Source organism: Xyrauchen texanus, chromosome 26, assembly GCF_025860055.1.
Source record: "Xyrauchen texanus isolate HMW12.3.18 chromosome 26, RBS_HiC_50CHRs, whole genome shotgun sequence".
Lineage (NCBI taxonomy): Eukaryota > Metazoa > Chordata > Actinopteri > Cypriniformes > Catostomidae > Xyrauchen > Xyrauchen texanus.
This window is the reverse complement of record NC_068301.1, coordinates 12,579,122-12,723,300: the sequence shown is the minus strand read 5'-3', so window position 1 is coordinate 12,723,300 and position 144,179 is coordinate 12,579,122. Positions and strand designations below refer to the sequence as shown.

Sequence of the window (144,179 nt, the reverse complement as noted above, 5' to 3'; positions counted from 1 at the left end):
CAAATAAGTAAACACAGGGTACAACAATCCTAATAAACACAATAATACATTAATAAACATGTAAATATATATATATATATATATATATATATATATATATATATATATATATATATATATATATATATATATATATATATATCGAAATGAAGGGCTGAAGAATTCGTCCGTTCTTCGAGCCATAATGTTAAAAAGCTCATGTAAATTTGTGATTACGTATTTCCGGTGACGTTTTATTTTGAAGAGTCAAAGGTGGGAGCGTCAGGCGGATCGGGCATGAAGTGAGTTTCACGATCCAAACAAGCCACAATTTGCTCATATTTTGTGTGAATCGCCATTAAACACGTTATTCGTTTGAAATAGTACTTTGTTGAGGCGAAATGGAGGCTGTTCCGCGGATGCCGATGATTTGGCTGGAGCTGAAGGAAGCGGGGGAGTTTCAGTTCAGTCCTTCCGTCAGACAGGTGAGACTCTCCGCGGTCCAAACGAGCGATAGACAGCTCAACCAACATACAGTGTGTTTATAACCTTTTAAGGATCTCTGATATAAAATAAATAAACAACTAAATAAACAGCTTTCGCTGCTATATTACTTCTAAAAACTGTTAACAGCATGTATGAGTTGTGAAATATTAATTTTCTCGTTGATTTCGTGCCTGTTTATCCAAATAAGCCTACAATTGGCCTTTGCAATCTAGTCATTTGAAAAACAAATTGTGTCTTCACACTCAAAACTTGTCAGTTTGCATTAAGTCAGCAATGACATCCTTGATGACCATGAGTTGGTATTTTGTGTATGCCAGTAATGTTTGTGTCAACTGTACTGAATTATTGTTATATAGTATATTATGTGTGACAATGTCATATCACATTACCCTATACTGTCTTCATCTGTTGATGTGATCACACCAGGTTAGGGAGGGAGGCATGATTAAGATGAGGAAGTTGTCTTATAACAGTTAACATTAATGTATGACAGGAAAATGCTGTTGCAATTCTTGCTGTCAAAAATGTAATCCTATCTACATGTCAATGTCTGATGTTTCATACTCAACCATAAGGCCTTTTCCCTCTTTTGTCCCCCAGTATATTCAATTAAACTATGGTGAAAATCCAGAGAACTACAGTGAGTCATTGAAGAGGCTGGAGCAACTTAGGCAGGTGGGTTTAACGTCAACATCTGCATTAAATACCCTGCAATTGGCTGAAGTTCTTGAGCATTTCAAAGAGGACGTTGATTATAAAGTTTGTGTTTAAATCTCTCTCTCTTTATTAGACTGTGGTAAATATACAGAGAGATTTTGAGGGCTGCAACACTCTTAGAATGTACTTTGGTCAGCTTCATTTTTCTGCAGAGTCGTGTTCCCATGGCAGCTGGCCAGGAAGCTGCAGTGCCCGCAACATGGTAAAATGTTCATGTCAGTGATACAAATTTTTTATGAGGTTACATCTGTTACAACCAGTAATTTAAGCTATTATTCTTTCTTTTTGCTTGCAGGACGGATCTATTTTCAGGGAGAAATATCACGCATGATGATATTACCTATGAGCAGGCCTGTGTCCTTTATAACCTTGGTGAGTTAAAAACAATTAAAGCATCAACATAGATTCCATTACCCCAAAAAGTATTTGGACACTTCAGCCATTCTTAAAAATTGATTGTCACTATTTTTTTTAGATAACAGAACATCAAACCAATTGACACTTACACACTTGTTTACCAGTTGGAGTTTTTTAACTATTCCTCTATCATATTTTAGGTGCCTTGCACTCTGTTCTGGGAGCTGTGGATAACCGCCTATCTGAGGAGGTGAACATACAATCCATTGCAACTCCAGATAAATCTGTACTTAGGAAATGTTAAGGATTTATTTGTGACTTTTTCACAGCGACTATTTACTCCTCACTCTTTATGTGTGTTTGTTTGCGTGGTTGTGTTAAGGGGATGAAAGTGTCCTGTACACATTTCCAGTGTTCTGCCGGGGCTTTCTCCTATCTGAGAGACCACTACAATCACAGCTACAGCTCTGACATGAGCAGCCAGAGCCTGTCAATCAACATCAGCCTCATGCTGGTAAACACAAAGTCTATGTGTAATACTGAGTTCCATTCATCTAGTAAAGTCTGAATATCCAACTTCCTACATGAAAAAGTGCAAGAGAACACTACTTGAAGTTGGGCGTACAACTTGGTAACTTGGGCGGAAATTTCCAACCCTGGCTCTGCCTAGGTGCGGCTGTGTGATATCATGCGAGAATGGCAGCACCTAGGAACATGGACACAGTTAATGATAAAATTTCACATAAATAAAATGCATTAATGAGTTCCTATATTACATGATGATAATAAAACCTGTCACATATACAGATGTGTAAAACACTGTACATTTTATTTTATTTTGATAACTGTACATCTTCGAAACAAATGCTAGCATTTCTATTTTGATTCTTTATACATCGACTTCCAAGCATCAGATAACAAGAACGCTATTGGGTTGGAAGTTGGAGATATCAAGTAGAAGTGAATATCTGTAGGCAGCATAATAACTACTTTCTTTTTACACTTTGAGGTGCATTCTAAGCTCTCCTTTCTCTAAATGCCATTCTTCTTATTTTTTTTTATTTTTTTATTTTTTTAAATCTATCACTGTCTGTCTGACTCTCTAAGGCACAGGCTCAAGAGTGTCTCCTGGAGAAAACTCTACTAGACAACAGGAAGAGTCATTTGGTAGCAAGAATTTGTGCCCAGGTAGGAGGAAGCTCTGTACATGCTTATCACCAATATATTACAGCATGCCATTGATTAAACCGCATGCTTGCTACTGCCACACTTATTTCCAAGTCTGTTTGCAGGTGTGTAGCTATTATAAGGACTGTCTGAGGGTTTTGGATAACTCTGAATGTGTGCCAGGAAGGATTCAGAAGGAGTGGAGGAAACTCATCTGCCTGAAGATAAGCTACTTCAGTGGCATTACAAATGTGAGATCACACAGTAAAACACTACATTAATCATGTAACATAAACTTACTTTATGCATGTCCTTCATTTTACTTTCACTAGTTGCATATGGGAAAGCAGTCAGAGGAGCAGCAGAAATTTGGAGAGGCTGTAAGTGTATGCGTTCGTGTGTAAATAAAAATGTCAAAAGTACTATTTATTTGTTGGGGTGAAAATTTTTACGTTCAAAACAAATCTTTATGTAACTTTAAAGAGGTCTTTAAGGCATAGTTCACCGAAAATTCTCTCATCGTTTACACACCCTCATACCGTCCCAGATGCAAAACACAAATGAGGATTTTTAGAAGAAAATCTCAGCTCTGTTGGTCTTTACAATGCAAGTGAATGGTGACCAAAACAATTGAAGCTCCAAAAATCTGGAGTATTATGGATTACTTTTATGCTGCCTTTATGTGATTTTTGGAGCTTCAAATTTCTGGTCACCATTCACTTGCATTGTAAGGACCAACAGATCTGATATATTCTTACACATAGTAAGATAGTCATACATATCTGGGATGAGGGTGAGTAAACGTTGAGAGAATTTAGATTTTTGGGTAAACTATACATTTAAATTCCACCTCTGTATGCCCCATGTAATGAAATGTCTTTTGTAGAATTTGAGCAGTTGAATGTAACAATTTGGTGACAGGGTGAGACCACTTACTGTTTCTCCATAGGTTGCTTACTTTCAGTCCTCCCTAGACAAAGTGAATGAGGCAATTAAGCAGAGCAAGGTAAAGATTCATACGGATACACACACGCACAACACTCCTGTTTATTAAACTCATTGACATTCTAACCTTTTACCTGTACATATTGACCTCTTCAGGGTCAATCGGAAACTGTGCAGGAAGCTCTGAAATTCACAATGGATGTGATTGGTGGGAAGTAAGACCTTTTGAATTTTTGTTTTCATTTGCAGAATGTTATACTCAAATCACATTTAAGTCTCAAGCTCTATATTAAGGTTATTGTAAGGTGTGTTTAGACTCCTCACCAAGTGTCTTTAAAACATTGGTACATCTAGCAAAAAAAGAGTTGTAATGCATCAAAATATGTTAGGATTCCTTTTTTTTATTATTATTGTAAAATGTTGTTTATTATGCATGTAGTGTAAAATTGTATTTTTATTTTGCATTAACTCATGTAATTTTCCCCCTCTTTACCCTGTGTTAGGTTTATTTCAGCTAAGAAAGATAATGATTTCATTTACCATGAGTCTGTGCCTGGTATAGAAACACATGCAGCAGTAAAAGGTAAGTCTTTGTTTTAAGATTATATTAACATATTCAGTATCATGATCTTGTTCACATTTGACTTATTTCTCCTATGACATCTGCTGTGCAGGTGCATCCTTGGTGAAACCCCTTCCTGTGACCCCAACTGATCAGAGTGTCACTGGTCCTGACCTCTTTTCTAAACTTGTTCCCATGGCAACTCATGAGGCCTCTTCCCTTTACAGGTCAGCTGTTGTCTCCCTAACTAGCTTTCAGAATATTGTTAATCATCACTACCTTTTTTACATTTAAGTCACTGTGTAAAAGTGTATGTAGAAAATGTATCTTTGGAAACCATTACGATGTTCTCTCTCTCTCTCTCTCTCTCTCTCTCTCTCTCTCTCTCTCTCTCTCTCTCTCTCTTAGTGAAGAGAAGGCACAGTTACTTAGGGACATTGTGGCCAAGATAGAGGACAAAAACCTAATCCTTGAGTAAGTTACACATTATAATTATACAGAAGTGATTTGATAAATTTTTTTACATATTGTGTAGCTATTTACAAATATGCTCTTTCCTCTATAGGAGATTTATGGAGTCTCTAAGCAGTGACTCTGTGTATAAAGTTGACATGTTTAAATCACTTCCTGATGCTTTGTTGGAAAAATGTGCATTTCTCAGTGTACGACCAGACACTGTCAGGAACCTTGTTCAGGCCATGCAAGGTGAGAGTATGCACACACACACACACACACACACACAAAACGTGATTTTTGTGAAATGTAAGATATACAGTGTGTTAAATGCTAAAGGAGTAGATCACCCAAAAATGTAAATTCTGTCATTATTTACTTACCCTAATGTCATTCAAACCTATATGAATTTTTGTCTTCATTGAAAGACAACATAAGATGTTAGGTAGAATGACAGCCTCAATCACTATTACATCTCTTTTGATTGTTCCTCAGAAGAAGGTCATGTTTTAAACAACGTGAGATTTAATGACAGAATTGTAATTTTTGGGTGAACTTTCCCTTAAAGGTGCAGTATGTAAGATTCAAAAACCCTTGTTATTAATGACACTTGTGGCTGTTAAGTGAACTTCAGCCAGCTACCTGTTGCTCGTGCACACACTCCATAGGGATGTGAGAGAGCATCGACCAAAACAATAACGAAACGTACAAAGAGGTTGAACGTGATTCACCGTCATCATGCTGACTGATGAGGTAGCATAATTAAAATTACACAGTTATGTTTTACTACAAACTTTGAGACTGCATGTTACATTTGAATCTCCAGTGCTGGAACAAGCTTAAACAAAGTCTGGATATATGTCTGACTATGCGAGACTGTAGTCTGAATTAATCACTTTCTTTGCATGATACATAGGCTATCGTATAAATGCAGTCTATATTGGCATTGGCTAGATAGCCAGCTTTATCAATAGCTGTTAGCTAAATTTTGAGGATGATGACATTAGCAGTTTATAAAATAGACTGTACATTATAAATATGTTAACATAATTCAGTATTGATTTGATTCAATCACAACAGTAATTTTGATATATTGATGCGCTATTGTTTTATAACAATAGAATGTATATATTTTCTGTATAACCAAGTTACGTTACACTAATGAATGAAGCTTTTTGCATTATCTTGAACATTGTCTAGCATTCATATAATGTATTATTGTTGTTTACCTTGCTGAATAATTACAGATTAACATTGACATTAACCTGACTTTTAGTATAAAGAGAAGATTGTTGAAATTATTTGAAAGTTACGAAGTAAGGTAGCTTGCAAATCGTTAGCGTTAGCAGGCAAGGTCAAGTTATATAATATTACACAGATCAAACCTTATGGCATTATATTTCTCATACTTTACAGTTATGTAAGTTTACCTGTCTGATAAGAATAATTCAGGGTCGGTTTTGATCCCCAAAACCGAACGAAGGCCCTTCCAGGAATCAAATACCCTGTTCACTCTAGTTTTCGCTCAACCACGATCACATTCCAGCTTAGCCAGATGGGATTCAGTAGCTAATTTTTATGTATTTTTTTGGCTTATTCTGAGTTAGCGTAGGAGTCGGTGTTGTGCTGGGAGCCGGGCGTTTTCTGGATTACATCTCTAAGGTTACGCTACCTAGTGTTGCAGACTGTCTGTTGATGCTGTTGAGTAGCGGAAGAGACTGTGGCCAGGCTCTCGGGAGCATGCATAAACGTCTCATTCTTTGGATTTTCCCAGCAAAAGCGACCTGCTCCCTTCGCATGAAAATCCATCTACAGGCTTTAATAGGCAACCTAGGAAGTCAGAGAAGGGCACATTTTTTTAGTTGCATTACAAGCTGTTCACACATTGGCAAAAAAAAAATGCGAACGTTACATATTGCACCTTTAAGATCTTTTCAATAGGGAGTGTTTTGTAAAATTAATGTTGGTATTTAAAAAAAACTGCTTGTTGGCCCTTAATAGGAGGCTTCGTTCATTTACAAAATGTTTTGTAAGAATTAGTCCATTGTAGAATTTGAAAAATGGCATTTGTCTGAGTTTGTTTCCTTAAATACATTTTCTTAGTGGATGTTTTGTTATCTGAGAATGCAGGAATACCATGATAAACCATTCATAATAGCAATAATTTTGTAATATGCAAACAATAAAATTAGCATGTTGTTAATCTTATTGGGTTTTTGGTTTAGCAGATTTTCAAATGTCCTATTTTGTTTGAATTTCAGTTTGATGGATTTGATGATATCAAATAATTTGTGTTTTAGCACTATCAAATGTGTACACTGACGTGGGCTCATCTCTGGAGGAGGTCCATACTGCCCTGGAGGAAGATGAGGCTGGGGAGAAGAGTTTGATGGAGGTGGTAGGACAGAAAGGACTGCCAGCGAGGCCTCCAGCCCTGCAGGAGATTCAGAAAGATATGAAGAAATATGAGGCTGCCCATCAGGCAGCTAGCCACACTAACACTGAGCTCCACAGAGCCATCAACCAACACATACCAAACCTACGTCTGTTGCAGGGGTCTGTTGAGGAACTCAGAAATAGCCTGCCTCAGCCACAACTCAGCCAAGGTAAGAATGAATGTATCTCTGTGTTTTTTTTTAAGTTATAGAATGAAAGTTAAGAGAAGCTATTTGTCTACCAATCTATTGTAGTGAATGTAAATTTGACATCAAAGTTCATTCATCTGTGTAACACCTAGAAAGTTGTTGAAGATTCTCTTTTCTTCTAAGACGATATGGCTTCCTTGCAAAAAATGAAGACCATTCTCAAAAAAGTTGATGAAATGCGGAAGCAGAGGATCTTATTGGAGAGCCAGCTTCGTGACCTTATTCATAAAGATGACATAACTGGAGTCCTGGTAACCGCAGATCGTGTTGAGATCAAGGTAAAAAAACTACTATTGTACAACATACTATTGTATTGCTTTTTTGGTAACACTTTACATTTAGGTTCCATTTGTTAACATTGGTTAATGCATTAGGTATAATTAACTAACAATTATCAAATATTTTAAAATGAGTTTTTAAAAATACAATTGTTAATTCATAATGCATTAACTACTGTTAACATATACAACTTTTAATAAAAAAAAAAATATTTGTATGTTGAAATTAACATTAACCAAGTTTAATAAATGCTGTAAAAGTAATGTTCATTGTTGGTTCATGGTAACCATTGTAGTGAACTATGTTAAAAAGTGGAACCTTGTTATAAACCGTTACTGCTTTTTCTTTATCTCTCTGTACTCATCTGCTGTCAGTTTACATTGCACAAATGACCATGTCTTTTGTCCAAATCTTTTTTTTTTTTGTTTCTATCCTCTCTTACAGACATTGTTTGCAGAACAGTTGAAGAAATATGATCAACTGAAAGGGTATATAGAACAGAACTTGGTAGCCCAGGATAACTTCCTGAAAGCCCTAACCGAGTCTAATGTGAAGTACGCTCCTGTACGCAAGACGCTAACGCTCACAGAGCAACAGTACGTTTTGTCTCTGTATTTTTGTTCCCTGACGGCACGGGCATATTCTGTATGCATATATAAACATACTCTGTATATTTTTAAGTGATGATTTGTGTAGTTACTGCTTAGAAGCCATTATGTATATGATTATCTTGTCCTGTCCTGCAGGTGGAACAGCACTGTGCATTCTCTGATTGCCTCATTTGAGGCTTATGAGGAATTTATGAAGAAGGCTGAGGAGGGCAGAAACTTCTACCAGGATCTGGACAAGAAGACTTCATGCCTGTTGGAAAAAACCAAGTCCTATTGTCAAACCAGAGAGGGGGAGCGAGTTTCCTTGCTGGAAAGGTAAGTCAACTCGTGCTGATGGTCATGATACTTAGGGGTATATTTTGCAAATTAAGATACAGTGACCTGCAGTACACTATGTGGGGAGACAGTTCCGGCAGTTCAGTTAAATGGTTTTCACAATGGTGATGAGTAGGCAGGAGTGGGATTTCTGTATCTCTTCTGATGGTGGGTTGCCTCTAGCTGGTACTGAATCTGTAACCTTTTTATAAGCAGCTCAGATCAATAATCAGAAGGCTACCACCACCCAATACTTAAAGTATTCCATTTCAAGCTACCAAGCTTCCATTTCCATTTTTCGACTACTTTATCTGACTGCATAATTGTCTTACTGTGGCTTTCTACAGGGAGATTGGAAAAACACCACCTCCCAGATCTACTGGCCAAAAGCCTGTGGTTGGGCAGAAAGTTCTTGGTTCTAGATCTGGACCCTCCAGTCTTGAGGCTGTAGGTCCTTCTCTCCCCCATTTTGGTGCTGGAGAAGATCTTCCACAAGAACTGCGAAGCCTCCCTTCAAACATGAATTTTGCCCGAGGTACTCTGTTTCCAAACCCACAATTTCCCAATACAGATCTAATGCTCAGACAACCGTTGGCACATCATCTTCCACCAAATCATGCACCTTATGGCCAAGCGTCTGGGCTTCCACAGCCCTCTGCACCCCTTCAGATCCCTAGGCTGCCACAGCAGTTCCAAGCAAGATCAGCTGGAGGCGTCACACCTGTCTATCCTCAGGTTAACCAGTTGACCGCTTCACAGATGCCTACTCAGGGATACAATCCAGCTCTATGGCAGCAAGGCCATAGTGAACCCATTGCTGTTTCAGGGGGGTACACTGTGCCTCCACAGATGGGGCAGATGCCTCAAAATTTAATTAGGCCTGGTCTACCAGGGCCACAAGAATCCATGCCAAACTCCCTTGGGCAGCAGATGCCAACTGGTATGCCTCAGTCTTCCTCTGCCCAACCAGTCCTGCAGGGAACCTCGTACCAAAGCGTTACCCCCCAGCCGGGACAAAGTGCTCCCTCAACCACACCAAGAAATGCATATCCTGGGCAAATCCTGCCACCCTTCCAACCTGGACAGTACCAGCCTTCCAGGCCAGTCCAAGCACAGCAACAGTCTGACTTCCCAACCAGCTACAGACCAGTATTAGTTCCACATACTCAACCCCAGCATGGTCTACCAGGCCAAATAAAAGTAACCCAATCGCAGTCTGGTCCTTCTAATCAGTTCCATCCTGGACAACTTCCACAAAACAGGACTCAGCCTTATATGGGCTATGCTCCCACATCTTTTTCATCCTCGCAAACTCAGCAACTCTCTGCACCCATCCAAAATCCACAGCAAGTGCAGCCAGGGTCTCAAATATTTCCACATGTACCCTTCAGCCAGAATTCTCAAATTACTTTTGGTCCTCATCCATCCACTCATCCCACAATGCCACCTGGAGCTGTACCAGTTCAAGGCAGCATGTATTCATTTGCATCACCACACATGGGCCAACAGACCATTCCTCCCCAATTCAACTCCATGTTTAATGGAACAGGAGGACAACCCATGTACACTCCAAGTCAAAGCCAAATATGTGGCCCTCAAAATGTGGCTCGCCCTTTGTCAGGACAAGCAGTTGTACCAGTGATGGATAATCCAGTTCCTCCCTCACTTGCTAGCACTCTTGTACCTGCTCACATCTCACCCCAAAGCCAGATCTCCACTACTAAGCCAGACATACCCTCCTCTTCCTTGGAAATCCAAAATTTGGAGCCACAAACCACATCAAGTGCTGCCCTCCCTCTGGAGGTAGTGTCTGACTCCACTTCATTTCTGGATTCTCTCCAGAACAAAGTGGATCATCTCTGCATTGAATCCCAGAGTAAAGCATCTGATTGTGGAGTGGATAAAGGCAAAAATGTCAAGTCAGAATTGGGCAACAGTTGTGCAGATGTCATCAATGGTAGTCAGGATACCATGCAGAGCACAATCCGTAACGATGACACTGTACCAGGGGTGCCGAAAAAAAGAGACATTTGGTGATTTGGATCCTTTGTGGTCACTAAACAAGATATGATGCCTGAACACACTTCTACATGTACTAACACATAATTGCACTTTACTTACACACTATGATATATTAAATTGACTAAATTAAAGCAAATTTAAAATATTATATTATTACTATATGAGGGACTCCAAATAAAGTCCATATATTATATTAATTATATAATTATAAAATTATATTCTTGTGTCCCGTATCATGCTGTTTTTCTAATCCTAAATAGCACTTTAATCTAAACTCTATCCATTGAATGATGATGTTGATAAGGAAGAGGTTGATTGTGTATGTTACTAATTTGTTGAATTTCCATTGTTTCATAAACTAAAACTTTGATACAAATATACTCTTCTAGCGTTTACATTTACTTTTGTAATACAGTGTAAACATAGCTTTCTTATTGCTCTGTATACACCATAATATTTTTACTGTTTACAAAAGTGGGTATAAGACTGTATTGTGCCGCAATAATTTGAGACTTAAAAAAACAAATCTCTTCTTTGGATATGTTGCTTGTGTTAAAAATTCAACATTAAATCAGTTGCTGGAAAAACTAAAAAATGGTGTGGGCACGCACATATACAATGCATGTATGTTTCAGTCACATTCCAAGATTATGATATGGAATTCAAACCCAACTTTTGGCCAAGCCAGTCTAGGACATCTCCGGAGGCCACACCAATGTTGTTTTAGGGTCCATGTCATGTTGAAGGCTGTTCATACATGACCGCATGTTTTAAAAAACATCTCTATTAGCATCTCTATACTTCCCTTTTTCCCAGTTACTGCTATTGAATTGAATCGAATCCCCACAATGCTGCCACAATGGGTATGGTATTAGAGGGATGATCCAGTTAAAAAAACTCAGCAGTAGAAAGCTGATTCAAAAGTCTTTTAAGAGATTTTAAGAGCTGTTTGGCAAACTCTAGACAAGCTGTCAAAAGGATTTCAATCTGATCAGGTGGGCACTGAGTTTTAATCACTTCCCTGACTAAAAAGACATTTCTTACCGGAATTGCTGTGTATTCACAATAACTCAACATGCACAGAATGTTATACTACGTACATATTACAGTCTAAACATGCAGTATAGTATATAATTGAATGTGTTTGCATACCACCAGTGTTGAATTATTCATGCACCAATGCCCTAATATGGCCATATGATGGCACTGTATGGTTGTGTAGTTATGAAGTAAGATAGGACATTGTCTATTACGATTGTTTGTATGTGTCCCTCTATATGTGTTACTAGAGCCTTCTGGATTAAATCAATATGCTTAATTTGATCCATATAACTTTGATGGGTCAAAGTAAGTGATGGAGATACAGAAATTTTTAAAGTAAACATTTTTTTCCTTGCACAACAGATTTGGAATTCTCTTAAACTATTCATAAAGAGGTGAGAGGAAGGAGGATTAGAATAAGAGGTTACTAAATTCACTCAAAGTGTAATGGCTGCTGACTGGAATATAGTATTGATGTGTGCAGGTAAACATGAAAATGACAAACACAATACATGCATACTCCAATGCATACAGTATGTGCATATTGTAGATGCTGTGTGCTGCTACTCAAAATTTGTTTTATTTAAGTTGCGAGCTCAAGGGCACTTCACTCTTCTAAGACAGCCAGGCTTTCATTTCAGCTGTCTGTGCACGCCATCCCTGCTTTTGACTTGCTTTGATGGAGTGAGCTTTGGGAGAGTAACTGACCCAGTTTTTCTTTGTAAGATGGTTTTGGCTTGAACAGCACACTCACAGTGCTGAAGTATTTTGTTGATGAGAAGTTGCTTAGAGAACATGGTGTTGTTAGTTCAGATTATAGTACTAGCATAATACACTGTCTGGCCAAAAAAGAGTTGCATACTCTAATATTTTGTTGGACCGCCTTTAGCTTTGATGACGGTGCACATTAGTCATGGCATTGTTTCGACAACCTTATGCAACATCACATTTATTGCTGTCCAGAGTTGCATTCATTTTTAGAGATCTTGTATTGATGACAGGAGAGTCGAACCACCCTATAAAGTCCTCTAGCACATCCCAAAGACTTTCATTGAGGTTATGGTCAGGACTCTGTGGTGGCCAATTCATGTGTGAAAATGATTCATGCTCCCTGAACCACTCTTTCACAATTTGAGCCTGAAGAGTATTGGCATTGATGGGATAACCTGGTCATTTAGTACATTCAGGTAGTCAGCTGACTTGATTTTTTTTGCTGCATAACGTTGCTGAGCCTAGACCTGACCAATTGAAGCAACCCCAGATCATAGTACTGTCTCCAGAGGCTTGTGCTGTGGCAACTATGCATGATGGGTACATTGTTTCATGCGCTTCCCTTCTCAACCTGATGTGCCCATCGCTTTGCAATATGGTAAATCTGGACTCACACAAACCACATGACCTTTTTCCATTGTTGCACAGTCCAATCTTTATGCTCCATAGCTAAGTGAAGTCGTTTGTTTCCTGATTAGCCTCACTAACAAGTGGCTTTCTTGTGGCCACACAGCTGTTTATTACTGCAAGTTCTCATCGTATTGTGAGTGTGGAAATGCTCTTACTTTCACTATTAAACAGCCATGAGCTGTACTGTTGAATTGTTATACAATGTAACTTCGCCAAGATTTTGAAGACAACAATGCAATGCTTACTTTTACTCAAAGAATCAGCAATAATGGCAGCAATGTCAACAATTCTAAAATTCTTTATTCTTAGCGAAAGTAAATATCTAACATTAAACATAAAAAGCACATTGTTAATTATAATAGTTATCAATTTGATTATTTTCCCTGAATGTTTACAGATTACATCTCTTCTGTGAATGCATGTGTGCAATATGAGTGTGTGCTGTTTAAGAAAACAAAGCATGGCATCAACACATCACAACATCTGGGATCCACATTTGTGTCTGTAATGTTTAGTAATAGTTTTTCCTTTTTCCTTTTATATTTTTAAGCTTCATGCTGCATAATACTGCTATTTCATCTTTTAATTCATGATCTACTTTAAAGCTGAAGTGTGTAATTTCTGTGCCACCTACGTCACCATACGGAATTTCAAACCATATGTATTTTATTGGTTGTACAGATAGTCCAGCTCAAAACTCACACCATGTTGCTATCGACAGTAGGCTGCTCAAACAGAGGAATGTTTTAATAGCGTCACAGAGCTGCAGTTACACTTTTAGGTGAAATCAACCAACAAATGGCTTACTTATAGCTGACTTTATTTATCAGGGATAGGAGAAATAATTTTAACATCTAAAAAATTACACACATCAGCTTTAACCTTCTTTATCATGCTGCTGTGCTATTTTGTTTCAGTCATACATGAGTCAAGGCCAATGCTTGTAATATGTGTCCCAATTCATGTCTATATATGCTTGCCATGGATTATTGGTGTGTGTTCTCATTAACCCTCAAATCATGTTTCATTACCAAGTGATTTCTCTTTAAATTGTCACGATCAAGACACGTATGTGAATGTGTAATTTGTCATGTTATTTCAGGTTCATCGGTTTCATCGAAGTCATTGTTGAAGGCTTCCACAATATTAAGGTGTGTAGGCCATGCCCATTCGAGGGCTGGATGACCCAGAGAGCACGCCTGGTAGGGAGCGTGTTCTAATGGGGCTGTAGCCGGACTCGGAGCTGCGTCTGGGGCAGAGCTGGGACAGAGGCCGTCCCTGTCCAGATTTGCCAGGAGGCCTGTGCAGCACAGGGGATTTTTTGGGGGACTTGGGGAGCTTGTAGAGGAAGACATTGTAGTGCAGTGGGGGGCTTGCCTCAGGGTGCATTTTCGCCTCTTTTGGAAGGAGCAACTCTAAGTCGATGGTCACGCCACCCTGGGCATGTACACAAAGGCAGAACACACAAGCATAATAACACAAATATAGGTATAGATATTGAAATATTTGACAAGGGCACACATAAGGTGCAATTACATAGATGCAACACAATGAAAAAGCAAGAAAATATAAACAATTGAATAATAAATACGGGTAAGGTGTGTCAGTTATGACTAAAATAGACTCTCTCATTAGCTAGCAACTACCCTATCAAAGAAACCCGCTTCAGCACCCTCCCAAAGTTGTTGACTGGGGGGTGGGGGGTGCCGCCACCTCGTGCCCACCACTGTTAGCTAGCACTATAAAATTATTTAAATTCAGAGTAAAAATGGGAAACTAGCAAGTCATTGTTTTAAATAGGGTCTTTGTCACACCAGCACATGTTGTGAATAAAATGATTATGGCTCAAGAGAAAGTAAGAGCCTGCAGGATCGTATCAGGTCTGTGTAAGCTCTGGTAAACAGAGGGATGTACTTTCAGTATTACCAGCAGTCAAATTTACTTAGCGCTTGTCAAGCATTGCTAGATTCAATCTTGTCTGTTTATAATTGCTTTGCAGACATCTGGCATTATTCACCAATTATTCAAATTTTAAATCATTAATTCAATAGATAAAGCCCAGTAGCTTTTCAAACCTTGCTACTTTTACATAACAGGTGGCAAACATTTCAGTTCATTAGTAGTAAAAAAGCTAAACAAAAAAAAACATCCAATTATATCCACAAATTCTATTGCTAATATGCCAGATTTGATCGCAACTATGCACATCAAAACGTAACAAGGCTAGTAACCAAATAATACATTTTCCACCCGTTTTTTTTTAAAACAGAAAGCTAGTTGTTATCAACAAAGATGGGGTTGGACATTATTGTATTTGTAGTATGTTTGTCAAATACACTTAGCACTAGTACATAGACCTAAACACACCAATTTATATATTAAAATCTAAACCATATTTTAGAAAAAGTAAAGTTTGACATATATATACACTCACCTAAAGGATTATTAGGAACACCTGTTCAATTTCTCATTAATGCAATTATCTAATCAACCAATCACATGGCAGTTGCTTCAATGCATTTAGGGGTGTGGTCCTGGTCAAGACAATCTCCTGAACTCCAAACTGAATGTCAGAATGGGAAAGAAAGGTGATTTAAGCAATTTTGAGCGTGGCATGGTTGTTGGTGCCAGACGGGCCGGTCTGAGTATTTCACAATCTGCTCAGTTACTGGGATTTTCACGCACAACCATTTCTAGGGTTTACAAAGAATGGTGTGAAAAGGAAAAACATCCAGTATGCGGCAGTCCTGTGGGCTGAAAATGCCTTGTTGATGCTAGAGGTCAGAGGAGAATGGGCCGACTGATTCAAACTGATAGAAGAGCAACTTTGACTGAAATAACCACTCGTTACAACCGAGGTATGCAGCAAAGCATTTGTGAAGCCACAACACGCACAACCTTGAGGCGGATGGGCTACAACAGCAGAAGACCCCACCGGGTACCACTCATCTCCACTACAAATAGTAAAAAGAGGCTACAATTTGCAAGAGCTCACCAAAATTGGACAGTTGAAGACTGGAAAAATGTTGCCTGGTCTGATGAGTCTCGATTTCTGTTGAGACATTCAGATGGTAGAGTCAGAATTTGGTGTAAACAGAATGAGAACATGGATCCATCATGCCTTGTTACCACTGTGCAGGCTGGTGGTGGTGGTGTAATGGTGTGCGGGATGTTTTCTTGGCACACTTTAGGCCCCTTAGTGCCAATTGGGCATCGTTTATATGCCACGGCCTACCTGAGCATTGTTTCTGACCATGTCCATCCCTTTATGGCCACCATGTACCCATCCTCTGATGGCTACTTCCAGCAGGATAATGCACCATGTCACAAAGCTCGAATCATTTCAAATTGGTTTCTTGAACATGACAATGAGTTCACTGTACTAAAATGGCTCCCACAGTCACCAGATCTCAACCCAATAGAGCATCTTTGGGATGTGGTGGAACGGGAGCTTCGTGTCCTGGATGTGCATCCCACAAATCTCCATCAACTGCAAGATGCTATCCTATCAATATGGGCCAACATTTCTAAAGAATGCTTTCAGCACCTTGTTGAATCAATGCCACGTAGAATTAAGGCAGTTCTGAAGGCGAAAGGGGGTCAAACACAGTATTAGTATGGTGTTCCTAATAATCCTTTAGGTGAGTGTATATAGTGTGTTTATTTTTTGGCACATGCTATTTTTTACTAAATGCAAATAGCGTAAGATGCTATTTGCACTAGTGCAAATTTGCACTCTATATGAACAGCACTAATTAATCTTGGCTGATGTTAATTTGAGCATATACTAATAATTCTTTAAATATTTTAAAAGTTTTATACATAAATATTAAACTAAAATCAACTTAAAATGGACAATAGTATTTTCATAAATTAACATTTACCAAGATTTAAAAATGCTTTAAAAAAAATATTGTTCATTGTTAGTTTTTGATAACTAATGCATTTATTAATGTTAACAAATTCAAACTTATTGTAATCTGTTACCAATTACATGAATTTGTAGCCATTTTGTAAATTCCCAAATCACAGCCAGATTGGAACAGTTGCAAATAAAAATGTGATGGAAAGTATTTATGTTTTGTCCAGATTATACATACCCACTATGTAAATTCAGCCTATTTTCATATTTTAAAGCAATGTTATGAAAGTGAAATGTCCAGTATGGTTTGCAGTACCTCAGGAATGCTAAAGCCATGCACAGGAGCAAAGCAAGTGTGAGAGGAGCAGTAAAAGTGAAGGAGTAAGAACAGGAGTGGTGCAGTTCAGGAACACAATAGCACTCAGTTGTGTACTGATCAAATGTTTTATTCCAAACAAACTGACTTTATTCTCATTTGCTTTATCTCCAAAAATGTACAAAAACAAAAATCTTAATACATCAAAATCATTCTAAATCAATTAATTTCAAGACACATGAGCTTTAAAGCAGTATGGCACTGCATATAAATATCAATCCAAGCAGTATTTGAATGTATACTCAGAAATATTCACTGAATAATTCAACAAACATCTACAAATTTCAGGGATTTTTTTTTAACACTGTCTAATTTGCTATGTTATTTCCCATAAAACATTTTTTTTTTTTTTATGAAGGAATACAATGCATGCTGACTTGGAGTAAGGCAGGACAAAGAGGAGTTTAGAAGGAGAAGGTGTTGGTCACATTGAAGGTACAAGATCAAAGGCTGGAATCCTAAGACTAAACCTTTGGGTTTGTGTGACGTGTCTCATAGCTGAGTGTGACAGCGCAGTGTTTCCCAACGTTTTTTCTGCCACGGCACACTTTTTACGTCTTAAAAACTCTATGGCACACTACTATCCCACATAGGCTAACCATCTTAAATATTTTTCCTTTTCAAGAACTTGTACATATTTTCTGTCCGTCTCAGTAGTGTGTTTACTTGTAATGTTTGAAATTCCGCAATGCAAAAAAAAAAAAATCACATTGCGTTAGACTTTCTCATCGTCCATCATTTAGACAGACAGGGTCTTAAAAATTCCATCACAATCTATTAATACCCTTCATTTAAATTTTCATATTTTAATGATAAGACATTTAATAGCTTTTATTTTCGTTCACATTTTCATTTTTAAACATGAACTTACAGGACGAGCATTATGCATTAATTTATTTATGAAGAGAAAAGACGAACAACAGAGACTGCACACGAAGCAGATGAATGTTCCCCCCACCCTCCGTGACAGCGGATGTCACTAAAATATGAACATCGGTTATATTTCAAAAAACAAATATGATTAAAATATGAACAAAACACATCTGCTTCGACTTAAACTGGGTGCTCTTCTGTGCATAATCAAACGCATCAAGGGAGACTGATGCTGAGGCAAACGTCATTACATTTTGTGTGTTTGCCTCAGACAGACGACTTCTCGTGGCAGTTTTAATTTGCTTCAGGAGGCTGAAAACAATCACAAAAGTGACCGATTATGGTTTCAAAACGGCGAATATCTCCGTAAGGTGAGGAGATTGGATCCCTGAAATTATTATTATTTAATTTCATGCATTTATATATTTTGTGGAATTTGACAATTTTCCATGGCACACCTGACAATCTTTCATGGCACACTAGTGTGCCATGGCACAGTGGTTGGGAAACACTGACTTAGCAGAACATAGCATAACAAAGCTTGACATTAACATGATGCAGCATGACATCAGCAGTGACAGCAAGCAAAGACGAGGTGAAAGTGGTAACGCCATTTGCTGGTAGGGTACACTTATCGCTACAAGAGTGACAGAACACCGTCATGGATTAGCATGCTAGTTCTGTGCTTCGGTTGTGTGTTTTGAAGCCTACAATTGTGCCATCTTAATGTGGGTGCAAGGTAGATCACCATGTTAGATCAAAGTTTGTAATTATGTGAATCACCTTGGAGCTGGTTGATTTGGTTCATGGTTTAGAACTCTTTAATGAAAGATTCTATGAAATCCCTATGAAAAAAAATAATGGGGAATGTACTTCCTAGAGTGGGCAGGCACTGTTGCTCTACACAGATTTTTTTTCCAAACAAATGCTCTCCCCTATAACTGACCAGCTAGTAGCAAATCATGGTTAATTACTGTGACAAAGCTAAAGTTTATTGGCAATTCTGGCTTCGATATGTCCTGCCTAAAATCCTGTGTCAATAGGAAATACATCAACAAAGCACAGAAAACTGCACTCATCAAGCGTTTTCATGGAGTCTTTAATGTGTGACCATTATGGAATTTTAATAATCATGGGGGAACGTCTGGTGAGTGTGCCTTGTTACAGTCACAGCGCCAGCCTGTGGCAAAACTGTGGTACTACACATTCACGTTGTTCTGCACTGAGTTTACCTCCTCTGCATTGTCTTCACTGGCAGCCTTGTTGTTTTCAGGTTTTGCCGTGAGTGAGTTCTGGATGTTCAGAGACTCATCCTCTTTAGGGGAGGATTTGACTGGCTCCTCCTTGGCAGTGTCATCCTGTGGATCAAATACAAACACAATCTGAGATTACCATGAGCAAACAACAATGCCAAAAACTTTTCCCTTCACCCCATCCATGTTACACTTGGAATTAACATTGCCTCGAATGCGTCTCCAGTTACCACTTTTTGACTACATACAAACCTTCATGACAATGTACATGCAGTGTTGTATGTGCAATAGCAATGAGACTGATTGTCAAAACATCTCGTTTTAAAGGTTTAGATTGGCATGAGGGTGAGTAAATAACTAAATTAAAACATTTTGGGTGAACTGTTTCTTTAAAGTGGCATCAAACTGGTATAAAACCCTTGTTTTGGCACATTGATTATGCATTACATGAGTTGGTTCTTTGGTATTGTCTATTAGCATTAAGTATTCTACAACTGTGAAGTTATTGGATCAAAATGTGTTTCTAATATGCATAGCACCCTGTTTAAACCTGTATTTAGTTCACACAGCTATGTACGGTGATCAGACCACCAGATGTTAACACAAGTTGTAAACAGTGTTTTAGAGTCCTATAAAATGAACAAACAAAACAGAGGATGTCAGTTGTCTAGAGTGCATGAGATGAGTGTATGTATCTCGATTCCATTTTTGCTCTGTGTAGCTCAGTAGAGGAAATGCTGATCTTCAGAGCATAAACTAATCCACGACTAGAAATTAAAAAGGGATATCTGGACTGTACTAATGCTATGTAGCAAGAAATACAGGACCATGTATCTTCAGCACACTATACACATAATATTACACTACCAGGCACTGTTAAGCAATGCTTATTAATTATGGTGTTTTCGATATAAAGTGTACTGCTGTGACAGCCTATTTTACTAATGCTGGGCATAGAAACACAAACCTTGCTACCTTTGATATCCCTTTTTGAAACATAAAGTCAGTGGGGTACATGGGGGGGGGTTGACAGCTTTAATCATACTGCTAAAAATCAGACATGTAAAAATGATCATATTCTCAAAAGTGAGAATATGAAAATGCTGTTTCCTAGGGGGAGAACTAGTCTGACAACTAAACACCTAGAGATATTCTCATTACTCTACTGCCAGTCCTCAATCATCCCTCCTTTTCTTGCCCTTTTTATCCTTCCTTTGCACAGTGAAGCTGTCAATCTATCTTTAATCCTAAATTGCCTATTCCGCTATTGAATTACTGGGGTAATGAACTATAGCATAAAAAGTAATCCATGCGAATCCAGTCGATCAATGAATGTCTTCTGAAGTGAATCGATAGGTTTAAGAAACAGGTCGATAATTACAAAGTTTTTAAATTTAAATAGGCGCTTCCATCCAGGGCTCTGATGCAGTTTGAATTGGCCGAACTCTCACGTGACGTTTGTTCATCTGTTGTAAATAAGTGCTGCTTCCTAATTCTCGCATGAACTCACGCTTCGCATCAGCTGTTGGCATTAAGTGCTTTTTAAAAGTTAATAACATTTTAATTATCTATTTATTTTTTTACACAAACTTATTGATTTGGTTCAGAAGACATTCATTGATCGACTGGAGTCGCATGGATTACTTTTATGCTGCCTAAATGTGACTTTTGGACTGTCAGAATGCTGGCACCCATGTACCATGTCCTTCCATTATAAGGACCTGACAGAGCTCTATCTTCTAAAAAGAGTTTATGTTTAGTTCATTTGAAATCTGCTGAAGAAACACCGTCCCCACCCACTTCCATTGTAAGCTCCTCACTGGAACCCAGATCTTTGATTTTTTTAAAGAAACAGAGAGGCAAGTCAAAAATAATTTTTGTGGTAATCAATGTTATGCCATAAATGCTGTCGATTGATCTTAACTTGTATTGAACCCGGAATATTCCTTTAACATCTTTGTTCACTGTAAAGAGCTCAGCCTCTGTGGCCCACTGCATTGACTCCAACTGATTATGTGTTTGTTCATGCGAACATGTGATTAATTAACTAATTAATGCTGTTCCATTAGATGTGTCTAAACCCATTATACAAGTAACACAATAATTGACACTGTCAATTTACAATTTGCAATTTACCTGAATAATAACACATCAAGACTTACTCAATCACCCCCTTGAGTACTGAGGTTTGTCTCCACCACAGTCACTCAAGAACGTACCTTAAGCATGTTCAGCCTGACCGCGCATTTGCTAAGTGCTCGAATCGGTGTATGTTTCTGGCCTTAGACACTGTGTCAGGTAAAAACTGCATACGTTCAGTTCTATTCGTTGCCTTGATTCTAGCTTTTTTTTAGCACAAGAATGCATTCAGTCTTAATGGCCCCCTTCGTGCTTTGGATAATGTAAGGGGATTAGGAACTGGTGAAGTTACCTAAATTTCATTGGTTAGCTAAGTGTTATGTTAGATGTTAAGATGAACTTGATTTATCAAGTTTTCTGTGAAGAGAGCAGAAAAATTAAGGTAAAAAAAGGCTTAATAATAGTTTGAACTACTACGGTTAACCTGTCAGGGTGAGCAATAAGGAAACTGCAGGATTCTAAAGTGTTTTTCTGAATAAGCAGGGCATTAAAGAGGCAAAAGTGAAGAGTGATTGGAGGATGTCAGTTTTTGGTCAGTTTGTATGTCATCTTACCTCACTGCAGGGATCCTCTTTGGGCTTATATTCCCATGTGTATCTGCTCATGGTTTTCTAAGGAGTGGGGTGGCAAGAGAGGATTACTCTACTAACGCTAGTATGTTGCCATACCCTTCTAAAATTGAGTGTAATAATCTGACTAAGTGTAATAGACTGACTAAGCTGTTATTCTTCCATTTTCACTGTGTTATCAGGAGTGTCGGATTATCTAGTTTAAAGAAAATATTGATTTTTCTGCCATTTGCCTACCTCAATGTGAGTCAAGGTAAACAGTCTGAAGGGAAAATGCAAGGAAAATGCCAGAATCTCTCAATGTATCTCTAATTCTCAAACATGATCATAATGGAAATTGATATCTTGTTTCCGAACATTTGTGCACCCTGAAATCAACCCCATTCAGCCAATTTACTGACAAACACCATTCACCATCAGACATTTTTGTATCAATACACATAAACACATTTACCACTAGCAACCTCCAAGACATGGGTTCTGGTCCTGTAGGAACCATGAAGAAATCATGCTCACATTAAAAAATTGTTAGCGCAATTTGGAGGTTACATTTTCACTCAAAAATGGCGTTTTTCCACAACTGTTGGTTAGGTTTAGGGTTGGGGTATGGAGTTGGGGGGAGAGTTAATATAATTTGCATTCCTGTTGACTTATTAATTATTTTACAACTTAAAATACTATTTGATTTGGACACCACTCTGTGGACATTTCACACGTGTCCATTCGTTTAACAACAATTCTAGCTTTAGCCACTGGGGGGAAGTGATTTGAATATCAGCAGCAAAACTTTCAGCCTACTGTTAAAGAATTAACTGTGTGATCAGTCTGAATTCTTTCCATATTTATGATGAAGATGGGGGACAGAGAAAATTAGAGATCTCATACACATGGCAAGAAAACAAAGAAAATTAAGACAGAAAGAAATGATACCACCTGTGTCGAGAGACATACAGAAAGAGAGAGACAGAGTTTATACTTCCAGTTGTACTCATGCGCAGTGGAAAACAGAGGGGAAGAGAGGAGAGGAAAGTTACCTGACAAATAATGTTATCATAGTAAGCCAAAGCGTGGGCATGGGGGAGATTAGTCAGGTTGTCACACAGTTTCCTTACATTTGCCTGAGAGCCCTCTGCAGCGGTAGACAGCGAGAAGTTATCGACAAGCTGCCCTGACTGTGGCCGGTACTTGCTGCAGAGACACAGAGAAAGAAAAACTTATAAATGGAAGATACATTTTTGGGACTATAACCATTAAAACATTTATTTAAAGCAATGTTCAAAGTTCAATACAAGTAAAGGTCCATCAACAACCTCAGACATGCTGTTGATCACCAACCTATTGTAGATACCAACCCACTCTCACGAGAAGTCCTTATGGCACAATTGTAAGAAATCGTACGTGTTGATTTATAGTCCCATAAATGAACCAAAGAACGACATTATTAAGATTTGTCCTCATTTTTATCCCCTAGCCCAAACCAAAACCAAACCATAAAGTCTAACCATAAAGGCTGCTCTATGAGGACTGTCCCCATAATGGGCAGCATGTCATACACTTTGGGCAGCATGTCATAAACGCCACTTGATATAAAAATGATTGACCGCTGAGCAATTTTTTTTGACTGAAATATGCATTCTAGGGTTCAAATTAATGGTGAGATAGGGGGCTAGCTAAAATGTGATGCCTGTATTGTTGATTGGTTGGTCTCTTTAGGAATAAAAGTCCTGGTTTACCAGAGTTGAAATACTAGGATTTAGGCACAAATGCTAAATCTATTAGCAAGTGATTTCATCACATTACACTCATGTACACATTTAAAAGGTTTTAAGTTGCGTTGCTATACTTTAATGTTTATCCCAGTGCAATGCCTTGCCACAGAGATTTCCATTGTAAATTAATTTCTGTAAACCCTATTTTTGCATGTTTTTTACAAACTCTCTCAGTTCAGATAATTCTCTGTGGCAATAGACAGAATGTCACAGATGTGGTCAATACAGCTAAACTTATATTGAACTCAGAACATTCCCTACATTTTATATTTAGGTTGATGTGTTTAAGTGCCAAGTAGAAATAGAAAGCAGCTTGACTAGATATTTTTGGTGTATTGAATGTATTGGATTAAACTATCATCTCGTTTCTGCTATACTGTACATGTATGCACCAAACACACAGCTGTTACCTGCAGCAGATGGTGCTGATGTAAACTGTACTGTGTGCACAGAATTCAGAATATACACACTTGTCATGCATTTACGCTTGCCTTTGCCACCTCCTTCTGCATTGTTGTCAACAACTCAAACCCACTGGACACTTCACACTTCTGTTTTCTATTTATCTCTCCTCTCTTTCTTTCTCACCCTTCTCTTAAAGGGACAGTTCACCCAAAAATAAAAATTCAGTCATCGTTTACTAAGTCATACAAATTTGGAACAATTTAAGAGTGAATAAATGGTGACAGAATTTTCATTTTTGAGTGAACTATCCCTTTAACTTGTCTGCCGGACATCTCAACCCGCTCTTATATGGTCTTTAAATGCCTTTGGCTGTACAGTATATAGATCACCCTCAACCACATACACACACTTGTGCTGCACTGTCAGATTGGCCTACTTTCAGGAAAGAAGGGTGATATCATTGTGGTGAAATCCCATGTTGACACTGTACATTTTAATGTTCTACAGTGCCTGTGATTAAATGTTTTCAACACAACCAGTTAATATTTATATTTAAATTGTAAAATCTGAAACTAGGACTGTAGACCATCAAATCCGAGATGCCATCACTGTTATTATAGAAACAATCTCACCTGCGTTTGCGAAGTCGTCTGTTTTCGGTCTTAAGCAGGTGCAGCCTCTTGGAGAAAAAGACGATAACCATAAAGAGGAGGAGCAACATGATGGTGGCCCCACCCACTGCCATACACATCACCTGGAAGTCTGAAATGACAGATTCACACCTGGATCCCTTGTTCCAGATATACTCCTGCACATTACACCTTCAGATGGGCAAAAGAGAAAGAGAGAGAGAGAGAGGTGTTGGAGAAGACACAAGTTTATTAACTGTCCTAATTTCACTATGCAAAGAGATGTTATATGTTATTATATAACTTGGGATATTAATCTCATTGGTATCTAGGAGAAACAATAAAGAGATTTTTTTGTGTGATTTTTCAGAAGGGGAAATATTTTAAGAAAAAGATTTGACTGTGGAAAGAGATAATGCAAAGGGGATTATGTGTGCTGTGTTTGGTCATACAAGAGACAATTTGATTCAAGATGTTGCCTAATGCTGTTTGTGATATTTCCACTGGGATCCAAACAAATTGGCCATGACACACACATCTGTGTAGAGATGAAAGAGTGTGAGCGATAAATGCTATAGATGGTGGGATGATAGTATTCTTGTTTACTATGAGTTTATGAGTGTGGCCTGCTGACCTATTTATCATTACAAGAATTCGACTGCAAGGTTAGCCTCTCATACAGCTTACAGCTGCATCACTGGACAGATGGCCTTGTCAAGGACATGTGTTCCTGTATTTGTGCTTGTTACAGTGAGAATAAACCACCTAAGCTATGGTCAGAATAAAGTACACAGCTTCTAAAAATGCGCTACAGGCCAAAGAGATTGGACAATTGTTAATATAAAAAATGCCTTAGCAAGCATCACTAACTATTAGTGAAATTTTGTTCATCAGACTAAAGGCATGTGGTGTAATATTGGTTAAGGACAAATCATAAATACTGTATATACATACAGTACACTTACACACTAAATTTACCCAGAGGCTTCTGAGAGCATACAGTGTGTTAAAGGCTGATCAATACTGTATGTAGGCCATACTTACTCTCTAGCCTAAAAAAAATGGTCAACTGGAAACTCAATATTATTGTTTACTACTACACATCCATTTGGTGTAAGTTATTGGGCTGGGCAGCACACACACACTTACACACACATCTATATTGTTGATATTCTGAGATAATTACATTTTCTATCCCCTAACCCTAAACCTCACATACACCTTTTGACATTTTGAGATTTTCCAATATTTTGCATGTTTATTAGGCCATTTTTCTTGTGGCAACCATTGGCTGGTTCCTAATATAGGTGATTTAATTTTTTACTATCTTTGTGGGGACATTTAGACCTTTATCAAACATGTACAGTATTTTGGTTAATCTAATAGGCCATAGATCCTCTACAGATGGAAACCTTGACTTTGTAATAGCACTGAAACTATTTATGTAGACCGACTAGAGTATAACTCTGTCACCCTCTTTTCTCTCTCTCTGCGATTTACAAGTTAGCCCTATGGCATGTGCCAGACATGAACGTCCAGCATCTGACTGAAAGGTGCTAATGCCGAGCAAAATTGGGTTTGTGTGTTGGTTTGATAATTTATATTAACTGATTTATTCATTTTCCTGGCACTCAAAGCCCTTTACATAGCAGCAGGGGAATCTACACAACCACCACCAGTGTGCAGTGTCCACCTGGTGGATGCGACGGCAGCCATGCAACAGAATGCTCACCACACAACAGCTATTGATGTTCTATATCTCCTCTAAATCTGCATTACACATACTGGGTCAAGCATGTTAAAGGCAACAGCCAATTATCTTTGATGTTTCCAACAGAAATTAATAAGTACACTGTTGGTTCACTTAAGCATATTTATGTCACCAAATATTCCACAAATCTATAGCAATGGCCTAAAAAGCTAGCCTTCATGCAACCAGCAGCAGCTTTATGACAAGGGTTGGACAACTTAACCAACATAAATGTTGTGGCCTTTATGACCTATTCCTTTATCATACAGTACATAAACTCTATACAATATTTATAAAACAGTGTCAGGGTGATTGTAGATTTGGATTATAGCCTTGTATAAGTCAGTATTTAGTGGACAGCCTAAAAGCTTTCCTATAAAACCTCTGACAATTGACCTAGAGTGTAAAAATGCTTGCCTGACCCTGTTAGCCCATTACACATTAGCATGAGCTTGGCCCAGTTTCAAGATCACTGAGGGTAGGCAGTTTACTACTGTTCCCAAGGAGAGCCTTCAACTGAGGCTCAATCCATCTTCAATCCCCTAATATTTGATTTTAGGACATTTTAGAGACTAGCACTAAGCTTCTCTTGAAAATGTCAAATAAACATAATCCCACACCATGAACAGATTCACAGTGGACATGCACGAACATGACATAGGACTGATCTTCAGACTCATTTTGATGCTCTCAGAACATTTGTAGGGCGAATCTTCTTTTTGAAAGATAAGAGTTTTCTGTATCATTTCATGTTATATTTAATGTAATACATGTATGGTTATGCAAATGTAACCAGTCTAGTCAAGCACCAATTTACACCAGTATGAATTTCCTTTCTGGTCCAGGATGGTTTATGCTTCTTTGGTGCTAGTCTAGCCAAGCCAATTAAGTTTTTAGCTGGGTCTCCAAGCAAAAGTCAAACATTGATTCTCTAATGCTAGCTTCATTCAGTTTTTGCACAAGTGCATCTTACCTGCAGAAAGCACCAATACCGTCAACCACATAACACTGTCCTCCATTGAAGCAGTAACTGGTGTAGAACTCACATGGCGAGAAACATGTGCCATTGCTACGTACAAATCCAAGAAGACAACCTGAATTTTCTGCCAGATCCAATGCTCCTGCAGAAACATTACCTTCAGAGGCAAACGGTTTCATGTTAGAGGGCACAGCACCAGCAACAAGACGGACATTTTCATCTTCCATATCAGGAGGTGTTGGTTGGCTCTCTTCAGGGTAAACTTCAGTGGTGGAATAGTCAGGTGACAGATAATCATAAAAGTCAGAAAGTGTCCAGGATGTTGGATCTCCTCCTTGGAGCTTGTGAGCCTGAGCAGGAGGATCGGGGATGATATGATGGGGAGGAGGATTGTAAAAATTCACTGTGATAATATCCTCTGTTTGGGGATGGGTTGAATCATAATGAGGAGAAAGTGTGTTTGGATGCATTGGGTCAAGTTTTAACATTGTCCCATCTGCTTGTAGTCTCTCGCTCTTCCAACGTGGGGCGCTGTCCTCAATGACCTCCTCATTGAAGTTTACCTGGGGCTGGCCATGTTTCTGGGGTTCAGACAGAGTGGGCAGTCTGGCAGCCATGCCACCAAGTATCATATCATTCAGGTGTTCTCGCTCAGCAGAACCAGCACTGATGTTAATGGTTGCACTGGTTGAGGTCCCACTTTCTCCACCACTGCCAGAATCCTCCCCAGCTCGTGGTTTCCAATAGTGAGTTTGAGCCAAGGTGATTGGTGTGGCCACACCAGGAAGTGCAGGCTTAAGCTCCACCCTCTTTGAGTGTGATGCGTTAGTGTAAGTAGAACTGGAGATGAATAAACTGCCTGAAACAAAAAAGAAATATGAGATGCACGCTGTTGTCCCTGATAATTTAAGACCATTAAAAAGCTTTTGTATAGTTGTTTGTGTTTAAAAATGTATAGTTGTTATTTTTTTAAAGAAAGACAATGATACTACTGCAAAGACGAGTGTATAAAAGGGTGGTGACTCTGTACTCCAGTGAGTTCATGTTGACTGATCTCCACTGAGTGAAGAAATTAACTGGAAAAAGATGTTGGCATCAAAGTAGGTGGAGCACTGGGTCACATTTGCCTATTATGTGGGCCAATGGCAGGACAAAGCACAAATTTTCCTGAAAGTTTCGAACCACCGCACCAATCTCAAAAACACCTGTTTGGCCAGATTCTGTTTGAAATGAAATAACACACTTTCTTTGATTTCGCTGGAAGTATATTGGCACCTTTACAGTACACTAATTGCTGTAAAAGCCACGCTGGAGTGAGTTAAGTGTGTTAATCGTACAATGGAGAAAAAGTCCTTTCCTGTTAGGTCATCTGTACTTTGGGTAGATAATGCAATGTTTAACCCTTTTAACAAACTACATAAACATAAATTAAATAAATTAAACTAAAAAGTATTTTTTATTTGAAAATATTTTACTATGTGAGAAGAAATATGGAGTGATACAAAGACATTACATTAATCACAGCTATACTTATATCAGTTGCCTAGGACAATGGTCCATTGTACAGTTAAGTGATCTTTATACCAAATACCCTATTTGACCTCAGAATGCTGCAATTGTCCAGAATCAATGCTTCATTGGATCTTAAAACAGCATTAACATTAGTTCCTTCCTATCGGCATATTGGAATTCCATGCCTCCAACAGATGTACAGTGGCAAGAAAAAATATGTGAACCCTTTGGAATTTGTTTTTCTGCATTAATTGGTCAAAAAATGTGATCTCATCTTCATTAAAGTCACAACTAAGTACAGACAAACACAATGTGCTTAAGCATCAATTATAATCATACATGTCTTTCCCATTAAACATTCACAGAACTGTGGAAAAAGTAAGTGAACCCCTAGGCTTAAGACATCAACAAAAGCTAAAATCAGGAGTTGGCAAACCTGGCCTGCAATTAATCAAACGAGATTGGAGGTGTGGGTTAGAGCTACTTTGACTTATAAAAAGCCCTCAAACATTTTGAGTTTGCTACTCACAAGAACCATCTGCTGATGTGGACCATGCCTTAAAAAAAGAAGACCTGCAATCAAGAATTGTTGCTTTGCATAAAGCTGGAAAGGGTTATAAATTTATCTCAAGAGTTAATATATTCATCTGTACACAGTTAAACAAACTGTCTATAAATGGAGACGATTTAGTGCTCAAAACGCTGGCTGCCAACCGATGCTGAGAATCTGCTTAAATATACACTGCTGTGTGCAAGCCGAGGCCCAAGATTTCTATCCAAAGCGGCTTGTGGTAGATGGATTAGGACCTCTGATTTACTAATGTACCCCTCTGAGCCTGGGCCAGAATTGGGATTGAGATTAGGATTAAGGTTTGTAGGTTTGGTAAAGTTTGAGACTTGCAGTTGTCAATCTGGAGAGACAGAGAGATGGGCAACAAAAAGCTCTGATTATCAATGGGGAATTCCTCTTAAGAACTACAAAATCTCACTGACCTAATTGATTGTTCTTTAGAGTTGGCCGACAGGAGTAAATATTCTAATATAGTCCCCTTTTATACATATATAGAATATATGAACACACATGGAAATACAGTATATTTGTCCTTATTTCAATCTCCGATAGGATCTCTAGAATCATTTCACAATATTGTGTAACATTATCTCAAGTTGCTGTAAATAGAGATGGTCAACAATCAAATTATTTACAGATATGATTTTAACATGGTGGACAGTTAAAACCAAATTTAATTAATAAATTAAGATGGATATCATTGCATGTAGAATCAGCAGTAGACAATGAAAATAGTTTGGAAATGAGTTAAAACAATTATTTGGTGTGCAAAGGGGGAAAAACAAAACACAGATTATTCACATTTCTTGTTTAAACAATTCGCTATCAAAGGAAGGGAAAACTAGTGTAACAAAAGGAAAAGAATACAGTGAGAAATAATTATATTCTAATTTCATCAGATTTTTTCTCACTGTTTTTATAGCTATCTTCTTTAACTCTCAATATTTGATGGACAAGTGTGAAATCCAGTTACTATGGGTATTCTTGGTTTAATTCTTCTTCTTTGTAAATCAAATGTGAGTCACACATCTAACCCTAACAGACACTAACAAATGCACTTGCCAAGAAGCAATGTAAAGGGGCTGCCATTTTGGAACATCTCAAAAGCCATGTAGAACAGAGACCCCTCTGTTCTCCCCACTCAAATCATTTCCTCTCTTTCTCCAATTCATTTATTCACAAAATCCCCCCTGAGAAAGTAACGGAGATCATTGCGTATGCATGAACCATTTCTCACGTACCCACACGTGATATTCAAAGTTTTCATCTTAGCTTCTGACCAACATGGAGTTCAACAGAAATGCAATAAAATTATCCATTTTGAGGCAAAGTACTTTTTTTATAGCAAAATTATAATGAGCCAATAGACTGATAACAATAAAACTGAACAAAACACTGCTTTCTCTCAAAGCAGGAGAGCAGAAGAGAGGGTACAAGAGGAAAACAGTAGTTTTAATTTGCATAACTCTTTAGAAAGGGGTCAACTGACAGAAAAGAGAGGTGAGGGGATAGAGAGATACTGAAAGAAAAATAGCACACAAAAAACACATTTATGCAGTCCCCAAATAGAGCAAAGATGAGGAAAATGTGAAAGTGAGTGTGTTTTTTTATTCCACCTATTTATAGAGCCTTTGAGAAGGATTTCTGTTCCCTGTTTAGTAAGCATGTCAAGACAGCAAGAGAGAGAGAGAGAGAGATAAGGATAGTGAGAAAAAGTGCGTAAGAAGAGCAAGAATAAGAAAGAAATCGGGGTGAGAGCTGCTTTCCAACTATTTTCTCATGAGCTCTCCAGTGAGACATTTAAATGATTGAATGTATGAAAGTATGTTGTTGTCTTTGTTCTCGCACCATGCTCACACCTCACAACCAATATCATGCATAATAAATAAATCAAAAATAATAAAATTAAATTTTTCTAAAGATGAGTTTGTTGAGGTGTTTGCTCATCCAAGTCACATCCACGATATTAGGGTGTTGTGGATGTTTGCCAGGGCATTGTTATGTAGTTGCTAGGGTGTTTTGGGTGGATACAAAGTATAAGCCACATTAACAGTGATGCTTGCCTTTGCAAGCTCTACTAATAAACATATACAGTAAATGCTGTATATATAAAAATCTCATATAGTAATGTAACCCTGTTGTGTTGAATGCACTCCATCTCAACATTTCCCTTCGCTATTCATTTAAAAGCAGAGCATGCAATCATTCAGTCTCAAGCTGACATACTTCCTTATGTAACACTCTTGAGGGACAAACTCTCTTACAACACATGGTAAAATATCAAATGTAAATGTCTCTCTCATCCTTTCTTTGTCATCTCTTCCACAATCTGATGACCTAAGCAGACCTGTAATCTGGAGGAGTATCTAAGGTAGCATGTCTATCCTGGAGCTTCATGATGACTTATCAGTGTGTGTTGTCCTAGGAGGTTTATAATACAGTTAGAGTATTATAGAGAAATCAGTTAGCATTCCCCTTAAGTTTATATGTAATACTCAGCTCCTTTTGAATGGTCATCAATGGAAAAGGTGCTTTTTGCCCACAGAATAGTGTGTAGTTATGGCATACCAGCAGTCCCCTAACTGGTAACTGGTCCTTGCTAACTAGCCAAACCCTGAACCCTTGATGTTGTCTAAGAGCTGAGGTCACAGCCTCATTTCAATCCTTAACTGCAGTAGAATCTTCCACAATGCTAAAGAAAGACCAACTGTGTTTCTCACATTATCTAAATCTAAACATCAACAACTTGAAGCCAAATATCATAATATTCTTTTATGTATGTATTCTAAGGCTTTTCACACAATTTAAATTTACCAATTGGAAATTTGAAACAGCATCTGAACACTTGCATTTTCTGAACTGATTTTGAGGTAAAATACATGGAATTTGCAAGGGTCGGAGAACGTGTTTAACTTTATGAATGGCAGGCATCCCAATTCTGTAGGTATCTGCAATCACAGATTCTATGTGTGTCTGCCAGTTTATTCTACTTTGCAGCCAATTCTATCCGATGTAAAAGAAATAGACAACCCAACATTTAACCCAGATAATCTTACTTTTAAATCTGATGACACTACTAAACTACTGATGATACTACTCTGCTTAATGAAGTCCAAACTCTTTGGTTTGTTATAAATAGTACACTGATGCTGCTTTGCAGGGGGAGCTGGCATGGTTGTGCTTGGCATCAGGTACACAGCAGTGGCAGTGCAAAGCCAAGCAAACATATAGAGATGCCAGACCTTCTGGTTTAACAGTGCCAACTCTGTGAAACATGCGCTATTGTTTCCACTAAAACACAATTAACACTTTTGTACAGTATGACACACTAATAGTTGTGCCAATTATTTTTAAATTAAAATCTTGTTAATTTTTTTGGAAACAATGCAATACATAAGATAGGAAGATGTTTCAGATGCATTGAATTTTGGTATGTGTTCACGCATGGGCTAGTAAGGAAATTAATAGAGCATATTAGACAAGTACAAAAAGCAGACTGGTTGTCTTACTGCATTACAACAAAGGTACAGTATATTCCAGTTCAATCTACCCTTGTGAAAGCCAAATGTTTCTTTTCTTATCCATAAAAACAGTGTGACTTCAAGACTTAAGTGGAAGACTTAAATACTGTCGTATTTATTTATTTATTTATGAAATTCATAGGTTTGAGATTGTGAAATATACATGCAACATCTTAAAAAGAGATGAATTCTTAAATCTCATACATAGGTCATTAGATGTCCAGAGAGTGTGACTGGGGCCTGAACTGTTAAAATAGTTTCAAAATGTTAAAAAACTAAGAATTCTAACCATGTCATAGCCATGATTATGATGCCTCATTTAAGTTAATTTCTTGTATTTATTGTTAAATATTTATCTTATGAGGCTGAAAAGTAAAAGGGCTTGGCAACATCAGCTGAAAAATTCAGTTGTTTTAGAGGCGTAGCAACAAAAAAAATGTGTTTCTTCAATTAATGGACTTTTCACCACTGCTTTTGTTTGGACATGCACACATATGAATGACTATTCTGTTACAGTGGATATTCCAAATAAGGATTTAAAATGGTGCGAAAGTCAAATTAATGCAGACATAATATGCAAGCTGTTTTTGCTAGCTGATTTTGGCTTAATTAGGATATAGCAATTGGGTTAACATGTTAACATGGCCATTAATAATCAGAATGACCAAACAGAGATTAATATAAGAATATGCTTGTGCATCTAAATGCACTCAATTTATGCGCAAGGTATAAAGTGTTTGGAAGAGATTGGTCTCCTTATGCACAACACAATGTGGCTACAACAGTTCTGTCGTTGAGTTTAACGGGTTTCAAAATGTATAGATTCTGCTGCAAGTATTCCGAAGGTGTGCTTTGTTTGACTGCACTGACGTTGCAGATCAGCAAGAGTCCAACAGGTTGTATAGTTCCATAACAAGTTTCCAGCAGTGTAGGCAGCTCTAGTGTCAGCGTCCGGCAGGATAAATACCGCTAGCCCTCACAGGGAGCTCCATACGAGCTGGCTAGGCGGGTGCTAACACTAGCGCATTGACACTAATGCTCATTGACAGTCTCTGCTGTTAGGAGACCTCAGTGGCAGATGGCTTTCTTGTGCTGTACATGGAAAGGATCTTAGCAACTTTAGCTAGTGCCCAAAATGAATGATTTAAAGTTCAATTTAAATATTTTAAAATAAATATTACGACAGACTATTCTCAAAAAATGCCTTAAAGCTAAAGGACTGAACATATGTGATTTATTTATTTTGAATTTTTTTGTATGTAAATATATCCTGCATATATTTATTTATCTTTCTCTCTCCTAAGGTTGAGGATGTGAGTGTACTGTACTGTATTACAATAGGAATACAGCCAGTTCTTGGCAAAAACAACAAAGAGTAAAAGTACTTTGTCACAGCATGTCCACTAATGCAATCTCAGCTAGGCACTAGCAAAGTGTTTCAACAAAAGTAATGATTGTTCCTAGTTTACCATATTAAAAACAGAAAAAACAAACAGGTACAATAGCCACCTACTGAACACTAGCAACCAAATAAACATAGTTATTCATTAGTTAGTTATTCATTAGGCTAAAGCCTCTTTTGTTTTTAGTAAGTTTTTGTTGTTTTATTGATTGAACTCTTTCCAAAGGACACACTAAGAACATTTTAACAAAAGAAACAAACAAACAAAATAATAATTTGTCCAACTCCAAAAAATCCCAAAAGATATGGGATTCCAGCCAGGTCTCCTAAGCAACCAAATTGGCCCGGTTGCTAGGGAGGGTAGAGTCACATGGGGTAAACTCCATGTGGTCGCTATAATGTAGTTCTCGCTCTTGGTGGGGCGCGTGGTAAGTTGTGCGTGGATGCTGTGAATAATTTTTGCTTAATTTCCTATCAATTCACAGATTGTCTCCTTCCGCCGTAACCTCCGCTTTCTCTCCCCGACTTACTTTTCTTCTATGTTTTCTGCATCCCTTCCCTCCACTGATCACTTCTCTTCACTGGATGTCAATGATGCCACATTTGCTTTTGTGGTTTTGTTCATGTTTTGTGTTCATGTCTTTTATTTTGGAAGTCTAGTTCCCATTCTATAGTCATATGTTTCATGTCATGTGATTTCCTGTTTTATAGACAAGTGTTTCCTGGTCATGTGATATCCTGTTTCCCTCCATGTTCATGTGTCTTGTTTTCATTGCTTTATTGTCTTGTTAACTCGTTATCAGTTCTAGTTTATCATTGGTTTAAGTTTATTAGTCTTGTTATATTGTTTATGGTTCTGTCTGTTCATAGGTTGTCTTGTTACCCTTGTCCATGTATTTAAACCATCATGTTTGCCATGGTCCTTTGTAACGTTGTTCCATGTCAAGTCAATTCAAGTCTAGGTCATGTTAATGTTTTGTTCTTGTTCAGATTTATGAATAAACTGCACTTGGGTTCTTCACATCATCATCTTCTTCATCTGCCTGTCATTGCCAGCATATGTTACAGAATACCAGACCCACACTATGGACCCAGCAGATCAGCTCATGTGCCTACGTCAGGGGAATCGTCCCCTGGAGGAATACATAGAAGAATTCTGCGCTTTGGCCAACCAGGTTGGGTTTAATGGGATCGCTCTCAAACACTTCTTCCGGGCAGGCTTGAATGAGCCGGTGTTCTTTCTGATGCCTGGTTGTCGGAGTACCTTCAGTCCGGTGCAATACATCGACTTTGCCCTGCGGATAAGTGGTTCTTCTTTCACTATAGGAGAGGCTGATGAGGAACTATGCACTCCTACAGTAATCAACAAGCCAGAGTCCCACGTCATGATCGAAGAGCCAGAGTCCCACATCATGGTCAACGAGCCAGAGTCACACGTCATGGTCGCCGAGCCAGGGTCCCACGTCATGGTCGCCGAGCCAGGGTCCCACGTCATGGTCGCCGATCCAGGGTCTCACGTCATGGTCGCCGAGCTAGGGTCCCACATCATGGTTGCCGAGCCAGGGTCTCACGTCATGGTCGCCAAGCCAGGGTCCCACGTCATGCCACATCATGGTCGCTGAGCAAGGGTCCCACGTCATGGTCGCCGAGCCAGGGTCCCATGTCATGGTCGCCAGGCCAGGGCCCCACGTCATGGTTGCCGAGCTTGCGCCATCTTCTTCCCCAGATCCTGAGTCTGCTCCATGCCATGTCACAGCCACATCTGCGTCTACTCCATGCCATGTCACATCCACGCCTGACTCTACTCCATGCTATGAGTCTGCTCCATGCCATGTCACAGCCATGCCTCATCCTGCTCCATGCCATGTCACAGCCACGCCTGAGTCTGCTCCATGCCATGTCACAGCCACGCCTGAGTCTGCTCCCTGCCATGTCAGCTAAACCAACTAAACACTGGTGTTCCTCGGGGATCAGTGCTTGGACCCCTCCTCTTCTTGATCTACATTACATTGACTGACCCTTAAGGCACATGATTTTTCCTACAACTGCTTTGCAGATGATACCCAGCTTTACCTCTCATTCCAGCATGATGACCCCACCGTCTCAGCTCGTATCTCTGCTTGACACTCTGAGATCTCGACCTGGAAGAAGGAACGTCATCTTCTGTTCCGAACCCATCTGTTGACCACAACCTCTCTATTTATCTTTGTTCAACTACACTAAAGCCAGCCAAGACCATCCAGAACCTGGGAGTGGTAATTGATGACCAGCTTAATTCACCCCCTACATATCATCAACCGCCTGATCTTGCTATTTTTTCACTTTACAACATAAGGAAAATCTGAGCTTTCTTGTTTGAATGTGCTGCGCCGCCGCTGGTCCAAGATCTGGCCATTTCAAGACTGGACTACTGTAACACACTGTTGGTCCAGATAGTCCAGAATGCAGCAGTACTTCTGATCTTTAATCAACCAAAGAGGGCTCATGTCACCAACCTCTTGATTTCACTCCACTGGCTACCTGTAGTTGCAGACACATACAATTCTAGGCTTTGACTCTAGCCTTCAGAACAGCCTGTGGAACAGCACCCTCTTACATAAATTCACTCCTCCATCTCTATATCCCCATTTTTCTCTCGTGGTCACTGAACAAACAGTGCTGGTGGTCCCATTGCAAACAGACACAAAGACTATTTCATGATAATTCACTTTCTCTGTTCCTCTTGGTTGGAATGAGGTTCCAACCTCAACACGATCTGCTGAAACCATCTGAACATTCATGAACCAGCTGAAAATGATCTATGCCGTGAGCACTTTACCAATTCAAAATAAGTGTACTTACTATTTAATAATTACATCAACAACAACAAAGACTTTCATTGTCTCTTTCTTCTGTGCTACACTACTCCATAGAATTTGGATGTGTGATACTGCAGATAATGTGGAATTTTGTATGACAATTTAGGTTATTGCAATTGGATTAACATGCTTAAAATCCATTTGGAATTGATTGCTTTATGAAAAGTTGTCTCTATAAGACAGGTGGTTGGGGGAAAAGGCTGAAAAGTAAAAGGGCTTGGCAACATCAGCTGAAAAATTCAGTTGTTTTAGAGGCGTAGCAAGAAATAAAAGTTTGATGAAAGATTACCAAGGCAAACGTTTGTGTTTTCTTTGGAATAATGTGCGCAAATGAATCATTCACAATAAGACCAGGAACGTGTACTGTATATGTTAACCATAAGACCAGGAGCATATACTGTATAAAGTCAGTAAATAAGTTCTTTACATTTAACTTTAAATCCAACCCTACCCAGATAGCACACGAGATGTGGATGCTCCGAGATGTCTGTTTTAGATCTTTTTATCTGGAAAGCATCACATTCTAAATAACATCTGCAAAACATCTTAAAAAGATAAGATTTACAAACATTCTAAATCATAAATGTTTCAAAGACATCTACTGAATGTCTTATTGACACCCGAGAGGAAATGTCTTTTAGATGTGTTGCAGATGAGCAAACAACCTAAAAAATTAATCTTCCAGATATAAACACACATATTCAAATAGACATCTAGGTGATGTACGTGTGCTATTATGGTATGCAGTGTGCAGCTGATCAATACTGTCAATCATAATTTACAAGGAAGTGTGTTAATGTAGGCAATTGTAGTTGTTATAAGGGTATGCTGAAGGTCAGACAAAAGTTTTGAAGTTAGCTCATCATCAAAATGTGACAGGTCAATCTACTCCTCATGTTGTTGTTTGAAAGATGCGTGGGACAAAAACAAAGTCGGACAAGTGGTCAGAGGTTCGGTCAAGAGATGGATCGGGTGCTCGTGAGCAGCAAAGCCAATTGACCTCTTCGCTTTGCTTGGCAAAAGCCAAAGAGCCATGATTTATCAAGAGTTTCTTGAAAGGAACAAATGTTGTGTTTAATTACACGTGCGACAAGAAAGAAAGTTTAATGATAACTCAATCATCTACTTACCATAAGTATACAATGGAATGACGTGAAAAAGCAGGACGCTGGACAGCACCATTGACTCCCAACCAGCTAAACAAAACGGCGTGCGTCTGGAGTTCATCGTGACACGAATCATAATTTCAAAATAACATTAACCAAGCCAGACGAGATCGTCTTTTTAAAATATGTTCATGCAGGAAATATTGTCGAGTATTTAATCAAAAATACTGGACATAAACCTTTCGAATGATTGAGTTACAACGAGCGCGGCTTCATGCTAACTTCTGAGGTTGTCTTCAGTTGTCGTCCCAGTTGTTATTCCTCTTTGATTGTGATTTAGGCCGCCTTATGCGTCCGCTATGGAACCGTCATCTCTTATCCAACTTCAGAAAGATGCAAGACAGATAAATCTGTCTATCTGGCTTGGGCGCAAGAGCGTATGGACAGCCGATATTAGACGCCCACTAAAGTTCGGTAAACGTGCACACACACTTATCTGCGCGTAGAGCCCGCAGCAAGTTTTATGTGCCAGTCGGTTGATGTTAAGTTATCTGCGCATGCGCCTGATTATCGACAGCATTTGTGATTGAATCGTTGAAAATGTCGCTCAACTTTACTTCTAAAGTTTTCAACCTTTTCATAGTGTACTTGAAGGTGGCCTCTATTACTATGATAGAAAGCAAATAAAATACACATTTTCGTTTTTTCAGGATAGTTTTGTATCACATGTTGATGCTGCGCCCAAGCTTTGGAACCGAGGCGTCTGTTTCAAACAAAAGTGGGGAGCAGAGCAGGCGGTTCACCCAAACAAAGCGCCTGAAACTGGGTCACACACAGACGCCAATTGTTGGCTCTAAATGGAGCAGCATACACACTTAAGTGCTTTTGTTTGTTTGTGGGAGAAACACTCCTTAACGGTAACTAGCTATTAGATTATTAATTCCGAGCATTCGGTGTTATTCCATGAGATGAGATGCAACACATATCAGTCAAGTTAGATACATTCCCGGAAACCTCAAATAGTAAGAACAGTTAACTCAAAAATGAAAATTCAAGAATGTTTTACTTTCCCTGAGGGCTAGTTCCAAACCTGGATAACTTACTTTCTTCTGAGGAAAAAAGCAGAGGATATTTGACGAAATGGCATGGCATATAATTACAATTTATGGGAACGGGGGCTGCCTACGGAGTCCCTTAAGAGGACGATATTTTTTTCTTAAATAGTTTTGCGTTTCCTCGCAATACGGGTTGTGTTCCCTCACAATAGTTAACACTCCCTTGCAATGCATTTACTATGGTTTTACTACATGTAAAATAATAAAGACCTCTCAACAATTTCTCTTGTCAGTATAGTGTACTTTGCTGTTACAAGACACAGCTGATGTGTTGCAAACTGTTTCCTGTTCTGCAAAAGGGTGTGTTAGCAAAATACCATCTATAGAAATATGTTTTTCTTTTTCTATACTCCGATCTATGAACTAATGTATGATCTGATATGCTCTGGTGTGTGTCACTTCTTTCTCCCCTCGCGAGTATCCGGATTGAGAAAGCAACTGCAGCAGATCTTTCTAAAAATTCCCAACACTACTGTAAAAATATTTAAACCATGCTATTCATAGTGAAACCACAGTGATACAAAGAAAACTATGGTAATATACTTTTTTAATAGACTGTTTTTCTACAGTAATATTGTAGTAACCATGATTGTTGTGGGCTAACCATGTTTTGTTTTATGGCAGAAAACATGGTTTTACTTTAGTAATATTATAGTTACCATGGGGCGGCTGTGGCTTAGGTGGAAGAGTGGGTCGGTTCGATTCCCGGCCCACACGACTCCACATGCCGAAGTGTCCTTGGGCAAGACACTGAACCCCAAGTTGCTCCCAATGACAGGCTAGCGCCTTGCATGGCAGCTCTGCCGTCATTGGTGTATGAGTGTGTGTGTGTGTGTGTGTGTGTGTGAGAGAGAATGGGTGATTGGGACATAGTGTAAATCGCTTTGGTCTAAGGTTAAAAAAGGCACTATATACGTACAGATCATTTACCATGAAATGTTAGTTAAGAAACCAAGTTATTTTTTGGTGGAAACTATGGTTTTAATACTGTATAATACAATAATACTGCCATTAATGTGAGGTAACATTCATTAACAAAAGAATATACTTTGAGTTCACACATTGTAATAATTCACTTCAGTATCATTATACTGATCAAACATTGCCATCTAGTTCACATAAACAAATCTTAATGTGTATTACTTTGTGTTAAAAGAAAAAGCCAAGTATGGTAAAACAAAGAAGCTATCAATGAAGCTAAAAATTGCATGCAAACTTTCAGAATGGGCCTTGTAAATTTAACTCTAAAAAAATTAACAGAGGACTTCAAAAGGATTGTAAGTGATGCTCGTCTAGTGCATTAATATCAGAAATCATTGTGGATCTGTAAATAAGCAAAAACTCACTCAAGGAGGGTAATAAATTCATATAAAAGATTTATTCAGTCACACATTTTTTAAAGCTTGGTGGCGATACAAAACAGATCTACAAACATTAAGTACAGACAGATACGACAATAAAATAGCCTCAAATTAGACACTTAAACAGCAGCATAAATGCTTAAAAAAATATTAAATATACACAAATCAAGCTCTATTGAAGAGGTGAATATGGGTAACTTGTACAAGACATGACAGTGTATTTTATCTGATGTTGAAGGAGGTTGGGATTTAAGGCAGTGTAGACTTAACTCCATTAGTGGTCTTCACATGGATGTGGCCCCATCAGCTTGTGAGGAAGGTGGAGTTTGGTCTATGTAGGAAAAAAAGTAGTCAGATTGAAAACTTTACAGCACAACAGTTCTCCTTTCAAGGATACTGGCTGTGCCATGGTTGATCAGTAAATGTTTAGTGAGCATTTGGGTTGAGGCATGTGTTACTCACACATGCCATTGGGAGCTCCGGGGTGCCGAGCACCCATCACCTGTCCAGTACCAGCATTGCTCACCGAACGACCTGAGAGGGGTGCGAAAACCAAGATTTTATATGTATGCATGCGAGTATAAGATAAAAAGGCAAAATCGAGTAATAGCAAAAGACATAGGGAGTGAATGTGGAGAAGATATGGTAGATGTAGTGGACAAGATGGTTGTTTTCGTGCGTATGTGTACAATTAATCTACAGTACGCACAATAATCAACAGATCAGTGTGGACTATCATTGTGTGTTTGTGTGTGTATACCATGGTGAAGAGGGTTATATGTTGTGCTGCTGCTCTGTGAAGCTCCTGCTTGCTGCTGCTGTTCCATGTGCTGTCGTGCTTTCACTTCAGCATATTTCACCTGCTCCAGGTGGAAGTTCTGCCTTTCAGACAATAACTGCTGTCTCTGCTGCTCCAACTACAACAGAGAAAGACAAAGAGGCATGCTTTAAAATAGTTAAAAAAAATTAAAAAAAAAGTTGTTTGAAAGTCATACGACTATCTTTCTTCTGTACAACACACACTATAAGATATTTAGCATATTTTGCAACATAAGGGTGAGTACATGATAGAATTTTCATTTTTGTGTGAACTATACCTTTAAAAAAAATACTTTATTTTTCTCCATTGAACCTTGTGCGACCCCACATTCACAAGTGTGTACATTGTACTTTGGCTTTGCTACATGCATAATTTATATTCATTTAAAAGGACTGAATACTGTTTACAACAATTTAGACTGTCAATTAAGGATTAAACTTCTGACGCACAGTGTCACGTGACACAACAGCATGGCATCGATTTCCTTGAAGGGCTCCTATGGATGCAGCGCCAAGATAAGTGCCTCTGGAAAGAAATCTGTAAGTATTTTTTATTTGAAAACTATTTGGTTGTAAAGAGCAGAATCTCTAGTTTTGTTTAATATGCCGCTTTAAAAAATCTGTTCATTTTTCACACGTCAGTGCGCTGATAAACATGATGTCCACATATGTGGAAACTGGCACCACATTTCCTCAAAGTAGAAAAAAACATGTTTTTTCAGAATTTTATAATGCTACATTTTATTTTAACATGGTTGACAGTGATTGGACAATGCTGGCCATTACTTTGAATCAGAATTATTTATTCAGCTTTACAGAAAATCATCTGTAATGTCTGTAACGTCTCAAAAACATGAATAACAAACAATTTGATTAAAAAATAAATAAATATATATATATATATATATATATATATATATATATATATATATATATTTAAAATTTCACAACTTAGTTACAATGTCCACATTTGTGTATATTACTTTTTAGTAAAACTATCAGCTCCAGAAATATTTTATTTTGCTTGTTTATTAGGTGCTATTAGTTACAAATCAAAAAGGGAAATGGAAAACACACATACAGCAGCCACACTCTTAAAATCTTATTTAAAAACTATTTAGGGTCCTCTCAAAGTCATTCAAAGTTTCACAAATAAATGATCATTTAACCCTGACCAGATGCCAGGTCTGCTTTTATAAATCTCACTGAAAGAGTCACATTAACTCACTGCCTCTTTTTCTCGATCCATAATGGTCTCCAGCTCTTCAAAGTGTCTCAGTTTGATCTCCAACTTTTTCATCTGAGTTTCAACCAGCAGAGCCACCAGGGACTTTATCTTTCTCTCTTCCACTGCAGCTAAATGCTAGAGTAACAGGAAAAATAAAGAGAAAGTAGAAGTGAGTTCAGATGAATTGATTTTTTTTATTTTGCAAGTCATCAGTCCAAGCATTCAAACTATAATGTACTGTCCGTATAGTTTTGTTTTGTCACTATCAAAAAGATAGTTCACACAAAAATAAGCATTATGCTTTCATTTATTCACCCTTGCGTTGTTCCAAACCCCTGTTATGGAACACAAAAGGGGATGTCAAGCAGACTGTAAGAGACTGACTATAATTGCATATTTTTTCCATATGATGAAAGTGAATGGTGACTGGGGCTAACATTCTACCTTACATCTCCTTTTGTGTTTGAAGAAACATGTTTGGATCAAGAGGGTGAGTAAATGACATAATTAGTATTTTTGGGAGAACTAACCTTTTAATATTCAAGATCCTTTAGTGGGTGCCTGTAATTATTCAGGAAATTTGACATTCACCTTTGCTTTGGTAGCAGCCGAGGCTAGTGCTGCAGCAGCAGCTGTGGCGATGTGTCCCTCCACCAGCTCAAGCTCAGCACTTCTCCCCATGTCCTCCCCATCCCCTTGGCCATGGCCCAACTCAAAACTCTCCTCTGGATAAACATTGGAGTAGATTTCATAAACAAATACATACCTACTAAGCAGTGCACAATATAGTACACAATATGCAGTGAGATGAAGGTTGCATGAAACAATCACTAGATTACTGGATATGCATTGCAGACAAATATTGAAGACTGTAAATTAAAGCCAATATTATACTTCTGTTTTGACGTGAACGCTAGCGTCTGCGTAAAGTCGAACGCAAGCCTGTCAAAGTATACACCATTTGAATGTGCATTCACAGGCAGTTGGCACATGCGACTACGACTGCTACGAGATACTGGACTATTTCTCCTCGTGAGCTTAGACACATAAATATTTAGATTCCTTCAGAATTTAGTTATACAAATGCAGGTGTCTCCTAACTTCCACACAGACATGCTCTTGATGCGTACATCCACTGCTGTTGTTTTCATAATCGTTTCCTGTAGTTTAGTGGTGATTATATCTTCTTTTAGTGCTTCTTCGTGACAGTGACGTTTCATGAGTGAGTGCTGCCACCTTGTGGACCCACTAATTAGTGCAAATAATTCCAGGCACATGCGCACTCTAAATTGTGCTGTGCGTGTTCAGTGCTCAAGAACTCTGCTGATGAAGAAATTAGCATGAAGCATCCTGTATGCGGACGCTCACCATTCATGTCTGACCGAAGTATACTTTGGGCTCTAGGAGAATATGTGAAGTCATGTGGGTATTACATGTATACTGAAAATTAGCATTCTATACATACTGAATTCCTTTCAAATTTAGTATGGGTAGTACACTACAGCTTTAGCGTAACTGGACTTTCACCCTAACTGCATTTAGCAATATCAACATAAAATCTTAAAATAAAAATTTCAGAGTGCAAGTGTGTGAAAGAGTCTCAACTGTATCTGGCATAAGTGAACCTGTGGCCCTACTAACATAACATGCGTTTCATATCCAGATAGTATCTGGATATTCTTTAGCTGGATTCCATTTATACCTTGCAGTCAGATGCGGATAGAGATCCGATCAAAGCTACCCACACAAAATGGAAAGCAGTACTAACATATTACATCAGAGGCTGTTGTAACTGAAAATTCAAAATTTTATAGTGAATTTTAAAACATTGGGATGATAATCAAAATGCTTTCGATCACTTTAACAGTCAGGGTTTTTCCTTCATTGTAAACATTTTGGCAGCAGCCAAAGCTAAATTTCAGTTCACCAAGCAAATGTGATAATGTTTATCTCGCATTTGACACTTTGTAAATGCTAAATATGCTTCTCATCCGGAACACGCAAGTGAAGACTGGTTTTAAAAAGTGATTCAAAAACAGGAGAGAGACACGAGTGAGTGGGGATTTGAGGAGAGAGACGAAATATGCAAAGTGTATTCCATTTAAATAATTCACGGGATATCGGTCATTGTTAAGATTTCAAGACCGTAGTGTCTATTGTGACCTTCACATTGCAATGGCAGAATAAACAGAAAAAGACAAGAACACAAAACACAGCACTTTAACAATGGATAACAGTAGTACAACCTCATCACATAATTAATTACTTATGTAGATGTATCTGGATAACAAATACGCATTTACAGCTTCTTTGAATGTGGTCATAATCCCTCCCTGACCACCTCCGAAACACGATCACCGAAAATGCATGTTAATGTAAGGTGTAAATTGGGTCTCTGCTGTACTGACCTGCAGTGCTCTCCTCTCCTCTCTCTCCTTCACTTTCTTCTTTCTCCTCATTTTTCACATAATGTCCCTCTCCAAAGACACCATCAACCTCAGGCTAAAAGAGATATTACTGAATCAGTTGAGATTACACAATCAGCCTCTCACAAGACATCAATTAATAGATACATTTACTGACCTTGAATTAACTGTAAAAAAAGCTTTTACAGACATTCGTATAAACTCATTTACAGGAAAACAGCAACTGTACTCGTGTAATACTGTATATAGCAGTATGCCACAGCAAAAGTAATTATGTTTTTGTGAGTTTGCAGTCTGAAATATATGTGGTGATATAAAAGACTTTTAGGCAATAGACAACATTACGGCTGTATGGAAAACAAAAATACAGTGCCACCAGTCTAATTTGACACATGAATGACTCTTATGAGACAACTGGGTACACGAACACATGAGTTACCAAATCAGACTAACAAATTACTACATCAGAATGGTTATTGAATTAACATCTGATTCACTTAATGACTGGGCTTTTATATGACTGCGCAGCCAAAAATAAACATCTACAAAAGAGCTTTTTGGTTATATACACTATTTTGATAAAAATTATAGCATTTTGTTTAGTATGTAGTTCAAACCAATTATAAGGGCTTGCCAAGAGAGAATTCTGTAGGAAATACTGTAATCGAGAGTATTCTCTTCTCATTAGGATTTGTGAAATAGAAACATATATTTAAAAAATAATGTCTCCAAATCAGTTTCTTGTACCTTTACATGCTGCTCTGATTCGGCAATCATCTTTTCTATACCAGTCCCATCTAAATAGAGACAAACATCAAGAGTGTGTCATATCCGCATAACATATAATATGATAATCTGTAGTATGCACATGTGTGTGTATATAGAGTGGATAGAAGGTGATTGTTTAAACGACATTTAACATCATGAAAGTTCTTCATTCACTTACTGCCCTCCCCTGGATGTTCTAGATAATACGACTATTCCATTAATTCTTTATTTACTTCAACTTTATGTGTGTGTGCTTGTGGGTATGTGTGAGAGAGAGAGATTGTGAGATGATTACCAGTCTTTTCTACTTGGTCTGGCTCAAGTCCTGCAATACCGCTTGATTGTAGGGTAAAGGCAGGATCTAAATTATACCCAACACTCTGTGATTTGTGAAAGCTTGCGTTGAAGAATTCTGGTGGGATCTCCTCTCTTGCTCTTGAGAACTCCTCTGAAAAAGAGACAAGCATCAAATACATATTCTACCTTACCACAAATATCAGCATGCGCACGCACACACACACACACACACACACACACACACTTACCTAATGCTGCCTTGGCGGCTGCAGAGGCCACTCGAGGGTCAACCACAGATGCAAGGAAAGCAACAGTGCTCATTACAGGGTTCCCTGACTGGCTGAAGGGAACAGGCTGATAGGCTAGTGGGCCCATAGAGGCTTCAGAGTTCTCTAGATATGGGTCCTCTATAGGCAACCGCAAGAAGTGAAGAATACAGTCATCCTGCGTACGGCTGCCCACGTGTTCCGACACCTTGTTCCAGTCATCTTTATACATCTGTAAAGCCTGAGGAAAGGAGAAAGTAATAGAAATGAATAACAAAGAGTGGAAAAGATTAGAGCATTCACAATCTTCTTGACTTAATTGATTGGCTTGTTCACCTCCAAAAGCAACAGTGTTTCTTGTTCTGTCCATTCGCTCCCTGCACTCGCACCTTTACTCTAAAGATGAACAAGAGAAAGGGGGAAAATAAAGAGAGCAAAGATGTGTCAGTTGCATAGAACCATGGACTTTGATTCTGTAATGTTCTGGATAAACACTGCAAATAGAGATGGTGAAATTATCTATTTTCAGATCCATCTCAATATCAATTCTTAAATCCCAAGATCAATCTTTTATTCTATGCGCAACCCTGAACTACAATGAGAGCAAATCATGCATTTCAACCTTATTTTGTGCTATGTGACTAAAATGTATATATTTGGCAACTGGCTGGTAAATGTTTCCATTTCACTCACTAGTAATTGTGTAGTAGATTGGTAAAGTATTAAGCAGTGTGATTCTTTTACTGTGTTTTAAAAAGTAAAAGTTGTTCCGAGTATACAAATACTAGATTCATGCAACCCATTTGTCATTGAATAATGTCTCTTTTAAAACCCTTTCTGTTCTTTTGTCAATTGTTGATCAAAAACAAAACATACATTTTTTTATTCTAATCATGCATGGCACCGATGAGATAAAGCCATTCAAGTCCTCTCTCATTAACATGCGCTCATCTACAGACGATCTTTACAGAAATGCCAGTTTTGTTAAAGACAGTACCGGTTTTAGCACGTGTTCAACAAATCAATGTAAATAATTGTAAATAGTACAAATTATGAAATTAAACAATAAACATGTAACACAAAATAATTTATAACATATCTTATTGATTAAATACATGGATTTGTTCATTTTCAAAAAGCCAAAATGTGACAAATTATGAAGACAAAAAAAAAGAAAAAATAGGACATATAACACAGAATGGCATATGTACATGTGCAAGTGGTAGGGGTATGTACAGTTATTAAATTAAATTTGAGTGAATTTACAAACATACATGAGATATTTATTTACATCACTGCACTATGGGGAGTCCTGAAGGCAGTTGAATTGTTCATGTGGTAAATGGCCTGAGGGTAAAAACTGTTCTTTTGCCTGGATGTCCTGGCGCTGAGAGCTCTGTAGCGTCGACCAGAGGGCAACAGTACAAACAGGGAATGTGCAGGGTGTGTGGGTCCAGAGTGATTCTACCTGCACGTTTCCTCACTCTGGATATGTACAGGACTTGGAGGGTGGGCAGCGGGGCACCAACATCCTCTCAGCAGTCCTGACTGTCCGTTGCAGTTTCCTTCTGTCTGATTTGGTGGCTGAAACAAACCAGACAGTTATAGATGTACACAGGATAGACTCTTTGAAGGCCGAGTAGAACAGTGTTAGTAGCTCCAGTGGCAGGTTGAACTTCCTCTGCTGGCGAAGGAAGTACAACCTCTACTGAGCCTTCTTCACAATAGAGTCTATGTGGGTGTACCACTTCAGGTCCTGAGAGATGGTAGAGCCCAGGAACCTGAATGACTCCACTGCTGCCATAGTGCTGTTCAGTATGGTGAGGGGGTCATCTGCAAACTTCAGGAGCTTGACAGAGGGGTCCATTGCAGTTCAGTCATTTGTGTACAGGGAGAAGAGCAGTGGAGAGAGAACGCATCCCTGAGGAGCACCAGTGCTAATAGTGAAGGTCCCGGATGTGAGTTTCCCCAGTCTCACTAGCTGCTTCCTATCTGTCAGAAAGCTGGTGATCGACCGACAGATTGGGGTGGGCATGGAGAGCTGGGCCAGATTGGTTGAGAGAAGATCATGTATGATGGTATTGAAGGCTGAACTGATGTCCACAGATAGGATCCTTGCATAAGTCCAAGGTCTGTCTAGGTGTTGCAGGATATAATGCAGTACCATATTGACAGCATCATAGACAGACCTGTTTGCTCAGTCTGTAGTCATTAATTCCTGTGATTTTTTTTTTTTTGGTGGACCAGAATGATGGTGGAGCTTTTGAAGCAGCATGGAATTTCACACTGCTCCAGTGATCTATGAATGTATGATATATCACATGCCCCACCAGAGACCGAAATATACTGGATCACTGCTACACCACTGTAAAGGATGCATAGCGCTCTGTCCCATGTGCAGCGTTAGGACTCTGATCACATGCCCCACCAAATGTTTGCATTTTGAGAGTTCACAGGGAGGTTAGCTTTATTAAAATCTTCCAGAATAAAGATAAGAGAGTCTGGGTGTTGTTGCATGTCTGTGATTTGATCGGCCAGCTGTTGCAGCACTGCGTTCATACATGCTTGTGGTAGGATGTAAGCACTCACCGGAATAAACGAAGAAAACTCCAGCAGCGAGTAGAAAGACTTAAAGGTGATGAAGAGCACTTCTAAATTAAGACAGCACATCTTCTTCAATGCTGTTACATACACCAACTTTCACTGATGTAAAAGCATGTCCCTCCACCTCTCATTTTCCCAGATGATTCCGCAACGTGATCCGATCTGAACAGCTGGAAGCCCGGCAGATGTAACACGCTGTCTGGGATGGCTTCATTCAGCCAGGCTTCCATGAAACACAGAGCAGTGGAATTAGAAAAGTACTTATTTGTTTGTGTGAGCAGAAGCAGTTTGTCAGTTCTGTTGGCGAGGGAGCGAATGAATAGAGATTAATACTCGGCCGCGTTGCTTGGATCGCATGTAGAGCACCGGTGCATCTCCAAATAAGATGTCTAACAAAACATCAGAATAATCAAACACCGGCAAATAATTATCAGGTATGCTCTGACGAATATTCAGCAGTTCATCCCTGGTGAAACTGATTGGGAAAGAGTGACAAAAGAATTTAACAAAAGTACCAAAAACACTAGAGAGCTCCACAACGAAGCAGCCATCCGTGGCGCCATCTTGTATTCTTTTTAAGAATCAAGTCGGGTTCTGATTTAGAAAACAATCGGAACATTTGTATCAAATGTTTTACCTTAGGATGTTTCTTGGCATAAATGTCCGTCCGCAGACCAAAGTTCTGTAGGTCAGATGGCTTTTCTTTGGACTTTTCTGGGAAATGCAACATATGTTGAGAGGCTGAAACCTTAAAACACAAAATAAAAAGACACATGAGAATCAAATTTATATACCAACAGTAACAAGATATCTAATTTTTCATCACATCAGGCTAATGACATTAAAAGTCAGGTTTATGACTCTGGAATGCTTGATTCTACTTGAACTCAAATCAATGTTTCATGTCCATTTTTATTTATTTGCCAAGTAGCCTTTTAGTAAGTGGGATAATGTATAATCATCAGTGCACATTATTTAGTGATAAAGACCAGTACATTATTCCTTACACATTTGATCTATGTAATAAGTGATGCTTTGAGGAAAGAGTGTTAGATTATTACCTGCAAGGGTCTGTGCTGTAGCGGGACGAGTCCTGAAGGAGTGTCTGTAAGAACGTTAAAGTGTGGTGTTGGGGGTGGGCCCATAGGGAGGGGTCGACTCTCTGCATCCACCTGATAATTTATCAAACCCCACTGCTCCAAAAATGAATGAACCCTAAATGAAAGCACACTTGTTTATAAATACATTTCTAATTATTTTTGCACAGGTGTTGCAATTCCTCAATGCAAGTAGAAGTGGGTAAATGCTTCTTGATAGTGCTCTTTGGAAGAAGGGCTGAACAATTAATCGAGATTACAATTACAGCTGCTGCAGCTGAAGTGTCAATTACATCATTCCATTTAGGTGTATTCTCTAAGCGTCAACATTTTCTATTTACAACATATTTTTTGGTTCGTTGTGTGCAATGCAAGCAAATCAGAAGCATTTAAATTAGTCTATTAGCATATCAGAAACAAAAATCTAGTGTTCTAGTATTGTTGCATTGCTCACTTTCTGTATAACATGTTTGTTTTTCCACAGTTCTCATCTTGTTTTTAGATGGGTAGCCTATAAAGAACATAATGTGCAGTTCTCATAATGTAGCCCAACATGGAAGTAAAACGTGATTACACACACACACCTTACAAGTGCACAAACGTCTCCTGTCAGGTTTCGTCTGCAGGAGGTTGAGGTCAAATACTCTTGAGGGTTTAGCCGAAATGTGTCAATCATGAAGTTGCGGTATGCCAGATATCTACAAACGACAAACAAATATTTACAGGTTTTTTCCGAGAGAGTCTGATACAGAGGGTATGTGCATGTGTACAATGTATTAACTTACATTTCTGGTGTTTTGGACTTATTTTTGCCATTAAAGAACTCAGGCAGTGCTCGTCTCTCTATCTGATGAATACTACCAGACAATATGAAAAAAAAAAGAAGAAGAGAAATCAAGTCCAATATTGCTATTTGTAAAATGTATTTATTTTTTTTATCCCCTTTTTCCTCCCAAATTGGAATGCCCAATTCCCATAACTTAGTTGGTCCTCGTGGTAGCACAGTTACTCACCTCAATCCGGGTGGCGGAGGACAAGTCTCAGTTGCCTCCGCTTCTGAGACCACCAATAATATCACATGGCTTGTTGTGCATGACACCGCAGAGACTCCGCATGTGGAGGCTAATGCTTCTCTCTGCGATCCACGCACAACTTACCACGTGCCCCATTGAGAGAGAGAGAACCATTAATCGCGACCACGAGGAGGTTACCCGATGTGACCCTACCCACCCTAGCAACCGAGCCAATTTTGTTGCTTAGGAGACCTGGCTGGAGTCACTCAGCATGCCCTGGATTCGAACTCGCGAATCCAGGGGTGGTAGTCAGCGTCAATACTCGCTTGGCTACCCAGGCCTCTGTAAAACGTATTATGAAGGAAAAATGCATTATGAGCCTGTTAAATCTCTTGTACAAAGACCCAAAGTGTATTTTCTTCCATTCTGTCACTGTAGAACACTTCATAAACTCAATTCAGTAATAAGGAAGCTCTTTTAATCGAAGTCGTAAGGAATGGCAGGCATGCATTAAATTAAATACCATCTATTCAAACAGTCCCATTTGATATAGTAATGTCAATAAGATGAAAGACTTCCTGAGGCATTCAGTCACTTTTCTTGATATTCCCAGATACATATGTAGAAGTGGGGCCAATTGAGGAATGCAGTACGTTCTAGCTCTAGGTTCTAGCTCACCAGTTGTAGTCAAACCAGGATCCATAGGTGGGTACAATGATGTGATGTGTTTGCTCTGTAGCACTCTCCTCTCCCTCCATCCCACGGCCAAACTCCCTCTGTTCCTCTTCATCCTACACAATTAATAGATCACCGTTAAAGCACAAGTTCATTATGCAACTATGACAATTGAAAAACAAAAAACCTGACTTACTCTAACTCCAGAGAGAAGGTCTTCTTCTTGGTCATCTGAGGAGATATTAAAGATGCTATTGAATTCTCTCAAACAAATCACATAATTTACTGAAAAGTCAGACACCGGAGAATTCCATGCAGACAAGAACACAAACTTACCCAAGTCAGCCATTATCCCTCCTTTTACTGGGGTGTTTTCACTGTCTTTTTTTAGATTCACTGTAACCAATAAGAAAAAGGTAAGTTGTTACTCTCCCAAATTAAACCAAACAGACAACAGAGGAGCTGAACACCAAAAGAAAGAGACAGTTACCATTTTTAGGCAGTATAACTTCCTCCATGTTAGGGACAGGTGTTGGATCCTCCATGTCTTTAGTGAGGTCTTCCTCTGGCTCCTCCTCTTTTGGTTGTCCACGCCTCTTATATGGCCATGAACTATAGAGTTATACCAAAATAAATAAGATTTATATAAGAACTACATATTCTTTTTTTCAACTAATAATAACAATACAATAGACACAACATTCTTACAGAGGAAGGAATGCATGATAAAGCGGTGGCACAACAGTGATGCAAATGGAGGAATATATAAATAGAGAAAGAGAGAGATATAACTCTACCCTTTCTTTCCTCCTTTCTTCCTAGACTCAGAGGATGATGGAGAAGGGGAGCGTCGCCGCTTCTTCACAGATTTCTGTTCCTTGTGAAAGATAAAAGAAATGAAAAAGCCTCAATCAAAATAGACAAACAGAAACAATCCTAAACAAACAGCAACCTCAAAAAATAAGATGATAGAGTCAAAGAAGAATATACCCCTTCACTTTGGTAGATACGCCGCCTGAAGCTCACACTATTCCCATTTTCATCTATCTCATAGTCTTCCTCATTCATCCACTCATTAAATGTGTCAGTGTCGAGGACCCATTTGGCATGAACCTGAGAAAAACAGGTGTTTTAAAAGATAATCTCCCTGAAGTGTAATCTATCACTACAAATAAACCAAACTCAGTATTTTAATCAATGTCTGGGGAAACAATACCCAAAGTGATCTTGAGAGCAAGGACTAGAGTAGGGGATCATGGGAATTCATGGTATTAAAACGAAATAGATTTTTTCACCTTCCAGCACCTGTCTGGGTTAGGGGGTTCCTCCACTTCTCCATCCACATCACTTGCTGACATAAGAGAGTCATAACTAAAAAAAATAATAATTTAGAAGAATATATCATAATTTCATCATAAGGAAATGCAGTATGAAATGTAGCAATTTTTAATCTGTGTATTTTAATTATAGGAGTGTGATATATTCTATACCTGTCTGGGAACATGCCCCAATGCACCATTACTTGCTGATCTAATCGCATGACTGGTCTTAGCCACTCTTCTGAAAAAGACAAATAAACAAAACATTGTATAACAAACAGTATACAGACAAATATGTCTATTTCAGCAGAAAAAACCAGGCTGCCACATTCACATGTTACACATTAAATAAACACTATTTCTGCACATGCAAAGTGACAGATGCATCCAAACCTAAACACACCTTCATCTGCTGTGGAGGGTGATGGGTATATCTGGTGGGTAGCTTGTGACTTCTCTTCTGTCACTGTACCCTGAAAATGTGAGCAAGAATGTATTATAAATGAACAACAATGTGTGTACAGCAGAGTTCCCACTAAGAAATTTTGGTGCCGACCAACGTGTTTGCGAATTATAAAATTTGCCGTACAAATTGGAAAAAATACGGTCATCTCATTTCAGGGACTATTTTACACTGTAAATGCAATGGAATATGCGTAATAATGCAATATAGGCTAATAATAACACAATTAAGAAAAATCAACAATAAATATTTGTTCATTATAGCTGCTTTTTCATAAAAATAAAAAAAAAGCGTCCAGTTAAAAAATATATATAATAATAATAATAATAATAATAACAAACTGCAATTTGTCACTTATATTTTAGTTTATAACTAAATATTAAAATAACAAATCGTTTTAGGTTATTTCATCTAATTCCTCACCTTGGCAAATTTAATTGGCTCTTTATTTTTATGACTATTTTCCTCAAACGTGTCCAGTTTTTCTTTCCAACTTGAAAAATCACATAAGCCTGGTGTCCACTGGACATTGTGTCAAAGATTGTTTGAATTTGTCGGTCATTACGACATTTACCAACATTTACCAACATATAAGCGAACTAACACTGGTGTACAGGTTACATTTCTCTGTTTCTTTTGCCATGATCTCTCACCTGGTGTCGCATGACTATGTCTTTGAGTTTGAGAGCCTGCTTCTGTTCCAAGTCAGGGGACAGATACACTACAGGTCTGCTTAACAGATTATTCTAGTATAAAAAAAACACACAGGTCAGATATTGTACCTTAAAAAAATATTGTACCTCATGTCTTTGATAAGATCCATGCACAAATACCTGTATCAGTGTTTTCTCCACACAGACGAACATTTCTATATGGCGATCCACTCTAGATGGGTTTTGTAGATCAAAGCGTCTCCTTGGATGAAAAAACAAATTCACACTGGATGGGTTACGCCTGATAGCATCTTTATCGCACACAATATTATTAGACAAGATCACCTGATTTTATATCCATCTCAAATTTGTACATTTGGCAACAAAATAGATTGAAAAAGCTTACATTAGCTGTTAATACTAACCAGCCCTGTTCTGTCTTAAATTTGTACACTGATCCCAGTATATGGCAGAGAGCACCGGCGGGCCGCAGATCTTGAAAACACTTTGCCTGAGGACAAAAGAAACAAATTCACATTAATGGCTCAAAACTCAGAAAAACCAGGTCCTATGACATGAATGATCTGGGTGTGACAATGGCTACTTCCTTGAATCAGTCAATCAGTTTAGAAACTGAAAGAGAACTACAATAAACTGTAAAAATAAAAGGAGTACGCTGCATGTCGGCTGTACATTAAGACAAGTGAAAGTGTGGAAAAAGCAGTGATTCACCTGGAGTTTGGTAAAGCCTAGGTTATTTGCTCGGCGGCCAAAAGAGTCTTCATGAAACTGCAGCAGCTGGGTGACCAACCCAGACAGAGACTTGCTGGAGGGAGCATCAGTCTGCACATACTTGACATAAAAAAAAAAAAAAAAGATTACAGATTAGTGAGATTGAAAGAGAGACCTGAAGTTTTAACTTGCTCTCTTTTGGATTTATAGATTCCACTCACCATACTAGTAGCACTGTAATACCGATTTAGTTGTAGACATCAGTACAATACCTACACAGTGGAGGGTGATCAGTGATGGTATGGGCACTGAGAGTGGGTGTGTCACTCAGGTCATGTAAACAAACAACTTTTCTTTACTACAAGCGTCTGTTTCCGCAAAAATAAAGGTACTAGCATGCTAAAATGAACATTTACACACACTACGCCATGTGGAAACAAAGAATCAGCATTTCATTTTTCACTTTAACAAAAGGTGCTGTAGTGGAGTTTGAACTACACCAGACTTTACTGCAAACATGAGCACACGGTGAAAGGTTGTCATTTGTGCCCTGTCAAATACTACATTTAGACATTTCTGTCAAGCTAGCAATTTAATTCTGTATTTTACCCAAAAAGACAAGATACATACAAAACAAATTGAGCCAAGCATTTAAACGTTAATGTGAATAAGAAAACTACAAAAGAACAAAAGGACAACCAGAACTGTATGTGAAGAAATCAAAGAAACCTTTAGGTAACGACATCATATGGGTTTTCCCGCTATTCGGCTGGCTAACCTTTTTATAATGCTTTCCGATCCAACTGCGGACCATCTCCATCTGAGAGATAATCTCTGAGCTATCCCAAAGTTTAAAGCACGGTCCACCGTCCATTCTTCGGCGGAATGAGGAGCTACAACCAGCTTGACTTATAGTAGGTCCCGCAGAAGCAGATCCTGGAGGTTGTGTGGCCATTGTTACACGCTAATTAGCCTCCGCTACCCAGAATGACTGATGACTCCACAGCGCCTCTAGCGGTCAAACCGACGAAGGCGCCAAAGGACTGGAAAACTGACGTATTGCCTAGAGCCTTTTAGTTTTTATAGATGGTTTAAAATCTTGTATACAGCTAGTTTTTCATATAAATATACAGTGTATGTATATATATATATATATATAATTTAGATGTAAGCTGCTTCCACACTTTCTTCAGCTAAACTCAAAGATTTTTTGAAAAATATCTCAGCTTAGTAGGTACATACAATGCAAGAGAATGATGACTCAAACTTGAAGGTCCAAAAAGCATATAAAGGCAACACAAAGTAATTCCATAAGACTCCAGTGGTTTAATCCATGTCTTCTGAAGCAATATGATAGTCATGGGTGAGAAACAGATCAGTATTGAAATCCTTTTATTTACTCTAAATATCAACATTCACTTTCACTTTTACATTCTTCTGCTGTATTTGGTGATTTGAATTATTTGTGCATATCGCCACCGTCAGGGCAGGGAGGAAAATTCATAGTAAAAAAGGACTTAAACAACGATCTGTTTCTCACCCACATCTATCATATTGTTTCTGTAGATGTGAATTTGACCACATTGTAGTCATATGGATTGCTTTTATGCTGCCTTTATATGCTTTTTGGACATTCAAAGTTCTGGCCACTATTCACTTGTATTGTATGGACCTACAGAGCTGTGATATTATTCTAAAAATATTTTTTGTGTGTGTGTGTGTGTGTGTGTGTGTGTGTTCAGCAGAAGAAAGAAAGACATACACATCTGGGATAGCACGAGGGTGAGTAAATTATGAGAGAATATACATTTTTGGGTGAACTACCACTTTAAGGGCCTCATCATTAGAATTAATAAAATTTCTAAGTGGTTGAAAAAGACCAAAACCATCTAAAATGATTTAATTATTGTATAGTTATAACACAATAAATTGCGGATAGCAACACAAACACATGTGAAATAGTGTGATATTTTATTATATAAGGTCAAGCTCTGAAATAACGGAGTAAACCATATCAAATGCTATCTAGCCTGGCTTAATGTCAAAATGCAACTGCCCTTGAACGTTGCTTTGTCAGCTCAGCCTTCAGACAGGCTTTGTCTTTTTTTGAGAGAAAAGGATAATAAAAAATATATTAAATTGTTTGTTGTTTTTTTATTTAATTTTCCATACTTTCACGCAATGAGAATGAAACATGTGAATTATCACATTGTGACAAATGTGTGCGTGAACTCGTTTTTGAAATACCTCTAATTCTTTACTGAAGGTTGGGCCAGTGAATGGCGCATGCTCAGTGCGAATAGGGAGTGTTGGGGACGCCAACAGTGCAAGGAAAGGCAAGACGGGTAGAAAGAGAAACCGTCTTGCTTTCGAAAATAACAAATACGATAACGGAGCTTCGTTGTATGTCCTCGCTTCACACCCGGCCATGCCAACGACACAGCAATGTATTATTATTGCAACTGGAATAAAATGAGCGCCAGTGCAGCCGGGCCCGGAGTGGAGAGTTGCGGGGCCGGGTGTCCGCATAGCGCCAGCCGCTGCTGCGGGGGAGGAGGCTGCGGCGAGCCCGTTAGTGGCGACGGAAGCTCGGCCGCTGCGGCTACAGCCACCAGCGCTGCCCCAGCGCAGAGCCCCAGCGTTGCCGAGGCCCAGGCATTCTGCGAATGGGACGATGACACCAAAACCTCCATCGATGCGTATCGGGCCCAGAAAATGAACAAGGAGGGATTTTTTGCGAACGGTACTGCTGATATCACACGGGACAGAGACGAATGTGCGGATTCGGGGAAATACGGACGCGGGCGTTTTTGTAGACAAAGCACAGGAGAGGGTGAGGATAACAGCATTAATATTGAGCTCGAAGGGGGTGATCGTCGGTGTTTTATGAGCGCTATGACGCGAAGGGACGAGCGCAGAGCGACCGCGAGACTGCCGCCTCTGCGCACTGGGAGAAACCGACGAGGGCAGACGGCACGCACCGAACCCGAGGGCTTGATGATGACAGCCGCTGTAAGGTGTGGTCACGGGAATCCCGAGCCCGCAGTCATCAAGCGCCGGGGATGCAGTTTCACGCGAGCCTCCAAGAAGGTGTGTTTCTCCGGGATAAGCTCGGTGACATACTGCGATAGATCGGATGCTGTGGCCCGCGTCCGTTCCAACGGGGCAGCTCACGCGAAAGGCTCCGTGGGCAGCACGGAGACTTTCAAATCCGGACGTCAGGTGGACACCCCCAAAAACAGACGCGTCCAATCCGAGAATTCCAAGGCGCGAAAAATGAATTTCGCAGAGGGTGGCAACGGCAGGGAAAATACCGAGCTGCCTACATGCAGAACGGCGAAGGGTCGCGTTCGAATGTACAGGGTGCGTTCATTTCTTGAAAGCTCCGCCAACCATAACAACGGGGTCAGCGGAAACGGAGCCCCACACGTAAGTATTAACAATAGCTCCTCGTCGCAACCCTTCTACCCGTTGTCTGACCAAGCCCCCGACCCTGAGCGTGACCAAGCACTGCCGCCGCAACAGTCACGACTACATGGACGTGTAAAAAAGCCTCTGTGCGCCAATGCAAGTAACTCTTCTCGCACTGAAAGCTTTCAATCAAGGAGTGGGACTCTTAATGGGACAGAACACTGTGCAGGAAGCCCAATTAAACAGAATAATAACCCAGCCAAGTGTGAGAGTACAGGTGAGGGCCCTTCAGAATTGGAGGGCCCCAGCAATGAGCAGATCGACACAGTCAGGGGGGAAGCTGAACGGCGGCAAGTGGAGCTGGAGGGTCGCACAGATTACCTTTGGAGGCGCTTGCAGGCCGTTCAGGTGAAGCAAGTGGAGAGACACGTTTCACATCAGCTTCGTGGCCTATACAGGAGCCCAGGGTTGAGCTGCACCAGGAGGCCCGGTGCCTTGTCTCGTAACTCAGCAGAGCTGAGCAGGTTGGCATGCAGCTGCAGCGAGATTCTCCGGACTGCAGAGAGTGCCCTGGACTCAGACCACACGGCCAGTAGCTCAGGAGGTGACAGTGACAGTGAGGAAGATGAGGGATTGGATAGAGGTCGACGCCTACGACCCCTCCCAACAAAATATATGTAAGCATAACTGTTTGGCTTTTCACACTAGCTTAAAAGAATAGTTAACCCAAAAAGGAACATTATCTCATCATTTACTCACCCTTATGCCATCCCATATATATATATATATATATATATATATATATATATATATATATATATATATATATGTGTATAAGTGTATGTATATATATATATATATATATATATATATATATATATATGTGTATATGTGTATTTTTGTCTTTGTTTCTTCTACTGAACACAAACGAATATTTTTAGAGACATATTTCAGCTCTGTTGGTCCATACAATGCAAGTGAATGGGTACCAGAACTTCAAAGATCCAAAAATGACAAAGGCAGTTTAAAAGTAATCCATACTACTCCAGTGGTGAAATCCATATCTTCTGAAGCGATATGATAGGTGTTGGTGAGAAACAGATCAATAATTGTTAAAGTCCTTTTTTAATATAAATCTGCACTTTCACTTTCACATTATTTTTCTTTTGTTTTTGGCAATTTGCATTCTCTGTGCATATCGCCACCTACAAGGCAGGGAGGAGAATTTATAGTACAAAAGGACTTAAAGGAATGTCCCAGGTTCAATACAAGTTAAGCTAAATCAACAGCATGTGTGGCATAATGTTAATTACCACAAAAATGAATTTCGACTCATTCCTCCTTGTCTTGAAAAAAAGCACAAATCTGAGTTTCAGTGAGGCCCTTACAATGAAAGTGAATGTGGCCAATATTGTAAGGTTTAAATACAGAAATGTGAAGCTTATAATTTTATAAAAGCACTTGCATTAATTCTTCTGTTAACTTGTTTATTATTTGAGCTGTAAAGTTGTTTAAAAGGTCATTTTTACAGTCGTTTTAGGGTTTGTTGACATTACATTGTCATGGAAGTGAAGTTGTAAAATTGGCTATAACTTTACACAGAAAAGGTTTGAAAGTGATTAAAAATCATGTTTGCACACATATCCTTTGTGTCGTGTGGATATACTTTTGAAACACTTCGTATTTTATCGTTTACGGATTGGCCCCCATCCACCTCCATTGTAAGTGCCTCACTGGAACCTAGATTTTTGCTTCTTTTTAAAGAAAAAGAAGGAACGAGTCAAAATACATTTTTGTGGTAATCAACATTATGCAACAAATGCTTCCGATTACGCTTAACTTGTATTGAACCCTGAATATTCTTTTAAATATGGATCTATTTCTCACCCACAACTATCACATCGCTTCTGAAGATATGGATTGGGGTTGCATGGATTACATTTATGCTGCCTTTTTGTCCTTTTTGACTCTTCAAAGGTCTGGCCACCATTTACCATTATGAAGCTGATTTACCCTGAATAGTAGTGCCATATGTATACAGTGTAAAACATGGAACAAGATAACCCAGGATTATGTTGAACGATTTCAAGTGTGAAAAGCCCAAATGTTCAGTTCTGCCTCCCTGTATAAACATACATGAACACCTACACATTGTACAAAGACTACGACTGAGTCATTTTATGTTGGTGTTGCTTTTTGGATCACTGCTGTACTATACAATGTACAATACATCCCTGTACTGGCAGTTGATTCATGGCCACCATATTCAGTATACAAAACCATTTCTCACTGGGCTGTCAGGAGTAAACTGGGTCAGAACATGCTTCATTTACCTCAGTATCTCAGTGAATTATAATCTTGGCCCCCAGTGTTTTAATGGCAATTGCTCTATCCTTTGACACTTTCACACCATTCCATTCTTACCAAATGTTAACATAACATTATAGGAATGTTCTTTTTAAACTAAAAGACACAGAATGTTCGAAAAAGTTGTTACCTGGGTATACACACACACACTCATAGGCTCTGTTTCTAATTCATTCTCTCTCTTTTTTTAAGTGTCACTGGCAAAGAATGGCAGTGGGTGGAGAATAGGGCCTGGCTTGGGAGCAGATGGGTGTGGCTGCAAACTCATGTATCAGAACTGGAGAACCGAATCCGAGCACTGACAGAACTTTACACACACCTCAGGCAGGAAAAGGTAGACTACGTTTCAATTTGTATAGTTTTGTTAACAATCATGGTTGTGTTTTTTAATAAGTGATTTGTATTTATTTTATGTGCAGGTGCGGACTGCTTACTCTGTGCTTGACACACCCCTCAGAACATCAAATCTCTCCCCCATATCACACAACTGCAAGTCAGTAGCCGATTAAACGGAAACATACGCACACACACGCCATTTTTTATCTCATTTGACATTTAATGTACCATTGCTCACTCCTAGGTTGTCCTCTGTTGGTGATCCAAACAGGAAGTGGCAGACAGAAGAAACCCCCACACCACAAACTGTGCCCAGTCCAACAACTTCTGCCGCACGGGTTCGACCGTTACTCCGGCAACGGCGTCACAGACTTATTCGCCTTGAGGACTGTGCTGTGCTGGGCTCAAAGGTGAATAGAATCTCGCAGTTGGCTTTGGTGTTACCCTTTCTGTAATGTTAAGTAACTCTGATATTAAATTGCTATTCACTCGTGTGTCAATCTTTGTTATAGTGCATTGAAGAGAGGATGGAAAATAAAATAAAATAAAAGTTGCATCTTGAATACTCAAGAGAACAGGTTGACCTTGAATCTCTTTCTCACACACTTTGTGTGTCCTTCTCTCAGGCGGTCTCATTACAGTGCTGGTGTGAACCTCCAACTTTGTGTGTGTTATGTGGTGGTGCTCCTCCTCGCTCCACCTCAGACAAGGAGAAGGATCTCTGGACTTGTCAGGGCTGGCTCGATATGTCTGTTCACCCTGTCCTCTCTATGCCATCAGGTGAGCTCTAAACATTTATTCATCTGGTTTATGATAAAATGGGTGAAAAGATCCTATAGACTTGGATTGAAGAGGAAACCCAAGCCATATCTATGGACTAGAATATCAACCACCCAGAAAACCCTAGCAATTGTATAGCAATAAACTAACGCCCTTGGCAACCGCCCACATAGTGGTCATGAGTATTCATGGTCAAGCACTGCAAATCTAGCTTTATTAATTGTTTCTCTTTCTGCTGCACAGAATTTCAGTATATTGATTCAGATTGGTACTGCATGTTGTATAGCAATAAGACTATTTGTATGTGTATTTAGCTTGTATTTTAACATAACAGCTTTTTAATATTTGATACATTTAAAGACTGCTGCTTTTAAACTATTGGCTTTGAAAGTAACACCTTTCATTGGGTGTGACTTTCACATCACATCTAAAGATATATAGATGTAAATTATATAAATGTAGCAAACACTCATACCTTTTTTTTTTAAGCTTCATGCTTTGAATTTGCCCCATTGCAGATTCACCCCTCCCACTGCATTGTGGAATACGCCCGCTGGTCTGGCATCATTCTCATAATTCAATTCAGTGGATGGACAGCTCAACTGCTTCGTCTTGGCTGGGGAGGCAGGGCCAGGGACGAGCTGGGAGAGTGAGGAGGAGACTAGTTTGTCCCCGCCCACCCAATACACTGCCTCCTTTATTTAACACACCTGGTGGGTGAAATATTTTCTCACATATGGAAGGTTTTATGTACATTCAGGCACGCCTTTCCATATATAAAGATAATGACTGGCTGACTATGTTATCCCACTTGTTACATGGCTTCTTACCAAATAGAATAAATGGACAAGAAATTTAGATTTCAGTCAAAATGATTTTATTTTAGAAATTAATGTTTGGAATTTAACAAATGACTTTTTTGTAGGTGGTTCTGGTTACAGAAGCCAGAGAGGTGTGATTAGCCCAATCTGTCATCCTCAGCGAGACACAGACTGGCCCACCCTGCTGGCAACACCCCCAGCGACAGACACGTCTGCTCAGGTAAAAATTAGAGATTTGCAAATATGGCTCACTTTTCTACTTGTTGGTAGTGGCTTATTAAATCTCTCTCTTGTTCCTCAGCCTTTGCGAAGGAAGAAAGCGGAAAGTTCATTTGACATAGACAACCTAGTGATGCCTTTGGGCCTGGCTGGACTAGGAGCGCGGGTACAGAAATTACAATATAAAGAGATTATTACCCCAAGGTAAAAATAATGCAAGAATGAGAGATTGAGTGATAGTTATTATGAACTTTATGCTTAGATTAGTCTGACTTCCTGTTGTCCTTCTGTCATACATTTTTGAAAGTCCATTTTTCAAGTATCATGTACTGTGCCAAGTATCCACTGTTTCATGTGTCCTATCTTTTGATACCATAGAGCATGCACATTCCAAACTGGAGCTAGTCTGGTGACATATGTGTATAGTGTATTTACATTATGTCACGAGGTAGCATAAATGCCACCTAGCATATTGTTGGTCCATGTTGGACCAATATGGGTTGTTCAGTGACTATATTACAGAATATTTACTTAAAAACACTACATTTTGATTAAAGAAAAAATTTTTTATATAAATTTACCAATATATATCATTCACTATTGTTAAGGTTGTGATATCTAACCAAAATGTGTAACTCTCCTTTGTCTTGCGTTTAGCTGGAGAGAGCTGGACTCTCTCTCAGTGGTCTTCAAGAACCAGGAGGTGCCACATCCCCAATTGTTAAATTACATTAAGACGCACCACCAGCCTAATGAGGAAGGACTGGAAAATGAAGAGGAGGTGTGTATGCTTTTAAAAAGTGTTATACATGTTTATGCTTTGTTGACCAGCTTTCTCACAGCAAAACTCCTTGAGACATCTGATATTTTTACTACCTCATTGCCTATTCATAATATCTTGTTGAATCCATATATCTGAACTTTATATTTTTTTAATAGGTGGAAGATCTTTGTGACGCCGTGTTTCTGAGTCGCCATGCTGTGTGTGAGCGTAGAGAGAGAAGTCGGTGGGGGAGTTGGGCTCGTAGACGTCGCAGGGGCAGGTGAGATTCATTTGTGTGTGTTATAGAGAGAGTGTAAATGTGATGGAAAAATATTTAAATCGGTTTGACCACCTAAGCAGTTGTAATTATTAGAATATAAATTTAAAAAAAAATAATAAATAGTTTAGTAAATACATAGTTATAAATAGTAAATCATTTAGTAAATAAATAATTTAAAGATATATATATATATATATATATATATATATATATATATATATGTATATAGGCCCATATTCACAAAGATTTTTATCTTACCACTAAGATTTCTCCAAAGAGTTCCTAGCTTGGTGTTTTTGCTTAAAACCTATTCACAAAACTTAAGAGCAAATTTTATTTAGGAAATCTTAAAATAAGAGTACGGTGGAGTTGACCTTATTGCTATGGATGATGTCACGTTTTATTAGCATGCACTTTCAAATCGCCCTCAGTGATTGGTAGACAGGGAACTGCTATTAGTCAGCTAAAGACAGACATACATACAATTGAAGTCAGAAGTTTACATACACCTTAGTCAAATCTCAGGAGGACTTCTAATCTGTCATGGGTTTAGGAGCTACTTTTAGCGCTAAAATACTTCATGAATTACTCTTAGACGAAAAGTCCTAAATTAGGAGTGACACGCCACTAATTTTTAAGAGTTGCTCCTGAATTTCAGCTTTAGGAGCTACTTTTAGCCTTAAGATTTTTAGTGAGTACTGGCCCTGGATCGTAAAAAATGATGGTTACATCAATAAAGTCAAATAGCCAAAAAAAAAATAAGTAAATACATTTGCAAATTAAAGCTGAAGAATGTAACTTTTTTAGTTTTAAAATACTTTTATTTTATACCAGCTTAATATGTAGAAACAACTAGGTTAAATTCATAGGTTAATGTTTTTCAAAAACTGTAAACACTGTCTCTGTGGTGCTATAAAAATTCCTGTTTGTTTGAGCGACATGTTTAGACCCTCCCCAACATCATAACTCAACCAATGGCGTTAGTTCGGTTTGGGCTATTTGTTTGTTTGCTCAATGGCAGAAGAGGGGCGTATTCAGCAAGTAGGTATATCTGCAGGCCGGAGACCTCCAAATGGGGTTGCAATCTCCAAAAGAGGTCATGGTTACTCCAAAAGGGGGTTGCACCAACTCCAAATGGGGCATCACTTCCACTCTCGGTTAAGGTTAGGGAAAGGGTGAGGCAAGGGGCTCCCTACATCTCTAATGGCGGTTTGGAGCTCCCGCCCTTGCAGCTATTTCGTTATCATATTCAGAAAGCTCTTTTAAAAACATTGTTTATTTGTGCAATTCCACTCGGTGACGCTAGTGTTGCAGAAATGACATACTTCAGCTTTAAGGCGGAATCATATATATGTCCTTTTATATAGAACAGTCCTTAAAATCTCTACATTTACGTCTCTCAGATCTTTTTCATCCTACCATGGGGATGGGAAGAGCTCCAGTAGGCTGGAACAGACACCTGACTCTCCAGTTTCCAGGCAGAGTCATTGTGCTGAAGGAGATGTCTCGCCATGCAGCCCCTTCTGCACTACAGCAGAAGATCCCTTCAGCATGGCTGAGGAAGAACAACAGGTGTGTGTGCATGTGTCAAACATGTCTGCAGTTTTCTAGTTCTGAGAATTCCGGTGCCATTAAAAGGAATAGTTGAAGGACCTCTGGCAGAAAAACAGCCCCAGAACATTAAAGATCCAGCACCACATTTAACCGTGGGCATTGGGTACTTCACCTCTGTATGCGCCAAACCCATCTCTGGTGATTGCTGCCAAAAAGCTCTTTTTTGATTCATCTGACTATAGAACCCTGTCGCATTTGAAGTTCCAGTTGTGACTGGCAAACTAAAGACACTTGAGTTTGTTGATGGATGAGAGCAGAGGCTTTTTTTCTTGAAACCCTCCCAAACGACTTGTGGGGATGAAGGTGATATCTGATATTTATTTTTAGACTCTGACCCCAAGACCCAACAAATTTCTGCAATTCTCCAGCTGTGATCCTTGGAGATTATTTGGCCAATTGAACCATCCTCCTCACTGTACCTGGAGACAATATAGACACATGTCCTTTTCCAGGCCGATTCTTAAGATCTCCAGTTGATTGGAACTTGTTAATTATTGCCCTGATGTTGGAAAAGGGCATTTTCAATGCTTTGGCTATTTTCTTATAGCCACTTCCCATTTTGTAAGGCTCAACAACCTTTTGCCACACATATTAACTATATTCTTTAGTCTAACCCACTGTGATTGATGATTAAGGGAATTTGGCCTGTTTGTTACCATATGAAACAGGAAGTTATGGCTGAACAATTTCATGTTCCTAGTCACACAGGTGCACTAATGAAATTAAAATATGAATATATTTTACTCATAATAATTTCTAGGGGAGCCAATAATTGTGGCCAACGTGTTTTCGATAAACATTTTTATTTAATAATGAGATATTGCCCCTGTTAAATTGTTTTACTTCAATTAAAGATTCGATTTTTGTGAATTTTTTCAATGAAAGATCAAAAGGATAAAGAATGCAGATTTTTTTTCACAGCCGCCTTTGCTCATATTTACCAAGGGTGCCAATTTTTTGGCCACAACTGTGTGTATATATATATAAGGACAGTGAATGGTGACTGAGGGTATTATACTGCCTAAAATGTCATTTTTTTGTTCTACAGAAGAAATTCATTATTCAGATTATTCATTAATCTGTTTCTGACAGATATTGTATATACACTCACTTAACACTTTATTTGGAACACTATGGTCCTAATAAAGTGCCCGACGTGGTCTTCTGCTGTTGTTGCTCATCTGCCTCAAGGTTCGACATGTTGTGCGCATTCTGAGATGCTATTCTGTTCACTACAATTGAGTGGTTATCTGAGTTACCTTAGCCTTTCTGTCAACTCAAGCCAGCCTGGCCATATCTCCGTTGACCTCTCTTATCATCAAGGCTTTCCATCTCCAGAACTGCCGCTCACTGGATGTTTTTTGTTTTTGCACCATTCTGAGTAAACTCTAGAGTCTGATGTGTGTGGAAAATCCCAGGAGATCAGCAGTTACAAAAATACTCACCAGCCTGTCTTCCACCAACAATCATGCCAATGTTGAAAATCACTGAGATCACGTTTTTTCCCAATTCTGATGGTTGATGTGAACACTAACTGAGGCTCCTTACCTGTATCTGAATAATTTTATGCATTGTACTGCTGCCATACAATTTGCTGATTAGATAATTGCATGAATAAGTAGGTGTTCCGGTGTTCCTAGTAAATTGCTCAGTGAATGTATGATTAATATTTTTAATGCTGTAACACTGTTATACTAAGAAAATGTGATTGAAAATATGATTCAATAAAACCAGTGTTTTGAAAAATTATTTAAAAAGCTTTAATGAGTCATTGTCCTCTCCTATGTTTGCAGGCTGTGCTGCCATGGGAACGCCGGTCGTTCCCCTTGCAGGAATCAGAACTTCAGTGGCTGCAGGAGGAGGAAGAGGAGGAGCCTAATGAGGACCCATGCACAGCCAGTGGCCGTAGCCAAAGCACAGACTCTGGAATCTCTGTGGGCAGCCTGGAGCTCTCCCCGAGGACCCCTCAGCCCTGTCAGCAGCACTCAGGCAGCGAGCGAGCCACACCAAACACATTGTTCTACAAACCAGCCATCCCAACAACAAACTCTACAGCTCAGGATTCTCCCACTATTCCTCTTTCGTTGTGCTCGCCCTCTCCTTTATCATAGCTCATCATTCATCCACCTCTCTGTGCATTCTCTCCACCCAGCAGTTTAGTTTGCAGGCCCAGTAGAACCATCTTAAAAGGATAGTTCACCTAAAAATGAAAATTCTGTTATTTACTCACCCTCGTGGTGTTCTACCCGAATTAATTTATATCTTCCTTGGGACACGAGAAAATGATAAGGTGTTATAAAAGTGAAGCCTAACATCTCCATTTGTATTCACCAAAATTAAGAAAATCAAATAGGTTTGGAACAACATGAGGGTAAATGTAAATCATTTGCATGTGGACTATCCCTTGGAGGGAAAAACAGTTTCTTTCTGCTAAGATCAAATGAACAAGACCACACACCCTAATGCCATTGACCCTGTTATCATGAGTCCTCACACTTATCTAACCATGAGCCCTCCTGTGTCCTTACACCCTGTACCCTATCCCTGAACCTATTGGAGCCTTACATGAAACCACAAAGCCTATTATTTATAATCTTCACCCACATCTTCATCCATTCAATTGTCAATTCTGTATCCTCCATCTTACCAGTTTCTCCACTGCACTTTTCATTACCCTTATTGCTCTGGTCCTCCATTATCCCTCCTTTTATCTCTTCTGCACCAGCCTGCCCCCAAATACAGCTGCTGTATGATCTGACTCTACTTGGGTTATCTCCTAAATGGACAGATGAAATGACTTCCCTGCTGAAAAAAAAAACTTAAACCAGCCTAAGATGGTTTGCTGGGGTCTCGGGCTGATCTGCTTGTCCTTTTTGGACACTTTTCAGCTGGTCAGGCTGATAAACCATCTTAAACCAGCTAAGATAAACAAACTAGCTTAGCCTGGTTCAAGCTGTTCCCTTACGACTCAGTACACTTGACATTGTGTGCTATTGCATATGGGGAGTGTCCTTCCACACGACCTAGTTGAAACCTCTCAACAATAACGACAACATTCTAATACTGGCTATGATGTTTGAGCCCCATCCTTTTAGGTGCAAAGCTGTCCAATATAAAAGCAGGTGCACAAACATCATTCCTCAGAAGTTTCTTCCTTGAAGACAGTGATTCATCTCTAGTCTAGAAGCCCTCTAATGCTTCATCGTTGACTACACGAGTCAGTGGGCAGAATATTCACGTCAACAAGAAGACTCCGCTCCCCTGCAGTGTTCCGGCTAACATCACTCCGCCTCGCCACTTGATGCTTCACTGGTCGCTTCAGCATCCTGATTCCCTGCAGTGCTTCGGCAGGTGTTGTGTATCCTTATAAAGCAATTGTGTGTGTGTGAAAATATATATATATAGTCGCTTACACATCCTACACACCGCCTTCAGATCAGCTGCATTCTCTAGGCTGTGCCAGGTCTCATGGAGACAGACTGCCCTCACAGCGAGGGTATGAGTCTCAAGACACTTCGCTCGCGAATTGCCCTCGCTCTGAGGGATGATTCAGCCTCTCGCGTCCCTCAATCTCCATCCAACGCGTCTCTGCCGATACATTATGTGCTTGATGAGCTCCGGCCCTCCACAGGAGCTCACGGCCTCGTCTCGTTCGGCAGTTCTGACGCTGGGGATGATGATGATGTTTTGTCTCTTGCTGCAGCAGGCGAGTGGTCAATGGATGATGCTACAGCCTCTCCCCCCAGCAATGGCAAAGAGCATGTATGCGCCACTGACAAGGAGATGCCTCGCGTCCTTCCATGGGCGGTTGAAGAGCTCGATATCGAATGGTCTCCTCCAGAGGAACATACACAATCTCACCGTGATGAATGGTTGCTGCAGTCCGGACGGCGTCAAGCGACTGCCTCTCCTAGATCTGCCCCTTTCCTCCCTGAAGTTCATAACGAACTGTCAAAATCCTGGCGCATGCCCTATTCAGCTCGCACACGCAGCGATTACATCCTCTCCTATGTGGATGTAGCACCCCGTAGGCGGTAGTGGCACATCTCTGCCTGGCGAGTAGTTTCACGCCCCTTTCATCTTTCTAATCCGTGTCGACTAACATCTGCACTGGCTGTTTCCAAGCTAAGCTCCTCAAACTAATAGACGAGCAAGGCTATGATCCAGAGACGTTCATAGAGCTCTTCGTTGCTACGGATGCTATGAGCCATGAAAGTCACTGCACAGGCAATTGGCAAGTCAATGAGCAACCTGGTGTTTTTGGATCGTCACTGACACTGGCTGTCCCTCACGGAAATGCATGACATGGGAAAAGCCCGTTTGATGCTCCGGTATATCCAGCCAGCCTTTTTGGAGGCTCTGTGAATAGAATCGCTGAGTGCTACGTCACGACTCTGCAACAATCACGGGCTATGAGACATTTTATACCAAAATGGAACAGTACTTCATCACAACCAGCTCGCTCCCGCTCTGTCTCAGTCCAGCGCCCAGCTAAAAAACACCCACACCAGCTGCATGTCACCAGCAAATTGCTGGTAAAGCCACTGAACCCCCCCATTGTTCAATATGTTGTTTTCTGTGTCTCACATTAATCACATGCTATAAAGTTTGCACATTATGCACAACCGCTTCCCAATGGTGAACAACGCATTATATCTTGTAATGAATTATAAAGATTGAAAAAAGATTACAGCACTCATTGCACATGCACAAGACCCTCACACTTTTCAATAAAGGGTTTTTCCGACTTCAAAGCCTCATATTATGCGCAACCACTTCCAACTGGTGAGTGGCACATTATATAATGTTATGAACATAACATATTGCCCTCTGCCCGTTACGCAGACGCATGGCGAGCGCTTGCTGGCCTTCCGACTGGTTGCTAAAAAACTATCGAACATGGTTATACGATCCAATTTGCATGTTGACCACCACGATTCAATGGTGTTCTGTCTTCCACGGTTCCGTCCAAAGGACACACCAGTGTTACGAGCCGAAATACACAATCTTCTCGCAAGAATGCGATAGAGGATGTTTCATATGAATTAATGAACCTGCTGTCTCGCTAAGTCCTCACGGGTGTGTCAGCTGGTGTTAACAACGACCGAGCACAATTTCTGGTCTTACCACATGATATGCAGGTGTTGCATGCACAGACTGTGACTCACACAGTGGGATTTTAAGCCGTTAATTCCTTGTTCTAGAGAAGAATGGCGGGCTTCGGCCCATTCTAGTTCTGAGATGCTTGTATCACTCGCTACACGGCCATTCAAAATGTTAACTCATCAAACAGATCTTATCGCACATACGTCCTCAGGACTGATTCCCATCAAAAGATCTGAATGACATGTATCCATGTTCCAATTACACCGCGTTACAGGCGTCTTTTTAGATTCTCGTTCGAAGGAACTCCAGATCAATTTAAAGTCCTTCATTTCAGTCTAACTCTGGCTCCCCCCACGTTCACAAAATTTATTGATGCAGCCCTCGCCCTATTGAAAATATACGGTGTGTGTGTTTTGAATTACCTCAGCCAATCAGAGGCACTACTGAGCGTATACCGAGTCTGGCTGCTTTGCCATATGGAAAATATGTCAACTGGCGAAAAGCACACTTTTCCCCAGTCAGTAAATCTCCTCATGAACAAGCATGTACAGACCATTCTTCTGTGTTTGTTTCAGTACAAATTGAAAAAACATTACCATAGAAGTAATTTCATTTTCATGTGCATCACAGTAACTCGCCACTGTCTGGCTGCTTTAGCACCATGGACAGTGCCAGCCTTCTACCAACAGGGTGTTATGCTGGGTCAAGTTTTCAGAAAGAAAGTGCTGACCACAAATGCTTCTAAGACAGGCTGGTGTGCAGTGTGTAATGGATGCCTGAATTTCGACACCTGGAAACTGGTGCTAAACGGCCAAGATATGTCAACCACATTAAGCTATTGGCTGTCTTTCTAGCTTTGAGCGCTTTTCATTCCGATATTGTGAATCACCACATTCTGATTCGTTGGGCAATGCAACAGAAGTGGCATATATATGTTGCCATGACACGCTGGCTCACGTTTGGCGGCGAAGTGCAAGTATGCACTTTCCCTGGTGTACCTCCTTCATTCTTTCATCAGTAAAGTCAGAGTGGACATGGAAACAGTTCTGTTAATTATGCCAAAATGGCCCAATCAGTCCTGGTTTCCAGAAATGATAGAGATGTTATACAGCTCGCCATGGGAAATACCACTGAGGAGGGATCTCCTCTCTCAGGCGCAAGGCACAATCTGGCATCCCCAGACCAAGCTGTGAAACCTGCATGTGTGGCCCCAGAACGAAGCACGCTATATGCTCCAGAATTGATATATTCAGTCATGAACACCATTTTACAGGCCAGAGTGCCGTCCATGAGACGCCTCTATGCACTAAAATGGAATGTGTTCACTAATTGGTGTCTTTCACATGGCAAAGACCCAGTAAACTGCCCCATACAAGAAATTCTCATATGTCTTCAAGAGCGATTAGACGCAAGACTCACTCGTCAACTTTCAAAGTTTATGTGGCGAATATATCTGCATTGCACACACCTGAAGCCTGCCCCACTATAGGCAAACATGATTTAATCATAAAGTTCCTTAGAGGAGCAAGACTATTAAATCCACCTCAGCCAGCTACAGTGCCAACTTGGGACCTAACTTTGGTCCTAAATGCACTCGCAGAACCCCCCTTCAAGCCTTTGGACTGTTTATTTGTGCATGCTCTCCATTTAAGACTGCACTACTGCTAGCTCTGGCCTCAGTAAAACAGGTCAGTGACTAACCTGCACTATCAATTGACAATTCATGTCTGGAGTTTGGCCCCGGTCTTTCAAAAGCCACTGTCAAACCCAGAAAAGGCTATGTGCCTAAGGTCCTAACCACGCCTTTCAGAGTGCAGGTGGTTCTCCTTTAAGCATTCTTCCCTCCACCATTTAATTCAGATTAGGAACAATCCTTGCATGCATACGTTGAGTGCACCCGCCAGCTCAGACTGTCTTATCAGCTCTTTCTGTGTTATGGATGATGCACGAAAGGAATATCCATCTCCAAGCCAAGACTTTCTCACTGGATCGGTGATGCGATTGCCTTGGCTTATGAGTCGCTGGGTAAGATCTGCCCAATTGGTGTGGCGGTGGCATCGTAGTGGGTTATTGGAGTGGTGGTGGCGTAATGGGCTGAGGCACATAACTGTTAATCAGAAGGTTGCTGGTTCGATCCCCACAGGCACCACCATTGTGTCCTTGATCAAGGCACTTAACTTTAAATTGCTCCAGGGGGATTATTCCTGTAATAAGTGCTCTGTAAGTCACTTGGCCAGGCATGGCCTGCTCATGGGGTTGGATGAACTGTGTGTCTTTACAAGACATATGTTTTGCACCAGGATGGTCTTCTCAAAATACATTCACAAGGTTTTACAACCTAGACGTAATGCCTCTCTCTTCACAAGTTCACTCTGTTTAGAGCATTTGCTATTTCATTTGCCAAACATATACTTATGCCCCTCCACTTAAGTACAGACTCCCCATAATTTTACACAACCGCCTGCATCAGTCTGTTGTAATTTACCATAAAGTCACTAGCACTTTCATTATAATTAAACTCACTTCCCAACTGGATTTGTGAAGGGGTTACTTCATACTATATGACTCTAGTTCATATATTCATTTTGAGTGCTCCCCTCCTGGCCCAACATTAGGTTCACTCACTTGCGGCATACTCTTGTCGGTCGACGTCCCGCGGGACTGCGGCGTCATGTTTCCTCTCTCTGAAAGGTTATGCCATGTAGTGCGGCGTAATGTGATTCTGTTCCCCATATTCGTTAGCATGCAATGTCAAGTGTACAGGGCCATAAGGGAACGTCTCAGTTACGCACGTAACCTAAGTTCCCTGAGGTGAAGGGAATGAGACATTGCGAATGCTGGCTGCACTACAAGACTCAAGAGTTCATCTGAGGTGTGAGGATACACTCCTTGTCCCTCCCCTAATAGGGCGTGGCTCAAGCACCATAGCCAAAATTTGAATATTGCTGTTATTGTAGAGTGGTTTCAACTAGGTCCTGTGGAAGGACTCCCCATATGTGTTAGCACACAATATCTCGTTCCCTTCGTTTCAGGGAACTGAGGTTACAGTACATAACAGAGATGTTTTCTTGAGTAGGGTTGTCTACTAATTACGTCTGTTTTGCTCTGTATTATCTTTTTTGGACCTGTCTAAATTGTTTTCTTCAGCTGTGTCAATTTTGTGTTGTTGAATCATTACGTTTCGTGCTGTACTCGCTTTACATTCGAGAACATTAGCTTGAACCCAAACAGATTTTCAAATATAAACTCTTGGTTGATGATCTCCATATACAGGCACTACATGCTACCCATTGCGTGAATGTATTTACTGGGATATCTGAGTTACCTTATTCATATGTTGTATTGTATAGTCCATGGAGATGTGTGTATTGCCAGTCACTACTCTGAATATATAAATCATAGCATTTAAAGTCTGTTACATGCTCTCTGGATGCTGCAGTGGGCTGCCTGAATGTTTCCACATAAAGTATACTTTGGTTTCCACATGACACCTTGTGTGTGCACACCTGTTAAAGAAAGCGTGATTGTTCTTGTTTATCCATATTTGGCAGAGAGTGTATGCTTGTGTTATTTAGACAGGTCCACTGTACTGCTGCATTAGGGGTCAGTGTTGGTGAATAAAAGTATTTATTTTGTAGAAAAACACAAGAGAAACATAAATGGAAGTTATTTTTAGAAACGCACACGATGCTCTCAAAGCAAAGACGCAATAAAGGAATAAACACAAATTTACTATTCTGCTTCTTGCGTATTTATTTCATTTTCTTTGTTAAACCCGTTAGAATTACACACTTTACTTCCGAGTTTGAATTAAACTTAGATAATCTTCATTTTTAGTTAAACGCTGTCATGTATTCATTGCAGAAATGCCAAGGTTACACGGTAAGGGGAGTTTAGGCCGTGTTCAGACCGTATTTTTGAATTAATAAAAAAGTTAAAGCAACGCATACAGAACGCAGGTGTCTCGATACGCGCGTTGAAAAGTTGACGCGCTTTAGACACGGCGTCTAAAAAACGAGGCCCTCCAGCGTGAGACGAAGCAGCTGGACGCGCCGCAATGATCAAAGACGCCGGTCTGATTCATGTTTCCACATAAAAACAACGGGAAAGAGCACAAAACACGTTCGCTCTGAACGTTGAACAACACCCTTCCGTTATTGGTCATATCAAAGGATATTATTTCAACAGGTGGCGCTAATGCGCTAACTTAGTTCGTCATTTCCACGTAGTGAAAAGCAACGTAGATCTCCAGGAAGTAAATACAACGGGGCACTGGTGAGTAAAAACACAAACGTTATTTTCTACTCTGCCCTCCTTTTAAAAATAAAATAAAAGCCATCGTCGAGGTTACAGTGAGGCACTTGCAATAGAAGTGAATTGTGGAGGGTTTAAAGGCAGAAATGTGAAGTTTATAATTTTACAAAAGCACTCGGATGAATTCTTCTGTTAAAACGCTTTTATTTGAACTGTGAAGTTGACTAAATCGCCGTCTTTGTGGGATTACAGGGTTTACGGTGTTATATCACCACGGCAACTAAATTGTACAATTAGATGTAACTTTTCACAGAACAGATAATTATATAATTGTATGACACTAAAATCATGTTAACATGCCTATCATTTATGTCTTGTGACTATACTTTTGAAATTGTATTTTAACATTTACGGGTTGGCCCCACGGGTTCATTTTTATTGTTATTCACATTATGCCACCAATGCTTTAGATTGGTCTTATCTAGTATATTCCTTTAAGTCCTTAACCATTTTTTCCCTTATTTCTTTAATTATATTTTTATAATGTGTAATTTATTACATCTCCAATATAAGGGAAGGTAACATAGGTAAGTTAAAGGGCACACAATCTACAAGATAATTGACGCTAACCCGTTTTTCTAATGTCTTTTTCTTTTCATTACATTTTTATAGTACTATATATATATATATATATATATATATATATATATATATATATATATATATATATATATATATATATTATACCTACAGTATTAGAAAATGTGGCACATGTAGGCTAAAGGCCCTATTAAAATATCAGTAACTGAAGTAGGTCATGTAGAATCAAATGTTTACTGAGTAATGGGGTAATACATTATCATCACTGCCCCATTTTGTTGGTTACATTTCAGTCTTGTAGCTGCAGTTTGTTTTAAAATGTATAGAGACTAACACACATTTGTTTTACTTGCAAGCATTTCTGTTGCACCATGGGGGTTCATGGCCTTACAAGTTATGTTGAAGGAAATCATCAGTTCTTCACTGATATGAGATTTAGAGACTGCCGCTTGGTGATTGATGGGTGTAGCTTGTATTTTCGATTGTATTTTAACTCTGGATTGGATCAAGCAAGGGGTGGAGATTATGACACATTTGCAGTGTTGGTGCGACAGTTTTTTGCAGCTCTTTCAGAATGCAACGTGAAGCCATTTGTCGTGTTAGATGGTGGAATGGACCAGACGGACAAAAAGTTTAAGACGCTGCAGGAACGAACCCAAAGCAAGATCCAAGAGGCTCATTCTCTTTCCCGAGGGTCTCATGGTTCGGTTCTTCCTCTGCTTACACGTGAAGTCTTCCTACAGGTCCTCTCCGAGCTTGGCGTGGCCTTTGTGCAGTGTATTTCTGAAGCTGATTTTGAGATCGCTTCTCTTGCCAAACATTGGGGATGTCCGGTTTTGACCAATGACAGTGACTTCTACATCTTTGACTTGCGTGGTGGCTACTTACCATTTTCATTTTTCCAGTGGAATAACATCAGTGGTAAGGCCCCTGAACGCTACATTCCTGCTTTGCTTTTCACCGTGAACCACTTCTGCTCTCATTTCAACCATATGAACAAGCAGCTTCTGCCTCTGTTTGCTGTCGTGACTGGCAACGACTACACTCCTGCTAAAATAACAGAGAGATTTTTCCGCCGTGTGGAGCTTGAAAGAGTACCAGTGGGCCGAAAGTCTGGACGTAGATGCAGTCCTCGAATTGAGAGCTTTCTGCTCTGGCTAGCTCAGTTTACCAGTCCTGTAGATGCTTTGGAGGAAGTACTGGAGATTTTGGGTGGACAGCAGAAAGAAAACTTTCATACTCAGCTCTCTGCAGGAATACAGGACTACCAGATCCCTCGTACTAGCATTCTGCCTCAATACTTCTCAAGTGCCCAACCTGCACTACCAAATACCCAAGGCCTCCCAGCAGCACTGATTTCTCAACCAGAGTGGCTTTTAAGGGCATTCGCATCTGGAAAGCTGCCCTCCTTGGTCTTGAATGTGCTTGTGCTCCAGAAAGTTTTGCTGGTCCCCCAAGTGGAGAATACTCACCAGCCCAGCAGTCATATAACCTCGCTGAGTATCCGAAAGACCATCTACAGCCTTTTGCTTTTCGAAAAGGCAAGACAGGATAGTCAAAGACAACAGAATGTTACCCAGAGAGGAAGGGGAAGAGAAGATCTAAACAGGCAATCTCAGGGTATTGGAGGACAACAGTGTGACAACCTATGTGTTGTTGATGAGTATGACAGACAAGACCTCAATCTCAAGAAGAACAGAGTGGAGGCTAAACTACCCAACTCTGTGCAAGAGCTGAATCTTGCTACAATTGACAAGGTGAGCTTTGGTATTAATTTTCCAATGCCTCAGCCAAAGTGTTGACTCATGAAAATTATATATACTAGGTGGCTATATATATATATATATATATCATACATACATACATACACATATATATATATACATATATATATATATATATATATATACATAAAGGGTTGGGTGGGTTTGTTTTTAAATGTATTCCACTACGGATTACAGAATACATGATGTTAAATGTAATTTGTAACATATTCCAGTAGATTACTCAAGGTCAGTAACGTATTCTAAATACTTTGGATTACTACTTCAGCACTGGTAGATTTTTTTTCACTTGTTTTTGTCTATAAAAACTCTGCCTGTACAGTAAGACAAAATACACATGTTAAAAATACATTCTCTGAAAAACCTAAATATCTTATGCGGTGTTGTTTCTTAAACATGATTGTGCCGGGTAACATGCATGTAAAATAGCTGGAAATAGCTAATTAGCTAGTGTAAAGCTGACAATTTACACAAGGTTTATTTATTTCTTCTGCTCCAAACGTACTTCTCTGTCTGCTTGTATGAATGTAACGCATCATAAGCACATTCAAATGCTGTTCAAATGCACTTTGGATCGTATTATATCTGTATATGTTTTTTACATTTGAAAGGACTACATATTAAATTATGCAAAGTAATCGCTTCAGTAATCAAAATACTTTTTGAATGTAACCATATTCTAATTACCAATAATTTAAATTGTAACTGTAGTGGAATACAGTTACTTGTATTTTGTATTTTAAAGTTACTCCCCAACCGTGTGTGTGTGTGTGTGTGTGTGTGTGTGTGTACACTGGTGGACAACATTTTTGAATAATGAAGATTTTGCTGTTTCGGAAGGAAATTGGGTACATTAATTCACCAAAGTGGCATTCGACTGATCACAAAGTATAGTCAGGGCATTACTGATGTAAAAAAAACAGCACCATCACTATTTGAATAGTCATTTTTGATTAAATCTAGACAGGCCCCATTTCCAGCAGCCATCACTCCAACATCTTATCCTTGAGTAATCTTGCTAAATTGCTAATTTGGTACTAAAAAATGACTTGCCATTTTATCAAATTCAGTTGAAAGCTATTTGGTTTGTTAAAAAAAGCTTAACATTGTCTTTGTTTGTTTTTGAGTTGCCACAGTATGAAATAGACTGCCATGTCTTAAGGTTGATATTAGGTAAAAAAGAAACCGCTTTCTCTAGAAACTCAAAGAAGACTATACAATGCTTGAAATTGCCAAAAAACTGAAGATTTTATACAAAGGTGTACACTACAGTCTTCAAAGACAAAGGACAACTGGTTCTAACAAGAACAGAAAGAGATGTTGAAGGCCAGATGTACAAATAAACAAGAGGATAAATACATCAGAGTATCTAGTTTGAGAAATAGACACCTCACATGTCCTCAGCTGACAGCTTCATTGAATTCTACCTGCTCAATACCAGTTTAATGTACAACAGTAAAGAGAAGACTCAGGGGTGCAGGACTTATGGGAAGAATTGCAAAGAAAAAGCCACTTTTGAAACAGAAAAAAATAACACACATTAGACAACAGATAATTGGAAAAGAGTGTTATGGATCTTTACCCCATTCAGCTTTTGTGGGATCAGCTAGACTGTAAGGTACGTGAGAATTGCCCAACAAGACAGCCACATCTATGACTAAGTACTACAGGAAGTGTGGGGTGAAAATTCACCTGAGTATCTGGACAAACTGACTGCAAATCTGTCATTGCTGCATGTGGAGGATTGTTTGATGAGAACTCTGAAGTAATTTTGAACATTTCTTTCAATTGTAATATAAATTTTTCACGTTATTAATATCCTGACTATACATTGTGATAAAAGTACCAATTTCTTTCCATAAGAGCAAAATCTGTACATTATTCCAAAATTTTTGGCCACCAGATGTTATATAAATACAGGTATCTTCCTTCAATTTATTTGTCATAATTCTTAGGCACCTGCACAGGTGAGACTGCAGGTGTTGTTGGGAACACTGGGTATGATGGACCACCTATTGGAGCCATTACCTCCCCACCTTCGCCTACCAGTGTGTGTGACATATTTTTGGAAGAATAACTCTAAACCAAAGCCCTGTCACCCACGACTGCAGGCCATGTTGTTAGGACTGGTATACGGCGAACTCAGCTGGAGAACAACATATCCTGATGGTAAAAAGAGACTAGATCTTCTTTACGCAACATCTATAGCAACTTTTACAAATGAAACCTGTTAAATTGCAGTAAAATTGCCAGATTTCCACATCTGGTATTTAAACCATGTCTGCTATTCACATACGCAATGGCTCTACACAAGTATTCACACATCAGCACCAAGATGCCGCTCTGATGACGTGTTCCAGAAATTACATTTTACATTTTCAAGCTGTTAAATTGATCACCTGGATTTTGATGCTATGTAAACCTTGTTCCTAAAGGAGACTACCTATTTTATCATAAGCAACTTAATCACTTACCATTTCAGTAAGATGTTGACAATTTTTTTCATCTGCTCGGATAAGCAATCTGTCTGATTTGATGACATTTCTCAGTCACAATTGTTAAACGGTGTGGAGTAATTGCATCATCTTACATCGATCATTCACACATAGCATGAAAATTTAACTTTTAGGATAATTTTACAGCGTCTCATTTGGGGAAATTGATGGTTTAACAGTGTTTCCCAAAGTGTCCTGTTCACATATGACTTCTAAATGGAAAAATGTATTGAATTTCCAGGAAAGTTAGTTTGTGTGAAAGCAACTAATATCTCAGAGTGAGATTTTTTTTTTATGATATGAAATATGTGCAAAGAAAGAGACTTGAAACTTACACAGCTATGTAGAAAATCAATTGCTTGACAACAGTCAGTTGTATAGTTTAGCAGTCATATAAACATTTTTGAATGCAGAATGCCAAGATTGACTAATTCGAATCACTCATTCATAAAGCCGTGTAATAATGTGAATTAACTTTGCAAAATTAAATCTCCTTATAAACTTGGTGTCTTTACTACTATTTAGGATGCTCTTATCAGTATGCTTTGCTCTCTCTGTCATCTCATGCAGACCCCCTGTATTGCAGCAAAGCTGCTGCATCTGTCTGTCAGCGATTATCTCTGCTGAGGGTCAACCCTGGACAAAAGACGGGCCTTGAACTGGGTGTGGCCCATTTATTCAGCCAATGGCAGTCATGTATGTTGGCAGGGATTTACCTGAACCAATTACTGTGTTTCCCACTACCTGAGCCTCGATATGCCTGGTATGGAATGGCCATAAAATGATCTCCGTGAAATGTATAATAGTTCTGATACTGTTTTGATAATATCATCAACTTTATTTATTAGTGGGTTGTGAACAGAGAACCGGTTCAGAATGGGTTCTGTTTTTAAAACAATACCGGAACCGTATGATTTTCATGACTTTTGGTTCCATTAACGATTCCCAAACATGCAATTCCCCACTGATGTGGTTTGAACCCGTACTACAAGTGTTTCCCCCATTGCAATTCAGCGGCAGCGCTGTCCTGCTACTGAATCTACAGAGTGAAACAATTCCTGAATAAATGACTCTTATGATCTGATTCTTTTTAGTGAATTAAAAACACAGCAAGACCAGTATAGTGCGGTTTCCAAAACAAATGACTCCTATGAGCCAGTTCTTTTGAGTTTACAGTGTAAAACATAGTGCGACCAATGTAGTCTGATTCTTGAACAAATTACTCATGATTTTGTTGTTTTCAGTGAATCAAAAACATACAGGCTGTTTCTCATTGTGCGTTCTAATGTGTTCTTACATTCTGGTGCACTGTTTGATGTTATCTTTCACTCCTGAAGTTTACTTCCAGGAGACAAGAGCACAAGTACTACGAATGCATAAAATTACTTGTTTTTGTTCTTGATCGGGTCGAATATCAAGGAATGCTATGGATGGTGACTTGTGCACAAGAAGCCAATTTGAAGTCCAAGAAGTCGTAGCGGCACTATGGTGACAGACGTAGGACATTTGGCTTGTTTTCCCTCTAGAGTTTCCCACTGTAAGCTCAAAGAAAGTCTGATTGCTCGTTAGAGTCGTCATTCTCCGTGAACGGATGTTTTGTTGTGCATCCTTTTTAATAAGTAATATATATACGAGGAAACGAGACCTCCTTGCAAATCCTCACCTTTGTGAAGGTCAGTCCGAGTGGTTACTGAATAATTAATCTTACTTATGCGCATGTAAATGACCTCCATCATATCCAAGTCAAAATTAAACAAGAACCATTACTTTATAATGTTATGTTGTTTATATGACAATTTGTAATTAAATATAATCATAAGTTTTGTTGAAATCAGTGGATTTTATAAAATAAGAAATGTATTATTTAGTAATTAGCAATGCTATTAAGCATGCTTATAGCAAATGCTATCACTGTTTTTTGTTTGTTTGGAATTTTTAATTTAATATATTGTTAGGATCAATTACTGGTTGACTATTTAGAGGCATAAATGCAAACATGCCTTATACAAGAATTGTATGTCTGATTTGTTATATCTGTTCTGGCTGCTGAGGGCTGTAAAAAAAGAATTGCATTTTTTTTATTTCCAAATAATTTTCTCTAAATGACAAAGAATCCTTAATGGAACCGTTAGGGAACCAAAATCTTTCAATTCCCATCCTGATTTATCAGATGTCAAATGGTAAAAAACTGTCTAATGCAAATTACTTTATTAACTCTCTCTCTCTTTATCTAAGGGTATTCAGTGGTACTCTGTTGCACGGGCTTGAGGCAGCAATAAGAGGGGGTCACCAGCCTGCGTCTCTGCTCGCAGAGGACACTGGTGCTTTGCAACTCTACTCCATCCTCTTGATGGCATTAACAGGCTCTGCACTATCAGCAACACCAAGAATGAGTAGAGGAGGGCGGCGGATAAAAGCACAGCAAAGAGGAAGGGGCAATGCAGGGAGGGGACCCGGCAATGAAGGTAGAGGGAGGGCTAGTGGGGGGAGAGGGATGGGCCGTGGGGAAAGAGGGAGGGCTAGTGGAGGGAGAGGGATGGTCCATGGGGAAAGAGGGAGAGCTAGTGGAGGGAGAGGGATGGACCATGGGGAAAGAGGGAGAGCTAGTGGAGGGAGAGGGATGGACCATGGGGAAAGAGGGAGAGGCAACAGAAGTAGAGGAATGATGCCTGCAGACAGTAATTTAGAGAACAGGTTTGCTTTGTTGAAGTTTGAGTAGGTGATGAAATGGATTTGAAAGAGTAGAGGGAAAGGATATTTAATAGAAGCTAGTTTAGTAGGGGAGGATAAACGAGGACAGATTTGCATACCGTTCTATTTTTTACTACATTCATTTATTTTGAGGGAACGCTTAACATTTCTCTCGATGCCTTTTACTAACACAATTAGGCTGAAGATGTAACTAGCCATATTTTGTCTGAGATCATCTTTTAGTGTAGGCTAGCTTGATTTCAGGCAACAGGAATGTTTTATCATGACAGCTATCATTATGAACTTGCTTGTATTGGCACTGAAACTATTTTGCTGCTACATCATGAAAATTGTCAATGAAATTGTTTATACTATTTAATTGAATAAAATTTTGTTGATTTTGTATATTATATACAAAGCAATAATTTTAATGTAATGTTTTATAATGCCTGTTTTGCTAAGTGTTCATAGGATATACCATATATCATCTTAATTATTTCAAAGCTGATTGTTCGCTATTGAGAATATGGGCAACATATGAGTGTGTATCTCATGTCATTCTGTTTAAAAAATAAACAGCGCAGATGTTTTATGTACATCAATAACCTGCAATAGATTAAATTACATGTGGAATTAGCTCAGACTGAAATAAAGAGCTGAAAATAGAAGTGCAATGTTATTAGAATGTGCTCTTGTGCTTTGGGGGATGTAAAATAAGGCATAGTCTTACTGGAGATTACCTTTAGTGCAATATCTCTTGGCAAAGGTGGAAGTTTTTGGCCGCTTAATAAATTCCACCCTATAGGAGGTTTTGTCTTGATGTAAATCATTAGTGGGAATAACGATGTTTAGCACTCCTTAAATGTCTCTTGGCAAATTGGATTACTGTTATTCTTAAAATGTCTTTTTTGAATTGTCTAAACTGGATGAAGTCATTAATAAAATTTGCTAATGAATGTACAAAGCACAAGTTTATCAACACTGCACCTCTATCATATTAATTATTTTACTGATTTTACAAGACAAAATGATCCAAGCACATAATATACATCTTAAAAATTTTTTATGGTTGCTTAACGTTATCAGCCTTCTAACCTAGATGGTTTATTGTTCTCTTTATGTGCCAAATGTTTTAAAGTGTTGCACATTGTAACTGATTTCATACTGCCCTGCTGTATTAAAATACAAATAAAAAGCATGTTTAAAGTGATTGAAGTTATATATTTTTTGTTTAGATACATGCATACATTTATTTATTTCACAATGCACTACCATATTGAATTAACGTTTTTATTCAGTAACATATCCTGTAAATAAGGATTTGCATTTACATTTACATTTATGCATTTGGCAGATGCTTTTATTCAAAGCAACTTACAGAGCACTTATTACAAGGACAATCCCCCGGAGCAACCTGGAGTTAAGTGCCTTGCTCAAGGACACAATGGTGGTGGCTGTGGGGATCAAACCAGTGACCTTATGATTACCAGTAATGTGCTTTAGCCCACTACGCCACCACCACACCACATTTCCGAGCATGCTTTGCATGGGACTTAATAGGGAGAGTAAATGTTCAAATTATGTGTTGTTTTATGTGTTTTGTGCAAGATTGATATAAAGGGTGATACCTGTTAATTTTCTATGTTTTGTTATGTTAAGATTTAAAAGAGTTGCTGTTATGTTGGATTTTTGGGTGTTGCCATTATGGTGAAGAGTGGAGCTTGAGCTAATGATGAGGCCTTGTACATGTCACTCACAGGTTTGGGAGAGTTACTTATGAAATGTATTTCACTACAGATTACAGATTACATGCTGTAAAATGTAATTTGTAACGTATTCCATTAGATTACTCAAGGTCAGTAACATATTCTAAATACTTTGGATTACTTCTTCAGCACTGGTAGATTTTTTTCACTTGTTTTTGTCTATAAAAACTCTGCAAGTACAGTAAGACAAAATACACATGTTAAAAATACATTCTCTGAAAAACCTAAATATCTTATGCGGTGTTGTTTCTAAAAAAAGATGAAATCTAATTGATCTTGTTTTAAGGATTTTTTGATATTTTTACAGGAAAACAAAACAAAAATTATTATCAACATACGATTTTTGCCCTAATATCAAAGGTCTTACTAGGAAAAAAGAAATTATAAACCAACGTGAATTTTCTTGATAAAATATGATCGTGCCGTTAACGTGCATGTAAAATGGCTAGAAATAGCCTTTTAGCTTAGCGTAAAGCTGACAATTTACACAAGGTTTATTTCTATTTCTTCTGGTCCAACATTTCTTCAAACTTACTTCTCTGTCTACTCGTATGAATGTAACACATACGTAATTTTTCATTGCTGTTTGCATTATTTATATGTATAAATGTTTTCCATCTGAAAGCACTAAATATTAAATGAAACGAATGACAATAAAATGCAAAGTAATCTCTCAAGTAATCTAAATACTTTTTGACTGTAACTGGCTACTTATATTTTAAGTACATAATCCTGTTACATGTATTTCGTTACTCCCCAACCTTGGTCACAAATAGAAATGATTGCTCGCTTCATTGAACAATTGCTGTGCTAACTTGAGCATAGTTACTAAACTACACTTTGTAGTGCTTCCAACCAGCATGTATTTAGCATGCTAGAAGTCACTTTCACCTGTTAGTACATAAAGAAATAAAACCAATTTTATTTGAGTTACACTGACACGTTTAATTTTGTTGGGTTTACCCAATTAAACTAGGTTCTTTCTACACAGCGTGTTTGTGTTGTGAATACATATTAATTTTAAATTAAGACAACTCATTTCAAAACGTGGAACCACTGTCCATGATTTAATCATGTTCAGCCAAATAACTGTTTTGTGTGTACCAGACAATTTGATAAAAAATGTCTTTTATTTTATGGACAAAGTAATTATACAAATCGAATGACCTGTTGTCTAGTAAAACTGTTGCAAATGTTTTCCACGACTACAATCATCAATTGCGGGGTTCTGAAGTTGTGGTAGTCAAATCTGATGACTGGCAGGTTCATGGGAGCAATATTCTTTTATGGGTCTTTTTAAGTGCTGAATCATTTTGATAAATGTTAATATGTTTTTATAAATGCCTGACTTTAACGGAGCCAGAAAGTAATGCAGCTAAATTAAAATAATGATATTATATTCACACGCCTGCCTTGTATTACAGCCGTAGAGTCTGTTAGTGTGTATTAAATGTATGGTGGTAGTAAGGGGGTCTAATCTTGGCATGAAGGACTGGAGAGGGTGGTTCAGATGTCAGTTCCTGTAATAGTAGTCGCGCATGGAGATTCCCATAGACTCCGTGGGAAGCATTCTTACGACTTAATAACAGAGCCACACTGACAGACGAGACAGTGGCAGCAGAAAATAGGGTGTGCGAGGGAGAGCTGCTGGTATTTTAAACTGGATGAGAGAGCAGAGGGCGTGCACCGACTCAGCTATATGTCTTTTTGACACACTAATATAGAAACATGGCCATGAGCAGGATTGGTATACAGCTGCAGTTTCTGCTGTACTCTGTGACAGCGTACCTTTCACCGATCAGTCTCGAGAATATTCTCCCGATTACTGCAGGTATGAAAGACAGATTGAGCGCGCGAATTCACGTTTGCGCACGTGTGAGCTAGAACGTGAATATTTGTTTGCGATAACGATCGAGTGGTGTCAGCTACGTATATTTACATCAGCAAGTATGTGTTTAAAATGTAAATCGTATGTTTATAGTTTTAGACATAAATATGTATGTGAATAGAATTATGCGTAGCCAACATTATATGTATTTTATGTTTTTATATATGCATTTATTAGGCGTAGAAATGGTTTAAACGTTATTGTGCATTCATAAACGTAGCTATTATTGGCTCTGTTTAATATTTTACAATATTTTCTGCATAAACTTTTCAAAAAATGAATGCTTCAGATAGCCTGTTGATAAAGTTCGTATGTTACAATGTTTTGCATGTCATGAAATCCTGTTCAGCACATTAATATAGATATTAGTGTAAAACTTTTGCATATTTCTTCTGATTAAATTTAACTTGCATGGTTATTTTTTCTTCATTTCTTCATCGTGTTGCTATTTAAAAACATGCTTGCGCATATACATTCTCGTTTATGTTTTTCAGTCGTGTATCAGTGAAATATGTGTGGTATGGTGATATCTTAAAGAGCACTTCAACTATACTGCAATGCTTCAATTAATCAGTGTAATTAATCACTGCAGTGCTGCGGGTATTTCATGCCAGTGATGCGGACGAGTTGTTGATTATGTCGTTCATTTTAATCGATCTTTGGCTTCTGATTGGTTGTGTTGTGTATGCTTCAGCCCCCGGCCCATATAATGTCTTGAGAAGATTTGATCCATGTTGTCTGCTGGCCCCGCCTCCCCCTCCTTTGTTCTTGCCCCCTCCTAGTGTCTGGAAAAGGGTACCTGTGAGTAATGATAATTGCATGAATAATTTTTACAGCTGTGTTTAATGACAGCATGTCTGTTTCTAAGTAAAGCCTATTTAATCTGTTTTTCAAGGTCCTCGCTGGGCCTGTGGAGAGGGTAAGAGGGAGAGAGGAGGATGAGGATGAGGAACAGGTGACAGATCACTGTGCGGCAGGACCGGCGGGACCTCCTGGTCCTGTTGGACCACAGGTAAGGGAAAGGAAGAAAGAGATTCTAAAGTCATGACTTAATTCAGTCTCTTTCTCGTACAAAGCTATCATATTTAAATGTTTGTGTGAACTAGTATTTTAGCTCTTCATATATAGATTGAAATGTATCTAATTATTTTAGGGTCATGGTGGCATCCCAGGGCTACAGGGACCCATAGGAGATAAGGTGAGATTGTTAAACTTTCGGTAAATAGAAATTAATTGCTTCACGTTCTCTTAGTAAGAAAATACAAAATTAAAGAATTCTTCTCTTCTACTGTAGGGTGACATAGGACGGCCAGGGTCAAAGGTCAGAATATGTTCAATATTATAATTATATTGATGTGGACAGCATGCATGCATACTATGGGTCTGTTCCAAAACCTAGTGAGCTTCCTCTGAAGGTAGCACTTTAAGGCATCATTGGCACACTCCTAACACTAAGGCAATCCCATAATGCAGGAAAACCACCTTGCGAGGGACCCCCTCCGAAAATATTTCAAGGTCACTTAATATTTTTGTTTATAAATACCAGAAAAAAGAAAAAATGTTTTGTGTGATATTATAAAGATGATTGAAATAGTATGAAAGCCAAAATACATAATTTAATTATTATCTAGAGGGATGCACCAGTGTATCGGTTAATTATTGACCAGTTTAAAACCATTGGGTATAACTGTTAATATAAAACATCAATATAAACCATTGGTTTTTTAAATATTTTAAAAACAATAAAATAGCATTTGTACCTCTGTGTACATTTTAAAGCATAATTTCTAAGCAAAACTGTGATCTGATGACAAAATAAGTAAGTGGCAAAAATCTTGATATCTGCCTATTGTTTTTTGTCTTCCAAAAATGTTCATAACGGTGCATTTCTAATTATCTGGAAAATACTTAGCCAACTACATTAGTACATTGACAGGTTATCTTTTTTTTCTACTCAATAACTGAGTAATGTCAAATGTATAAACCTAAAGAGAAACATATTGATAAAACTGAAATGGCAATAATGTCAAATTCGTTTAATATAGCTTTTATAAAAAAATTTCTCCCCTTTTCTCCCCAATTTGGAATGCCCAATACCCAATGCCCTCTAAGCCCTCGTGGTGACGTAGTGACGAATCTCAGTTGCCTCTACGTCTTGAGACAGTCAATCCGGGCAACTTATCATGTGGCTTGTTGAGCGCGTTACCATGGAGACATAGTGTGTGTGGAGGCATCCTATTCTCCGCGGCATCCACGCACAACTCACCACACGCCCCACAGAGAGCGAGAACCACATTATAGCGACCACGAGGTGACTCTACCCTTCCTAGCAACCGGGCCAATTTGGTTGCTTAGGAGACCTGGCTGGAAGCAGGTTAACATAGATTTTTACTTTTTTACGTTCTTGAAAACTTTTTTTCCACAGACCCCCTAGCACCCCCTTGCGGCCCCCTGGGGTTCGCTGGACCCCATTAAAAAAAAAAACCCTGCCATTATGCACTGTAATAAGCTCAGTGGAAAAATAAATCTAAAACGGAGGACGAAGTGAGATAACTTATGATTATAAATATACTTATATGTTCTGTACTGAAAAGTATTTATAAATTATTTTAAAATGATAGAAAACTGACTATTCTGCCCAAAATGTGTCTGTGATACTGTATATTTATGCTCAGTAGAGTATTGCGTATTTCCTCTTGCATTGCAAGTTGAGTATCCCATGCACTGCGAGTGAGGAGCAATATGAAGTTGCTGCCTATGAAGAGTGTTCCAAATTGGTCTCTTATGAGGCTTCATTTCGGTAAAGATGCTGCCATAGAAGACAGCTGCCTATGTAGTAAGCAAGTAGGCAGCTCACTACGTTTTGAAACAGACCCTGTTAACAGTAGAGCAGACCCGAGTCATTAATGTTTTCCTGTTCTAAACACAAAAAGAATCTTTATAGAATCTATTAAGCAGTTGTCTTGTCATTTTACAGTCCATTACTGTTTATGACATGCTCTCTGGGTGCAACTGAATGTTTTAAAGGGTGTCAAGCCATGTGCTGTAGTTAAGCCTGTCTGCAGTCCACTGCAGTTCTGCCCTGCAATATCGCTAAACACAGACATTAATCTCAGTACCGTACTGCTGCTCTTAGTCAAAACACATACTGAACTCTCAAGCACCTTAAAGGGATAGTTAACCCAAAATTAAAATTCTGTCATCATTTACTCACCCTCATGTTGTTCCAAATCCACATAACTTACTTGGAACCCAAAAGGAGATGTTAGGCATGATAGTAACAGTCTCAGTCACCATTAACTTTTTTTGCATAGTTTTTTCCATCCAGTGACAGTGAATGGTGACTAAAGCTTTTACTCTGCCTAGCATCTTCTTTTGTGGTCCACAATGAAGAAAGTAAGTCATGTGGGTTTAGAACAACATGAGGGTGAGTAAATTATGACAGAATTTTCATTTTTGGCTTAACTATTCCTTTAAGTAAAAACGGATGGAAAAAGTACACAATGGATGCCCATGAAAAGCAGGCGGTAAACTGAATTTTAAAAGAGATGTTTGTGTACATTTTCTATTAATCATAGCAACAGCAATTCATCATACCATGCTTGAATGATGGAGAAGAGCATTATAACCTATCCAGACACAAAGTCAAGTGTAGCCACTTCTAGCATTTTAAACAGCCAATTAAGGTGCCTAGATCACATTGGTGTGATCAGCTGTGCTGTTCAGTCCCAGTAAAATATGTCAGATTGTAGTAGTCTTCTGCATCCTCTACAACCTAGCACTCAGAACCGGACTGCAAAATGTGTAATTGTGACATAAAAATTGTGCTCAGCACTAATTTTGTGGGCATGTTTGTGCTGTTACCTGATTTCCACAATTCCTTTTGTGTATATGGCACTAAAACTGGCACGAGCAATTTATTCTTAGTCAGTTACCCCCAAAATGTTTGAAAGAAATGAGACCTGGGGCCTCATGTATGAAACGTTGTGTAAATTTAATACTAAAGTGTGCACAAGCACATAAGTCAGATTATGCATATGCACATAAGTTTTCATATGTTACCTTTAGAAGACTGAGCATACATGCACATGCAGCATTCCCCACCCTGTCTCCTCCCGAAATAACCATATATGGAGCTTACAACGCCTGTTTTTACTATGCGTAACTTCATCTGCATATAATTACCATATGAAAACATGACACTGCTGCATTCAACTGTGCGAGAAACTTGGAAAATAGAACGAAGAATAGGCGCTGCTGCTAAAAATAATTTATTGTTTTATTGTAAAAATATCTAAACATCCTTTAAACAAGATCAATTTACCTGAGAAACATTATTGCATATTAAGACTTACAGAGAATATACAGTCACAATGCACATTATTAGTAAGGCCTGTACACCTACTTATTCATGTGATTATCTAATCAGCCAATTGTGTGGCAGCAGCGAAATGCATAAAATCATGCAGATACAGGTCAGGAGCATCAGAATGGGGGAAAAATTGATCTCAGTGATTTCGACCATGGCAGGATTGTTGATTGCTGGTTTGAGTATTTCTGTAACTGCGGATCTCCTGGGATTTCAAGCACAACAGTCTTTAGAGTTTACTCAGAATAAAAAGCATCCAAATATGCCTTGTTTATGAGAGAGGACAACAGAGAATGGCTAGGCTGGTTTGAGCTGACAGAAAGTCTGCGGTAACTCAGATAACCACTCTGTACAATTGTAGTGAACAGAATAGCATCTCAGAATGCACAACACGTCAAACCTTGAGGCGGATGGGCTACAATAAGACCATGTCGAGCACTTTATTAGGACCATGGTGTTCCTAATGAAGTGCTCAGTGAGTGCATCTTATTATATGTAGAATATACATTGTTATTAGCCTATACTCTCTGACCATTGAGAAATGATTTTTGAGTGTATTAAGCATAAACCTAACCTAACTTGTGCAATTTTACTTCTCAGGTAATAAAAACAAAAAAGGGTTTTAGGATGTTTTTTTAAATCCTTAAAAAAAATGTTTTTTTTTATGGAAGCAAAACAAAGTTAGCAATTAAGAAAACTGCTGTGAAAAATCAGATCGCAACCTTTTTTTAAATGAATCATTTTATAAATCCTGATGTGTGTGTGAAAATTGCATACGCACATATCAGTACCCATTTTGTGATGTTTGTACATCAGGCCCCAAGAGGGCACTCAAAAGAAGAACGATTGGATGGGCTGATGTTTTAAAGGAGCATGGAGGGCTGCCAAGAGACAGAGATGCTGAGTAGGGGTTTATCTTTGAATGAAGTGGCTCTGTATACTCAGCACTTCGGCCGCACTGCAAGATTTTGTTGGGTTGGGGCTACTGTTGGTGTACAAAAGAAAATTCGCACATAAACAATTTTTTCCCCTTAGGGTCGTACTGGGCGTCTAGGTCTGCCTGGAAAACCAGGTGCTCCGGGTCTGCCTGGCCCAGAAGGATCTAAGGTGTGTGAGATTTACCTCTCCAATCCATCTGACTGAATATAATCTAGTCACATACTGCTCTGACTTTATTAATGACAAGCCATCTGTTATCACCGTCTCCCTTGAAGTGTCTATTCTTCAACGTAATGGTAAATGACGGTATCAAACTAACTGCCAAGGCCATGATCAGAGTCAAGTGTCACTCTTGACTGTTGTCTCTGCCATCAAGACGAATAGGCCTAAGAATAGCACATTTAAGCATTTACTGTATATGTGACCTCTTTGGCAGGGAGAGAAAGGAGAACCAGGACTAATGGGAATGCCAGGGATAAGGGGACCAGCCGGATCTAAAGTGAGTCACATTTGATCCTTTTCCATGTGTAACTAGTGTTGATAATGGAAGTAATGCATGGTGGTAGGTACCATTCATTTAAGTTTTAAGTTTTAATTAGAAAAGAACCATTTGGTAAATAGTAATCGTCTTTATTCCCAAAGGGTTTGCCAGGATACAAAGGTGAGAAGGTATGTCTGTTGAACGCAACCTAAAGGTTCCATTAACATTAAGAGTATTTGACTTTTGAGATTAAGTGAGAATAATTCTAATCTTTGCAGGGGGCACGGGGTGATCGTAGACCTGCAGGTCCAAAAGGAGACAAGGTTAGAGACTAAGAATTAAAAATGAAATGTTTATGGTTTTTTAAACTGGGGTCTTGGGAGCGCTAAAGGGGCCGCAGAAAAGTTGTGTAAAAAGTGTACAAAAAAATAATAAAAATAAAAAATTTTGCATGTACTGAATTTGACGTTAATACTGTTTTACTCTGCTTTCTTAAGATTAGGTTTATACATGTAACATTAGTCTAATATTTATTTGAAAAAGATGTGCTGTCAACTTTGAATTTGGTCTTCTCTCTTTAGGGAGCAAATGGACTACCTGGGATTCTGGGACAGAAGGTGTGAGGTGACATTTAACTATTAAAGAAATATTCTGGTTTTACTTAAGCTACTTGGTATAGAGCGCAACAGCCTAGTTCCAAAAATAAAAAATCTCATTCATTTTCTCTACAGGTGAATTGATTTTTAACTATGACTTAGAAACCTTTAAAGACAGACCTTCCATGAGCTCAGAGGTTGTTCATCGATGGTATATGCTTACATTAAAGCCATCAGTCTGCATATTTCAAATTTAGTTAAAAGAAATCATATTTAATAACGGAATTCCTGATGAAGAACTACACTACCCATGATCCTAAAAAAAGACACCACTAGACCTTAATTATGATACCATCTTTGATTTTTAACAGGAATGACAACGAGGCTGTGAGGGACACATTTTCCATCTCTTTAATAGTACGCATGGTATAAAGCTGTAAAAAGCTCCTACATCACATCTAATTTTCCACGACTCTTTTTTTCTTTCAAAAGTTTGTCTGCTTAACAATATAAATACACTTTAAACAACAGTGCAGCCCATTAAAGAGACTGTATGTCTATCCCTCACAGCCTCAAAGATGGGACTGCTGTGAATGAGTTCTATTAGAGATGTGTGGAAAAAAAAGCCTGCCAACCAAGCTCATATTCATATATATGAATATTTTGCAATAAAATAAAACTATATAGGTTCTAAACTTACAGTATACCCAACAACTGTAAATCAATAGTTTTATAATTTTTTTATGTTTTTATTTTGATTAAGTAATTCTCAATGCTTCATGGGAATCGTAGTTCTTTAGAAGATGTTAAGCGCACAGCCTTGTGCCTTTGTCTTTTTGTCTGATCTTTAAATCGTCTTTTTGCTTCTGAACAAAGTTTGTAATGTTGTGATTCACCTCGGAGTTGGTTGATTTGGTTTATGGCTTAGAACTCTTTTACGGAGGATTTTATGAAATCCCCATGGAAGAAACCGAATGAGGAAAACCACCTCTGATACTAAGACACCGTTGCACTCTGTTGCTAGGTAGAGTCTGGTGGTATTAAGGGAAGGGGCATTCTCATTCTAGAGTTAATATTATTGGACAAAAATCTGTAGTACAATATGAGTCATCATTATGTTTGGTTCGTTTTCACAGAAGAGAAATACTGTAAATTTTAAATGCATATATCTGCTAAATTGTATCAACTTATAGGAGTACACTAGAATATAGATAGCTTCAATTCTAAAAGACATGGACTAAAATCCAAAAAACTCCAATTTTGATTTCATACGGAATTTGACATTATACAGAGTATTCCTCTAAAATAATTTAATGCATGTAACATTAATATGTATTGGTTGTCACTGATATGTCACTCTCTACTCCTCCCCCTCCTTGTTGCTCCTCTAGGGTGAAATGGGACCCAAGGGTGAGCTAGGTGTATCAGGGAAACGTGGCCCTACAGGCCGACCAGGCAAAAGAGGCAAACAGGTGAGAGCACAAACACCACTCTACACTCACACAGACATACTTACTCAAATAAATTAAGCTGTGTTGATTTGTTTTGGGTGAGGCTATACATCAGCGTTCCTCTAGTTTGTTTTGATATTGAGACCTTGAGTGTGTGATGATAAGGGAAAGGATTATTTGGCAGAAGAAGCTTTGGGCATATTTAAAACACAGAGACACATGCTTAACCCTTCTCGCTGTGTTTTACTTGCTCTACATCAGCCGCCTGTCTGATTGTGCCTGTGTGAGTGTGTGTCACTTTTACACTGATGCCTATTTGTATGTAATCTGAGGACCTGACAATCTTTCCGTGCTGGTTGCTGAATTTGGACCAGTAGAGCCTCTGATGTTGGGTCCATCCTGCCTCTCATGTTTCAAAGCTCTTGTTTTACACTGCGTGTAGGCACTTCCTGGGAATGTCTTTACTAGTTGCTGGGAAATACCAAGTGACTGTGATCGTAGGCATTACCCAGCGGCATACATTCCTACAATCAATCAGACCAATGCTATGATATGATAAAGAAATTTAAAGGAATGTTCTGGGTTTACCAAAAGTAAAGCTAAATAGACAGCAGTTGTGGCATAATATTGATTACCACAGAAAATATTTTCGAATGGTCCCCGTTTATTAAATAAAAAATGTGTGGTCACAGTAAGGCACTTACAGTGGAAGTGAACAGGGCCAGTCCATAAATATTAAAATACACCGTGTTTTTCTAAAGTATAGCCACAAGACGGTAAAAATGATACGTGTTAACATGATTTTAGTGTTTATTTAGTAACTTTACACTGATAAGGTTGGTGATTGATTTTATCACACTACAATCATGTAAACACGTATAATGTTTATGTCTTGTGTATTTAATGTTTATAAATTGGGCCCATTCACTTTAATTGTAATTGACTTAGTGTAACTGCGATTTTTGCTTCTTTTTTAAATAAACGAGGGGCAAAAAATATTTTTGTGGTAATCAACATTATGCCACAAATACTGTTGATTGAGCTTAACTTGTACGGAACCTCGCACACTCCTTTTAGGTTCTCTAGATCCCTGCACAGGCCTCTGACTTGAATGTAATTTCAGAACTGGAAACTAATTTGATGCAACCACTTTGTAAGATGAAAGATAATACTCATATGTGTAGACTGTATAGCAGTAGGTGTCTTATATATGTTTGTGAGTGTATTGTTTTGTTTCTGAGTTTAGCTTGGTTATTTTTAATGTCTTTATGTAGGGGCCTGAAGGAAAGAAAGGTTCTCTGGGGCTCATAGGACCTATTGGACCACCTGGGCCCACAGGCCACCCCGGACCTCCGGGGGTACCTGCATCAGGTGAGAAAACACACACACACACACACACACACACACACACACACACACACACACACACACACACACACACTTCTATCTAAATACAATGGAGACCTAACCCTAAAATAAACAATTTAAGCATTTAAAGGCAAAAAACAAACATTCCCCATCTGTTCACTAGGGGTCTCTCTTGAGAGCCTCGTCCATAAAGGGAGGGAAATGCGTCTGTCCATTCAGATTTTTCCTTCAGAGCCGAGTGGTTGTGTGATCAGCGAGCTGCATTCACTGACTGTTCACTTCATCTCTACAGAGCATATGCTGTTGGATCTATGGCGCATATCAGCGGCTTTCTCCTTCTCTGCACAACAGTGCCCCTGGGTGCTTTGACAGCGCTTCTAAAGAGAATATTTTCACTAAAAGAGTTTATTTCTCTAAAAGAGCAATACACAGTGGCATGGAACGTCCTTTTATGTGTCTTTATAAAGATGCCCTTCCACCCCTGTGTAGTTCCTGGATGCGGTCGGGTTCTCTCTGCTCTTAATAGTCACAGACGCTGCCTCGTGTGTCTGGGGAGCGATCACACCAAGGCAGCTTTTGTGGATTGTTCGTGTTCTCACTGCGAGAACCTTACCATGGCAAAGTTGCGGTCGAGTCGCTCCTTCCCACGGGATTGAGGACGACCCGGCTGGCTATGGAGGCGATTTGGGGATGGCAGCTGGCTCGGTTTCGCTGGGTACATCCCCACGAACCACCCGCCCCCCGACACGCTCGTTGACGGGCCTCACGGCCAGTCTGCTTATCCCCTTGAGCCCCCCCGAGCTGGATGATGAGCTCACCACTGCATCGGAGAGTGGATGACTCCTCCCTAGCCCTCTGGTCCACAAATTCAGTGGAGGAATTCCCTGACCAGACCCACTACGGGTACTGAAAATACTCTATACTGGAATAGGTGCTCCACAGGATGGGCCCCTGTGTGGATTAATCCCCCTGTGTATATTTTCCGCGGTACGGTCCTCTTACGAGCAGTCCCAGCTGTCCCCCGGTCGCCATGTTGTAGCAACTCCTCCCTCGCAGCAGGTGGGATCTACCACCGCGCCATTTCCACATGTGGCCTGAAACCCCATGTGATGTATTTTGCCACTCTTTACCTCCACTAGCCTGGGCAGGTGGTAGTCTCCACGCTGTATTTTCCCCCTGAAAGAATAGGAGTTGGAAAAGAACACCTTCCCCGATGCATGTGATAGTGTTAAGTTGGCCACAGCCACTTTAACTCTGTTCTTTCTCGTTGGCCTTTTCTCAAGTTCAGAGATGCGCAAGGCTCTCAAGAGAGACCCCTAGTGTCGCTTCTTCGAAACAAAGTCTCGTTCCCTCCATCAGGGAACGGAGGTTACAATAGTAACTTAAACGTTATTAAGCTCATATACTATATGAACCACTTTTCACTTTCCCAAAATAAGGTCAGATATACTGTATAGTTATGTAATTAATGGTTAACTATGGAGGACATTTTCCAGCAATTTTGTCCCCAAAATATATCTTAAAGAATATAAACACACACACTGATTAATCAGGGACACATGTTTGTCATTCACATTCAGGCAAACATTTCAATAACTTATTTCTCAGTTTAATATTGACGTTTGAATTAAATGAAATGAATGAATAAAACCTTGTATTTGCTTTTGTTAATATGTGTCTTGTTATGATGTACAGGACTGTTTGTTGTTGGAGAAAAGGGTGAGAAGGGATTGCAAGGCCCTCCTGGACAATGTGACTGTAGTTTCACTTCTTTAAACAGCCCACCCAGTGCTCCATTACAACACCGTAGCAAATTTGACCGAGTTCCAGCGGTAAGCCACACAGACAGTGTACCCATCCAGCAAACTTTACTTATTTTACCGAAGATCAGATTTAGTTTGCCTGTTTCTAATTAAATCAATAAGCCTTTCTGTATGCTTCATATCAGCCTTTCAGTCAGGCTGTTTTGTGATCTTTCTGGTCAGATTTTTGTTGTAAGCAGCGAGGAAGACCTTAAAAGTCTCCACGCAGACAATGCACTCGCCTTCAGGAAAGATCAGAAGTCTCTTTATTTTAAAGATGAAAATGGATGGGAGCCCATTCAGGTACTTGATCTTCTTGAATACTTTTCACCTGCTTTTAAAGGGATCATTCACCCAAACATTTATATATAATAATTTCTTATAATATAATAATAATTCATTATTCGCTCACCCTCAAGAATTTTAGCCTGTGTCACCATTAATTTTCAATGATATATATATATATATATATATATATATATATATATATATATATCATTGAAAATGAATGGTGACATGTACACTCACCTAAAGGATTATTAGGAACACCTGTTCAATTTCTCATTAATGCAATTATCTAATCAACCAATCACATGGCAGTTGCTTCAATGCATTTAGGGGTGTGGTCCTGGTCAAGACAATCTCCTGAACTCCAAACTGAATGTCAGAATGGGAAAGAAAGGTGATTTAAGCAATTTTGAGCGTGGCATGGTTGTTGGTGCCAGACGGGCCGGTCTGAGTATTTCACAATCTGCTCAGTTACTTGGATTTTCACGCTACAACCATTTCTAGGGTTTACAAAGAATGGTGTGAAAAGGAAAAACATCCAGTATCGCGGCAGTCCTGTGGGCTGAAAATGCCTTGTTGATGCTAGAGGTCAGAGGAGAATGGGCCGACTGATTCAAGCTGATAGAAGAGCAACTTTGCCTGAAATAACCACTCGTTACAACCGAGGTATGCAGTAAAGCATTTGTGAAGCCACAACATGCACAACCTTGAGGCGGATGGGCTACAACAGCAGAAGACCCCACCGGGTACCACTCATCTCCACTACAAATAGGAAAAAGAGGCTACAATTTGCAAGAGCTCACCAAAATTGGACAGTTGAAGACTGGAAAAATGTTGCCTGGTCTGATGAGTCTCGATTTCTGTTGAGACATTCAGATGGTAGAGTCAGAATTTGGCGTAATCAGAATGAGAACATGGATCCATCATGCCTTGTTACCACTGTGCAGGCTGGTGGTGGTGGTGTAATGGTGTGGGGATGTTTTCTTGGCACACTTTAGGCCCCTTAGTGCCAATTGGGCATCGTTTAAATGCCACGGCCTACCTGAGCATTGTTTCTGACCATGTCCATCCCTTTATGTCCACCATGTACCCATCCTCTGATGGCTACTTCCAGCAGGATAATGCACCATGTCACAAAGCTCAGAATCATTTCAAATTGGTTTCTTGAACATGACAATGAGTTCACTGTACTAAAATGGCCCCCACAGTCACCAGATCTCAACCCAGATAGAGCATCTTTGGGATGTGGTGGAGCAGGAGCTTCAGTGCCCTGGATGTGCATCCCACAAATCTCCATCAACTGCAAGATGCTATCCTATCAATATGGGCCAACATTTCTAAAGAATGCTTTCAGCACCTTGTTGAATCAATGCCACAGTAGAATTACAGGCAGTTCTGAAGGCTTGAAAGGGGGTCAAACACAGTATTAGTATGGTGTTCTTAATAATCCTTTAGGTGAGTGTAAATATATAATGAATAAGAATGGTGACTGAGACTAACATTTTGCCTAAATATCCGTATGTGTTCCATGGAAGAAAGAAAGTAATCACAAGCATGAATAAATTATGACATAATTTCATTTTTGAGTGAATTATCTTTAAGTGGCTTTATGAGAGCAGCAGCTGTGGTTTTCATTGTAGCTGATGCCACTCCAGGCGACAGAGAGGATTATGGGAGAGAATGGAGTCTGCGGGGATGGGGAGGTGCAGGAACTCAACGGGGAGGAATGCGACGATGGAAACAAGGTTGTTACGGACGACTGCGTGGGTGAGTCACATATTCACAATCATATAACTAATAATTAGTTCTGTCAGTTGATTAAAATGTTAATCATGATTAATCACATAATTGTTTGTTGTTAAAGGATTGCTCTGGGTTCAATACAAGTTGAGCTCAATCGACAGCATTTGTGGCATAATGTTGGTTACCACAAACATTTATTTTGACTCGTCCCTACTTTTCTTTAAAAAAATCTTGGTTCCAGTGAGACACTTATAATGGAAGTATATGGGGCCAATTTTTTAACATTAAAATACACACTGTCTCAAAAGTTTAGCCACAAGACATAAAGGGTATGCATGTAAACATGATTTTAGTGTGCTAAAATCACTTACTAATCTTTTCTCTGTAAAGTTATATATCATTTTACAACTTCACTTCCATGATGATGCAATGTCAGCAAACTCCAAAACGACTGTAAAAATGTCAAATTAAACAACTTTACGGCTCAAATAATACACACGTTTTAACAGAAGAATTACTGCAAATGCTTTTATAAAAATAAAACCCTCACATTTCTGTGTTTAAACCCTCCAATGTTTTGTGGTAATCAGAATAATGCCACAAATAATGTCTATTGGGCTTAACTTGCATTGAACACGGAACATTCTTTTTAATTGTGATTTATCACAGATTTTGAAAGTGCTGAAATTTGACACTATATATACTTGTTTTTCTGTCAAAATGCTTTTATTTCCATCTTAGGGACGAAAATAAAACAATCTGTAACAATATAATGCTTTATTAACATTTTCCAAACAAAGCCTTCTACAGTATAAAGATAGAAATGCCTTAAAATAGTACCAAGTAACATTTAACATTTCCCAAAATCTAATTGAGAGGTTGACTAATTGAAAGAACTAGTCCACAAATAGGTTGAATATTAATTTCAATTGGCATTAAATCTCTTAAACACTCTTCTTCCACAATACTAGTCTGCCCGTGAATGTGGCTATAATCTTTCCTACAGCAAACGTGAAGCCGCGTTCATGATTCGCATCAGGGCATCAATGCCAGTGTCGAGCGCAGTTTGAACTCCACATGAAAAGCGCTTGCAGGCAAAAACATCTCATTCTGCATTTTGGTGATAGTAAAGGCTTGACATGCTTTTGTGGTAATTAAAATGCACCTTACATAGACTGAAAAATACTTGATTTCAATCACAATCCCATCTGGGCTGGTTTTTTACATCAAATAGCATTAAGAGGTCATTTCTCCATAATTTTATCACTGACACGGAAGCGCTGTTGTGAGTGTGTTGGTGGTGTGTAATGATTCCAGGTGGACACATCGCAAAGATTCCACCTTTCCAAAAGTGTTAATGCGTTATGCTGTATTAACAGTAATTAAGAAAAATTAATTGCATGCGTTAACACGTTATTTCTGATAGTTGTACTAACAATACAAATCCATAAACATACAACAATTATTTAGTGGCTAACATCACTGTGACAGGGGCCGAGTTGTGATTTTACACACCCGGCCCTTTATCAGGCTAATCAAGCCTCCACAGTCGGTCTTTATCCTTCTCAGATGCTTGATTAGCCTGATAAGGGGCCGGGTGTGTAAAATCACAACCCGGCCACGCCCGCCGCCCTGTCTCAATCACAATTACAATTGCTCATACTTAGGGTTAGGTATTCAAACAAGCCCCTACTAGACTTATAATGCAATAGATCTTAAAAGGAGGGACTTGAGATATATGTAGGGACCATGGCTCTTTTGATTGGGCCAGTAAGCAACAACCAGGCAACTACCCACAAAAACTTGTTTCTCCTCTTCTGTCTCTCCCTGTTCTTTATCTGTATCTCGTTCTGTGAATGTGTAGGCTGTAAAAAGGCGTACTGTGGTGATGGATATCGTAATGAGGGAGTTGAAGAGTGTGACGGGAAGGATTTTGGCTACCAGACCTGCAAATTATATCTGCCAAGGTATGCACACCCCACTCACACACACACACACACACACACACACACACACACACACACACGCACCTTTGTTTTGTATAATAGTGCAAACTTTTCATTGAATTCTATTGTTTTATACTGAGCTAATGATATATTATAATACCCTACCGCATTTTGGGATTTTCATTAGGACATTTAGTATGTTTACTAAGTCGTGATTCATGTTTTACTATCCTCGTGGGGACATTTGGTGCTCAAAATGTAAACCAAACTTGACCCACCCTCACACACATACTCTGATCTACTTAACTAGTTGTACACAGTTTGTCTAAAAGATCTCTATCTTTTTGTATGTATAGCACCTTTGGGCAGCTCAGATGCACGGACTTATGTTACATCGACTCCACTGGCTGTAAATACAGGACCTAAGGCCCACAAAAGTATATACATTCACACAGACATATACACACATATATGAGGGAGAGCCTGCTGAGATCAAAAAGTATGTAGCAGATGATCCAAGAGGATTTGACTGTTTCTTTCTGGCTCATGACTCATGCACACACAAACACACTCACTATGAGGTACAACTCAGTGGGTATTGCACTATTTGCAGTACCTGCTCTTTGAAGCTAGAATGTTTGTAATGGCAGCTGAGCTGGTGGATAAATGTTTGAAGTAAGTAAAGAGTATTATGGAGATCATAAACGACATAATGATAAATGAAATGAATGTATATATTTATATGAAATGTATTTATATGTTTGGTATTGAAAATGCATGAGTACATTTGTGCATGTTTACAATATGTATGTATCATGTTTTTAAAGAATAATGAATATGCCACTAGTACATGCCTTGCAAAGCATTAGTAACTCATTGTATTATTATTATTATTATTAATATTGTATTTATAGAATTGTGTCCAATGTTTGATGAAATTATAAATCATAACTCTCTTATAATATGTATTATGCAGAAATAAGTATGGCTTCCACTGTTTAGGTAAGACAATAATTTATTTAGTCATAGCAATAAAACTGCAAGCATGTGAACTCTGGTTGGTGGCACTGTTTCCCAGTGTCCTGCCTGAGTCTATTCCTCTAGAAGTCAACATAAAACATGCATAATATGAGAAAACAAAGAGTGTTTTTTGCTTTGGTTCCTTAAAAGGTCTTGATTTGATAAGTTAGATGTACAAATTAGTAACAAATGGCTCACAAAAAGCAGCAACAGAATAATATTAACCAAAAACAGCTCACTCGTGTTAGTTTAAGCAGTGTTATTCCACAGTTTTATTCCTCTGTCCATCTAAAATACATGAAATGCATATGATCAGTTAATTAAAAGTTCTGTTAATTTTAAAAAGATCTGATTCTGATTGGTTTCTGATGCATTGTTTCTGAAATAGACATACTGACAAGACTTCTCTAATCTGGAAGCATAGATACAATACTACTGCTTTCTTCTTTTGCTGCTCACTTGCCTTATTTGTTAAGAGACTGTATCCCTTTTTTTCTTTTTCTCCATTCTTTCATTCTGTTATTTATTCTGTGGTTCAATGATTTGCCCTAGTACTCACTTCAGGGCACGTTAACTTGAAATTAAAATTCTACAGTTAGTTCTGGTGCTAAAATTGTATTTGTCAAGTGGCGTTCCAAGAGTGCTGATGTTTATAAAAAAAAATTCACCCTGCTTTTCTGTGTTCATGGCTTTATAAAAAGCATTGGGGCTTTCAATTCAGCATTCATTTTGATTTTCTTTAGTGACCATTTCTGCAGATTGCATGTTTCCTCCACCATGTGGCGAAATATAGCCTCTTTCATGTTTTGAGTGAATCATTGACTCATTAAGTGATTCGTTAAACAACACTGAGTCGTTCATAACCAAATAAATGAAAATTAATGAGAATAATTCCTTTATTTAAAGGGGTCATGACATGCCTTTTTTAAATTATTAAAATATTTTAAAATGTTCATTAAGGTTCACTTATAATATTAGTCAAGTTTTTTTTTTGCACACATTTTCAACCCTTATTCTGACCCTCTGTCAGAAATGCTGTTTTGTTGCTGCTTCACCTTTAAGACTTGGAAGTAAACGCTCACTGTTAAGTCCGAAACATACTTCATACAATTATGTGAACGCATACGCGAGCGCTTGGCCAACGCATGGCCTACACGTGGTCCCATTGTACATATTTTACGTGCGCTCTTGCGTTTCTCTATCGGTTACAAACCTCAAACCACAAGTGGGCGAAAAACGTTCTTTTTAGGCACCACGATACCAAATCACGAAAGTTTAACTCTGTGGTCTGATATTTTATGAAGTCAAAAAGCCATCCCAACATGTCCGAAATTACTGGATATCCATAGCTAGTTGTGGCATCTCCGCTGCGGACCCCTTTCCATTTCTTCCTGGCTCTGAAAAATTGGCCCAGTAGTTGTTTCCATTTTCTCTTTAAAGTGTCGTTATCAGAGTGGATTTTCAATTGCTGTTTTATTCGAATGGAGAGAGTAGGAGGGGTCCTAAATATGTTTGTATAATCTAACTTGTTTGGCAAGACTCCTCAAATTTCTGCTCTTGCATGACAGTTGTTGACTGAAAACAGAAAATTCAATCTAGCACCCCTCGCGGCAATACAGAGAATGCAGCATGTACTTGCGTTGGGTTACGAATTGAGCACTGAAACATTTCACTATGCAACGATGCGTGGAATTGAGCTTGTGTAGCAATGTGCGTCTGAGTTTGCGTACTAGCATGAAATATGTTTGGGCCTTTATAATTATCTCTGCTTTTGACTGAACTGCTTTCTCCTTTTGCCTTCTCACTGCTCAACGCTGCTGGGTGAGCTATGGAATTTAAAGATAAAGTAGGTGTCGATGTGTTGTTGTGGAGGTGGTCGGATGCAAATGTCTACCACAGTGTGACATCACAAAGAAAATGAGTCGTTTTGGCAGCTTGGTTTCAAAAATTGCTCTTTTTGCAGTGAGGGGGAAGTTTTGAGTTCTGAAACTTACAGTATGTTTCTATAATAGTATGATCTCATGTCAAAAGATCAAGGTAAACTGTATTCCTCTTGCCATGACCCCTTTAAATGAATTGTGCTTAATGCTTTGGGCTGTTTTTGAAATATTTTTACAGCCAATGAAGAATTGCTTGAACTAACTTGAATCCAAAATTAAAGTTATCCAATATTATTTACTTGTTTGTTAACTGTTGTACAAAAAAAACTATAATACTCGCAGTCATGCTATTGCTCACTCTTGCTCGTGTGATATTGCTTTAATGTTAGGAGAAGAATATAATTTGCTACTAAAATTGTAATATAAAAGCACTTTGTTTATTAATAATGAAAAGAGAGATTAAAGGTTAATGTTTTTCATGCAGAGGTGAAAAGGCTATAGCTGTAACACTCATTCTTGATATGTGTGGATGGTGTGAGAGCATGTCTACATCTCTGTCAAAAAATTGTCATGCTCATTGTACATCAAACAAAAAGTTGGTCACGATTCTGTATACAGTTGGTTGGGTTGATGTAATTGAGTTTAATAAATCAACAACTATGGCTGCTGTTCTTAACTGATAATTGGGTTTAAGATGATTTGAAATGTCCTGATAAAGGTTAGCACCAAAAATGGTATTGTCACATTTCATCTTAAATGAGTCCTCATGGCAGGAGGTTGTGGGTTGACTGTGAAAACAAAAGAGGAAGAGTTCACTTTGTCACTTGTAACCAAAAGGAGAGGTGATTTCTGCATTGAAAGGGCATAGTTTCAGATGTGATTTTTAAATTAAACCATTGATCTGAAAAACTCACAAAAACACAGCAAATTAAACTCTACAAAATGCAATTATGTTTATTTGTTTAAGCTTAGATCTCATAAAGGGATAGTTCATCCATTGTTTATTCACCCTGATGCCATCCCAGATGTGTATGACTTTCTTATGCTGAACACAAATGAAGATTTTCAGAAGAATATCTGAGATATTTTAGTCATTTCAGTGCAAATGAAACAGAAATCTGAAGGTCCAAAAAGCATATAAAAGCAGCATAAAAGTAATCCAAAAGACTCCATTGGTTAAATCCATGTCTTCAGAGTGATATGATAGGTGTGGGTGAGAAAAATATCAATATTTCGAACATCAGATGTGAAAGTGAAACTAAACATGTGCCACATATGAATTTCACATGTGAAAGTGAAAGTGCAGATTTATAGTAAAAAAAGGACTTAAATATTGATCTGTTTCTCACCCATACCTATAATTTTTGATGATATAATTTTTCTTATATATTACTTTTATGCTGCTTTTATATGCTTTTTGGAGTATCAATTGTCTGATCACCATTCACTTATATTGAATGCACCTACAGAGCTGAGATATTCTTCTAAAAATCTTTTCTCCTGAAGAAAGATAGTCATACACATCTAGGTTGGCATGAGGGTGAGTGAATGATGAGAGAATTTTGGGTGAACTATCCTTTTAATAACCAGGTATAGAAACAAGCTATTTGCATTGTAACAAATACCTGTATATGTTTAGGCAATTTGATGATTTTACATTACTGTGAGTAAAGTACATCTGACCATCTGTCTCAGGCCTGTCTAAATGAACAGAGGCCACACTGTCAGCATGGTCATTGAACAGAGACTTCACCTTTCCACTCATACACTCTCACACACAAAGACGTTGTTGTACCTTTGTTCTCTTTGCTGGGGTAGATACGTGGGAAGGGCCTGAACTCTTCAGGAGGGGGGAAGTCCTCCATTGGATGGAAATTAAACTTCGATTCAAAGTCATCTAAAAAGTACACAGAAACACTTCTGTAAGTTGGAATGAAGAGAAACAACACCTTGAATTAGAGTATGAAGGAATGTAATCTTTATGGGTCTAAACTCCTGAAGAGAAATAGTTCGGCTCTCATAGCAGTCATAGCGTGCATGCATCAAATGCCTGTGTATGCAAGCACAGTAAAATGTATATACTTTGCCAGGCTTGCATTCAACTTGCATTCGAATTTACGCAGGTTCGTAATGACGACCTGGAGTCTCACCTAAACTGTGCAAGTGTCCATTCCGTACTGAGTTGGGTGGGGCTGACAGTGGGAGGGGAGGAGGAGGTGGGATCCTACTGGAGAGTTCAGTGGTAGAAGAACGAGCTGGTGGAGCGGGGGGTGGAGCCAGCCGTGGAGCACCTGTAAATTCAAAATGAATAATAGATAAAACACTTCAACTATCCATCACATGAATGTAAATGTTTTACTGTGACCATCAATTTTCACAGTCATTTCAATTCATAGATGCAATTATTCAAACAGTAAGGGAAGTCATTTAGTCATCTACCTGCACTCCGAGGCACTGCAGGGGGTCGTCTACTGGGGGCAGTACAAGGGTAGGAGGGTGGCAGTGGTGGTACACTGGGCCTGTATGTGGGTGAAGGCAAAGGAAGTACTTTTGGAGGTGGTAGAGGAGGTGCTGAGGAGGGCGCGAAAGAAGCAGGAAGAGGAGGAGGTGGGGGAGGAGGGCCTAAATGAGTGTCGTTCATTTCTAATAGGCCTGGAGAAGGGGATGGAGGGTAGAAGACTACAGATGACCTGTTAGGGTGTGAGGATGGAGGTACTGATGAAGGTGGTGGAAGTGGCGGAGGATAGAAGACCCCAGATGACCTGTCAGGCAGCAAGGATGAAGGTGCAGGTGGAGGAGGTGGAGGATAGAAGACCCCAGATGTCCTGTCAGGCAGCAAGGATGGAGGTACAGATGGAGGCGGTGGAGGAAAGAAGACACCGGATGACCTGTCAGAAAGTGAGTATGGAGGTACCGAGGGAGGCAGTGGAGGAGGTGGAGACGTGGGCATGGGAATGGATTGAGATTGGACAGGTAACCAAGTGGGTTTGGCCATTTGAGGAGGTGGGGGAGGAGGCGGACCAGAGGGGAGAGGAGGGGGTTTATTACTAGGAGGAGGAGGGGGTGGGGCAGAAGAAGGAGGTGTAGAGGAAATTTTCAAAGTAGGATGTACTGTTTGGTTGGGGGAGGGTGGAGCCATGTTTGAGGAAAAGGGCCGAGCTTTAGACATAGAGGAGGTTCTCTCCAAAGGTTTGTGGGATGGGGAAAGATCAGGTGCACTTCCTCTAAATCCGTCACCCTGTGATGGAGGATTCCAGAGTGGCTGCTTCAGGCTAGTAGTAGAATCTGAACGAGATACTGAAACAAAAGCAAACATATCTTGATTTAATATAAGCTTAGAGGGTTAGTTTACCCAAAATGGAAATTCTGTCATCATTTACCCACTTTCATGTTGTACCAAACTTTCTTTAGAACATAACAGGATGTTTGGCAGAATGTTAGCCTCAGTCACCATTTCATCAGTATGTTACATGCACTTCAAAAGTTCGATTTTACTCAGACTTAAACGCTGTTTCATCTTTTTAAAGTGTCACATATATGCTTCAGTCTGACTGAAATTGTACCAGCTGAAGTTGGACTAATACACCTAGACAATGCAATTGTAGCTCTGATTCGTCTCAGCGTGTTTACACGATAATCAAACTATAATTGGCGGAACTAGGGTTGCCACCAGTCCCGTATGTTTTAATACGGAAACCTCCCGTTTTTAAGGAAACAAAATTGTGTTCCGTATTAAATCCATATGGGACACAGTACTCAACGGACATTCAAGTACATAATAATTGTTTGCCACCATCGTGTTTCCTGTGTAAGTAATTAACGTCACATTCAAACACCAGTAAACGCACCTATTAATAATATGGATAGATATTAATTATATTGCATTGCATACAGTATGTCAGTGCTCGTTCTGGAAGAGAGAGATTGCAGCACTTTTAAAGCAAAACAATACAGGTTTAGTTAAAATGCTTAACATGAAAAAGTCTTAGCCAAAAGATGTAAACAATATACATGTTAACATGATTTTAGTATGCTAAAGACCTTTTCTGTGTCAAGTTATATCCAAATCCAAACTTTTTTGACGACATAACGCTGTAAACCCAAAAACACTAAAAGGACCGTAAAAACGACAACTTGATCAACTTTACAGCTCAATAAATCCACAAGTTTAACAGAAGATTTAATGTAATAAACTTGAAATTTCTGCCTTAAAACCTTCCAAAAATTGGCCCCATTCACTTCCATTGTATGTGTCTCACTGTAATTATTTATTGTGGTAATCAACATTATGCCACAAATTCTGTAAAGTGATCTTAACTTTATTGTATTGGATTAAAGGAATATTCCTTTAAGCATTTTTGAATGTCCCGTTAATCAAGTCAGTAAATCGCAATATAAAATATCTCGTATTTGGTTGGTAGAAAGTTGCCAACCCTACATGCAACATGTTTTTAATCTGGCATATCTGGCATCCTACCTTCAAATATTGGATTACGTATTGTGACATACTTGGGCCAACAGATAAAGATTGTAGCTTGATTATGCAAAAACCCGCTTTAGCTCAATTATAACTGTGCAAGTAAATGTACTGACTTCCTTCGTATGGACGAATGGTTCCATGAAAGTGAATGGTGACTGAAACAAACTTTCTGCCTAACATCTCCTTTTATGTTCCACGGACAAAAGAAAGTCATAAGGGTTTGGAACAATATGAGGGTGGGTAAATTAATTTAGATTTTTGGGTGAACTATCCCTTTAATCCATCCACCATTGAAAATGAGAGTGTACAAAAACTACCTGGGTTGTGCTGTGGACATTTCTCTCTTTGTCCAACTGCTTTGAGTACAGGAAATCCCCCGGCAAACAGTCCTCCCAGACTTGGACCCATTGTAGGTGCAGCAGACCCTGCTGTGTTTGCAGAATTCCCAACTGCCCCATATCTTCCACTGTCATCCACACAGCTTACTTTAGGCTCTGCAGACAAATGCAATCACCATCACACTTACTGTGATCTCGCCAAGTAGAAGATGTTCCTGGATCTACATTCCTATCAACCAATCAGATTTTAAGATTAGGGCTGGGGTTGGGGCTAGAGCAATATTCTTCCCAGCCTATCTTTTTTTTTCAGGGTAGTAGTTGCTGGTTGGGGTTGAGTGTTGGAATAGGACTTTGAACAAAGCAGAAATAAGAACCAACAGGACATCACATAAGTGCACTAATAGTGCACAAACATTCAGGAACTGTGAGCTAAAGTAAGCCTATGTCTTTTCAAAGCATGTCCTGAGCCCAGCAGAAAATAAATCTGTCCTTTGTAATAAAGAGGAAGACGAGGAGAATTCTGACCCCATACTCTCTACATGATCCTCACCCCACCACTTCCTTAAATCTGTCTTAGTTCTTTATCTGCAACAGTGCTTTCAGATGTGAGAACCCAGTGGCTATGGTCCTTGAGCTCAAATATACTGTAGCTCTGCCAGAGATAAGCAATTCAGACTTCCACTGACACAAGGTTTTCACAGCCATACAGTACATACTTGTTTGTAATTTCTCTCAAACTCTTTTATTTTCATCCTCATAAGAGAGTAATTTAGTACAAGCTCCCACAATGACACAACACTTTCTCTCCCTCATCCCAAATAAAATGAAACTGAAATGTGGGTACTGTAGCACTGCACTGGTTACACCAATAAACAACATTCCATTATTTACTTTCATAGAGGAGATACATTTTAGTTTTTTGGGGGGGTTTTTTGGACTGAAAATCTGATCAACTCCAATTTGGAAATTAACCTGAAATAGTTTCAATTTAGTATTTAGAGTACTCAGGCTTGAAAACAGAGAGATTGTTGACAAATGACCCTAAATTCTGTGACACTTTATCTAATTAGCTATCTCAGGGTTATTAAAACCACATTAAAGCTCTAGAGAGAGACAGTGTGAATAAATTAGCTTTTTTGAATGAATGTAATTTTGACTCACTCTCAAAAACAGGGATGCTTCGGTCATTGACCTGTGCAACCTTTTTCAGCTTGGAACCCTTCTGAATGTCGGCCAGAAGCGCATTACGACCTCCTCCCTCAGAACGCTGGACTTTAGGAGGGTCTGTCCGTGACTGTAAAAGAGAGATGTGTCTGTCACCAAAATGTTTTAGGTGTGCCACACACATACTCAATTGTGCATCACTTTGTTTTTTCTCTGGAAACACCAAAAGGAAACTCAGTAAACAATCTGTGTGGCATCAAATAGTCAGATACTGAAACAGATAGATACTGAGTTCTAGCATTAGTGAGTGAGGAGCATAACCAGAGTGTAACCAACAAATGTGGGTGTGACCCTTATGAGCTACAAAATTCATATAGTGTCAATGTTTAACGTTGATTTGTAGATATTGTACAAATAGTTTTAGTAAAAACCCAAACCAAAGACCAACATTTCTGACTCTTTACTCCTTTCTTTCAGCCAGTTCTGACTTATGGCATGTTTCACAGCTAGTTAATGCTGCTCTGAGCCAGTTCAAAATTCTCTGTAATGACACAATGCCAAGTGAAAGACTAAATTGCTTTGACCCACTACAGCCCCTTGTATTAAAGGCTGTTCTGAATGCTTTGCTTCTGTGTAAATGTAATGCTGCATCAGAGCACCCTTAAAGGTGCACTCAGTAACTTTTGTCTTTGTGTCATCTTGGACTTACACTGACACCTAGCTGCTTGGATGCAGCATCATATACAATCAGTAGTTTTCAGTTTCAGATGGCTTTGTAGAGATTTAGCATTCACAGTCAGCCATGATTACTTTAATCAATGAGTCTAAGTGTCAAATAACAGGACGGTTACTGAGATTAAACGAGTAGTGCTCGGCTGGTCATGTGATTCTAACATGGCAGCCCCCATGTGCGGACCCTCTCCATGTAGAATAAAACAGCTTTTATAAGGTTACTGATGTGACTGGAGTCTTCATTTTAATGTGAGTAGTCGTGATTTCCTAGTGGTGTTTATTTGAATTGTCTAAGAGTTTAATAGACTATTAAAATGAAACTTGTCCAAAAGATATGCATTGAACAAGAAAGCCAACCCTGAACATGTGACACCGAGTGCTGTACATCTGTGTGTGTAATTTGATATCTACTTAATAATGCAAATCTGGCCAGGCAGTTGCCAGCATGATAAAAAACAAAGAGAGTGGTGTACAGAGAAAGAAAGTGACTGGCGGAGGAAAAAACTGTGCTAATCTGCATGCAACTGCCCATTCAGTACATTGAATGCTTAGAGTCTTATGAACTATGTTATATTAATAAATGTGTGAGTATCTCACTTGTGCTGAAGCCAAAGCAGGTGCAGGTGCAGGTGGGGGTGGTGGTGCTGGTGCTGGGGGAGGTGGTGGCGGTGGCGGAGGAGGTGGAGGGACAGGCATAATTCAGGAACCTGAGAAAACAGTCACACATAATGTAACCCCAGTCCAGTTTGCATGATTTAGCTGCTCTTCAGGCACACTTGGTTTACATCTAAATATACCCACACCAGGTCAAGTGTAGTATATCTTAGCTGCTGTTTAAACTGGCTTTGTCTTTATCTCACTCGCTCTCTCTCTCTCTCTCTCTCTCTCTCTCTCTCTCTCTGTGTATGGTTTTGTGTGTTAACACCATTGCTGTCTTTCAGTTGGAGCTCCAGCTAAACATGTTAAAGAACACCAAGAACTTTTCATCAGTTCAGCTGTGGTTTCTACATGACAAAGCGATCTCTCTTCTCTCCTCCCCTTTCTCTCCATGAGTCTACATGTTCCACTTGGCAGGAAGCGTGTCCATCACAAGATGCTCCAAACAGGAACCCTCCCTTCTCTTTTAGGAAAACAAATCTCTTGCTTCTACAATGGCCAGTAAAAGATTACAGCGATCATCTTGTTTTTAATCTGCTCTTAACACCGATCTAGGGCTGTCTTCCTGTTAAAATACAAAAAATCTTTTCCTTTAAAAATTTATCTCAGATCAGAGTAAAGGGCCAACCTTTATCAAGAGCTGAAAGGCTCTGGAGTTAACAATGAAGTCTGTTGTTTTGAGAAGTAGTGCTTCCCAAACTCTGGCAAGCCCAGCAGCCACTTAGTTTTTCTGTGTGAGGAAGAGAAACATACTCAACACAGCTGAGCAATGTAGAAGGAATTTAGTAAATATGGTTATTTTCTGGAATGTTTATTTGTTCCAAAATAGAGAGGCATTCTTTAATTGTGGTGTACTCAACAGATGTTTTATCGAAGAATTATGGGTGCGAAAGAAAGCATGGACAAAGAAAGCATTATGAAAACTGGTAATCTGAAATGAATTTTCAAACAAAAATTTGGTTTATGCCTTCATTGAAAGTTCCATGAAAATTATGCAACTCAGCCTTTCACTGAAAACAATAATGTTGTGGTAAATATAATAGTCAAGATTAAATACTTTCATTGATAAAGTTAGTTTAAGAGTGAACTTAAAATTATTAAGTAAATTCTACATTAGTACTCAATTCAAACATGTAAAACATAATACTCTAGCTCTTAAGTAAATATTATTTATGATTGTTTGTTATCTTTACAATGTGTCACAATGTATCAGTCCTAAAGGAATTAAAACATGTCATATTTGTACGCTTATTTGAATAAATTTCATGGGTAAATAAAATTAGTAAATTTTTACTTAAATTTTCAAAGCTGGTATTCCCAGCATTAATGAGTTTGCATGATTTCACTGTTTGATGATTTTGTTGTTACGTTTGTTAACTTCTTGTTTTGTGAAGTCTGAAGTTCTTTCCAACTCAAAATGACCAATTCATGATTTAAAAAAAATTTATAATCTGTTGATTGTTACCATCATCGTATTTTGTGCACCAAGTGTTGAGGTCTGCATGCGCAACTCAGTATAATGATTCTATTGCCTGTAATGCAAGGTGATGTTGTCTAATTAGATTACATTCCCTGTGGAAATCTTACATGTGAAATGTTGTATATTACTACATACATTAAAAAAGCAATGCAATCTAGTAAACTTTTAAAAGCATGGTTTAGTTCAGTGCTACATTACTTGAATAAAATGTACAAACAAATGGTGAGTAAAATTGACTTGAAACAGACCATTGCAAAGTAAACTTTACTTGAAAAATTCCAATTACAACCACGAGAATTGTGTAAAATAAGAAATATACTAGCAGTTTTTGTGTGGAAATTGTTTCCTAGGATTTTATAGTAAACCTCAGTCCAGTTTTTTTTTTTTTTTTTTTCACTTTCATGATATGATTTTATTAAATCTTGTGAACAGAACTTGCTTATTCCCTAGAGTCCCATTAACAGCTTTCCCATGGAGATGCTAACACACGGTTGTGCTGGTCCACCCATGAGGAAACTGTTTTATCCACCTGTAGTGAGACTTCGTGCTGCATAATGCTAATCATAACACTTGATGATTTAGATTCGAAATAATTGTGTACAAATTAAACCTTTATATTTAAATATAACGAGTTTATTTAAGGGCCATGTACATCATTTTAAACATATAAAATTGCGATTCATACCACTGTGTCATTCGAAAAGGCGTTAAATATGTACATGGTTCTCAGCGCTGTGCCGGGTGAGTTCAGCTGAGAGAGCAATAAATTAGTCATTCCATAATGAACATAACGGTACTACTTTAGTGGTCATATGCAAAAACTAGTTTACTTTAGTGTAGTGTTCCAATTTAAAAGAGACTACTTTACCCAACGGTTTGAAAGTTGAATTCCGTGCGGGTTTTTTCCTTCCTTCAGTGACCAGGGGAAGTTGTCAAAAGGCCAGTCAGGGCGCGAGGCTGTGTCCGCATAGCGCGCGACTATGACCCACGAGATACTGTTACTGGCCGCGAGCTCGGGTTATAATTAGGCTGAAGCCGAGGACGCAGCAAAGTTTGTAGGATTTCACGATTAAGTTAAATTCAAATGACCATTCGTAGCCTACGAAATACAAAAAAAACCAGAATTTAATGGCAAGCTAAATTATTTGTCTTCTCCTCTTGGTAAACGTAACCCACTCTGAATAAAACCGTTAGTGACACTTTCCAGTGGCTGCCCCCCCTTTCTGAGCTTGGAATTTGTTAGTGAACTGCAGCCTACTGGACAACAAAGTCCGCCTGTTGCGTCTAGTGTTGCGCGTGCAAATGACAACACAGCAGGCGGAGCGCAGTGGGAGGTTATCTTGACCGTGATCCTGGCTGTCAAATTTCAAATCTTGCATGATTAAAAATTTGGAACCCTTTGATTGAAATGTGAATAGAGAGGAAATGTCATCTTTTTCGATTAGTCAACGAAATCACGCGTCATAAAGCTAGTTAATTAATGGCTGGATGGAAGTTGATATATTGGCTACTGAATGTTGTGCAGTATGAGCTCGCTCTCTAGTGGTAGTTTTTGTCAAGGCCAGAGGTGTGTGTGTACGTGTGTGTGTGTGAGCGTGTGTGGAGCGTGTGTGTGAGCGTGTGTGTGTGTACATGTGTGTGTGTGTGTGTGTGCGTGAGCGTGTATTTATCACTTTGTGGGGACCAAATGTCCCCATAAGCAGGCCCGGATTAAGAATTCAGAGGCCCCTGGGCACAATGTCTTGTAGGGCCCCCCACCCCACCCCACCCACACAATCAAGCTTTTGAATTTTTGGATACTATTTGCTGGTAACACCTATAGCGAGCAACTAGCTGGCATATGCAAGCACATAGTGCCTCACCTTTACCAATCCAGTTATATGAATCAAATTCTTCCATAATTAACACACAAACACGTACACACACCCATTAATGTAGCTTTCCTGTCTGTCTCTCTCTTCCTCTCCTGTCCTCTACTCCTCGGCTCTACAGGGGCTGCCGCTCTTTGTCTCTCTCCCCCTCTCCTCTTCCTGTGATGAAAAGGATGCAAACAGTATAGGTCATCTTAACTCAAATTTTTTACTCTTCTTTATACTAAAAAAATTCTGCACTTATGTATTTAGCACTTTATTATTCATGGCCCCTAATGGCACTATGTTTGATGATTGAATGATAGTGAAATGGTAGTAGACACATTACAAGATGCTGTAAGTATTATGGTATAATATTGGTTGCTTACAATACAAATTACAATTGCTGGTGTATGACCTGTCCAACTATTGACAAATATACTACATGTAAGTCGCTTTGGATAAAAGCATCTGCCAAATGCCCTAAATGTAAATGTAAATCAAATGTAAAATAAAGCAGCTTGTTTTTGTTTTTTTTGATAATACTATATTTCATGTAAGTTGCTCTCTCTCTCTCTCACACACACACACACACACACACACACACACACACACACACACACACACACACACACACACACACACACACACATACCTCCTCCTCTCCTCAGGGTCTGTTTGTCTGTCTCATGCTCTCCTCCTCTCCTCAGGGGCTGTCTGTCTATCTGTCTGTCTTTCTCCTGCTCTCCTCAGTCTCAGGGTCTGTCTTTCTCCTCCTCTCCTCAGGGGCTGTCTGTCTCATCCTCTCCTCCTCTCTGTCTGTCTGTCTCATCCTCTCCTCCTCTCCTCAGGGTCTGTCTGTCTCCTCCTCTCCTCAGGGTCTGTCTGTCTGTCTGTCTTTCTTTCTCCTCCTCTCCTCACTTTTTTGTCTGTCTGTCTGTCTTTCTCCTCCTCTCCTCACTTTTTTGTCTGTCTGTCTGTCTCTCCTCCTCTCCTCTCTCCGGCTGCCCTTAAAAAGACTTCTTCCTGGCTTTCCTGTTAGCAAACTCAGTTACAATGTCATCAAAATCCAAGTCCATGACCAGCTGAGATTCAATGGCCATCAGTGACAGTGCACTGAGGCGCTTTTGTGTTTGTTGTTCTAAGTTCATTTTTAAGGTGAAAAAAGAGGAAGAAAAATAACTTATCTCGTTATTTCAATATAATAATAAGTCGTTATTTCGACATAATAAGGGGACATTCTAATATGCATAAAGCCACATTTAGCTTTCTTATAATGTTTTTATATGGGAGGAAAATACTTAATGTGAAATTAAACGCGTTACGTTCATATTCTGGACTCATCTGATTTTTTATAGTATACATACTTTATTATGATTTTAGTATCATAATGATTAATAATACTAATTTAATAGATCAGATGCACGCACAATTATCCGTGAACTTGATAAATGTTGCAGATATGTTCTTCTAGGATAGCCTGTGCCTACTATCCACAAACAAATTGCTTTCAACTTATGTGTGCAAAATTCAGAATTCAACGAATGTGCAGCAATTTCTACAAATAGAGACATTTTTGTGAATAAAATGTTGTATTTTGTATTAGTGATCATAATTTGCGCATGCAACAAAGAGGATGTAGCAGGTGACGCGTGCATTTATTGACGTCTTTTCTGAGTCGATCTCATTTGAGTGTATTCGGCAATGCTTATAACGTGTAATTAAACACGTTGAGTTTATATTCTGGGCTCATCAGATTTTTTTTACATAGTATTATTAGTATGATTTTTACTGTCTGTTAATAACACTGTCCGTCTCTTTATGTTAAGGTTTGTATTAATTTCGATATGCCAGAGGGCAGAATAAGACAGGGAATTAAAGAATGCATTGTAGTTATGTTGACCTACTGTTTTCATAACACTGGATATTCTGCTAATTCATACTTTTCTAAAACGTTGCATAATGGCAATTAACTTATTTAGCAATTACACTAGTGCTAGTTTTGTTGCCAGTGTTGCTCAAGTGCACGCGTACGTGTCACCACCAGCAGTAAGTACCTGCATGTGTTGGGAAAAGGGAGAAGAGCGAGTTCGGCAAAAGGCGGATTCGAACTCTGGCCGAACGCGTCAAAAGCTACCATCATGCACCTCACGCCTTACGCTACAGTAGTTATTTTGTGTCGAGCGTCTTTTTGCTAAAAAGACAGGCACCGGGCCGGCACATAGTGCAAATATACGCTCCGTTTTCGGAAATTAAAAAAAAAATTACAAAAATAAATAAATCTTCCCCTCGCTTGGGCCCCAAGTGCGCATGGGCCCCTGGGCCCGTGCCCATAATGCCCATTGGGTAATCCGGGCCTGCCCATAAGGATAGTAAAACCCGAAATTTTTTACCTTTTGGGGACATTTTGTCGGTCCCCATGAGGAAAACAGCTTATAAATCATACTAAATTATGTTTTTTGAAAATGTAAAAATGCAGAAAGTTTTCTGTGAGGGTTAGGTTTAGGGGTAGGGTTGGGTTTAGGGGATAGAATATAAAGTTTGTACAGTATAAAAACCATTATGTCTATGGAAAGTCCCCATAAAACATGGAAACACTACATGTGTGCGTGTGTGTGTGTGTGTGGGACATTTATTTACCCCACAAGGATTGTAAAACCTGAGATCACCTACATTGTTGGGCCCATTCAGTGGTCCCCACGAGGGAAATGGCTTATTAAACATAATAAACGAAGATTTTTTTTTTTAAATGTAAAAATGCAAAAAGGTTTCTGAGGGGGCCTGAATAGCTCAGCAAGTATTGATGCTGACTGCCACCCCTGGAGTGGCGAGTTCAAATTGGTCTGGTTGCTAGGGAGGGTAGAGTAACATGGGATAACCTCCTTGTGGTCCCAATTAGTGGTTCTCACTCTCAGTGGGGTGCACGGTAAGTTGTGCGTGGATTGTGGAGAGTAGCATGAGCATCCGCATGCTGGGAGTCTCCACAGTGTCATGCATAATGAGCCATGCGGTAAGATGTGCGGATTGACTGTCTCAGAAGCGCAAGCAACTGAGACTTGTCCTCAGCCAACTGGATTGTGGTGAGTAACTGCGCCACAACGAAGACCTACAAAGTAGAGGGAATTCCAAAATTGGGAGAAAACGGGATACAAATAATAAAAAAAAAGGTTTTTGTGAGGGTTATAGAAATTATCGTTCGATCTGTATAAAATCCATAAAATGCATGGAAGTCAGTGGAGAGTCCCCACAATGAAAACAAGTGTGTGTGTGTGTGTGTGTGTGTGTGTGTGTGTGTGTGTGTGTGTGTGTGTGCATGTGTGTGCAGAGCAGAGAGGAAAGGCTAATTAAAGATGGCCTCCAAACCAGATTTAATTTGAAAAGTTTCTTGAGCCAGAGATAAAATCAGCTACTGCCAAAAACTGCCAAGTGTATCTCACAAATGCATTTATGTAGCCTACTGTGGAGCGGAGGGGGGCCGATTGGGGACCGGGCGTGCGACATTCCAGCCCGGCCCCGCCCCCCTCTGCTCCACACCTACATTTGAGTGAATGAGAAGGATTTTAAATAGTGCCATCAAGTGGTCATCAAGCCTCTATTAAATGATCAATGCGAAAGCAAACTTGTAATTGTAAAACCATGCAAATTATATTTCCCACCCCATTAGGTAAAAACAGTGTAGCCTAGTCATTGTAGCTCTTTCAGAACTGAAAAGTCAGGAATGTTGTGGCACAGGGTTGATGAGGTTAAAGATGACAGCCTCAGACAAGCATTAACACACACTGATGGAATTTTAAATACTGTAACTCTAATAATGACCTATCGCTGTCTGTTTACCCCACCCATAACAAACAATCACACATAAGCACTTTCATGAGCAAATGTACAAATGCCTTCGTAGATGGAAAATCATCTGTTTATTTAAAATCTGATGTAGTAACACTTCCCAAGGCCACATTTGGCAACTAATGAATAAACAAACAAACAAACAAACATGTATTCTAACTTGCACTGTAACCTTGTCTACAGTAAATCTTCATTCATGCATTTTTTTCATTAATTGTATGACATCACTTGCACAGACAAGCAAAACCTGCCTAAGGAGTCTAAATATCTGAAGCTACACAGAAGCCCATTTCTCTAGCAGATTGCATAGTTATTTGGGAAAAACATACGGAACCTTAAAGCTTCATAAGTGTTTTAACCATGGTTCTGGATGTTTCATTAGTATTCATTTGATAATTCATTATTTTGGTCTAACAAATCACACACATGGTATTTATGTGTAGGCCTTTTTAAATGTGAGTTTTAACATTTCTACAGATGTTGGAAAACAAAATGTTACCCAAAAAGAAGGTGATTGTTGTTGGACATGTTGTTCACTACATTTGATGACAATAAAATCATTAAAGTTATATTATTGTGACATTTTTGTGTGTATTTGAAAGGCATGCAATGGCCTCTCATACATACTTTTAATTAAATACCATTGTAACTAGTAGATTAAGCTAGATAATTTACAAACCGTTGAAAACATCAATGTAATTACATATTTGTATATCATTTAATTAGAATTAACATGATTAAAGAAGGGTGGAATTACTTCATTTAATATACTCAAATCAACTCAATGCAACTAAAAACATTTGACTAAGTTCAACTAAATATATTTATCTAAATTTAGATCATTCAATTTCGTGCAACCACTTAACTTGAAAAAATGTTATAAATTCAAAGCATATTTTTTTTCAATGTACTGCACTTTTTAAAAAGAACTTTAACCAAATTCAGCTTGTGTATTCTTTATCAGTATTACAATCACTGCAAACATGGTTTGCTATAAGTAAACTAACAACATTTTAGTTATATCTTGACTTCTCTGTTCCATATATTTACTCTATTATGAAACTAAACCTTTATTATATGATCAGAATCTTTGGTTTGTCTAATAAAAAAACCTGTAGTACAATTATTGCTATAATTGCATGACTAAACAGTTATTGATGTCTTCTGCATTCAGTAATCTGATGCATGACCACAATGGCATATCATGCATGATCTGGCATACAGTATAAGCATCTTTGATTTTTACATCGCTGATGGACGGATAGCACCACCACCCAAACAAAAGTTTTTCTGTTGCATGCATACAACCATTAAAAATAGCTCTAACTCATAAAGAGGTGCTTATAGTCCACTGATCACTTCTAAAATCCTTCTAATGTAAAGTCCTTCATAAAACACCACACAATAAAACTAACACAGATGTGTACAATGCAAATTATGTACATATGACAAAGCTCTAAAAATAATTTGTTGTCTCCTTCACAAAAAATAATTCTATTGGACTAGAGAGTTTCATATAAATGCCATTATCCCCAGAATTTGGAGAAGACTATATAATTCATGGTAAATGCATGAGCTCCTGTGAGATGAATAAGTTAATCATACCAAAAACACTACCCCTATAATTGTATAAGTGCATTGATCAGTCGATTTGTCAAAACACACACAAAACAGTTTTAGTCTGGAGGTAGTGCCACATTTTAAAATGATGCTCTACCATTGGGTGTAAATCTCGGTTGTTGCCTCTGTATGGTGCAATTAGCGCGATGATTTATAATCTCCTGATTTGGCGCTCGCTGGTTTACCCTCATCCTCCCGGTTCTGTGGAAGACCCACGCGCGTCGTCCGTTTCTCTTTAAAGCGACCGGAGCGTGACACTCGGAGATTCCGGCGGTTGGAGCTCTCACTAAAAGTCGACTGTTCGGCGGAGTCATCATATGTTTCGTCGTTCTGTAAACCGTTGCCTTTTTCTTCCGTTGGACGAGCCGATGAATTGTGTTGTTGGTCCGGCTCAACGGAGGGGTGCTGTGTGGACCCCGGTGAAGCATGATTATGAAGGTCCTGCTCCAGTGTCGCTGCAGATTCTCTGGCTGCTTTTCGTCTCTTGCCCACGAACGACCTCCACCAGGGAGCAGTTTTCTCCGTCATTCTCTGATCTAAACAGATCACAAACAATGATCATCAACCCTTCAACATAATGTAAAAGAAATATACTTTGGAGAGATTTGGCTACAATATAATAGGCTATATCTTATCCAGAGTATTGCTATATTTAAATCTAGGCAGAGAAGTGAAAACTATGCTATGAGGGATAGAAGTTGCTGTCTGATCTGGCTGATTTTAGAGGTGTGTTAAACACTTTTTAGCATGTCATTCTGTGAGACCAGCTAGCCTCCCAACTAAACCAGCTTGGCTGGAGTGGGAGACCAGCCTGACCATCTTGTTCAAAACCACACTAAAACCAGCCTGATCAGTTATGACCTGGCTGGATGATCAGCTAAGACCAGCCTGACCAGCTAAAATATTGTTCAAAGCCCCTCTTAAACCAGTCTGACCAGCCTGACCATCTAAATTATTGTTCAAACCCCCTTTAAAACCAGCTATGACCAGGTTGAGAGACGATCAAAGGCCAGCCTGACCAGCTAATATATTGTTCAAACCCTATGCAAAACCAGCCTGACCAGCTATGACCAGGCTGGGAGACCAGCTATGACCAGGCTGGGAGACCAGCTAAGACCAGCCTGACTAGCTAAAATATTATTTAAAACCCTTCTAAAACCAGTCTGTTCGGCTATGGCCAGGCTGGGAGATCAGTTAAGACCAGCCTGACCAGCTAAAATATTGTTCAAAGCCCCTCTAAAACCAGTCTGACCAGCTATGACTAGCCTGACCATCTAAACTATTGTTCAAAACCCCTTTAAAACCAGCTATGACCAGGCTGGGAGACCAGCTAAGACCAACCTGACCAGCTAAAATATTGTTCAAAAGCCCTCTAAAAACCAGCTATGATCAGGCTGAGAGAACAGCTAAGACCAGCTGAATTATTATTCAAAACCCCTCTAAAACCAGTCTGACCAACTATACCTAGGCTGGGAGACCAGCTAAGACCAACCTGACCAGCTAAAATATTTTTCAAAACCCCTCTAAAACCATCCTGATCAGCTATGACCAGGCTGGTTGACCATCTAAGACCATCCTAACCATCTAAATTATTGTTCAAAACCCCTTCAAAACCAGCCTGACCAGCTATGACCAGGCTGGGAGACCAGCTAAGACCAAACTGACCAGCTAAAATATTGTTCAAAAGTCCTCTAAAACCAGCTATGACCAGGCTGAGAGACCAGCTAAGACCAGCCTGACCAGCTAAAATATTGTTCAAAACCTATGAAAAAACAGCCTGACCAGTTATGACCAGGCAGGGAGAGCAGCTAAGACCAGCTGAAATATTGTTCAATACCCCTCTAAAACCAGCCTGACCAACTATGCCAAGGTTGGGAGACCAGCTAAGACCAACCTGACCAGCTAAAATATTGTTCAAAACCCCTCTAAAATCAGCCTGGCTAGCTGTGACCAGGCTAGATGGCTATTTTTAGCTAATTATGTTTGTTTGTTTGTTGTTTCCCAGCAGGGATGGACTGTATAAAACTGTATAAAGATCTTCTGGTCTTTTTGTCCACTGACATTTTTTTGAAAAGATGTTTTATCATTGTTTCGTAAGCTGTATGATCAACACCAATTCAAAAGTAGCCTAAAACGCATTGAAAAGACTGTTTGTCTATCTCTTACAGCCTCATTCCATCAAAAGCTAATTATGACACTACTCTGAATAAGGTCCATAGTGAACTATATGAAGTTTGAAGAAATGTAGACACAAAATGTCTATTTACTAGCATGTCATTAAAAGTGTGTAATCTGGATCAGGTAAATGTGCCTTAAAATATGTACACACTTAACTGTATATATAAATGCTCTAAAGTAAGAATTTATATATACAGGTATATTTTATATATTTAAATATATTTATACAATATATTTACCTGTGTGTGTTTGTGTGTTTATATATATATAAACCTGTTCTGCATCACAGGGCAATAGCCTAGAAGTTCTTTACCTGTGTGTGTGTGTATATACAGTACAACATTTTTGAATAATGTACAGGTTTTGCTCTTATGGAAATAAATTGGTACTTTTATTCACCAAAGTGGCATTTAACTGATCACAGTGTATAGTCAGGACATTAATAATGTGAAAAATCACTATTACAATTTGAAAAAAATTTACTTCAAAAGCTACTTCAAAGAGTTCTCATCAAAAATTCACAGCTTTGCAGATCCTTGGCATTCTGTCCAGATACTCAGGTGACTTTTCACCCCACGCTTCCTGTAGCACTTGCCATAGATGTGACTGTCTTGTCGGGCACTTCTCACACACCTTATATTTTAGCTGATCCCATAAAAGCTCAATCGGGTTAAGATCCACAACACTCTTTTCCAATTATCTGTTGTCAAATGTCTGTGTTTCTTTGCCCACTCTAACCTTTTCTTTTTGTTTTTCTGTTTCAAAAGTGGCTTTTTATTTGCAATTCTTCCCATAAGTCCTGCACCCCTGAGTCTTTTTCTTTACTGTTGTACATTAAACTGGTATTGAGCAGGTAGAATTCAATGAAGCTGTCAGCTGAGGACATGTGAGGTGTCTATTTCTCAAACTAGAGACTCAGATGTATTTATCCTCTTGTTTATTTGTACTGGCCTCCCACATCTTTTTCTGTCCTTGTTAGAACCAGTTGTCCTTTGTCTTTGAAGTCTGTAGTGTACACCTTTGTATAAAATCTTTTTTTGGCAATTTAAAGCATTGTATAGCCTCCATTCCTCAAAACAATGATTGACTGACGAGTTTCTAAAGAAAGCTATTCCCTTTACAAAAAGCTTCACTATGATGCTGCGCTTTGCTAAGCCCTTTTGGGAACAATCCTGCATTGTGACCAGCTGTGAATATGTGTGTAACACGTCAATGAACATTGACCGGAATTTATAGCCTCGGCTGGTGAGATCATTAGATGCACCTGTGGCCAGGCTATAAATAGATTTATATAAATATAAATATAAAAACGCAGGCGTCACCAGCGTGTCGTCAGATCCGTTTTCTTCAGAGCAAACTGTGCTGTGTGTCTCACAAGCCTGTCAGAAACTTTCTTTCCTCTGCTAGGATTTAGAATTTGTTAGGCAGTGCGCAGTGAACCTTTCCTCCTTTCCCTCTTTCTCTATATATATAAAATAGAAAAGAAAAAGTTGGAAAAACGTCGGAGAAGCAATGCAAACGATGCCTGTTTCCCTGTCAACGTTCTATGACTGTCAGGGACATGCATCAATTTTGTTTTGTTTGTGTGGGGGAAGAGCATGCTGCTCTCGCGTTGGGGCAGGGCGAGTGCATGCATTGCGACCTACTTTCGGCGAAATGCTTCGCACTCGCCTCGCTTACTTCCGGGAGTCAGCGCCCACTCTTTCATGCTCTCGCATATATTTGGCTGAGGAGTGAGAGACGGGTCCGTCCCTATCGCTCGCTCTCTCCCCAGATCCAGCTGATCCTTCTCGTAATCTGAAGCGCGCCTCGGCGCCTGATCCTCTGTACATTTCACGCATAATAATAAAGCGGCTGAGAGGCTACAGAATTCAATTAGCTCGCCACCCTCCGCGTTCCCTATTGTGGAAAGAGCTGCAAATTCTCTTGGTCAAAGGGGCCATGAACGTGTTCCCCTTCCAGAGAAAGATTCAGGCTATTACAGCAGATACTGGCTTTAGATATTTGAAGCTTGAACCGCTCGGTCAGGGTGTTCAAGTTCAAGATGCTAACTGTCAAGACGGTCGTGTCTCAGATCCAACATTACGATTGGCTGATCACGATCGATCTCATGGACACATATTTCCATATTGGAATTCTGCCACAGCACAGGAAGTTACTGAGGTTCGTTTTCGGGGATGAAGCCTCGGGTTCTTACATACTCGCCAGCTCTATCACCCCGCACATTCACGAAATGCATGGATGCAGCACTGGCTCCTTCGCGACTCCGGGGCATCCGCATTCTGAATTACATAGACGACTGGCTGATCTTAGCGTAGCTCCAAGAACTGGCAGTTCAGCACAGGGATATTGTCTTAGCTCATCTGGTTTCTCCGGGTCTGAGACTCAACGTCAAAGAGCGTTCTCTCTCCCACCCGGGAAATCACCTATCTGGGGGTTATATGGAATTCGATCACGATGCGGGCACAGTTGTCTCCCGCTCATATCACGTCCATTCAGAACACCCTGAGCAAACTCAGGCTAGGTCAAGGTTGCACTGTTCACCCTTATCAACAAATACTAGGTCTCATGGCGTCTGCGTCCACGGTGATCCCTTTGGGCCTGCTCCATATGAGACTGTTTCAGCTGTGGCTAAAATCCAGGGGATTTCATCCAAGGGCCAGTCCCCTAGGGCTAATAAGGGTTACGCGCCGCGTGCTTCGTTCTCTTGCTATGTGGTTCAAACCCTGGTTTCTTACCTTGGGTCCCACTCTAGGTGCGTCTTGTCGTCGCAGGCTGCTAATGACAGACGCCTCCCTGATGGGCTGGATAGCGGTCTTAAGTGGTCGTCCAGCTCAAGGGGATGGGAGGGTCGTCAGCTCGGTTGTCACAGTAACTGTCTCGAGTTGATGGCGGTATTTCTAGCCCTGAAACACATGTAACCCGAGACATTTCTTTTTGCCATTTTTGACCTAATATTGACCTTATGACATGCCAGTCTTTTGCATACTCTGGCAACTCAAAAACAAACACAAAGACAATGTTAAGCTTCATTTAACAGATCAAATAGCTTTTAACTGTGTTTGTTATAATGGCAAGTGATTTTCTAGTACCAAATGAGCAATTTAGCATGATTACTCAAGGTTAAGGTGTTGGAGTGATGGCTGCTGGAAATGTGCCTGTCTAGATTTGATAAAAAATGTCTTTTTTCAAATAGTGATAGTGCTTTTTTTACATCAGTAAAGTCCTGACTATATTTTGTGATCAGCTGAATGCTACTTTGGTGAATTAAAGTGCCAATTTCCTTCCGAAACTGCAAAATCTGTACATTATTTCAAAATGTTGGCCGCCAGTGTATATATATATGTGTGTGTGTGTATATATATATATATACAGGTGTATGTTACATATTTAAATAGATTTATACAGTATATTGGCCTGTGTGTGTTTGTGTGTTATCTATCATCATGTCCCCAGACCGTAATAAGGAATATTCCTTCCTTCTGAGCAATTCAAGCTTGAAGTAACACCTGTTTTCTCCAGGGGGCAGTAAGCGAAACTTCAGCTGTTTGGCAATGCGGTTATACAGAAAACAAACTACACTCAACGACAGCAGACAAAACAAGATGGGAACACTTTATTGCGTTCAAAGTCAAACACAGCTTGATGGAGGGCAAATATGAACGCAGGGATCTCAAGACATGTTTTTTAAGCTTCAAACTATGTTTAAATTGCCACAGATACCGAAAAACTATGTTTATGAAGTGACACAAACAAGACATTCCAAAAGCATCTGACGCAGATGTGCATTGACACGCCCTCGTAGTAAATCTATCTCGGACTGTTTGACGAATTCATCTGCGAAATGGAATGTGTGAACTGTTGGCCAATGATAGGCAGATGACATAAGTTCAATAATATGGAAATAAACAAAATACTGCATACTAAAGCCACTTTTTGAATTGTCTTTATGGTAACACTTTACAATAAGTTTATATTCGTTAATATTTGTTAAAGCATTAGTTATCATGTACAAACAGTACCAATATATTGTTTACAGCATTTAATCATCTTTGTTTATATTAGTTAATAAAAAATCAAATTGTTGAGTGTAAGTTCATATTAGTTCATAATGCATTTACTAATGTTAACAAACTTTATGTTGAAATTGACATTAACTAAGATTAATAAAAGCTGTAAAAGTATTGCACATTGATAGTTCATGTTAACAAATGGAACCTCACTGTAAAGTGTTACCGTCTTTTTTAATGCTTTAGGCTACTAGTGTGCCACAATGATGTAATACATTTTAATTATCTATATTATAATTTTTACAATATATATTTTATTATGTTGGTGCAGCTATCATTATGAGGACTCTCCATAGACATAATTATTTTTATACTGTATGAACTATAGATTTTATCCCTTAACTCTAATCCTAAACCTAAACTTCTCAAAACAAATTCTACATTTTTACATTTTCAAAAAACATAGTTTTGTATGTTTTTTTTTAAGGGATTTGAATTATGGGGACACTATAAATGTTTTAGCATAATACCCTTGTAATTACCAGTTTGTAACCTAACAAAATGTCCTGCCCACAAAGAAACCTGCCCACACACACACAGAGGTAAACAACTTTTAGGCTATTGCCCTGTGATGCAGAACAGGTTTACAGCTCCATAACCACAACAGAGTCTTTTTTTTACAGGTGATGATTCATGCCACAACTATTCGAACCTGATCATCAGCCTCAACGACTCACCTGGACAAGCCGGCCAAAAATGATGAGAACAAGATAAACGCAGCCCGAGGTTCCTCTAAATAAAGGTGTGTTACGAACTTCAGACACTGAATTCCCTAAAGAAATCACAGTGCTTGAGAATCATCATTCACTCCCACGTATCCAAGCATTTCAATGCTCATACCGCGACTGAATGAATCTATTTCCGTCTTTCAGAAAAAGTAGCATCCTTTGCCGAACATCACCTGGAGTAGTTAAGGATTATGCCACGCAAAACTTGAACTTGCGTGAAAGATGTTATAGTGCCGTCGCAGTTTACAAGAGTACCTGAGATTCCACCTCCGAAACTACCTTGAGCGCACCTGTCCTCTGTTGTCATTGGTCGCGAGGGCTGGGGATCGGTCACGTGAGAAGAATTCAGGTAATTCTACTATGGTGGTAGGTTGGGCTAGCGGTTGCAATGGCAACGCACAGCAAGTCGCTTTTTCTTCAGTGAATTTTTTTTCTAGGTGGAGAGCATTCTTTTGTGATCTAAACAAATGAGCCCAACCCTAAACTACTATGTCAGTGGTTATTGATAACCTAAATGTAGAAATAATTGGATACAGTGCGGCTAAAAACAGAGTTTTACGTTTGACAATGACTATATCTATTTTGCATAGAAGAATAGTGTTCCCACTTCATTCCAGGCGAACTTCTGGGAAATAGTTGACTGATGCCACTTGCCAGTCGTACTTGTTACATAGATTACAATGGAAACATTATGTTTGGCTGTCATTCTTAAAGCCCAACATGCATATAGAATGCAGTGAGTAGGCAATCGTTAGAACAGTGGCTTGTGTTATTTTTGATCCCACTTGATTTTGAATGGACAACTAATGGTGTGAGAACTGTGGTATGAAGCTATATTTTCACCATCTGCGAATCACTTAGAAAAGATTTTCAGACTTGAACAATCCAAGGCCTCTATGCTATGCATCTCAATTGTATCAGTATAGATTACATTAACAGATAGTCTCAGCAGACCTCAGTTGTCCGGTACCAACATTTCAATAATGAATACCCATACTATGGGATCAAAATCAAAAGTATTGCGGTCACAGATCCAAAAAAGCATAAACGTGAATGAAAATAAAAAGCGTGAATCAAAAAATATTAAGTGCATGATAAAAAAATATGCGCAAAAATAAATAAAAAGCGCAGATCAAAATACATAGCGCAGATCAAAAAATAACAAGCATGAATCAAAAATATATTAACACATTTAAAATATGCAGCAAAAATCAGAACAAAACAAAATCAGAAAAATGAAAGCAAAGTCATCAGAATTGCAACCAAAATCATGTTTTCCTTGGTGATATTACTGTTTTTTGTGCTTTATGACAATTTTGCTCATATTTTCACTTTTTTTTTTTTTTTTTTTGGTATGCTTACACTGTAATTTTCTTTGCTTTTGTTTCAAAGTTCTGCACATGGTTTTCCAAAACTTGTGAGTAGGGTTTTATGTAAATCGGGGGGCATTTTGCGTCCCTATTGGTCCGCTAGTTCTTGATTGACAGTTCTTCCTCTAGCCAATCATTCGAAGAGGGGAGGTGACTTCACTCCAATTCAACTATGACAGCTGCTGCTCAATATTATATTATTTGTGGTTGATAGATACGCTGCTTGTGTCTGTTTTGAGTATTTTCTGCCAGCTAGGAAACAATGTGTTGTCTGTTATCATAGTCCATTAACACATGTATCGAGTCAGCTGAAATTAGTTTGCAGAGTTTTAGTTTAGGAATTATTGAAGACTTCCTTGTTTTGTAGGTTATTAGCTGCATATAAAAAAAAAAGAAAAAAAAAGCAAGGCTGGGTTGGCGTGGATGATTGATGCATGTTTTTACTAGCTGTACCAATGTAGTCACGAGTTCAGAACCCAAATTGATCCGCTTTTCATAGAAATAAAATTTAGATCATGACGGCAAGGCCTATTGCAATACTGATAAATATAGAAATACTTACATATAATTGGCCTTTTTTTTATTATATCAAAAATAAAAAAAGTGTGCATTATTGCTAACACCAACATGCGCACTTTGAAGTTGGTTGTATGCCTGTAAGTAATTTGCTTCAAATGTTACTGAAGTTGTATACTCTATGTTGTGGAAATGTTCGTAAATGTTTTGGATATGTTTGCTCCAATGTTGCCTGTATCATAAGATACAGTCCCTAAATTTGTGACTATTTGTGAAAAAGAAGTCCAAAGTACAGCCAACTTTATTGCATTATTTGACGTTGGGACGCTTGGTCACTTGATTCTGATTACACTACAGTATCGTGGAAAAAGAAACGACATGTAGCTGTGCCAACTATGCCAACGTAGGATCAGTACATAATGGCACATTCAGAATTTTTTTAACCTGTGCTTACAATTTTTTTGATTTATACTTATTATTTTTGGATCCGTGACCACAATACTTTTGACGGGATTTTGATTCCATATGATACCAGTGAAATTTCCCAGTTCTTGACACCAATTTGGATACCACAGCAAAAATATGCTAATAAGATAATGTGCTATTGAACACATAAGTTTGGTTATTTTTTAATAATTTAATAATTATTTTAATAATGATCATTATTTTGCAGAACATTTAATCATCAAAATTGAGTCTTAACAATTAATTCTTAAAACTATTATTAAGTGAAAATATAACATGTCATTAAATGCTTTCTGCCAAACTTTTAATCAACAGCTGTCTGGCTTGTGATAAATATTTTAATTATTGTTGTTATTTTTGTTGTTGTTATTATTATTATTACAGAGAATATTACATTTTACTATACAGTTGTAATATATTTTTATTAAATGTTTTATTTAATTTCTTCATTTTCAAGCATCTAGCTTATATTTTGAATTGTGCTTTTATTATGACATGTGTTTTTTGCAAGAAGGTTCACTTTCCTGGATAAAACAGTTCACAACACTTGGCTCAGTGTGATCATTGAAGACTTTTAAATAACCTCTTTACTCTCGCCTTTGAGACTGACAAATGAAATGTAGGACACAGTTTTGGAGTGTTTACATTTTAGATAACTGGTGTTTGTGTATGTGGTAATTTTGAAATGTTACGTTTTAAATGTTATTACTTTGAAGCACTTCAGTCATCTCTGTTGATTTAAATGCTATATAAATGAAGTTGAGTTGAGATTAAAGTGCAAATGCTGTGTTTTAATTATACAAATATAGTCATCTAATATGTCCTTTACAGTGGATTAGTGCTCTGTTTTGTCATCTCAAACAACGTGAATGATTCTCAATGTCTGTGGAGTTTCTAGTGGATGGTCGGATTTATACATTCATTGAAAGGACATCGATCATCTACACTAATATTGCAGCCTTTATCTGTTTAATAATCACACTAGGACATGTCACTTGGATTAATGTTCAGTTCTATTGGTACTACAGAAACACTGGTATTGTTACATCTTTTTGAATTTAGTACCGAAGTACTGGTACTTTTGATAACACTTCTCAGGGTAGTTGCATTGTTTGAGCTCCATGTAGGGTTCAAGCTTTGCAACATTCTGTCACTCCCAACTTCTCCTCGGAATTTCACGTTAAACGGAAGTGTAGAATGACACCAGTTTCAACTGTTGGCCAACAATGTTCCAGTAGGGCTGCACACTATGAATAATTGAGATTTCCAACTATTATCTTTTAAGTATCTCTTATCTTTCAGTCTCTCATTTGGTTCTCTCTCTCTCTGTGAGAGATCATTGTGATCACAAATATATACAATACCTTTATGTATTGTAAATGTGATAGGTATGTCAAAGACACTTTTTGTATAGTTAGTCAGTTAAGTCCCATTTAAATGATAATTTCTTCAAATTCAAGTGTCCTTTCAGCAAGTTCTTTAATTTTGAATGGATTGCAACTACTTCATTGCTATCAGTAAAATGATAAACTGCAACTTTAAAATTACTTTTTGAAAACTTTAAAGAATTCTGTTTCTGCATCGGGGGAATAACTTTGAGCTTTATATATTAAGTTTAAAAACAAATGAAAAAATACATTTTAATTTAAAATAAAAAATACAGCTGTATAGATTTAATTTACATAATTTTTTTACCTAAACAATCTTTACTTTAACAAATGTAACTTAAACTACATGTTGTCATATGAACATCTGTAAGTAATGATACTGGTTGAAGGTTCACAAATCTTCAGAACAGCTCTTGTTTAATTTCTGAAAGCAAAGCCCCATTCACACCGCCAGCGATTTTTTTTGTCATTTGGTGTCACTAGACTCTGTGACCTCTTGTTCCTACTGTTTGTAGCTATAATGTTACTGGAGCACAACCCATTGCCTGCACTCGTCTCCAGTCTGCCAGGAGACAGATGATGTGCGCTCCGCAATCTTCACTCTCATTGGTTGTCGCTTGCGAAAGTCGCTTGTCATTTGCTCTCCAAGGCAATCTGTCGCAACAAACTTATGTTGCCAGAAGTTGCTGTGCTCTCATTGAAAATGTTTGGGATCGCGTCACTTTCTCTCGCGATGTCGCTGGTGATGTGAATGGCTTAATGATAACTTTAGTCAAATGTTGATTCAGTAATCGCTCTGACAGATTCAGAGAGTCATTCAGTGAATATTTTGTTCAACCGATTGAAACCAGTAACTCATGAATTCGTGAAAGTTGAAAAGAGTAATTTGTGTGTGTGTGTATCCCGCAAGGACAACTCTGTAAAAAAATTATGTGTTATCTTGGCATAATTTTGCGATACATCTTTTTATCTTATTGCATTCATTTTAGACTGCTAGATCAGAACTTGTATTTACAAAATCTTACATTTTGCTCAAGGCCGTCACTTTGTTTTCAAAAGTGGTGTGGACAGTTTAGGGGGAGGGGGGTGACTTCACGAAGTGTCGAAACTCATGAATATTAACTAGGTTATGTGCAGATATTTTCAAATATTTTTCAACTGTTTTGATAAATAGTCAGTCTTGATGACCAATTCAAGCACTCCAATAAATATTTAGCATAATTAATTTGATTACCTGATCCGTACGTTACACTGTCAGTAGTGGGATTTATTCAGTCAGTAGATAGATACATGGATCAGTAAATATCACGGATCAGCCTCTAGTACTATGAGTTCTGGGTTCTAATCCACCCTAATATAACTTTTTAATTTAATGAAAGAAAATTGCATCTGTATGTCCGGGGATGTATATCATGAGCACATATATAATTGCATTTTGCTTTGTGATTTAACTAAAAACAAGCACAAGCTGTGCAACAGCAGAGCAAGAAGAGTGCATGTGAGAACATTGCTCAAAGCCACTGATAACAGCCACAATGAGCACTTTCATAACATTCAAAATAACAAAAACCAACACTGGATTGCAACTTATTATAAAACATGAACGAAATGGACACTCCTGCTCAAGAACTTTACAAGTTTTGCTATTTATTTTGCAATAGACACTTGCTTGACAAAAGCTACTAAATAAAGTGGTGGGGACAAAGTTGTTAAAGACAAAAAGTGGTAGGGACATGTCTTACCTGTCCCACCCTTAAATGACACCTTTGATTTATTGTAGATTCAGTAGCGATGGAGTTCCGAAATGCAGCGGTGCAGCAAACACTGATAAAACACATTTATTTACTCTTTTACACAGTATATACATATATCGCATATTCAGTTGACACTAATCAGACTTCACTCAGACCACTTTCTTCAACATTTAGATTAAAAGTGAGTTCAAAAACCCAAGAAAATTTTATTAACTTATTGCTAAATAAGCTTTGCCTTTTTATTGCATATTGGCCCATTTTGATGGTGCTGGAGAGAATATTGTTTAATAATTTATTTATTTATTTATTTAAAATTGTATTTGAACATGAAGCACTTCAAAAGACAGAAATTCAGTTATGGAAGCTAGCATTTTATTTGTGAACGATTGTGAACGTCTTTTTATATTGCTCCCTTCTAACACAGATCATTCTGAAGTTTAACAGCATGAAGTCCTAACATGCTGATATATATGTTATTTTGTAATAGATTCAACAGAAGCTATTTTCTGGGTGGCCTGAAAGGGGGCATCTTAGGGTCATCTGAGAGACACATGGAAAACTCCAAGTTGCCTCTCTAGTTATAGATTCTATGTAAACCAGGCAAGGGGTTAAGCTTAGGAATGCCATCTCAAATAGTCTCTGCTCAATGTGAGATGGTGCCAGGTACAGTGCGGAATGTTACATGTAAGAGATTCTCACATTTTGGCAGACCTCAGGAGTATGTGTTTGTGAAACGAGGACTTTCAAAGAGAGTGAGAAAGAGGAGAATGAGAGAGGAAATATCTAGGAATGTGGTTTCCCCTGTATCAGTCATTAGCATGAACGAGAGCTGCCTAGCAAGACTTTATGAAATAAGTGCGTCAGGTCTTCCTGTCCTACTGCATACTTTGGGGACTCACTCTGTCCAACAGGGATCAAAACCACACACACATACTGGCATCCTTTAGCCAAAATGCCTAGAGTTGCTGGCTGTATTCCTTGCCCTGCGGAGGTTTCTCCTGCTGATTCGGTGCAATCATGTCTTGGTCCGTTCAGACAGCACCGCGACTGTAGTGTACATAAATTGCCAAGGCGGTGTGCGCTCTCGTCATATGTCACAACTCGCCCACCATCTCCTCCTTTGGAGTCAGCAGCGACTCAGGTCTCGCCATAAATATGCACTGCACACTATGCAGATAGAGAGGTATGCAAAACGTCATGGTTACTGTTGTATCCTCCGTTCCCTGATGGAGGGAATGAGACGTTGTGTCGATTGTACTGACACAAGGGGTCTTTCTTGAGAGGGGGGAACAAGCGACATGACTATCATGGGTGCAAGCCGCCATCCGCTGCCTTTTCTCTCTCTCTATGTTTCTCGTCATAGAGCATAAAGCGGCTGGGGAAGGCGTTCTTTTCCATTCCTGTTCTTTCAGGGGGAAAACACTCTGTGGAGACCACATCCTGCCCAGGTTGGGGTGAGGTAACTTGTGGCCAATACGTCACATGGGTTGTCAAGCCACATGTGGAAGTGTCGCGTGGTAGGGAGGAGTTCTACAAACACAGCGACCGGGGTGGAGAGACTTTACACTACCGTCACGGTGCTGTCTGAACAGACCAAGACATGCTTGCACCGAATCTGCGGGAGAAACTTCCGCAAGGCAAGGAATACAGCCAGCAACTCTAGGCAGTTAATGTACCAATGCAGTGGGTGCCCTCTCCAGGAGTCAGCGGCTGCAAACGGCGCCCCAACCCAGTTGAGAGTTATCTGTGTTGACCACAACACATCTGGACACCTGCTGTAGGGGGACTCCTGTCTGCAGAACATAGAGGTTTGTCCAAGGGTTCAAAGTCTGCCGGCTGACAGGAAGGGGTGATTAACACACGGTACATGCCGTGGCGCCATGCCCATCTCGGGACGTGAGTTTGAAGCTAGTGCTGAAGATATCATATGCCCCAGGAGCCTCTGGAATTGTTTTAGAGGAACCGCTGTGCCAGGCTTGAAGAGAGCGAGGCACTTTAGCACCGACTGCGTGCGCTAGTTCGTGGCTTTCCCTTGGAAGGAAGAAAGCCACCATCGCAACGTTGCCATGGCTATGTTCTTGCAATGAGAACATAAACCATTCATAAATGCTGCCTCCATTTGATCGCAGCCCAAACACGCAAGGCAGTGCTTATGACCATCAGAATCAGAGAGAAAACAGCCGCATCCAGGAACTACACAGAGGTGGAAGGGCATCTTTAAAAAGACACGTCCTGAAAAGGATGTTCAATGCCTGCTGTGTATTACTCTTCTATGAATTAAAAATTATCTCTTTTAGAGGGAAAAATACTTCTCTTTTAGAGGGTATACACTCTTTACAGAAGCGCTGTCAAAGCACCCAGGGGCGTGGACTGCACAGCGTGCAGAGAAGGAGAAAGCCACTGGAAATGCTCCGTATATCCAACGCCAATGCTCTGATAGAGGTGAGTGGAGCAGTAGTGAAACTCAGCTTGCTGTTGCACAACCGCTCGGCTCCTAAGAAAAAATCTTACTGACAGACACACGTCCGCTTCCCTTTATACCCGTATGTCCGTGGGCGGGACATGCAAATTCTGTCTGCCAATTTCTCATTGGTCTTTTCTCAAATCCAGAGGTACGCGAGGCTCTCAAGAAAGACCCCTTGTGTCACTACAATCAACACAACATCGAGTGAATGACAGAAGGGGAACTACAGAAGTGTTTTGTATTGTATTGTAGAATATTCCATTAAATAATGTTAAAAACAAATTGTAAGAGAAAATGAATCTACTATATATAAAGCGCACATGCAAACCCACACACACACACTAACAACCATTCAAGTATTTGGTCACGACTTAAACATTTACTTGAGCGTGAGAAAGGCATACCAATCTTTCAGTATTGACGAAACAATATATAAACTGTTGAATGATTTCTCAAAATCATTTCACTCTTTGCATGAGATTTACAGATACAAACCTGCGTAGCTTTAGGAGCTAGAGAATAAGAGGGCACTGATGGATTAATGGATTTATATTTGTAATAGAGAAGAGTATAAAAGGAATACTCTCTCTTCAATATGCTCTGATGTTATCATTAGTATGAAATAATTGATATCTGTCAGTGTATACTGTACCACCATACTCCAACACTGGCCTGCAGATGTACCGGCCTGCATAATGCTCTGTTGAAGTAGTAACAGGTGTTCCATTCAATGTTTGCCTCTAGGTGTTTTATTTCAAATGGACATCAAAACAAAAAAGGTCTGTCTGAAATATGGTTATTATGTCATGTCTTTCTTTCTGCATTACAACTCCCTCTCGCTGTCTTTTCTCTCTCTATTTCTCTTTGAGCTTGAGAGAGGTAGAGAGGACAGAGAAAAACAGCCTGTTGGACTGGTAGAGTGGGTCTCCTCATTCAGAAACACAATTTTAGCTCATTGTTCAATGTACTATGTGTAGGTTTACGTATATATGCGACTGTATATAAGAAAGAGAATCAAAAACAGACAGAAGAAGGGAAGTCAGGAAATACATTTCACATCTTCCTTATGTGCCATAGCTATTGTAAGGCAGTTTAAATTGCTGTTTTCGCAAAAAAAAAAACACAAACACAAACACACAGCCTCTCTTGTAAAAATAAATAATCACTAAGGTTGGAAACACCACATGAGGAAAAAACATCATCAGCAGCTCTTTATTAAAAAAAATTATTCTCACACAACTTCAAAATAATTCTGATGTTACATGCTGTAGTGTCAAAGGTCAGACATGGTAATGGCAATATCAGAAAACAACCAGAAGATGGCACTGTTCACATTTACTCAGCAAATCTTGGGACTAGCACACCTAGCAACATCTTGAAGATTGTGTTCTTTTTGGTACTTATCAGCCTTATTTAAAACCTCAACGTTGTCTTAGTTAGGCTTGCGTGCGTGTATGAGCTATTTTGTTATCGAAAAGTGTTAGAGAAGATGAAAGGAGTCGTTCGGTACAGTGCAATGATCTGGAACATCAACTCACAAGAACTGCTTGCATTCCTCCTCTCTCTCGCTCTCTCTCTCTCTCTCTCTCTCTCTCTCTTTCTCGCTCTCTCACTCTCCCCCTCTTCACTTATTTCTTGGTGTAATGGTTTTAATGTTTTCCAGATGTAACCCCATTCTCTGGTAACACTCAGGAGAACGACTGAACGACTGAATCTGTGGCTGACCGTTACAATGTTGTATGTTCATTTATTCCATGCCTAACAAAAATGACTGTGATTGTGGTAAGACTTCACACCAATACAGCTGTTTTCACAGTCATTAAACATAATATTGAATTAAATGTGTTTAAGTTATCGACTGTGACAAAAAAAAAAAAAAAAATCAAATAAAAAAGAAAAGAAAAGAAGAAAGACATTTCCACTGCCCATGCAACATAATTTCAGCAATACTTCAACATTTAGAGGGTTATGAGAGAACAAATGTATGGTTCTTTCTTCAACTTTGAATAAAAATCAACCCTGCAACATGAAATTGTTCAAACAAACTCTTTTTGTTTTATTAAACATTAAAACTGACTTGGAAACTTTTAACTGGCCTTCATTATTTAATTCTGGTACTCTGGTAGCCTTGTCCCTGACCAAGACTTTCAATATTAAACTATGAAAATCCATTATAAAAATTTATACAAATTTATACAAATTATTAAATGTTTAAAACTATGTTAATCTAAACAGAATTATATAAACATAAACCATGTCAATAGTCATTGCATGAAAATTATTTCTATAATTTTTTTTTTATTCTATAGCAGCCAATTTCCATCATATACAAAATTATAGAGAGATTAATCGAAATTTCATGATATAAAGTCATAACTATGAATTTAAAAAATACATTATTATCAGATAAAAATTATGTTGAAATAAAAAATACAATGTCATTGTTTTGAGATACTGTAAAAAGTTCTAATTATTAGATACTAAATCAAAATTATGAGATGTTACATGTTGTAATTTTGAGATAAAGTCAAAATGATGAGATACTAAATCAAAATTATGAGATAAAAAGTACAAGTTATGAGATAAAAGTCAAAATTAAGAGATAAAATGTCTATAATTAAAACAATTTTTTATTGATTAATATATTAAACACAGAAAAAAAACATATATACAGAGAATCAATACTTAACCCCCACTATTACCCCTCCCAATCTCCAACGGCCCCCAACAATATCCCAGTGGTCATACATGATTATAGAAACACACACAAAATAATAATAATAATAATAATAATCACACATATTAACAACTACACCTCTCTCTCCACTTCCTCTCCCCGAGAGCCCTCCAAAAACATGAGATATCTATTTCCCCAGTCTTCTAGATTACCCTTCTTCAAAAGCCGCCACCCTCCCCATCTCCGAGCATCACTCCTGAAATAGGGGTGCTCCAGTTGACCTCCATCCCCTTAATCCACTCAAATAAACATTTGACATTTTGAAATGTTAAAAAAAATTGATTGTGTGTCAAAAAAAAATTATAAAGACCACATTACAACATTATTGCAATAATCAAACCCCAAAGTGCATATTAACCCCACGCACGACAATGCCATCCCTCTAAACTCAAACAGTCCATGTACGCCTATGAGAACCCCTGTGACAACTTTGCTGTCGGATTGCTCAAAACTACTGATTTTATAAAAATGTTGTGAGACAGAATTACACAACAGAACATAATCTATAAAGAAAACTCCAGCTAATAGGCAGAATAAACACAAAGAACGTGTAAATTAATCCATATAACTGTCCCGAAAGTGTGTTCCTCCACAAAACAAACTCCAGCCACTAGCAGAACCAGCAAAAAATTAAAAATAAAACGCTGTTCAATTTCCTCGGACAATCAAACGAATGTTCAGTGAGCCGGCCCATTCGGCTGATTCATGAGTGCAACAAATGACCTAATCACTCCAATGTCTTGCAAGAAATACTCCACAAAACAAACTCCAACCAATAGGAGGCATTAGCACAAAGAACATGCAGATTCATCCACAACACTGTCCTGAAGGAGTGTTACTACACAAAACAAACTCCAGCTGCTAGGCAGAACCAGCACAAAATGAAAGAAAAAAGGCAATCAATTTCCTCGGACGTGAATTGAGTGTCCCTTAAGTGAATGTTCAGTGAGTCAATCCACTTGACTGCAACTTGAGTACCACAAAATAACTTACTCAGTCCATTGACTTTATGAAGGACATTGCTAGTTGGGGCCATCCTTAGCATCTATTCTCAATTTTGCCGGGAACATTAGTCAAAACGTGACCTTCCTTTGATGTAAGAGGTTCTTGCATTCCTTGAATCGATCACATTTCTCTCTTGTTGAATTTGCCACATCTGGGAACAAGAAAATGCTGTGTTTTTTACAAGAAAGCCTTCCTTTACTCCTCACCTCGCGTAACAGTAGACAGTGTTTCAACAAACATTCAGTAGACTATCAAAAGTAGACTATCAAAAGCCGGTATAGTTTGTTCCATCTCCATCATTTCCACCACAAAAACACAACACAGAATTTGAGATGTGGTGGGAATTACACTATAGTGTGAATTTTCATGACTTTCAGAGAGAACAAAATGACACAAATCTCCTGTTTGCATGTACATACACTGCAGAACATTGTTAGTAGACAAATTTTTTTAAAAAACTTTTAAAATCTTTACTTTTTAGAAATCCACAGTACTGAAAGTGCCCAAAGTTGAAGAAACACCCATATGTTTGTATACAGACTGGTCACTGGGAGTTACTTCAACCTCAATAAATTCCTTCTGGGCTGCAGAGCTGAGTTCAAGAAAGAGGTCAAGATTCTAGCAGTAACTTCGTGATACTAAAACATGTAAACACGCATACTTTTAAAGTGAGGATTATAGTGACAAAAAGTATATCCCTGTTTTACTGTCTCAGATCTTCAGTTAGATTTGTAAAAGTTTGTGCACACAAACCCAAGACACACTGTGTAAAGGGAAGTTGAGACTTAATGCCTGTATAGCAGAACTAGGTTAAAAAACTTAATGACCCAACCAGCTGCTGCTCATGTCAACCCCTCAAATCTCTCTCTTTCCTCTTCTTGCCCACTTTTTCACCCCCTTTCTCTTTCTCTCACGACTTACCGATAAAGAGACATACACATTTGCAGTGGCCATAAAAACCTGCAGACAGACAGGAATGCAAATCAATTTGTACACTAATTTATCACAGACAGATAAAGTAAAACAAATGCATGCATAAATGTGATATGGTAAACTTTATGATGGATTTGCAGTTTGGAAGCTGCTCATTTTGCATTTGGCCTGTTTGAGTGAATGAGCGATGTGTTTTTATGGCAAGCTGTTGATCATCAAAATGGCAAAATGTGTTTCAAATAGGCAATCCCCCTGCTTTTGCTTAGAGTGTGATCATTACTAAGGGGCATACCCCCATGAGAGGGAGAGAGAGACTGAGAAGATGAATTTGTATGTGTGCACACTTATATGTATCTGGGTCAAAGTTATTCAAAAAACAAAAAAAATTATATTTGCACAAAATAAATAACTTTTATGATAAACGTGTTTTAAATTACTGAGTCAAAGTCATTTTGATACTTTTTTCTGGGGCTTAAAGTAAAACATGTCATGTGGCGTAATCATCAAGAGAATAAATTAAAACCTGAAAATCTTGATATTCTTGACACAAAAACAAATTATATTTCTAAGAAAATATATTTTTTGCTACCTTGAAAAATACAGAATTGTACAAAGTTATAGGCACTTGTGAAAAATATTGCATAGTGAGGATTTCTTCTCATATAATAATGCCATAAATTGTTTTTATTTATCAATTAACCAAAGTCCAGTAAACATAAAAAAGCTAAATTAATATTTGGTGTGAACACTTTTGCCTTCAAAACGGAACCAATTCTCCTAGGTACACCTGGGCACAGTTTTTCCTGGTTGTTGGCAGATAGGAGTTTTCATTACAACACAATACGTAGAAAATTATATTCACTGCATAATCTTAAATATTTATGCACTGTGTATCATAACAAACATTCAGAAAAAGCATTAGGCTTAATGTTTCAGAAAAACACGAACCCTTTCAGAAAATGGCACATTTTACCCGCTCATCTGAAGTGCCTGTCTGCTTTCCTCACCCTGAAAAAAAACAACTGATCGTATCTATGGACACCTTTAACATCTTCACTAGCATTATCAAATTGTGCATAAGAAATCCTAAACTCTCAAAATTTGCATAAAATGTAATGCACTAGAAGGAGGTGGATTTTCTATAGTTTTGTATTAGTTAAAATGCGCATTAAGGTGATGGAAACAGTTTATTCACAAAACGATGACGTGTTGCTTGATGGAACTGGCCCAATGAAAGATCCAACCTTGGCATACAATTCTTTGTGCATAGCCCTTGGCATTCGGGAGTGTTTATCCCACAGCTGATCTTTAAAGTGGGTCCTCACAATCTCCCAGAACAGTTTGAGAGCAGGCGCTCCCATGTATGCAGAGGCCCTCATTATTTTAGATATTACATTTATTATGTGGCATCTTCTGGTAGCATTTTATAAAACAAGGTACAATTGCTCCAATCCTGCCAATACATTTCTCCCCTTAGCAAGGAGGTCATTCAGCTGCTCCATCAAGACAAGGAGAGCTCCCTCAAGATAACGTGCAATGATTTGTAATTTCTTTAGTCACAGTTTTAGAAATGCATTTAAAAAATGTGAAACATTTAGATGGAAACCCAGCAACTGACTCCACATATGACTCATGTGATATATTTAATGTTTTCTAAATTCATAAGGAAGTTGTGTGTGGGTAACAGACCTACAGACCATAATTGCACATATTGTCAGCCACTGACTGTGTATTGTGAGACACAAAGTTTTATTCCTGCATGGGGCGCTTGACACTCTGAAAACCGAATCCTCCATGCATCCGCATTTAAATCTTAGAACGTTTTATATCCCTTTTGAGACATTTTACACTGGATAGTTATTTTTAATAAAACAAACTTTTTTTGTTGTTTTTTTTTTGGGGACTTTCTTCATTCTTATTCTTCTGCAGGAATACTTTAAGTATAAGACCATACAGATTAATTCTTAATCTCCCATCATTTATCTCTCTCACTCCTTCTGGATTGCTCCCTCTTGTCTATTCTTTCCAGTGCATCTTGATTTAAAACAGTTGTGTGGTCAATGTTTTGTCTTTTATGTACATGTTGCTGCTGTGTATAGACAGTACAACATATAAATGGACAAAACAGTTTTCTTCATCTCTGGTTTAGCATGTGTCTGTCATACAATAAACTCACATGAGGGCTAGACAGGAAATGACCCTTTGTAGGTTGAGGTTTTCCTCACTGGACTCACACACACACACAAGCATATGCTATTTTTACCAGCAACTGCATTTTTGTTTGGTTCTGTTTATTTATGTTCCTTTAAGGAATATTCTGGGTTCAATAAATTAAGCTCAATCAACAGCATTTTTTTTAATAATTCTGATTATCACAAAAGTTAATTATGGAGGAGGTTCTCGTGACGCCATGAGAGAAGCAGACGTGTGAATCACAAGCTCTGCGCACTTTGCTGTTTTTTTTTTTTTAATTATTTGCATTTTATAATCCGGTGAGATTCGATACACCCAGTTACATATTTGTTCTTTGAGGTAAACATGGCAAAGAAGTCAAAATCCTTGGAATCTGGAGACATTAAAAGACACTTACGTGCTCAAGATGAATCCTCTGGGCCAGCAGACCGCTGACTCGATTTGGAAAGGGCGACGGGAGAGAAAATTCGGTGTCAACTGTCCAACATCTCGGTGATGCTGACGAAGGTTGTTGCTGACTTGGAGGATCACGCTGTAATACGGCGCTCGATTACGGCGATGGAAGCGAAATTCTCTGAGTTGGTTACAAGAGTGGCAGATGTTGAGAAATGGATCGATTATCTGGAGTCATCGGAAAGGGTTAATATCCGTTAATCAGCCTGCGACCAAAATAATCATGGACATTTTGTGGGAAAAATTGGAAGATTTGGAAAATAGGAGCTGAAGGAATAACATACGGATTGTTGGAATTCCTGAGCATGAAGAAGGCAGAGATATGGTTAACTTCCTAGACGAGCTCTTCCCAAGTCTGCTCGACACAACAGACCATAAACTGGATATCAAGCGAGCTCACAGAGTCCCGGCTCGTAGATCTGCTGAGGGAGACAGGCCCCGATCAATTCTGGCCAAATTTCTGAGATTATCCGATAGAGATCTTGTGTTGCGTGAGGCGAGGAGCAAAGGAGAGCTTTCTTGTAAGAATCACAATATTTTCTTGTTACCGGACTTTGCGAATTTGACAAGAGAGAAACGCGATCGATTCAAGGAATGTAAGAAACTCTTACATCAATGGAAGATTGCTAATGCACTGGCAAGCACTGTCTTTTATAAAAACAATGGGTGAGTAAGCCATTTGGGGTTTTTCATGTATCTCCAGAGTGGATTAACTAATTGTACTTACTCTGGCTGTCCGAGGAAGCCGGGCTGGATTTTCGTTTCTTTTTACGTTGGTTCCGCCAAGCGGCTGGAGTTTGTTTTGTGGCATGACTCCTTCAAGAAACTTTTGCATGGATAGATGATCGCTTTTATACTGAAGTTCCCAGCCAGATTGAGAATGGATACAAAGAATGACTGCAAAATATCTTCATGGATGTCTTTTATAAAGTTGACGGACTGAGTAAGACATGGTGTATTTTTTTTAATGCAGCCTCCGAGTGAATAATACACATTTGACCATTTGAGAAACCAGGATGCCTGTTTTTTTTTGTTTTGTTTTTCTCCGGTCAATGTGCATGTTTTTCTTTTTTTCTGTTTGTTTGGATCGAGAGGGAGCTTGGGGTTTGATTGTTGCAATAATGTTGGAATGTGGTCTGTATAATCTTGTTTTTTACACACAATTAATTTTTTCTATTATATCAAATGTCACATATTATTATGAGTGGGTTATCTTTCTCCCTGTGGAATGTGAATGGGTTGGGGCACTCCATAGAAAGAAGGAAGGTAACTTATTTTCTTAAGCTTAAAAA

General features: G+C 38.9%; 8 protein-coding genes across 16 annotated transcripts; 4 read left to right on the top strand and 4 right to left on the bottom strand.

Annotated features, from left to right (window-relative positions):
• Nucleotides 1-287: 287 nt before the first annotated feature.
• On the top strand, nt 288-11,137 carry LOC127619811 (tyrosine-protein phosphatase non-receptor type 23-like). Its single transcript, XM_052092810.1, is given in 21 exon segments — nt 288-464; nt 1,087-1,161; nt 1,277-1,345; nt 1,347-1,405; nt 1,499-1,575; nt 1,761-1,810; nt 1,943-2,074; nt 2,668-2,748; nt 2,853-2,978; nt 3,060-3,107; nt 3,677-3,733; nt 3,829-3,887; nt 4,176-4,255; nt 4,347-4,461; nt 4,643-4,708; nt 4,800-4,939; nt 6,988-7,293; nt 7,456-7,610; nt 8,056-8,207; nt 8,358-8,537; nt 8,885-11,137. Coding segments are annotated over 21 exon segments (3,801 nt in total). The 5' UTR covers nt 288-380; the 3' UTR covers nt 10,575-11,137.
• Nucleotides 11,138-13,329: 2,192 nt separating this feature from the next.
• cspg5b (chondroitin sulfate proteoglycan 5b) lies at nt 13,330-39,136 on the bottom strand. 4 transcript variants are annotated; one of them, XM_052093583.1, is made up of 7 exons: nt 38,600-39,136; nt 27,600-28,464; nt 24,880-25,068; nt 23,186-23,261; nt 22,059-22,115; nt 19,345-19,470; nt 13,330-14,438 (listed from the first exon to the last, which is right to left on the bottom strand). In XM_052093583.1, the coding sequence occupies exons 1-7, from the start codon at nt 38,709-38,711 to the stop codon at nt 14,148-14,150; spliced, it is 1,716 nt and encodes a 571-aa protein (XP_051949543.1). In that variant the 5' UTR covers nt 38,712-39,136; the 3' UTR covers nt 13,330-14,147. The 4 variants fall into 4 exon arrangements, with proteins under 4 accessions (XP_051949543.1, XP_051949544.1, XP_051949542.1 ...); XM_052093584.1 differs by lacking the exon at nt 22,059-22,115 and having other exon boundaries at nt 13,331-14,438; nt 38,600-39,135; XM_052093582.1 differs by lacking the exon at nt 22,059-22,115 and having other exon boundaries at nt 13,332-14,438; nt 23,108-23,261; nt 38,600-39,133.
• Nucleotides 39,137-41,078: 1,942 nt separating this feature from the next.
• smarcc1b (SWI/SNF related, matrix associated, actin dependent regulator of chromatin, subfamily c, member 1b) lies at nt 41,079-56,383 on the bottom strand. Of its 3 annotated transcripts, XM_052092927.1 has the most exons (29): nt 56,190-56,287; nt 55,633-55,683; nt 55,412-55,531; nt 55,105-55,190; nt 54,860-54,941; nt 54,680-54,772; nt 53,967-54,036; nt 53,735-53,804; nt 53,540-53,615; nt 53,235-53,357; nt 53,042-53,121; nt 52,735-52,856; nt 52,581-52,640; nt 52,441-52,475; nt 52,248-52,360; nt 51,342-51,413; nt 51,141-51,254; nt 50,521-50,674; nt 50,097-50,207; nt 47,192-47,251; nt 46,838-47,096; nt 46,588-46,740; nt 46,272-46,321; nt 45,507-45,600; nt 43,690-43,823; nt 43,099-43,233; nt 41,812-41,968; nt 41,514-41,585; nt 41,079-41,382 (listed from the first exon to the last, which is right to left on the bottom strand). In XM_052092927.1, exons 2-29 carry the CDS (start codon nt 55,633-55,635, stop codon nt 41,336-41,338), a joined length of 2,745 nt encoding a protein of 914 aa, XP_051948887.1. In that variant the 5' UTR covers nt 55,636-55,683; nt 56,190-56,287; the 3' UTR covers nt 41,079-41,335. The 3 variants fall into 3 exon arrangements, with proteins under 3 accessions (XP_051948887.1, XP_051948885.1, XP_051948886.1); XM_052092925.1 differs by lacking the exon at nt 55,633-55,683 and having other exon boundaries at nt 56,190-56,383; XM_052092926.1 differs by lacking the exon at nt 55,633-55,683 and having other exon boundaries at nt 53,042-53,115; nt 56,190-56,383.
• A 1,345-nt stretch (nt 56,384-57,728) lies between these two features.
• On the top strand, nt 57,729-74,835 carry LOC127620152 (KAT8 regulatory NSL complex subunit 1). 2 transcript variants are annotated; one of them, XM_052093267.1, is made up of 12 exons: nt 57,729-59,499; nt 61,382-61,523; nt 61,609-61,682; nt 61,797-61,935; nt 62,152-62,305; nt 62,824-63,018; nt 63,231-63,346; nt 63,428-63,549; nt 64,003-64,126; nt 64,285-64,388; nt 65,792-65,960; nt 67,796-74,835. In XM_052093267.1, exons 1-12 carry the CDS (start codon nt 57,857-57,859, stop codon nt 68,111-68,113), a joined length of 3,300 nt encoding a protein of 1,099 aa, XP_051949227.1. In that variant the 5' UTR covers nt 57,729-57,856; the 3' UTR covers nt 68,114-74,835. The 2 variants fall into 2 exon arrangements, with proteins under 2 accessions (XP_051949227.1, XP_051949226.1); XM_052093266.1 differs by having other exon boundaries at nt 61,770-61,935.
• Nucleotides 74,836-75,349: 514 nt separating this feature from the next.
• Nucleotides 75,350-84,133, top strand: LOC127619936 (protein asteroid homolog 1-like). Of its 2 annotated transcripts, XM_052092970.1 has the most exons (6): nt 75,350-75,383; nt 76,319-77,719; nt 79,702-79,915; nt 80,812-81,004; nt 82,477-82,721; nt 82,881-84,133. In XM_052092970.1, exons 2-6 carry the CDS (start codon nt 76,334-76,336, stop codon nt 82,958-82,960), a joined length of 2,118 nt encoding a protein of 705 aa, XP_051948930.1. In that variant the 5' UTR covers nt 75,350-75,383; nt 76,319-76,333; the 3' UTR covers nt 82,961-84,133. The 2 variants fall into 2 exon arrangements, with proteins under 2 accessions (XP_051948930.1, XP_051948929.1); XM_052092969.1 differs by lacking the exon at nt 82,881-84,133 and having other exon boundaries at nt 80,812-80,937; nt 82,477-82,667.
• Nucleotides 84,134-86,317: 2,184 nt separating this feature from the next.
• On the top strand, nt 86,318-102,156 carry wu:fc38h03 (acetylcholinesterase collagenic tail peptide). 2 transcript variants are annotated; one of them, XM_052093589.1, is made up of 17 exons: nt 86,318-86,529; nt 87,281-87,387; nt 87,482-87,598; nt 87,740-87,784; nt 87,881-87,907; nt 91,991-92,062; nt 92,331-92,393; nt 92,537-92,563; nt 92,654-92,698; nt 92,957-92,992; nt 94,363-94,443; nt 95,697-95,793; nt 97,486-97,622; nt 97,776-97,895; nt 99,521-99,647; nt 101,488-101,590; nt 101,926-102,156. In XM_052093589.1, exons 1-17 carry the CDS (start codon nt 86,427-86,429, stop codon nt 101,993-101,995), a joined length of 1,377 nt encoding a protein of 458 aa, XP_051949549.1. In that variant the 5' UTR covers nt 86,318-86,426; the 3' UTR covers nt 101,996-102,156. The 2 variants fall into 2 exon arrangements, with proteins under 2 accessions (XP_051949549.1, XP_051949550.1); XM_052093590.1 differs by lacking the exon at nt 87,881-87,907.
• Nucleotides 102,157-102,336: 180 nt separating this feature from the next.
• LOC127620370 (WAS/WASL-interacting protein family member 3-like) lies at nt 102,337-114,584 on the bottom strand. The gene is made up of 9 exons (XM_052093587.1): nt 114,189-114,584; nt 112,469-112,570; nt 111,781-111,890; nt 110,449-110,581; nt 109,267-109,443; nt 106,909-107,766; nt 106,620-106,760; nt 106,265-106,366; nt 102,337-105,257 (listed from the first exon to the last, which is right to left on the bottom strand). The coding sequence occupies exons 3-9, from the start codon at nt 111,877-111,879 to the stop codon at nt 105,217-105,219; spliced, it is 1,551 nt and encodes a 516-aa protein (XP_051949547.1). The 5' UTR covers nt 111,880-111,890; nt 112,469-112,570; nt 114,189-114,584; the 3' UTR covers nt 102,337-105,216.
• A 4,482-nt stretch (nt 114,585-119,066) lies between these two features.
• LOC127620200 (proline-rich protein 15-like) lies at nt 119,067-127,863 on the bottom strand. Its single transcript, XM_052093332.1, has 2 exons — nt 127,559-127,863; nt 119,067-121,169 (listed from the first exon to the last, which is right to left on the bottom strand). The coding sequence occupies exon 2, from the start codon at nt 121,159-121,161 to the stop codon at nt 120,772-120,774; it is 390 nt and encodes a 129-aa protein (XP_051949292.1). The 5' UTR covers nt 121,162-121,169; nt 127,559-127,863; the 3' UTR covers nt 119,067-120,771.
• Nucleotides 127,864-144,179: the final 16,316 nt, after the last annotated feature.

Bases quoted from the DNA above. Each gene is read 5' to 3' on its own strand.
- wu:fc38h03 (XM_052093589.1), top strand. From the start codon at position 86,427: ATGGCCATGAGCAGGATTGGTATACAGCTGCAGTTTCTGCTGTACTCT. The intron at 87,908-91,990 runs GTCAGAATATGT...TTTTCCCCTTAG, and splicing joins TAGGACGGCCAGGGTCAAAG to GGTCGTACTGGGCGTCTAGG. The intron at 97,623-97,775 runs GTAAGCCACACA...CTTTCTGGTCAG, and splicing joins AATTTGACCGAGTTCCAGCG to ATTTTTGTTGTAAGCAGCGA.
- LOC127619936 (XM_052092970.1), top strand. From the start codon at position 76,334: ATGGGGGTTCATGGCCTTACAAGTTATGTTGAAGGAAATCATCAGTTC. The intron at 79,916-80,811 runs GTAAAAAGAGAC...CATCTCATGCAG, and splicing joins GAGAACAACATATCCTGATG to ACCCCCTGTATTGCAGCAAA. The intron at 81,005-82,476 runs GTATGGAATGGC...TCTTTATCTAAG, and splicing joins CCTGAGCCTCGATATGCCTG to GGTATTCAGTGGTACTCTGT.
- LOC127620152 (XM_052093266.1), top strand. From the start codon at position 57,857: ATGTATTATTATTGCAACTGGAATAAAATGAGCGCCAGTGCAGCCGGG. The intron at 61,524-61,608 runs GTAGACTACGTT...TTTTATGTGCAG, and splicing joins CACACCTCAGGCAGGAAAAG to GTGCGGACTGCTTACTCTGT. The intron at 63,550-64,002 runs GTAAAAATAATG...TCTTGCGTTTAG, and splicing joins AAAGAGATTATTACCCCAAG to CTGGAGAGAGCTGGACTCTC.
- LOC127620370 (XM_052093587.1), bottom strand. From the start codon at position 111,879: ATGCCTGTCCCTCCACCTCCTCCGCCACCGCCACCACCTCCCCCAGCA. The intron at 109,444-110,448 runs GTGAGTCAAAAT...ATTTGTCTGCAG, and splicing joins AAGCATCCCTGTTTTTGAGA to AGCCTAAAGTAAGCTGTGTG. The intron at 105,258-106,264 runs GTACAACAACGT...TTGTTTTCACAG, and splicing joins CCCCAGCAAAGAGAACAAAG to TCAACCCACAACCTCCTGCC.
- cspg5b (XM_052093582.1), bottom strand. From the start codon at position 38,711: ATGATTCGTGTCACGATGAACTCCAGACGCACGCCGTTTTGTTTAGCT. The intron at 28,465-38,599 runs GTAAGTAGATGA...TTTTTGTTTCAG, and splicing joins CATTCCATTGTATACTTATG to GCAGTTTATTCATCTCCAGT. The intron at 23,262-24,879 runs GTGAGATTGTTT...GTGTCTCTGCAG, and splicing joins AGACGACTTCGCAAACGCAG to CAAGTACCGGCCACAGTCAG.
- smarcc1b (XM_052092925.1), bottom strand. From the start codon at position 56,366: ATGGCCACACAACCTCCAGGATCTGCTTCTGCGGGACCTACTATAAGT. The intron at 53,805-53,966 runs GTGTGTTTAGGT...TGTCTTTTTCAG, and splicing joins ACCCTCCACAGCAGATGAAG to AAGAGTGGCTAAGACCAGTC. The intron at 41,586-41,811 runs GTATACACACAC...CACCCCTCTCAG, and splicing joins ATATAACCCTCTTCACCATG to GTCGTTCGGTGAGCAATGCT.
- LOC127620200 (XM_052093332.1), bottom strand. From the start codon at position 121,161: ATGACGGAGAAAACTGCTCCCTGGTGGAGGTCGTTCGTGGGCAAGAGA.